Source organism: Dermochelys coriacea, chromosome 23 (genome assembly GCF_009764565.3).
Source record: "Dermochelys coriacea isolate rDerCor1 chromosome 23, rDerCor1.pri.v4, whole genome shotgun sequence".
Taxonomy (NCBI): Eukaryota; Metazoa; Chordata; order Testudines; family Dermochelyidae; genus Dermochelys; species Dermochelys coriacea.
In genome coordinates this window covers 10,867,173-11,011,351 of record NC_050090.1, presented here as the reverse complement: position 1 = coordinate 11,011,351, position 144,179 = coordinate 10,867,173, and the positions used below count along the sequence as shown (strand labels likewise).

The 144,179-nt window shown below is 48.7% G+C and overlaps 1 pseudogene; it reads right to left on the bottom strand.

Moving 5' to 3' along the window:
• Positions 1-56,847: 56,847 nt before the first annotated feature.
• On the bottom strand, positions 56,848-137,617 carry LOC119846902 (annotated as a pseudogene).
• Positions 137,618-144,179: the final 6,562 nt, after the last annotated feature.

Here is a 144,179-nt window from a genome sequence, read left to right as displayed (position 1 = left end):
ATGTCAATGCTGGAGCTCTGATAGCCAGACACACGCTGTCTCTGATTGAATTACCACACTAACAATAGCAGTGTGGCTGGGGGGTAGCATAGCCAGTGGCTTAGGGTAGCTGTGCCACTGCATGTGCTATCCCTGACTACCCTACTACTTTTAGCGCTTTAACTGGGGCAGAGCTAGCATGTCTCTGCCTGCTCAACCTGGGACATAGAGTGTAGATGTACCCAAAATTTGAAGCAGCCCCATGTCACTCTGCTCAAAACAACCCGCATTGAACCCACGATGGTCTCCTTTTCTTCTCTTCCCAGAATGCCAGGAGCTGCGTCAGAGGCTCAGTAAGTTCATCCACCTCCCCAGCAGAGCCCTTGGGCAGAGGGTCCCAGCCACACACGTCAATGAGCAGATCCAGAAGCACCGACACCGCAGGACAGGGCTGAGTGAACAGTTGGGGCTGAAATCAGAGTCACATTAGAGTCACCCCAGTCCCACGGCAGCACTGTGAACTCTCTGCAGCAGACACAGGGTTACCTGCTCTCCTGCCTGGATAGACAGACAGGTAGCACCTGGCCTTTGACAATCCAAAGCCATTTGCATTGTTCTGATACAGGAGAAGGGGGCTCACTGCTTTCTCCAGATGACTGCTGGAGTGCAGGCTCTTCTGGGCCATTTCTGAGAACATGGAGATGAACAAGAGACCAGACACAGGCTCCCGTTTCCATGCTTTGTTGCCAAAGCAACAAAGATCCCAGATGTGAGCCCCAATCATTGGCACATCCATCTCATAGTTACACCTGGAGTGTGCAGTTTAGATGCTCTAAAGGGCTGTTAGTAACACAGAAAAGAAATTCTCCTTAGACAGAAGGATTGAGAACATCAGAGCTGTATAGATCCAGACAAGTGTGTCCCATCAAGGTTAGTTGCTTTGTAAATCCCATCCTGATTTTTATCCTGTCAGTCTCCCTTTAAAATCCCACAGTCTGCTGGAAAACTACTCAGACAAACAGCAGCTTTTTACAGCCTAGATTCTACTTGGGGTGACCCTGGTCTAAATCCAGATTTGCTCCAGTGATGCATATGGAGTTATTGTGGATTTACAGCAGTGTCACTGAGAGCAACATTTACTCCAATCCAAGATACTAAGAGACAATATAAAGGCATCCCTGAAAGCCAGTTGTTGCTATTAGCAGAGATCTCTGGTCTCTGGGGTGAAAGGGCCTGTCTCTCACTTCACACAGCTGGGACATTTCTCCTTCAGGAGGGAGCGCCCATGAACTATGTGTAAAGCGATCACATGATCACAGAGCAGCTCCCACAACTGAGCCTTCTGCCTAAATGACAGGGAATAACTCCATCTCTTTCCATTTCAAACAAGGTGCACGCAGTGCTAGGTAAGAGGACGTGTTTTCATGTCACATTTCACATCACTCGGTTCCTTTCCATTTGCCAATGACCCCTCTCCCAGAACAGTGTCTCCTGTCGGAGCGAGTTCCCTGCATTGGCCGGGCCCTTGCCCATGTTTGTTCCTCTTCCCTTGCAGATTTCAGGAGGGCTCAGAGCTACATGGGTGAGTGGGGCTGTGAGGGGCTGAGCAGATGCTGCACTGGGGTTAGTGGTATTGACGTTATGTAGCCGAGCTGTCAGAGGTGTGGGGTCCCCATGGGGCAGGTAGGGCAGGGAGTGCGCTGGCTGCAGAGCTGTGGGGCTAGATGCTGCAAATGGTTCTGAACACTCTGCCCTGAGCTGTAAGTCTCACCCCTGCGTAGCTTTCTGGAAATCCACTCCTCAGTCCTGATGCCCCACCCCCATTCTCATTGGCCCTTCAGTGATGATCCATCCCCACCCCATCAGCTCCCCCAACAGCCCCACTCAGCCCTCCCCCCCTCAGCCTGCAGAGTCTTCACCCCTGGGCACCCTCCATGGACCCTCAGTGCCCTAGCGCCTCTCAGGGAAAAGATCCTGTGCAGGGGGGAGTGAGAAGATGCAAGGAGCCCAATACCCCACTCCAGCTCCCCCCACTTCCCCACCAGCTCATGGGCCAGGCCCAGCCATAGCCCTGGAGCTCCCTGGATCCAGGCTAGTGGTGCAAGTCCCACTTGTCTCCCAAAGCCTAACACAGGATCTGACCCTTAACTCTTTCTCCAACCTGCCCTTGCCCCCTCCACCCGACTCAGTCTCTTCTCAGTGCCCCTTCACCCCTCGCTCTCAATGCTGGGCATCTCCCACCAAGCCTTGAGCTATCTAGACCCATCCTGCCAAGGTGAGGGCCTGAGCAGCCACCTTGCCGCCTCTGTCCTGAGCTGACACTTCTGCCTTCTCCTGCTCCCAGGGAATCAGCCCCCAGGGTCACTGCCCTGTAGAGCAAGTGATTCAGGAACAGGTGGACACAGGGCTGTGTTTGGAGTGAGCCACACAAACTGAATTTGGCCGGCATCTGCCCGTCTCACTGCAGTGGGATTTGGACACTCCAAGGACACAGGACAGGGAAGCCCCTTCCACCCTCTCCATGTCACACAGCAGGGCAGAGACACCGGGTCTGTGCTAAGTGTGTCATGGAATCTTTATGGCAGGGAGCAGCTGGATGAGCTGAGCTCTCCCCTTCCCCTGGATCTCCCAGGTGGAATCCCGGGATTGTGGGGTCTCTGATTGAGATGTGGCTAATGGGGTTATTTTGGTTTTTCTCTCCGGTTCCTGTCACCCTGGATCCAAGTTACAAACACCCCAAACTCACTGTGTCTGCAGATGGCAGAACAGTCCAGCACAGCCTTCACATCCCCAGGGCTGGCTGCCCCCTCTGGGGCTCTGATTGCTGTGGGGAAGGAAGGGTTTGTGTCCAGGAGAGATCATGGTGGGGAGGATGGGGTTTGCAGGTGGTACTGGGAGGTGGAGGTGCGGGACAGCCTGGACTGGGAGTTGGAGCTGCTGAGTGAGACTGTGAGGGAGGGAGGGAGACAGGAGAGGCTGGAGAGACCCTGTGAGGGAGGATGCTGGGCTCTGGGGCGATCTGAAGGGTGGTATCACCCCAAGGAGGCCCACACTGTGACCCAGAACTGGGATGTGAGGCCAACAGTGGTTGGAGTGTATCTAGATCTAGAAGGGGGGAGTCTCTCATTTTATAATGTCAATAATATGAGCCTTATCCTGGAGATTCCTGTGGAAGGTTCTAAGAGATTGTTCCTGTTCCTCAGCCCTGGTCATGTTGTAGGAAGGGACCAGGGGAAACCCCTCAGCATCTGCCCGCCCAACAACTGGGATTTCCCCCAGAAATCAGGGATTAGTGCAGCTGCTAGATGGGGAGATCTGTGATGGAGTGTACTCCCCACACCAGCCCGGCAAGAGCTGAACTGGGCCAAGCAGCCCAATCAGCCAATTAAGTTGTGAAGGGGGGAAATTTAGGTTCTGTGGAGGGAGCTAATTAGGAGGAAATTTACCCGTGGGGGGGAGGTGGGGCTTCTATAAAGCCAGGAGGCTGGCAACAGTGAGAGAACAGGAGGGCGGAAGCCTGCAGTCCCTGTCCCTGAGGTTAGGGAGAAGGCAGGGAAGAAGAAGCGTGGTAGAAAGGAGTCCAGGGGCAATAGATGTAAGGTTAGTGTAGACACAGACCTTAACTGCTTACTGTAGGGCTCTGGACTAGAACCCACAGTAGAGGGCAGGCCTGGGTTCCCCTACGTACCACTGCAGAGTGGCAGCATGGGGCAGTGAACGGAATGACTGAGTCACTGCGGGAGTCCCCTACTCAGGGCAGCAGGTGTGAGGACTGCCCGATGCTGCTGGTGGAGAGAGACTTTGAGAGACTCCCCTGAAAGGGGAAATCACAGAGTGACCTGGCTGAAGGGCCAAGTCACAAAATGGCTGTACTGTGACTCCGTGAGCAGGAGGAGAGCAGCAATGGTAGAGACCGGGTGCTGAATGATATGGAGCTAATCCCCAGAATTACCAGAAGGGGGCACCACCCTGCCGTGAGTAAAACACCCTTGACAAGATCTCACACCCCCAGCACAGCCCCCTTCCCCCAGTTATGGCGAAGGGGCAGGAGACAACACAGGGCCATCTGCTACATGAGAAACATGGACATCGTCCTACTCCCACAGACGGGGATGTGAAAGGAAACAACACTGGGCCATCTGAGATCAGAAATATCCAAACCACTTCCCCATCCTGAAGAGAAGAGAGATAAAACAGAGCAGGAGCCCTGGCAAACAGAAAAGGGGAAAAGAAGTGCTAAACCCCCAAGGTCTGGAGAAAAAAACGCTCAGAACTTGACTCCAGAGGGGTCTTTGGAGCTGATTCTCTCATTCCACGGATACCAGGGCCAGGAAATACGACAGGGGAATCAGACACAAATGCCGACACCTGGGAAAGAACCTCGCCCCACAGGGAACGTGGGGAAATGGCAATACATCAGATGTTTCCTCTCTCTGAACTCAAAGGAAAACTGCAGCAATTCGTGATAACGCTTTGACCCAACCCCCAATTAAATCAGAATGTGCTAATTGGATGGAACTGCATTAACTTGACTGATAAATGTAGGAAATTCAATACACACCGGTCAGGGGATGCAGAGGGGAAGGGTCTTGCAATAGCACTGACTCACTTCCATTTCAGATACACACACACACTGCTCCTACCAGCCTCAGGCCATGCAAGTGGGTAACACGATCGGGCCCTTTGTGTATCAGACTGGGCTGTGATAGCCTCACATTGAGCAGCACTCCAACACCCTAACCTCCCCTGGGCTCTGGCTGGTCTCACGGGGCAGCAGGATCAATGGACGATGCTGCAGAAGCTTCTCGTGAAACAAGGACGTGAGAAAGTTCAGACGCTGTTGGAAATTGTAGCGAGGGGGCTGGGGTGCAGGAGGGGAACAGACTGCCAGCTCAGTGTTGCCAAATCTCATGGTATTTGCTGCTTCTCTTAAAGTCCCAGCTCCTGGAGTCCTGGGATTGTGGGAGAATCTCATCTTTGGTTTAAATTTTAAGTCAGTTTCTAGCCTGTGGCTGTGGTGTGGAGCTATAAAGTGTAACCCCAATATCCCTGTGTGCTGTGTCTGGCTTCACTGCTGGGTGTGCTGCATTTAAACCCTAGGGCCTGGCTGTTGGTTTATTGCAGGTTCTGATGGGACAAAGCAATGAATGTGGGGGCAGGGGGGCGGGGAGCCCTGGGCATTGCCTCCCGCAAAAGCTGGGTCCACACTAGGTAAAAGGTGTGAGTGCAATGAGCCGGCTGGGCCAGGCAGTGCTCTCCTCATCAGATCGTAGCGGGGACAAGGCTGCCTCGGTGCCATGGGTGTTTCATGTCCCTGTAGCTGGTGAAGGTGAACCCCAGGGTGGTGTTACGGTGTGAAAACATCTTTCTCCTGGTGTAGAACGCGCCCAAGTCAGCCATTTCTATCCCGGCAGCAGCCAGCAATCGAATTCCCAGCGTAGGCGGGACACTGGTTGCCATGGGTGGGGAGGCAGGTGAGTCTTAGGGGAACAAATTGAGACTCACTGGGTGTGACGGGATTGGAGCTGCCCTGTTATAACCTCAGCACTTTGCTCCGTTTGTCTGACTGTTGCGCAGAGGTCACTGCATGGACACAAGGGGTTAATTTGAGCTGGGGTTGGCTGCCCCTCCCACACATGTCCTGGCAAACACTGCAAGGGATAGGAGACACGGCAGAGCCATCGGTGGCCCCTGCTGAGCCACCTCGCCCATTAACCTGTCTCAGGGATACAGGAGGGAACAGAGACCTGCACTGACAGACACACTGAAGGACGGGGAGTAGGAGGCAGAGACAGCGGGGACCAGATGTCCCCACCCCCAGAGGTGAGGGCCTGGGGTAGGGCAGGCTGCCTAGGTCTAGGGATGAGGTAGACTTGCAAGGAGCCCCTTTACTGTGTGAAACCCTGTTCTCTGGCTGTGCCTGGCTCCTGCTGTTGAGATCAAACAAGACTTTGTGTAAGCAGGTGTTTGGGTCACTGCAGTCACAGCTGGTCACAGTGCCTGGAGGTAGAACTGCAGGTCCGAGGTCCAGTCAGACCTGATGGGGGTCAGCGTGGCCAGTTCACAGGGGGCTGAAGCCCAGGGCTGCTGTGAGAGAGGGGAAGGCCTGAGGGGTCCTCCAGAGAGGGCACAGAGGAGCCGCCAGCCCTGTAACCGTGACATGAGGTTTGAGCACTAGCCCGGTTAGGGCTGCCAGGAAACGGGGATTTTCCTGGGAGAATTTTCTCAGGAATAATCTTCACATGAGATGTTCCCCTTGACTCTCCATATTTCCATGGGGGCGGGAGCGGGGGTGAAGGGATAATGATTTTCCAACACTTTGGTTACTGGTTTCTAACTGTCCAAGGAAGAAGGGGTGGCAGCATTTTGTGTCCCCCACTTTCTCACATTCGGGAATTCTCCCGCAGGATCAATCCCAGCTGCCATCGATGAATCCTGATTTCAGACAAACCAGATTTTCCATTGGGAAAAATGTCCACCAGGTTCTAACCGCAGCCACTAACTTCGGGGTCTGAGTGTTTTTTCACAGCGAAAGAGAGAGCACACCTATGGCCCCCTCCCAAATGGCACTGACCATCTCCCCTCCCGTCCTTCCCTCTATGGCACCCCTGGAGCAGCTGCTCCTGCCCCCAACTGCTGCTTGGCCCAGCCCACATTTCTGATAAGTTGGGATTGATTCCCTGCTGCCTCTTTCACTAGACGAGGGTAGGAGGTGAAACGGGGATAGCAGCGATGGGGAAATGTCCCCAGCTGCTGCCTGTGTGCGGGGAGCTGGCGAGGCAGGAAATATCACTTCCTTGCTCACTTTCCTGCACTCTTTGAGGATGGCTCTGTCACTGCTCAGACCCCTGGCTCTCGGGCTTCAGAGCCAGGCTCCCCTGGAGAACATCAGAGACGGAGAGAACGAACCACAGAGACATCGGCTGGACCAGAAATATCACAGTGTGAGAGGTTCTTCAATCCCACATTACAGCGTGTGGTACGCCCCCACCCCGCTGGGCTGCTAGCTTAGGGTCAGGCTGGGGACAGCTCACTGCTGGGTGGGGAAGAGGTGTCTGCACAAGGGACTCTGCAGATGCTCAGGGAGCTGTCGGCTTGTCCTGTGGTTCCCTCTCTGCACGGAGCAGCCGGACTGTGCATGCAGAGAGTCACTGAGCAGCAGCCAGTTGCTCTCTAGTCCCGCAGCATCTGGCTCCATCAATATCCCCTGCAGGGCGGAGAGACCAGTCTAATTCTGCCCTGGCTGCCCGGGGGGTTGGGCTGGGGGAGGGAGCCAGAATTCAGCCCAGGATCCAGGCCCAGCAGGTGGGTGACACTCTGTGAGATCAATGAACCACCCTCAGCCTATTTCCCAGCCTGTCTCTGGCACTTGCTCTGTGTTTTCAGGCCCATCTCAGCCAGGCTCTCCCCACGTTGGGGCACAAACAGCCAGAAGGGACATTAGCTCAGCCAGTCTGACCTCGACATCCCAGAGACTCCCCCCAGCCCCCTGAACTGAGCCAATAGCTCATGTGGAACTAAAGCCTCTCCCAGGAAGGCCTCCTGCCTGGCTCTGACGCTGTCAGGGGATGGAGAATCCCCCCTGCCCTGGATGGTTTGTCCCAGGGGTTAATAACCCCCCTGGACAGAAACTGGGGCCTGTTTCTCACTGGGAGTTGTCTGGCATCAGCTGGCCCCAGGCTCCCCAAGGCTCAGCCTGTTCCCAGCATTAGAAGGGGCAGGGACGTGATGGGGAAGGTTTGTGGGAGATGGGAGGTTTGGGTGAATCGCCCCAAGTCACTGGAGCCCTGGGCTGTGGGCTCAGCTCTGACGTAACATTGTCAGCCCTAGAGCTCACAGCCTGTCGCCAAGGGGGACTGGACAGGTGGGGACGGGCTGCCCCAAGCGCCCCCCGCAAGGGAGCAGCAGAGGGAGACAGAGCCAAGCTCCCCTAACGCCTGGGGAGTGGATGCGCCACCTCTCTGCAGTCAGTAGTAGGTGATGGATGAAAGTTCCTCAGGCGACACATGGCCACAGCCACCATCTCAGCAGTGACCCCCCAGCGCCCATGCAAGGCACGGCTCACACACGAGGGCAGCCGGCTTGGGGGCTGCCTGGCCCCGCTCTCCATGGAGAAGGAGCTGCCCTTTCTCAACTGCTCCCCATCCTTCAGCACCTGGGGCCAGATTCATTAGCCCAACGATGCAGACGGGCACCTCGTGCAACTGACAGATTGCCCAAGGGAGTGAAGTGCCTAACTCTCATTGGCTGCCAACAGGGGTCAGGTGCCCGGCTTGCCCAGGAGCTCTAGTGAATGCCACTAGATGTCTGGCTGCAGAGCTAGGTGCCTAAATACCTTTGTCATACTGGCCCCTGGGGTAAAGAGAGGCCGTGTGGCCTAGTGGACAGAGCCCAGGCCTGGAAATCAGATCTGACTCCTGTTCCTGACTCTGCTCTGCTGGGTGACCTTGGGCTGGTGATGTCCCCACCTTCCTGTGCCTCAGTTTCCACATCTGTTTCCCGCCTGTGTAAAACGCTTTGTGATCTATGGATGAGCTAGGTGTGATTAATGTTAAAACCTCCATACAGGCCAGGCCTGTGTTTAACAGGGTGGGTTTGGCTGAGTCCCCTATTACTAAATCAGGAGAAAGAAAAGGAGTACTTGTGGCACCTTAGAGACTAACTAATTTATTTGAGCATATTTGTGAATACAGACTAACACGGCTGCTACTCTAAAATAAATCAGGAGAGGGTTTTTATGGACATATATGACCTGTGTTTGATTCTCAGGCTTCCAGTGCTAAATAAAGATGCTGTGGCCAGGTGGGGTGGTTCATGGGACAGGAAACGGGGAGCGGTGACAATCAGACATGAGGACAAGACGGGGCAGAGCAGAGAGGGGCTGCGGGATTCCTGCTGCCTCAGCCATATGGCCCTGAGAGGTACTCAGAGCAGCGACAGCGTCTGGGTTCACAACACCCTGAGCAAGGAAAGGGTCCTTCCACCCTGAACCCTGAGGGGCAAAAGGGGCAGTGGGAGCAGGGAGCAACTGCAGATTGTCCCCACCCAACCCCATCTGGAGCTGAAACCACTGGACCATTTCGGTCCCTCGCAGTTCCCCCCAACTGCCCCGATGATCCTGTCTTTGTACCTCTTGCTGTCTGGTGAGTATCTGGGACACCTGTGCTATCTCATAGGGGGTTGGGAGGAAACAGAAACTAGAGCAGCCCCTGGCCCAGGCAGTTGGCAAATCCCCTTTAGCAGCAGAGAGGGTTGCGCTGTTGTGATGTTCGAGTGAGTGGGACTGTCCCAAACTAGCACAGGGCCAGCGCTTGGTGCTGGGGATGGGCCAGGGCTGGGGTTACAGTCACAGCTTCATAGAGTTTAAGGCTAGGAGGGACCATTAGCCCATCCAATCTGACCCCCTGATAGCCCAGAGCAGAGAACTTCCCCCAGCTCCCTGCACTGAGCCCAGTCACTTGTGTTTGATGAAAGCATCCCCCAGAAAGGCCTCTGACCTGGCTGTGACTCCCCCACTTCCCTGGGGAGCTGGCGCCGGAGGGTTAATCCCCCACACGGGGAGAAACTGCTGCCTCCTTTTTCACTGGAATTTGCCCAGACCCAGCGTCCAGCCCTCGGGTCTGGTTCTGTCTCTGCCGCACTGAGGAGCCCGTCAGCACCTGGGGTTTCTCCCCTGGAAGGAGCTTAGACATCGTGACCAGCCCAGCTGTCTGACCAGCTCCACACACGCAGCTCCCCCGGCCTCTCCTCTGAGGCCTTATCTCCAGCCCTCGCAGTATTTTTCTGGCTCTGCTCTGCACCCGCTGCACTTTTCCAAAAGCCTTTTAAACTGGGGGCCCAGAACTGGATGCAGGATCTAGTATCAGCCACACCAAGGCCGCACACCAGGGGAAATCCCCTCCCTGCTCCTGTTCCCTGCTCCCTTCATTACACTGCTCAGGAGTGTATCAGCCCTATTCCCCCGCACGCCCTGGGACCTCATGTCGAGTTACTTTTCCCCTGGGGCCCCTAAGTCCTTTCCTGGGTCCCTGCTTTCCTGGCCCAGCCCCAGGCTGCAGGTCTGGCCGGCGTTCCTTGTTGGGAGCTGTGACCTGGCATTTGGCTGTATTCAAACCCCTGGTGTGTCACTGGGCCCAGCTCCCCATGCCAGGCACATGGTGTCAGGACAGGCTGGGCTCAGGGGAGGGTGCTCATGGGGTGTCAGCTCAGCCTGGAGGCAGAGAGAGCAGGGAGGGCTGTTCTCATTGGAGGGTGGGGGATTATCAGGGTCCAGCCCCAGGGTTCCGTGTTACTGACGGGCCAGAGACACTGAGCTGAGGTCCAGGCTGAGCTCTGGATTCCCCCAGAATTCAGGGGTTCTGGGTCTGGGGCTTGGGGTCAGACTCCTTATAGGGCTGGGCCCAGGTCACACAGGGTGGGGTGGGGGTGGGGGGGTTGGGATCAGGGGCTCTGCTTTGGGCCTGTGTCTCAAATGTCCATATGAGGTCTCAGCCCTGCCCTGTGTGTGTCTGTAGCACATTCTCTGTTGCAGGCTCTGCTGGGGAAGTGAGGGGCTGAGCTGAGTTAATGGGGCTGGGGATGAACGTAGGTGCTGACAGGCTGTTAGCAGAGCTGCATACAGAGAGGATCACTGCTGATAACATGTGAATCCCCAGGCTGCTGCCAGGGGTGTCACCAGCCCACAGGGAACCTGGGGGGATCAGGGCTCTGCACAGTGCCTGGCAGGGCTGCCATTGAAGGGATGAAGGGATGAAGCAGGCAGGGATGCCATTGGTGGGATGGATGGGGCTGGAACCAGGGCCTGTGCTCATGTGGGGAGCAGAGACCCCATCAGCTATTCAGGGCATCTCACCGCAGGGGAGATTCTAGCCCGGCACTGAACACACAGCACCTTTCTGTTCCCAGCGCTGAGCCCCAGCAGCCAGGAGATCTGCTCAGCTCCTGGTGAGTTCCTCTGTCTGTCTGTACTCAATCTACTCATGGCATTTACCCCTCCCCCATCCACAGCATCCAGCCACCACCCCTGGGGCCGCTCCCTGCTCAGCATGGTGGCAGTGGCATGGGGTGGATGGGGCTGTGTTGAATCCAAGAGGGGTGTGTGGGTCTCCCTGCTGACCCCTCCCTGCCCGCTGCCTCTCTCCTGTGACCTGGGGCCGGTGTGACATGCGGGTGAGAAAGACACATCAATGGCCCATCCCACCCCCAGGGCACGGGCCTTGGGAAACAGAGAACACGACGACTCTGATCACAAGGGATTCACCTTCCCACAGCACCAGCTCCCGGCTCCTCGTGGCTGCAGGGTTGTCTCTGGATGCACCCTACGTCTTATCCTGAAAAGTCAGCCCCAACGGGTCAGGGGGCTTTCACGAGAATACGACCAGAAGGGACAATCAGCTCACGCGGGCTGAGCTCCCATATGACCCGGGTCAGGGAGCCATGCCCAGCGACCCTGTGCCCAGCCCAGCAGGTGCTGGCCTAGCTGGGATGCGACTTTTCAGTCATGGCCACATTTCTTTGCTGGCTGCCTGGGCAGCAGGGGCAGGGGATGCTGCCAGACAAGACACCAGCAGGAGTTACCACAGGGGTGGGGAAGGTGGTGGGCAGATATTGACCTGTCCAGTGGCAGCAACAATTCCCCTTCAAGTTCAGAGCGGAGTCCCATTGCCCTGAGTCCCATTGCAATTCCTTGGAAAGAGGGATCTGCTCCCTGCTGCTACTCCAGGACCTTCCCTTAGCCTGGGCCTGGAATGGCCCTTGTGCCAGCTGTGGACGGGGGTGGGGGGCGGGAGAGACACAAGGACAGGGAGGATGTTAGAGCAGATGCCGGAAGGGTTAGGGACTGGACACAGCTCCTTGGCTCTTAGTGAGCTCACTGGGGCAGCGACTGGCCTCAAGTCTCAGATCTGACATTATCCTGAACCCCCCAAGTCCAAATGAGCTGACATGGTTAGCTGCAGGTTTTTAATTGCAGAGTAGACAGACCCTTAGAAGCTGCAAGCTGCTTCCACAGCAACCAACTTCCTTTGGCAAAATGCTCCCTGGGCTCCCCCTGAAACAGGAGCCACCAACAGCCTTACTGACAGCTCTGACCCATTCCTCTTCCCAGGTGTTCTCCCTGCCCCCACCCTCTACCTTAGCCAGACATCCGCCAACAGGGGGGTTCCGTGCAGCTCCAGTGCTCTGTGATCTCCCAGGCCCCAGCCACTCGCATCATCTTCTGTAAGGATGGGGAGGAGATTTCATCCCAGACGGGTTTGGAGGACAAGGTCACCTACGGCTATAACTATACAGTGTCCAGTGGCAGCTCTGGGAATTATGCCTGAGTCTATGAGATCAAGGACAGCGACAAACGGGTGACCAAATCACAGCTCAGTCCTGCTAAGCACCTCAGTGTGACCCGTGAGTGAGGAGTGTGTTTGTGTGTGTGAAAGTGAGAAAGAGAGAGAGAGAGAGACCGTGTGATGGGTTCAGTCACAGAGACCCCCTTGGGACAGTCACCTGACGTGCTGAGATAACCTCTGAGCCCCTTTACCCTGATGGTTTGGGACTCCAGAACTCTGCCTTGCTGAGCCAGACACGCTAGCCGGCTGCAGCACAGACCCAGGTCTGAACCATGCCCCCAAAGCTGCAGACTTAACTGAAAACCACTCAGCAGGTCACCTGTCTCCAGCGCCCAGACACCCAGTTCCCAATGGGATCCAAACCCCAAATAAATCCATTTTACTTTATCTAAAGCATATACAGGGTAAACTCATAAATTGTCCACCTTCTATAACACTGATAGAGAGCTATGCACAGCTGGTTACTTCCCCAGGTATTAATCACTTACTCTGGATTTAATAATAAACAAAAGTGATTTTATTAAGAATAAAAAGTAGGATTTAAGTGGTTTCAAGTAATAACAGACAGAACAAAGTAAGTCACCAACAAAATAAAACAAAACACACAAGTCTAAGCCTAATACATTAAGAAACTGAATACAGGTAAATCTCACCCTCAGAGATGTTCCAAAAATCTTCTTTCATAGACTAGACTCCTTCCTAGTCTGGGCCCAATCCTTTCCCCAGTACAGTTCTTGTTAGTTCCAGCTCATGTGGTAACAAGGGGATTTCTCATGACTGGCAGCCCCTTTTGTTCTATTCCACACCCTTTTATATCTTTGGCACAAGGTGGGAATCTCTGGGTCCACACCCCTCCTTCTAAATGGAAAAGCACCAGGTTTAAAATGGATTCCAGTATCATGTGACCTGGTCACATGTCCTGTGAGACCCCAGCCTTCATTCTTCCCAGCCTGACTCACAGTAACTCAGGAAGGGTTGCAAGTAAACAGAGCCATCCATTTACAACCAATTGTCCTAATCAATGGGCGCCATCAAGATTCTACACCACCATTAATGGCCCACACTTTACATAATTACAATAGGACTTCAGAGTTATACTTCATATTTCTAGGTTTCAGAGTAGCAGCCCTGTTAGTCTGTATTCGCAAAAAGAAAAGGAGTACTTGTGGCACCTTAGAAACTAACAAATTTATTAGAGCATAAGCTTTCGTGAGCTACAGCTTTTATGCATTTATGCATCCGATGAAGTGAGCTGTAGCTCACGAAAGCTTATGCTCTAATAAATTTGTTAGTTTCTAAGGTGTCACAAGTACTCCTTTTCTTTTTTCATATTTCTAGTTTTAGATACAAGGATGATACATTCATACAAATAGGATGAACACACTCAGTAGATTATAAGATTAGTAATGATACCTTAGAAGAGACCTTTTGCATGACGCATATTTCAGTTACATTATATTCATGCTCATTATCATATTTCCATAAAATATATGGAGTGCAACATCACAGACTGTATCACAGCTCAGCCCTGGTCAGTAAATGGTGAGGGGTGGGGAGGGGAGGAAAAAGGCATTTATCTCCTGCAGAAAATTCTGACATTTCAGATTTTATTTTCATATGGAATCAGGATGACAAGTTAAATTTGATATATTTCATGGAACAGAAATTCGGCAACATTTTGATTCAGAAACATGGAAGCGCCTTGTCCAGATGTTTTTATTTTGCAGAAACAGCATTTTCTGGTGTAAAAATGTTCCACTGGAGATTTGTGACCGGCTCCACACATGTCTCTACATGTCCTACAGATCTATGGCCCCAACCCAGGAAACCAGTGAACATGTGCTCAAATCCAACCCTATCCAGGACAACACCTTCTATGTAGGTGCTTTTCTTTAAGCACCTACTAAAGTCCCATTGATGGAACTAAAGTGGTTGTTTGAAGTTAAGTTTGAACCTAATGCTGTCCTGAATCGTGATGCTTCCCTGAAGCAGGGCAGTTCCCACAGGGATGTCTCCTACCTTGAGAAGCTCGCCTTAGAGCTGGGGGAAAATCCAGGTTTATTTCCACAAAAAATTGTGAACAAAACTATTTCATTCAAAACTTGTGATGGGAAATGTCAATGTTTTGATTAAAAATATATGCATGAAACTCAACAAAAAATGTCCTTTGATCTCATTTTGACTAGACATTTTCCTTTGTTTTGGGTTTTCAGAACAAAAATGAGACACAATATTAGTTGGAAACACAGAGAGTTTTGCTTTGTTTCCTTTCAAAGGATTGTTCTCCTTCCATTTCTGGATTTGGAAAATTAAAATGAAACAAAACTGTCAGTTCAAAACAAAATGAAATGTTTTCTTTCATTTCAAAATTATTTCTCTGGCAGACTAAGAAGATCATTGCACGTGCACATTCAGAGGGAGGGGGGGACATTTGATTCAATTAAACTGTGTTTGGGTTAAAAAATGTTGGGTCAAAATAATTTGTCGAAAAACTTTCCTCACAGAGAACAGCCAGTAACTCGCCCGGTAGATATCCGCAGGGTGAGCTCCCCAGTAGAGTCATGGGGACATGAGGGGTCACTTACCACAGGGCTCAGCCAGCTCCAGCCAGTGGGGATTTGCCGGTGGCTGCTTGGAGAGGCCATTCACAGCGAAGTTCTTTCCTAGGGCTGGATCTGAAGCTCCTGTTGGGAATTACAATCCCTGCCATCCTGGTCTGGCTGTGGTGCTTTATCTGCTTGGAAAGAAAGGTGGGTATGAGAGTGAGGCCAAGTCCTGTTATCAGATGTACAGACAGACGTGGCAGAGACACCCCCTTGGATCCCCTGTACCCAGTGTGTCTGGGATGGGGGGAGAGAGATGATCAAAGACACAGTAAAATTTATCATTTGGTCTGGGGAGGCTGGCTGGGGAGAAAGATCAAAGAGATGATGAAAGGGATTATCATTGTGATTAATTATTTGTATTGCAGTAGCACCCTGGAGCCCCAGTTAGGGATCAGAGCCCCACTGTGCTAGGTGCTGTACATTATTTAGGTGTCTTACTGTAGTGCTTTGGAGCCCCAGTCAGGGATTAGGTCCCCATTCTTCCAGGCGCTGCACAGATCAGTAATGAAGGGGATAGACCCTGCCCCAGAGACGGTCACAATCTAGATCTCAGCCCGGGACATGTGTATGGATGGAATATCTAAGGCTGCAGTTCAGGAAGGCATCTCCTAGTCAGGAAGGGCCCTTATGCCTGTGCCCATGTGTAAGTGCTTTCCTGCATCAGGGCCTAACAACTCTGAAAATAGAGCTCTGGATACAACTCTGCCCTGCCAACCTTTCCTCACCCAGCGTCCCCAGCCCCAAGCTTTCACAGCACTTGAGTCACCCCAACAATCTGGAGATTGGCTTAAAACACATGGGATTTCCAACAAGTTACTAGTGTGGGTTCTTTGTATTTGCCTGGAGGATTTGATCTTAGAGGGGGTGTCTCAAGTTACATTTTCAGGCTTTTCTCCCCAAACGCGAGGGTTATACATTTACCTTTTTTTGTAATGAAAGGCAAGTTTCTCACTAACTCCCCTGACTCTCAGACCTGGGGCTTTACACAGAACATCAAATTCTGTGAGACTTGAACTAAAATGTGATGATGAATTGGGGCCGTGTCACTCAGTTTCTATCTCTCTCTTGCTTTCTGCCCAGGAGGAAATGTGTCTACATCTCTGATCACATTGTCTTACTGCCTTCTAGTTGCATCTCTACTGCAGGATCAAAGGTAGGAGATTATTCCCTCTCCCATCTAGTTTTCTTTCTGAGTCTCTTCTCTCTGCCTCATGGAAGGGCTGGCGGTCACTCCAGCTTTCCTGTGATGGGGGAGGGGGTGGGTATGGGGGTGTTTCAGTCTGTTTGTTCTGGAGGAATTTTTGAAAAGAGAAGGGCAGGATGAACTCCCTGCTCAGGATGGGATCTGGGGGTTATGAGGAGACAGTTTAAGGAAAGGCTTTGCCAGCAATGTGTTCCCATTGAATTCACTGGCAGCAGAGTGAGCACATGTGAAAGTTGCCCCGGGTGCATGAAAGAATGAAAGGGACCCTGTTTTACACTTGGGGTGTCAAAGCTGGTCGCCCACAAAGCAGCACCGACCAACCCAGCCAGTTCCCTAGAACTGGGTCTGTTCTTCTGGGGCAGGACTGGGAGTGGGCGGGTCTGGCTGGGAACCAAGGGTCTCTAGTCCATAAAGCTGCAGTGGGTAACACCCAACATTAGCTCCGTTGGCTGCAGTTTGTTTAATGCCAGGCTCAGCTCATCCACACACGGACTCGCCCCAAAACACCCACAGTGGGTTCACTCACAGCATCCGTGATTTCGGTGCAGGTCTGTGCATGGGGTGGCTGTAGCGCTCCCCTGCCTGTTGGGGAGAGCCGGGCAGCAGGGACACCCGTGGGGATTCACAGTGCACCGTACATGTGAAGAACATGCTGTGCAGAGGGGGCTCTGAGCCGGTCGCCTCTGCAGCATTGACCAGGGAACCAGCTCATTGGGGCCCCCAGGGAGTTGCTAAGCGCTGCTGACTCGCTGTCTGCCCACCACCCCATCAGGGGGCTCTGTAGCAACCCTCCCCTCCCTCCACACACAGAGACCCTACAGGGATGCATCAGATCATGTATAAGGGTCACTCCCCATTGCTCTGCAGCCAGAACCTGCCACTCAGAGCTCCCCCAACTCCTGCTCCCTTCCCCCTCGGCCCCTTTGCAGCCTGCAAGGCCAGCTGCAGCCCTTCTGAGGGCCACGGGGCCCATATGTTTGTTCTAAACCCTGCCTGGCCCATGATGACCTCATGGCCCCGGAGCTCGGAGCCTATTCATCAGCTGCACATTGCCCCAAGAGGGACTCCAGGAAATCTACAGGACCCGGCCTGGATGGGCATGATGGGGAGGAGCAGCCAGGGAGTCCATGGGGTGATCATAGAATCATAGAATCATAGAATCATAGAATATCAGGGTTGGAAGGGACCCCAGAAGGTCATCTAGTCCAACCCCCTGCTCAAAGCAGGACCAAGTCCCAGTTAAATCATCCCAGCCAGGGCTTTGTCAAGCCTGACCTTAAAAACCTCTAAGGAAGGAGATTCTACCACCTCCCTAGGTAACGCATTCCAGTGTTTCACCACCCTCTTAGTGAAAAAGTTTTTCCTAATATCCAATCTAAACCTCCCCCATTGCAACTTGAGACCATTACTCCTCGTTCTGTCATCTGCTACCATTGAGAACAGTCTAGAGCCATCCTCTTTGAAACCCCCTTTCAGGTAGTTGAAAGCAGCTATCAAATCCCCCCTCATTCTTCTCTTCTGCAGACTAAACAATCCCAGCTCCCTCAGCCTCTCCTCATAAGTCATGTGCTCTAGACCCCTAATCATTTTTGTTGCCCTTCGCTGTACTCTTTCCAATTTATCCACATCCTTCCTGTAGTGTGGGGCCCAAAACTGGACACAGTACTCCAGATGAGGCCTCACCAGTGTCGAATAGAGGGGAACGATCACGTCCCTCGATCTGCTCGCTATGCCCCTACTTATACATCCCAAAATGCCATTGGCCTTCTTGGCAACAAGGGCACACTGCTGACTCATATCCAGCTTCTCGTCCACTGTCACCCCTAGGTCCTTTTCCGCAGAAGGATCACCTGGACACAGAGAGAGAAAGGCATGTGGGGAGGCTAGAGGCAGTTTCTAGGCTCTGCCAGTGTCCAGCCCAGCCTGGGTTTGCAGTGCAGCGACTCTGCCAATAAAGGTACTGGGGGCAGGGGACCAAGAGGACACGACACACAGACCCTCAGTACAGGGAGCCCCTCCCCGACACTCAGCTGCGTATGTTCCCTGCCTGCCTCCTGCACCACTCCCACCTGTACGGCTCTAAGCAGCTGCCTCTCTCCAAACTTTCCCTCCCTCCCTCCTCCTGCCCATATGACCAAGCTCTGCCCCCAAACACCCCCACCCTGCCATCCCACATGGGAGCTGGTTAGCAGAGATGGAGAGAAGTAAAGAGGCTGGGGACGTGAAGTTGAATTTCTACGCTGTGCAAAGACCAGGATGTGACAACATAGCAATAAGTCCCAACAGACTGTGCCTTGGCGGGGAATTGGTGCCCACCCGTTGACTGCATTGTGAGGCCCAAGGCTGAAGGCCGAGATACGTACTTGGGGGATATTCTTATCTCAGGGTGTGTGAGGTTGGAAGTATAAATAGAGAAAACTCTTGTTTAAAAACCCCCTAAATTGGCAAGGTGTTTGGAATTCCTGAGGAGTGTCACATAGAATCATAGAATATTAGTGTTGAAAGGGACCTCAGGAGGTCATCTAGTCCAACCCCCTGCTCAAAGCAGGACCAATCCCCAATTTTTGCCCTAGATCCTTAAATGGCCCCTCAAGGATTGAACTCACAACCCTGGGTTTAGCAAGCCAATGCTCAAACCACTGAGCTATCCCTCCACCCCAGAGGGAGATTTAGCCCCTTGAGAAGCACAGTCACACACAACCTGCCGGGCTCTGTCCCACTTGGAATCATAGAATCATAGAAGATTAGAGTTTCTTTCTCCCGCTGCGCCTCCTCCCTGGCACGTTTGGCTGGTCTCCCTGGCAGCCGGGCCCAGGCGGAGAGCTGGAGGGAGCCACGTTTTGCCTGGCTCAAGCTGGCCACTCCAGGTCACTGACTCTTTGCAATGCAGCAGCTGCCTGACAGAGCCTGGCTGGGAGGCGGTGGGCCACCCCCTGCCCGGGCCCAGCTGCCGGGGACAGGGGCCAAGTGATCCATAAACATGCTGGGAGGGAGAGGGGCTCACTCACCCCAATCCCTGGCAGCTGGGCCCAGGCATGGGGGCATAAGGGGGGCACTGCCGCCACCTCCCCAGGCAGGATCTTGCAGGCAGCCATCACGCTGCCCAGAGCAGTGACCTGGAGTGACCAGCATGAGAAGAGGTTGGTCCCGCCCCTTCCACTCCCCACCCGGGACCACGTGCCAGGGTCAGGGGCAAGAGTGCCAGGGGGCAGGTGCAGCGGGAGAAGGACAGAGCCCTCTCCCTCCCCCCAGGCAAGCCAGTCTGGTGGGCACTTGACCCTGTATGCCCCCCAACCCCCATGCAGCACCATGGTGGTATTTTTAATCACAATATTTCTGGGGTTTCTGGGGATGGTCATAATATTTCAGTTTTGGGGCATTCATTTTTTTGAGAATATATTGAAGTTTTCTGCAAAAAGCTGATTCAGTTTGTGACAAAATAGCTCTGTGGAAAACCCAGACAGACAGCTTCCACTGAACATCTTCAACAGCCACATTAAATCCTTCTGCTTCGGTATCCCCTAGCGACCCTGATCAGGATCAGGCTCCGCTGGGCTCAGTGCTGCCCACGGGGGAGCCCTGCCCTGGCTGGGGGAGAAGTGGTAGCCGGGGGGTTATAATTCGTGCTCAGTGAGGTGCCTTCCCTTAAGAGCATTTACCACCATTTGACAACACATAACTGTCATTCTCTCCCCAGATGCCTCCGAGAATTGGCTGGGAAGCTCCAGGGTGAGTTGCAGCTTTTATTAACGACAAAGTGAAGTGATAGAAAAGAGTGATTTGTTTGCCTGTTCCAGCTCGGCAGTGACCCGTGAGCTTGGAAAATGAATTTACTCAGGATTCCCATGCTTCAGGCTGTGTCTGTTACCCTGGTCTCACTGCTGCTGCCCCAGATCTCCATCCGATGAAGTGAGCTGTAGCTCACAAAAGCTTATGCTCAAATAAATTTGTTAGTCTCTAAGGTGCCACAAGTACTCCTTTTCTTTTTTGCGAATACAGACTAATATGGCTGCTACTCTGACACCTGTAAGCTGGTAGCTGGCTCCCATAAGTGCAGTTTGCCTGGCCAGTCAGGCCTTACCCCCCACAAACACACAGACAGGCATCCAGGCAAGAAGAAAACATTCTTCCCAAATGCCATACCACAGTGTTAGGGGAGAATCCCCCATGGCCTGAAAATCGATCCAGCTACAGAGGGACTTTTCCCCACCAGCCTCTGCAATCAAACAAAAAACCAAGGCAAAGATGTTCAAGGTTTCAAAGTTCCTGTTAAAACTCCTGGGAACTGAATATTCAAATCCCCCAGGTGGGTTTGAAAATCTCCTTCGAAATGTTACCCAAGTGGGAATCGGCTCTAGTGAGACTGATCCTATTAGGGGAGCCCCAGCACCACTCGCTGGTAACCCTTCCCACTTGCCAAAGGGGAAGGAAGACAGGCAAGGTGTGAAATCCTGGGAGTTTCCCATTGACTCCGGTGGGGGCAGGATTTCCCCCTATGGGTTTGTATGGGATGTAGGTGTCAGAGGGGTGTGCACAGGCTCACACTGCTAGCAGCAGTTGTGCAGTGGTGCACACATCCTGGGTATCATGTTAGTGGCAGGGAAAGCTGCTAATACAGCACTTCCTTTCTCCATTTGCTTCCTTACAATAATTATTTATCAATACTCCAGCTGGTATTGGTGTAACCCTTCTGCCAGGTGGAGTCAGCAACAACAAGGGCCGGTTTCAATATCAAGAGGTTCCTTTTCAACAATTCAACACAGAACCAGCTCAAGCCCCACCCAGGAACCTGGGAAAATTACACACCACCCCTTGGCGCCTCTAGGAGGCAAAGCTTCGCCTGTCGCAAGCACAGAGTCTGAGTGTAGAAAAGAAACTTTAAATGAAAAGGGGGAAAATAACCCAGCATTAACTTGGGAAAATGCTGTAAGCAGGATTCATAAACATAAAACCATGAGCAAAACACCTGTCCCAGGGTACATTGGGCAGTGTCTTTTGCCTCAGGTTCTTGAGTCCAACAACCAAATATTCCTTTAACATGCCCCTTCCTTCACCACACCCCACTCACAGTGGTTATCCTTGGTCAGTGAAGACCCAGAGTTCAGAGATGCATCTGCATGAGTTCACCTCCCACCGTAGGGGGTGGGGGGAAAGCACCTTGCTCGCCCCATCACCTGGGCATTTGCTCTGGTGCCGCTCCGCCAGCCACAGTGTCGGCCACTCACTGCTCTGCCAGCTGCCTGACTCCACTGCCTGCCCGCTCCCTGCTCCACCAGACATCACCAATGCACATCATCACCTTCTGCTGCTACCTGCTTCTCTACTGGGATCTCTGCATGCCACTCTCTTGACCCTCTACCCAGCTGGTAGTGATTTCAGCTTTTAGTAAAGGAACCTGCTGAAGCAGGCTGGGCAGAAAAGCTGTCCCACAACAGATGATTTCAGCTCTAGGGATCACTGACCAAAACAAACAGACTCTTAATGGAGCCTTGATTAGCTCTGTCTTTGAACACTGGGGAGGGTTATGTCAAACCAAGTCATCTCAGCTCTGTTTAACAATTCCATTACCAACTCAAAGTGTACACAAATCATGAAAGAGGCCTCCCAAAATTCAATATTGCCTTAAAAATTCATGACTTTTTTTTGAAAAATATGATTTTTGGATCCGTTGATTTGCCTTCTGGTGTTTGAGCCTTTAGGGGTCAGGTTTTCCAGCTTTTTGTGTCAACCAGGAAGGCTAGAAACTTAATTTTTTAAACAAAAGCCAAATTTTCAAATTCACCCTGGGAGTGGGTAACTCCTCGGCCTGCAGCGCAGTCACCCTGATATGAACTGAGCTCTGACGGTGCAATTCCCCCCAGGGCAGGGGGGCAGCACAGCCTCTGGCATCGCTTACGTCCCTCGTCCACCCTCTCCTGAGCACACAGCTCGTGCCAAGGCCTCGTGCTGCCCCTGTGCCCAGGGCGGGGTCACCCCCGTGGTGAACTGCCAGCCACACTGGAGCGGGGCGATAGAGTCTGGGCTGCTGTGTCTGTTGCTGGATCTTGTGAGGCCTTTGCACCAAGTCCTGGTGTAGCCTGAGCAAACCTGGGCTGTTGCCTGCTTCTGTGACCCCTCAGGGCTGTTCTCAGGAAAGGGAGGAGCAGCCCCAATAGCCTCCATTGTTTCGGCCTCCCGTCAGGGGAACATGCCCCTCTGCAGCATGATCCCCCCTTAGGCCTCTGGGAGCTCGCAAGGGGTCCCCATGACACCGCAGCTGCTCTGTGTCCAGTGCTGGCACTGCATTTCTACACGGCTGTCAACATGTCCCGTTCCATGTTGCAGGGTTAGACATGTCCCTCATCATCTGGGCTGCCCGTTGTGCCCTGGTTCTGCTGCTCCTGGTGTCTGCACCCATCATCACCTTTGTACTGGAGAAATGGGGCCTATCTGAGCCTGCCAGGCTGGAGGAGACTCGTGTGGGAAGCATCAGGATTGGGGAGGGTGGGGGGAGGGCAGGAGGTAATGGGGAATCCCCATTCACCAGCTGTGAGCAGGGCATATACCAGTCACCAGCTCTGAGCAGGTGTCAGGGAGACATCATAGGTCAGTGCTTTACAATAAGCCCCTGCAGTAACAGAATTTGCCCAGTATTTGAAATGTAATAAAGAAAAAGTCATCTATATATTGCCATTCTCAGTTTTTTTCTTTGTTTAATGAATTAATTAGTATTAACTAAAAGAAAAGGACTACTTGTGGCACCTTAGAGACTAACAAATTTATTTGAGCATAAGCTTTTGTGAGCTACAGCTCACTTCATTGGACCAATGAAGTGAGCTGTAGCTCACGAAAGCTTATGCTCAAATAAATTTGTTATTCTCTAAGGTGCCACAAGTACTCCTTTTCTTTTTGTGAATACAGACTAACACGGCTGCTACTCTGAAACCAGTATTAACTAAGTAATTCCACAGTCCAACAGATGAGAAAAAGTCTCCATCTCTGGTCACAGAACAGAGACTGGGGCTAATCTGCGCGTGGTGCTGGGGTGTTTCCCAACATGCAAAGGACACATGTCTCCTTGGATGTCCCACTTCTATACAGGGCCTTCAGAGATACGCACTTAGCTGTATTTCACATCCGGGAATGTTGATGGTGGCACCAGAGTTACATTATGAGGTTTATAGACAATGTGCAATTCTTAAAATAGGGCAGCAGAGATCACAAGAAACCCCTAGAAATATTTCATCTCTGCCCCAGCAACCTTGTCCAGGTGAAGGCACCTTCCTACCTACTAGATGGGGCTTTGTATCAATCCCATTGGAAAACTCCATTTTACATATTGTTTCCAGTCACTTATTCATGCCACTATCTATGAGCAAAAATTATGAGTGCCAGTGGGACCCAGACTTTCAGTAGAAATCTCATATGATGCACTTTGGTGAACCGTATCTAAACTTAGGGAAATAAACCCTCCCGCACCAAAAAAAGACAAAACTCAGCAGAAGTAAAAAAGAATGCTGGCAGAAGTCCAGCAGCAGAGTGGGGGCTATCTAGTTTATTGCACTGAATGCAGCATGTAGGATTATCTGCCTTGTGAGCAGGTGGCATGTGTGCATCTGGTGCAAGGAGCTCCTGGCTATCAGAGACCATGTACAGGCTTTGGAGACCAGAGGGGCTGAAATGGAGGAGCTAAGGGAGACAGAGCGGTACATAGAGGAGACTTTCTGGGACACAGTGGAGCAGTCCCATCCTGTCTGACAGCCTCTGTGCTGTTGAGAAGGATGAAAGTCTCAGGAAAGGAGAACAACCAAGTGGAGCATAGGGAAATGATTGCATAGTTGGGACCCTCCCTCCAGATGGTGTCAGGGTGTCCTCTCACTCTGAGTATGAGGTGAATTGCCTGATGGCTGTGAAGTCTGCTGCTCTCACAAGACTTCTAGACAGGCTTATGTGTAGTGTTGGGGGGAGCCTGAGGTAACAATGACATAGCGAAAGTTAAAAGAGAGATCCTGGAGGCCAAATTTAGGCTGCTAGGTAAGAGATTGAAGTCTAGGACCTCCATGGGAGCATTCTCTGAAGTACTTCCAGTTCCACGCGCAGGGCCAGTTAGACAGGTGGAACTGCAGGGTGTCAATGTGTGGATGAGACAATGGTGTAGAGAGGAGGGTTTTAGATTTATTAGTAACTGGGGGACCTTTTGGGAAAGGAGGATGGTATACAGGAAGGATGGGCTCCACCTAAACCAAAACAGAACTGGATTGCTGCAATGTAAAATGTAAAAAAGGTTATAGAGGAGTTTTTAAACTAAGGGCTGGGAGAAAGCCGATAGGTGCAGAGGAACATAATGTTGGGACAGAGACATTCCTTGGGGAAGGACCTATTAATGGAGTTTCTCTATATGCGAGTAAGGAGGAGAGGATAAGTTGATAGAGTACAGGAAGGAATTCAAGTGAAACAGTCAAATGAAAGCAAGTCCCATTCAATTAGATCACATAATGGCAGACAGGTAAAAGGTGACAAATTTGATAAGTGCTTCTATATAAATGCTAGAAGTCAAAATATTAAGATGGGTAAATTTGAGTGCGCGGTATTAAATGAGGATATTGATATACTGTGCATCACAGAAACTTGGTGAAATGATGATAATCAATAGGACACGGTAAAACCAGGGTAAAATATATATAGGAATGACAGAATAGGTCATGCTGGTGACACTATATGTGAAAGAAAGCATAGAGTCAAATGTACTAAAAACCTTAAATGAACCAAACCATACAATAGAATCTTTATGGATAGAAATTGCATGCTTGAATAATAAGAATATAGCACTAGGGATATACTTACCACCCGACCAGGATGGTGATGGTTACTGTGAAATGCTTAGAGAGATTAGAGAGGCTATAAAAACAAGAATCTCAGTAATAACAGGGGATTTCAAGTATCCCCATATTGACTGGGTACATGTCACCTCAGGACAGGATGCAGAGATAAAGTTTCTTGACATCATCAGTGACTGCTTCTTGGAGCAGCTAGTCCTGGAACCCACAAGAGGAGAGGCATTTCTTGATTTAATCCTAAATGGAGCGTAGGATCTGGTCCAAGAGGTGAATATAGCTGGACCACTTGGTAATAGCACCATAGTATAATTAAATTTAACATCCCTGTGGGGGGATAACACCAAAGAATCCCACCAAAGTAGCATTTAACTTCAGAAAGGGGAACTACAGAAAAATGAGGAAGCTAGTTAAACTGAAATTCAAAGGTATGGTCTCAAAAGTGAAATGCCTGCAAACTGCATGGAAATGTTTTTAAAACACCATAAAAGAGGCTCACATTTAATGTATACCCCAAATTTAAAAATCATAGTAAGAGGAGCAAACAAGTATCACCATAGCTAACAAACAAAGTAAAAGAAGCAATTTGATGCAAAAAGGCATTTTTTAAAACTTGGAAGTTAAATCCTACTGAAGAAAATAGAAAGGAACATAAATTCTGGGAAGTCAAGTGTAAAAGTTTAAGTAGGCAGTCCAGAAAAGAATTTGAAGAGCAAATAGACAAAGACAAAAACTAACAGCAAAAAAACCCTTTAAGTACATCAGAAGCAGGAAGGCTGCCAAACAATCAGTGAGGCCACTGGATGATTGAGATGCTAAACGGGCGCTCGAGGAAGACAAGTCTATTCTTTGCATCAGTCTTCACTGAAGAGGATGTGTGGGAGAGTCCCATTCCTGAGCCATTCTTTTTCGGTGGCAAACCTGATGAACTGTCCCAGACTGAGGTGTCAATAGAGGAGGTTCTGGAATAAATTGATAAATTAAAGAGTCATAAGTCAACCAGGACCAGAAGGAACTGAAATATGAAATTGCAGACTAAATAACAGAACGCCACTAGCCATCACCTTCAGCCCCCAACTAAAACCTCTCCAACGCATCATCAAGGATCTACAACCTATCCTGAAGGACGACCCATCACTCTCACAGATCTTGGGAGACAGGCCAGTCCTTGCTTACAGACAGCCCCCCAATCTGAAGCAAATACTCACCAACAACCACACACCACACAACAGAACCACTAACCCAGGAACCTATCCTTGCAACAAAGCCCGTTGCCAACACTGTCCACATATCTATTCAGGGGACACCATCATAGGGCCTAATCACATCAGCCACACTATCAGAGGCTCGTTCACCTGCGCAACTACCAATATGATATATGCCATCATGTGCCAGCAATGCCCCTCTCCATGTACATTGGTCAAACTGGACAGTCTCTACGTAAAAGAATAAATGGACACAAATCAGACATCAAGAATTATAACATTCAAAAACCAGTCGGAGAACACTTCAATCTCTCCGGTCACTCGATTACAGACCTGAGGGTGGCTATCCTTCAACAAAAAAACTTCAAAAACAGACTCCAAGGAGAGACTGCTGAATTAGAATTAATTTGCAAACTGGATACAATTAACTTAGGCTTGAATAGAGACTGGGAATGGATGAGTCATTACACAAAGTAAAACTATTTCCCCATGTTATTTCTCCCCCCCATCCCACCCCCCACCGTTCCTCAGATGTTCTTGTTAACTGCTGGAAATAGCCTACCTTGCTTGTTACCATGAAAGGTTTTCCTCCTTCCCCCCCCCCCTGCTGCTGGTGATGGCTCATCTTAAGTGATCACTCTCCTTACAGTGTGTATGATAAAACCCATTGTTTCATGTTCTCTGTGTGTGTGTATAAATCTCCCCTCTGTATTTTCCACCAAATGCATCCGATGAAGTGAGCTGTAGCTCACGAAAGCTTATGCTCAAATAAATTTGTTAGTCTCTAAGGTGCCACTAGTACTCCTTTTCTTTTAACTGTGGTATGTAACCTAACATTTTTAAAACCAGCTTCTGTACCAGATGATTGGAGGACAGCTAATGTGACACCAATTTTTTAAAAAGGACCCAGAGGTGATCCTGGCAATTGCAGACTGGTAAAGCTGACTTCAATACTGGGCAAATTGGTTGAAACTATAGTAAAGAACCAAATTATCAGACACATGGATGAACATGATTTGTTGGGGAACAGTCATCCTGGCTTTTGCAAAGGGAAATCATGCCTTACCAATCTATTAGAATTCTTTCAGGGAGGATGTGGATGAGGGTGATCGAGTGGATATAGTGCACTTGGACTTTCTGAAGGTATTTGACAAGGTCCCTCACCAAAGGCTCTTAAGCAAAGTAAGCCGTCATAGGATAAGACTGAAGATCTTCTCATGGATTAGTAACTGGTTAAAAGACAGAAGACAAAGGGTAGATATAAATGGTCAGTTTTCAGAATGGAAAGAGGTAAATAGTGGAGTCTCCCACAAAGGTTTGTACTTGGACCAGTGCTGCTCAACATATTCATAAATGAGATGGAAAAAGGGGTGTCAAGGCCGATTCCCAACTCTGGCACTTTGAGTTCAGAAGGTGGGGGCCTGCAAGGATTCTAAAAACTAATATTGGCCACTCCAGGCTTGTATTAAACTCCCAAGGATACTGCTTCTCTCTGACCTTGGATGGGTTGATGCTGCCATCACCCAAGTGCAAAAAAACCCTTTGAAAACCAGAAAGGCTCACTTGGGAATTCCTTCCTGTGGAGTACCCTCAAGCCCTTTCACACACACCCCTGGGGAGGAGCTGAGAAAGAAAAACAAAGGAAATCAGCTGTTGTCACCAGCTAATTAAACAATATGCTCAAACTTCTTAGGACAACAAAAAAATCCAATCCCGTTCTTAAAAAAAAGGTAATTTTATTAAAAACAAAAAGAAAGAAAATATATCTGGAACTGAGGCTTTTGTTACATTTAAAAACCCACTTACAAAAATTAAACATCATGAATAATATTCCTGAGATCCTGCTTAAAGGTTACAAGCAAAACAAAAATATTTGGGGTTAGCACAGAAGAGTCCACAAGCCAATAAGAAGTAAAAGAAATAACCCTAATCGCGTCCTCCTAGACATTCCCTGATTTACTTACATCTCTTGGGTTTCAGATAAGCAATCTCTAGATATGAGCTGACGGTTTTTCATACCTGGCTTAAAGCTCACAGCATAACTGTTGCCCTGTTCCTCCCTTCTCTGGAGGACCACAACACACAGACAAAGGGAAGTTTTTCCCCAATTTTAAAAGGTTCTAGCCCTCCCATTGGCTCTTTTGGTCAGGTGCCCACTCCTTTCCTTTTACCTGTGGTTACCTTGTTAACTCTTTACAGGTAAAGCAAGTAGAGAACAGTCACCAAGATAGATGGATGTCCACAAAAGGGAGCTATCCCTACCTCTCATTTATCATAAGGGGTAAAGAGTCAGGTGGCAAAATTTGCAGATGATACAAAATTACTCAAAATAGTTAAGTCCAAAGCAGACTGCAAAGAGTTACAAAGGGACCTCACTATACTAGGTCACCAGGCAACAACATGGCAGATGAAATTCAGTGTTGATAAATGCAAAGTAATGCACATTAGAAAAAATAATCCCAACTATACATATAAAATGAAGGGGTTTAAATTAGCTGCTACCACTCAGGAAAGAGATCTTAGAGTCATAGTGGATAATTCTCTGAAAACATCTGCTTAGTGTGCAGTAGCATTCAAAAAAGCTAACAGAATGGGGTTTAAAAAAGAACTAGATAAATTCCTGGAGGATAGGTCCAGCAAGGCTATTGGTCAGGATGGCCAGGGATGCAACCCCATGCTCTGATTGCCAGAAACTGGGAGTGAACAACAGTGGTTAGATTACTTGATGATTACCTGTTCTGGTCATTCCCCCTGAGGCACCTGGAATTGACCACTGTCATGAGACAAGATACTGGTCTAGATGGACCATTGGTCTGATCCAGTATGGCTGTTCTTATGGTTCTTAACTTAAATGTAAATCCCAGACCTACGAGATCCTTGTAGCTCTTGTGTACCCCTAGGACCTCTGCTAGTTGACCCTCAGATGTCCTTGGATCACATGTACCAAAGTAATGTAATTGTTTCATGCAGTGTCTGCTTTCCGGGGAGATAAATGTTCTCATGATGTTCTCTTGCAACCACATGGCTACAGTATGTGGCTGAGGGGAACAAACACAGTTTCACAAAGCCATGGTTTGTGACAAATCCTTTTTGTTGATATTTAAATTTCATAACGTTCCTTCAAACCAACATGACATTTAACAGATGGGGTCACTGAACCTGCAAATTCAAAGGTGGCCCTAACACTGTTGTCAGTTTTCATGATTTAACAGCAAGTCACAAGATATTTGCTGTGTTTCTTAGAGACCCAGTTCCTGGAATGTCCAGATTAGGTGAGAATTTTGGCTTTTGTTTAAAAAATTAAGTTTCTTGCCCTCCTGGTTATGACAAAAAGCTGGAAAACCTGACCCCTAAAGGACCAAACACCTGAAGACAAATCAAAGGATCCAAAAATAATATTTTTTTTTAAAAAAGTCATGAATTCTTAAGGCAATATTGAAATTTTGGGCGGGCTGCCTCATGATTTTTGTACACTTTGGGCTAGTAATGGAATCTCTGAAGAGAGCTGAGAGGACTTGGGAGCTGAGTTGTCAAGATAAAGAGTCAGGGGTTAGGATTAGAGACTTTGGGTATTTTCCCAATTTTATTCATAAGAACATCAGAATGGCCATACTGGATCAGACCAAAGATCCATCCAGCCCAGTATCCTGTCTACTGACAGTGGCCAATGCCAGGTGCCCCAGAGGGAATGAACCTAACCTAATGATCAGTGATCTCTCTCCTGCCATCCTTCTCCACCTTCTGACAAATAGAGGCTAGAGATGCTATTCCTTACCCATCCTGGCTAATAGCCATTAATGGACTTAGCCTCCAGGAATTTACCCAGTTCTCTTTTATATTCCTAGCCTTTTATAGTCTAGCCTTCAAAACCTCCTCAGGCAAGGAGTTCCACCGGTTGACTGTGCGCTGTGTGAAGAAAAACTTCCTTTTATTTGTTTTAAACCTGCTGCCCATTAATTTCATTTGGTGGCCCCTAGTTCTTATATTATGGGGAAAAATAAATAACTTTTCCTTATTCACTTTCTCCACACCACTCATGATTTTATATACCTCTATCATATCCCCCCTTAGTCTCCTCTTTTCCAAGCTGAAAAGTCCTAGCCTCTTTAATCTCTCCTCATATGGGACCTGTTCCAAACCCTTAATCGTTTTAATTGCCCTTTTCTGAACCTTTTCTAATGCCAGTATATCTTTTTTGAGATAAGGGGACCACATCTGTACGCAGTATTCAAGATGTGGGCATACCATGGATTTATATGAGGGCAATAAGATATTCTCTGTCTTATTCTCTATCCCTTTTTTAATGATTCCTAACATCCTGTTTGCTTTTTTAACTGCTGTCGCACACTGCGTTGACATCTTCAGAGAACTATCCATGATGACTCCAAGATCTTTCTCCTGATTATTTGTAGCTAAATTAGCCCCCATCATATTGTATGTATAGTTGGGGGTATTTTTTCCAATATGCATTACTTTACATTTGTCCACATTAAATTTCATTTGCCATTTTGTTGCCCAATCACTTAGTTTTGTGAGATATTTTTGAAGTTCTTCACAATCTGCTTTGGTCTTAACTATCTTGAGCAGTTTAGTATCATCTGCAAACTTTGCCACCTCACTATTTACCCCTTTCTCCAGATCATTTATGAATAAGTTGAATAGGATTGATCCTAGGACTGACCCTTGGGGAGCACCACTGGTTACCCCTCTCCATTCTGAAAATGTACCATTTATTCCTACCGTTTGTTCCCTGTCTTTTAACCAGCTCTCAATCCATGAAAGGCTCTTCTCTCTTATCCCATGACAACTTAATTTACATAAGAGCCTTTGGTGAGGGACCTTGTCAAAGGCTTTCTGGAAATCTAAGTACACTATGTCCACTGGATCCCCCTTGCCCACATATTTGTTGAGCCCTTCAAAGAACTCTAATAGATTAGTAAGACATGATTTGCCTTTACAGAAACCATGTTGATTTTTGCCCAACAAGTTATGTTCTTCTATGTGTCTGACAATTTTATTCTTTACTATTGTTTCAACTAATTTACCCGGTACCAACGTTAGACTTACCAATCTGTAATTGCCGGGATCACCTCTAGCGCCCCTTTTAAATATTGGCGTTACATTAGCTATCTTCCAGTCATTGGGTACAGAAGCTGATTTAAAGGTAGGTTACAAACCATAGTTAATAGTTCCACAATTTCACATTTGAGTTCTTTCAGAACTCTTGGGTGAATGCTGTCTGGTCCCGGTGACTTGTACTGTTAAATTTCTCAGTTAATTCCTCCTCTAGTGACACATCAATCTGTGACAATTCCTCAGATTTGTCACCTACAAAAGATGGCTCAGGTTTGGGAATCTCCCTAACATCCTCAGCTGTGAAGACTGAAGCAAAGAATTCATTTGCAATGACTTTATCATCTTTAAGTGCTCCTTTTGTACTTTGATCGTCCCGGGGCCTCACTGGTTTTTTAGCAGGCTTCCTGCTTCTGATATACTTAAAAAACATTTTATTATTACCTTTTGAGTTTTTGGCTAGCTGTTCTTCAAACTCCTTTTTGGCTTTTCTTATTACATTTTTACATTTAATTTGGCAATGTTTATGCTCCTTTCTATTTACCTCACTAGGATTTGATTTTCACTTTTTAAAAGATGCCTTTTTATCTCTCACAGCTTCTTTTACATGGTTGTTAAGCCATGGTGGCTCTTTTTTAGTTCTTTTACTGTTTTTTTTAATTTGGGGTATACATTTAAGTTGAGCCTCTATTATGGTGTCTTTGAAAAGTGTCCATGCAGCTTTCAGGGTGTAGGGGACTGTGGAAGACTTTGTTACGGCCTAGCTAGGGAATTTCCGCTTTCTCGTGCTGACAGGTTATTGTAGGACATAGAAACCCAGCTAGAACCAGCCGTTGACCAGTTACAACTGCTTCGCATGACCCTTTGCCAAGTAGTGGAAAACCCCTTTTGGAAAGCACCTAATTCTATATTCATGAGCTGTTTTTGTCTAGTGCTTATTAATGCTGGCCGTCTGCCCCTCCGTCGGACTCCGTTCCAGGCAGAGCTCCGGTGTGCTGGGTTCCCCGCCTCCGTGACTGCAACGCTTGGAGTCCCCGTTGCGGGTGGGTCACTAACCTTCAGTAAAGCCAATAACTCACAGCTGTGTGTAAGCCTCATTCTTTCAGAGTACTCCTGCCAGGCCTGTGGTGCTTCAAGCACCTTGGCCCAGAACATTTGGCGCAGCGAGCAGGGTACTCTGAGAAGTGATGCTGCTTTGGCCAAAGGTAGGGGAAGTGGGGAAGCTGTCACTGTCCCTACAGCGCATACCAGGATGGCCCTCGACGGAGCGCTGGGGGCCGGTAGCGCGGGTTATGGCTGGGTGGGCTGCCCCAGCAGACTGGCTGGAGTTTCAACAGGTTGCGGGGGTTACGCCCGTGCAGCTGGTAGAGGGGTTACAACGGTTCCGAGTGAACTGGTGCTCTGGGACGGAGCGGCGGGTGATGGGGGAGCTAGGGTGGCTCCTTCTGACTGCCGTCCGGGCCCAAGACGAGGAGGTACTCCGCTTACAGCGGGCACTGGAAGGGAAGACTCAAGAATGCACGGTGCAGATGGAGACCCATGCCAGGGCTCAAGAAGTTGTCACTTCCCAGGCGGAGCACGCCCAGGAGCTGACACAACGCTGCGAAGTGTTGGTTGCCCAGGTAGCAAATAAAAGGTGCCTCAGGCATGGGCGGCAGCCGGTCACCACCGCCCAGGTGCGCGCGGTGACCGCTGCCCCCTCCTGGGACCCCGAGACTTGGGATGGGAACATTTGGGACTCCTCAACCTTGGACGAGGGGGAGGGGGAGTCTCCTGCTGTGGCTCTGGAGTGCCCGGTCCAGGAGTTGCGGGTACAAGGAGGCACCCTACAACCAGAACTCCTACGCACATTTAAAACAAGTGAGTTGCAGGAAATTGTGAAGATGTTCTGACAGGAGCCCGGGGAGAGCGTCCTGCAGTGGCTCGTGAAGGTCTGGGACAATGCAGGTAACACGGTTCTGCTGCTTCCTTATGAATTTCAACAGTTGGGGGTCCTATCCCAAGACTCTCAGGTACGTGCACAATTGGCGAACCTGCCGTGGCCGCAGGCCGGGGGGGCAAGATGTCAAAGCCCCTCGTTGTACCACTGGCTGGCAGCTGCAGTGGAGGCGGCCTACCCCTTGGTGGGGGAGTTGGAGGCACAGGCTTACAATTTTATCCCCCATATTGATTAAGTTTGGACCGCTCGTTGGGTGCCCTCTCTTGCACTAATGTTGCAACAGAGCCATTGCAATGGGAGCGAGGGGAGGCCCTGTGTAACCTGTTTCCTTTACCGCCCATAGGTCTAGAAACCAGCGCCCCGAGTGAGACTGAGTGGCACTTATTGGCAAATATGTGGTGGACGGTACCGTAGCGGGAATCACAAGCTGCCATAGTCCTCACCACTGGGGAAGGATGGGCATGCATACTCCTGGAAGGGGAAGACTATCCCCGCATGGTCTCACTCTCCCGTTTGTCGCGGCACTTCTTATGAGAATCACCGCAGAAGGAGCTGCCACCTCCTCCGTGAATGCCTGGTTGGTGTTAGCCCACAGTGCTGTTAATGCGACGTCATTTTGTTTACTGCGTATGTATGCCGTGGGTGCCGTGATGGAAACCTGTTTCATCGGCGTCTGCACAGCACTGACCCTTGTCCAGCAGTATTCCTTACTAAAGACAATTGACAAAACTATTACATATACGGATCTGTATGCCTTGGGTCCCGCCCAATATAATCTAGATGCGTCTATGTATTTGTTTTGTTTGGCCAATGTAACTGTTGCCTTTTCTTGTATGTTCTTTGTAAATGCCAGGCACGTTGGGGCAAATCACACCAATGTGGAGTTAATTTGTAATGAAAGTACTGATTTGCATAGGGGCATATGAAATTGCCCACAGGATGGTTTCTTTTATGTGGCAGGACCGCTTACACCTACATACCAGCCAATAATTCAGGGGGCCCCTGTGCCCTTGACCGTGTGGCCTCCCTCATCTTTCCACATCCTTCACAAGTCCCTGCCCACCACCGGAGAGACACCATCCCTCTTGACTCCACCTGTAAAACTGATGTAACCTTATTTTCCGAGGCCGAGGCTGCGGCCCTTGCTTTTTCATTGATTGGCATTCCTAGGTTAATGGTGCATAATTATCATGCGGTGGAACACCTTGCATGTACTGTCGCAAAAGCTATCAACCTGACCTCTACAGTCCTCACACTCCTTTCACACAAGTTGGGCGAGGTACGCCAGGGAATGCTGCAAAATAGGCTAGTTATTGATTATTTGCTACTCCAACACGGCCACCCGTGCCAGGAGTTTGCTGGCTTGTGTTGCTTTAATGTAACGGATGCTGGTCCTCCTTTGAAGCCGATTTACAATGACTCTGTCAGTTGGCAGAAGGGATCCGCCAACAGCAAGGGAACGCCTGGCTTTGGCCCTGGCTCTCCATGTTATGAGGTTGGGCCTTCCATCTTGTCCAAGGCCTACTTATTGGCCTTATTTGCCTTCTTGGCTTGTATTTTTGCTGCCTTTGCAGCCGTGGCCTAGTCTCCCAGTGCTGTGTGCAGTCTCCCCTCCACAATGTATCCTCATGGTCTTTGACATCTCTCAAGAAAGCGAGGTGAGGAGTGTAGGAAGACTTTGTTATGGCCTAGCTAGGGAATTTCCGCTTTCTCGTGCTGACAGGTTATTGTAGGACATAGAAACCCAGCTAGAACCAGCCGTTGACCAGTTACAACTCCTTCGCATGGCCCTTTACCAGGTAGCGGAAAACCCCTTTTGGAAAGTACCTAATTCTATATTCATGAGCTGTTTTTGTGTAGTGATTATTAATGCTGGCCATCTTCCCCTCCGTCAGACTCCATCCCAGGCAGAGCTACAGTGTGCTGGGTTCCCTGCCTCCGTGACTGCAACGCTTGGAGTCCCCTTTGCGGGTGTGTCACTAACCTTCAGTAAAGCCAATAACTCACAGCTGTGTGTAAGCCTCATTTTTTCAGAGTACTCCTGCCAGGCCTGTGGTGCTTTGAACACCTTGGCTCAGAACACAGGGGTTTCACTCTAGTCACTGTACCTTTTAATTTCTGTTTAACTAACCTCCTCATTTTTGCATAGTTCCCTTTTCTGAAATTATATGCCACAATGTTGGGCTGTTGAGGTGTTCTTCCCACCACAGGAATGCTAAATATTATATTATGGTAACTATTTCCAAGCGGTCCTGTTATAGTTACCTCTTGGACCAGATCCTGCACTCCACTTGACTAAATCAAGAGTTGCCTCTCCCCTTGTGGGTTCCTGTACCAGCTGCTCCAAGAAGCAGTCATTTAAAATATTGAGAAATTTTGTCTCTGCATTATATCCTGAGGTGACATGTACTCAGTCAATATGGGCATAATTGAAATCCCCACTATTATTGAGTTCTTTATTTTGATACCCTCTCTAATCTCCCTTAGCATTTCATCGTCACTATCACTGTCCTGGTCAGGTGGTCGATAATAGATCCGTACTGTTATATTCTTATTAGAGCATGGAATTACTCTCCATAGAGATTCTGTGGAACATGTAGATTCATTTAAGATTTTTATTTCATTTGATTCTACATTTTCTTTCACATATAGTGCCACTTCTCCCACCCCCCAGCCCCCGCATGACCTGTTCTGTCTTTCTGATAGATTTTGTACCCCGGAATGTTTGTGTCCCATTGATTGTCCTCACTCCACCAGGTTTCTGCGATGCCTATTCTATCAATATCCTCCTTTAACATGAGGCACTCTCGTTCACCCATCTTATTATTTAGACTTCTAGCATTTGTGTACAAGCACTTTAAAAACCTGTCACTGTTTATTTGTCTGCCCTTTTCTGATGTGTCAGATTTTTTTTTATGTGAATGTTTCTCATCTGGACTGGCCCCTACTTTCATCCTCTCCTCCTGACTAAAACCTAGAGAATCTCTATCAATAGACTCTCCTCTAAGAGAAGTCTCTGTCTGATCCACATGCGCCTCTGCAGCAACAGGCTTTCCCTCCCCCCCCACATCCCATCGCTTCGTTTAAAAAATGCTCTGCAACCTTTTTAATGTGAAGGGCCAGCAGCAGCCTGGATCCACTCTAGTTTAGGTGGAGCCCATCCTTCCTGTATAGGCTCCCCCATTCCCAAAGTTTCCCCAGTTCCTAATAAATCTAAACCCCTCCTCTCTACACCATTGTCTCTCAGGGACTATACACCATGCATTGAGACTCTGAAGCTCTGCCTGCCTACCTGGCCCTGCGCGTGGAACTGAAAGCATTTCTGAGAATGCTACCACAGAGGTCCTGGATTTCAGTCTCTTTCCTAGCAGCCTAAATTTGGCCTCTAGGACGTCTCTCCTACCCTTTCCTATGTCATTGGTACCTATACGTACCAAGACCATCGGCTCCTCCCCAGGACTACACATAAGTCTATCTAGATGCCTTGAGAGATCCGCAACTTTTGCACCAGGCAGGCAAGTCACCATATGGTTCTCCCGGTCATCACAAACCCAGCTATCTATGTTTCTAATGATCGAATCTCACATTACTAACACCTGCCTTTTCCTAATGACTGGAGTTCCCTCTCTCAGAGAGGTAACCTCAGTGTGAGAGGATACCCCAACATCATGTGGAAGGAGGGTCCCAACTATGGAAAGGTTTCCCTCTGTTCCCATTGACTGCTCTCCTTCCCTGGGCCTTTCATCCTCCTTAACAGCACAGGGGCTGTTTGACTAGAGGTGGGACAAATCTACAGTGTCCCGGAAAGCCTCATCAACATACCTCTCTGCCTCCCTTACTCCTGTAGTTCCGCCATCCTGGCCTCCAAAGCCCGTACACGGTCTCTGAGGGCCAGGAGCTCCTTGCACTGAATGCACACATATGCCACCTGCTCATACCTGCTGCATTGAGTGCATAAACAGGATAGCCTCCACTCTGCTGCTGGGTTCTGCCTGCATTCTCTCCTACAGCTACCTAGGTTAATGATAGGGTTTTTGTTTAAAACAAGAAGTTTTTATTAAAGTTTAGTTTAAAGGTTTTAAAGAGTGGCAAATGTACCTTGAACCCTTTCGACTCCCCTTCCAAACTCCCTCTTGAAACTCCCTGTTAGCGGCCCCTGGTCGCTTGCTCACTGCTCTATAAAGTCCTGGCCTTCTTCTTAGCCCCGTTCCCTGACTAAGGCTCAGCCAATGAACAGAGTCATCTAGATTTCAAACCTTGTTTAGAAGCTCACAGCTTCCAACTGCTGGCCACAGCACACGGTCCTTCAAACAAACAAACAGACAGACAGACAAACACAAGCTCAGCACACACCAAGTAACCCCCAAACACACACTACAGACAGCCACTTACCCCAAGGGTCCCTCTCAAAACTCCCTGTTAGTGGCACCTGGTGGTGGGAACAATGGAGCCTGATCCTGAGCAGGGTCATTGGGGATACTGAAGCAGAAGGATTTAAGACGGCTGATGAAGATGTTCAGTGGAAACTGTGTGTCTGGGTTTTCCACAGAGCTATTTTGTGACAAACAGAATAAGCTTTTGGCAGAAAATGTCATTATTTTTGTTGTTTTCTTTAAAAAAAAGAATAGCCCAAAACTGAAATATTTTGACCAACCCCAGAAATATTGTGATTAAAAATACAATGATGGTGATGCATTGGACTTGTAGTTCAATGGCCTTGTGCAGCAGAGGAGACAAGTGGCGGAGGCATATAGGATCAAGTGCCCCCCAGACTGGCCTGATGTGGGGGGAAGGAGAGGGGCTCTGTCCTTCTCCCACTGTGCCTGCCCACCCCCCGGCACGCTCATCCCTGTCCCTGGCAGCTGGGCCTGGGCGGGGAGTGGAAGGGGCGGGACAAAGCACTTCTCATGCTGGCCACTTCAGGTCACTGCTTTGTGCAGCGTGATGGCTGCCTGCAAGAGCCTGACTGGGGAGGTGATGGCAGTGCCCCCCTTCCTACCCGCCATGCCTGGGCCCAGCTGCCAGGGATCAGGGCCGAGTGAGCCCCTCTCCCTCCCAGCATGTTTCTGGATTGCTTGGCCCCTGTCCCCGGCAGCTGGGCCCGGGCAGGGGGTGGCCCACCGCCTCCCAGCCAGGCTCTGTCAGGCAGCTGCTGCATTGCAAAGAGTCAGTGACCTGGAGTGGCCAGCGTGAGCCATGCAAAACGTGGCTCCCTCCTGCTCCCCACCCGGACCCAGCTGCCAGGGAGACCAGCCAAACATGCCAGGGAGGAGGCGCAGTGGGAGAAAGAAACTCTAATCTTCTATGATTCTAAGTGGAACAGAGCCCAGCAGGTTGTGTGTGACTGTGCTTCTCAGGGGGCTAAATCTCCCTCTGGGATGTGACACTCCTCAGGGCTTCCAAACACCTTGCACATTTAGAGTTTTTTTAAACAAGAGTCTTCTCTATTTATACTTCCAACCTCACACACCCTGAGAGAAGAATATCCCCCATGTACATATCTCGGCCTTGGGCCTAACAATACAGCCACCAATTCCCTGTCAAGGCACAGTCTGTTGGGACTTATTGCTTTGTTGTCACATCCTGGTTCACATTTGCACAGGGCGGGAAGGACTGGTCAGCACCGGGCAGACCCAGCTCCCAGTGAAGGGGGTGGGACACTTTCCAATGAGAGCTTTCTCCCAGATGTGCCCTTTCCATGAAGGAAGGGAGGTGGTAACACTCTGCTTCTGTCCCCTAAGCCATGACAATGCAGGACTGGGGATTACAGGCAATGGGTGGGACAAAGGAACCTCAGGGACTCAAATCATGAGCGCTGGGACACTGAGAACACTTTCTCCTCATTCACTTTGATCATGGGCAGTTTGTTGGTCTAACTCTTGTCCAGACAATCTGATCTGGGATCTGTCCATCCCCTACCAATTAACACATTTACTCCCAGCCCCCGCATTTCTCATTGCAGGTGACCCCGGTAACCCCAATACTCTCCAAAAGCTCTTACATTCAATATGATCTTTGGGAGCGTTGCTGGTGTCATGCTGGACTCATTCCCTGTGGGAAGTAATAAGGACAGGGTATCAGTGATGCCATGTGTTTTCTCTCTGTTTTCAGAGATCCAGCTGCGAGTAGATTTCTTCCCATGGCTAGTTTTCCTGCTAAGTGAGCTGACTGCAGTACATCCATTTGATCACCCTCGTCCACAACCTCCCTGAAAGAATTCTAATAGATTGGTGAGGCATGATTTACCTTTGCAAAAGCCAGGATGACTGTTCCCCAACAAATCATGTTCATCCATGTGTCTGATAATTTGGTTCTTTACTATAGTTTCAACAAATTTGCCCAGTACTGAAGTCAGCTTTACCAGCCTGCAATTGCCAGGATCACCTCTGGGTCCTTTTTAAAAAATTGGTGTCACATTAGCTGTCCTCCAATCATCTGGTACAGAAGCTGATTTTAAAAATGTTAGGTTACAATTCACAGTTAGTAGTTCTGCAATTTCATATTTCAATTCCTTCTGGTCCTGGTTGACTTATGACTCTTTAATTTATCAATTTATTCCAGAACCTCCTCTATTGACACCTCAGTCTGGGACAGTTCATCAGGTTTGCCACCTAAAAAGAATGGCTCAGGGATGGGATTCTCCCACACATCCTCTTCAGTGAAGACTGATGCAAAGAATAGACTTGTCTTCCTTGAGCGCCAGATTAGCATCTCGATCATTCAGTGGCCTCACTGATTGTTTGGCAGCCTTCCTGCTTCTGATGTACTTAAACATGTACTGATGTTTTTTTGCTGTTAGTTTTAGAGTCTTTGTCTATTTGCTCTTCAAATTCTTTTCTGGACTGTCTAACTATATTTTACATTTGACTGGGTGCTGCACCAACACTAAGGACTGGTCTGAAGGGGAAAATTGACCAGTTATCCCGGAATGACTGCAGTTTAATTACACCAGTGTAGTTCTGCTGGTCCATTTCCCTGTGCAGATGAACCCTTAGAGAGAGACCGCCCCTGCCCAGAAGAGCTCACAATCTAAGGGGGGATTTTCAGAAGCACTGGAGGGATTTAGGAATACCAGGCAGTGAGCAAGGTCACACATATGTGCTCCTAAAACCCTTAGAGGCTTTGAAAATTCTCCCCTTAGAGAAGGGAGAATTATTATCCCCTTTTCACAGATGGGGAGCTGAGGCCCAAAGAGATGAAGTGACAGGCCCAAGAAATCGGTAGCAGAGCTGCGACTCGAACCTCAGTCTCCCAGAAGTTCCACTCTGATGACTTAACCATGAGCCCAGCCTTAACCCCTAATCATGCAGCCTCTCTGCAAGGAGAGATTATTTGTACAGAAGGAAGGAGCTGGGCTGGGCTGTCTGGCTGGGACAGTTCATGGCAGGGCTAAGATATGACAGAGCACGGCCCGGCCCTGGCCTGGCTGGGAGTGAGCAGAGGTCTGCAGGCTGCAGGGCAGAGTGACTGACAGTATTCCTGATGGGGGAAGGAAGGGGGGACTGAAGGAGGCTGCAGGAGTTACCAGGGCAAAGACAGTTACCGCAGGGGCCTATTCTGCAGCAATGAGCAATGGTATCTCCCCAACAACCTACTCAGAGCTGGTCGTTGGTATCTCCCCAGCTCACAGCTGATCAATGGGGCTCCCCCATTACCTCCCCCACACAGTCCTGATGCTCCCCTGTCATAAATATAAAGGGAAGGGTAACCACCTTTCTGTATACAGTGCTATAAAATCCCTCCTGGCCACAGGCAACATCCTGTTACCTGTAAAGGATTAAGAAGCTCATCTAACCTGGCTGGCACCTGACCCAAAGGACCAATAAGGGGACAAGATACTTTCAAATCTTGGGGGAAGGAAGGCTTTTGTTTTGTGCTCTTTGTTTACGTGGTTGTTCTCTCTTGGGACTGAGAGAAGCCAGACAGAAATCCATCTTCTCCAACCCATCCTAATCAAAGTCTTCAATATTGCAACCAGTATAAGTAAGCCAGGCAAGGTGGATTAATTTACCTTTTGTTTTATGTGACTTTTCCCTGTGTTAAGAGGGAGGTTTATTCCTGTTTTCTGTAACTTTAAGGTTTTGCCCAGAGGGGGATCTTCTGTGTTTTGAATCTGAATACACTGTAAAGTATTTTCCATCCTGATTTTATAGAGATGATTTTTACCTTTTTTTTTTAAATAAAATCCTTCTTTTAAGAACCTGCCTGATTTTTCCATTGTTCCAAGAACCAGGGGTTTGGGTCTTTGATGATTTTGTAAGCAATTGGTTAGGATATTATCCTCAAGCCTCCCCAGGAAAGGGGGTGTGTAGGGCTTTGGGGAATATTTTGGGGGAAGATGTCTCCAAGTGGTCTCTTTCCCTGTTCTTTGTTTAAAACATTTGGTGGTGGCAGCATACTGTTCGAGGACAAGGCAAAGTTTGTACCTTGGGGAAGTTTTTAACCTAAGCTGGTAAGAATAAATTTAGGGGGTCTTTCATGCGGGTCCCCACATCTGTACCCTAGAGTTCAGAGTGGGGAAGGAACCCTGACATTCCCCCATGAGTCTCCTCAAGCTCTACAGTCCCAGACAGGCCCCGTTTCTCCAGCACAAAGGTGATGATGGTGCAGACACCAGGAGCAGTAGGACCAGGGTGCAGCAAGCGGCCCAGATGATGAGGGACATGTCCGGCCCTGCAACATGGAAGGGAACATGGTGACAGCCATGTGGGACTGCAGCACTAGACACAGAGCAGTTGTGATGTAACGGGGACCCCGTGCAAGCTCCCGGAAGCCTAGATCTAAGGGGGGATCATGCTGCAGAGGGGAGGTCTGTGATGGAGGCTGTTGGGGAGTCTCCTCCCTTTGCCCCAGCATAGCCCATGAACATACCTGGTGGCAGCCCACACCATGGTTACCTGCAGGGCAACACAGAATCATAGAATCATAGAATATCAGGGTTGGGAGGCACCTCAGGAGGTTGTCTAATCCAGCCCCCTGCTCAAAGCAGGACCAACATCAACTAAATCATCCCAAACCTGACCTTAAAAACCTCAAAGGAAGGAGATTCCACCACCTCCCTAGGTAACCCATTCCAGTGGTTCATCACCCTCCTAGTGAAAGAGTTTTTCCTAATATCCAACCTAAATCTCCCCCACTGCAACTTGAGACCATTGCTCCTTGTTCTGTCATTATTGGCTGTTCTTTGTAAGTAAAGTTTGTTGAAGTTTTTCCACCAATTTTTTTGCCAAACTTATTTTTTAATCCAATCACAGATTAACTGAAACAAAAGCTTTGCCCCAAACAGTTCATGTGCAAGGAACTTCTTAGTCTTTCCACAAAAATAATTTTGAAGTGAAAGACAACATTTGGTTTTGTCTTGAACTGACAGTTTCATTTTTGTTTTCAAAATCCAGAAATGGAAGGAAAACGTCCCTTTAAAAGGAAACAAAGGAAAACTCTGTGTGTTTTTAACTGACATTTTGTCTCATTTTTGTTCTGAAAAAGGAAACTCAAGTCAAAATAAAACCAAAGGAAAATGTTTGTTGCATTCCATGAATATTTTTTAGTCAAAACATTGAAATTTCCCATAACAAGTTTTGAATGAAATAGTTTTGTTCACTGTTTTTTGTGGCAATAAATCTGGATTTCCCCCAGTTCTAAGGGTGAGCTCCTCAAAGCAGGAGACATTCCTGTGGGAACTGCCCTGCTTAAGCGATGGTCACATAAACACCACTTTATACCGGAAACCTACTGACTGCTATACTTTCCTACATGCCTCCAGCTTTCATCCAGACCACATCACAGGATTCATTTTCTACAACCGCATTTGCTCCAAGCTCTCAGACAGAGACAAACACCTACAGGATCTCTATCAAGCGTTCTGAAAACTACAGTACCCACCTGCTGAAGTAAAGAAACAGATTGACAGAGCCAGAAGAGTACCCAGAAGTCACCTACTACAGGACAGGCCCAACAAAGAAAATAACAGAACAACACTAGCCATCACCTTCAGCCTCCAACTAAAACCTCTCCAACGCATCATCAAGGATCTACAACCTATCCTGAAGGACGACCCATCACTCTCACAGATCTTGGGAGACAGGCCAGTCCTTGCTTACAGACAGCCCCCCAACCTGAAGCAAATACTCACCAGCAACCACACACCACACAACAGAACCACTAACCCGGAACCTATCCTTGCAACAAAGCCCGTTGCCAACTCTGTCCACATATCTATTCAGGGGATACCATCATAGGGCCTAATCACATCAGCCACACTATCAGAGGCTCGTTCACCTGCGCATCTACCAATGTGATATATGCCATCATGTGCCAGCAATGCCCCTCTGCCATGTACATTGGTCAAACTGGACAGTCTCTACATAAAAGAATAAATGGACACAATCAGACATCACATTATAACATTCAAAAACCAGTCGAGACACTTCAATCTCTCTGGTCACTCGATTACAGACCTGAGGGTGGCTATCCTTCAACAAAAAAAACTTCAAAAACAGACTCCAAGGAGAGACTGCTGAATTGGAATTAATTTGCAAACTGGATACAATTAACTTAGGCTTGAATAGAGACTGGGAATGGATGAGTCATTACACAAAGTAAAACTATTTCCCCATTTCAGAGTAGCAGCCGTGTTAGTCTGTATTCGCAAAAAGAAAAGGAGTACTTGTGGCACCTTAGAGACTAACAAATTTATTTCAGCATAAGCTTTCATGAGCTACAGCTCACTTCATCGGATGCATTTGGTGGAAAATGTTCCCCATGTTATTTCTCCCCCCCACCCCATCCCCCACTGTTCCTCAGATGTTCTTGTTAACTGCTGGAATTAGCCTACCTTGCTTGTCACCATGAAAGGTTTTCCTCCTTTCTCCCCCCTGCTGCTGGTGATGGCTCATCTTAAGTGATCACTCTCCTTACAGTGTGTATGATAAACCCATTGTTTCATGTTCTCTGTGTGTGGATATAAATCTCCCCACTGTATTTTCCACCAAATGCATCGGATGAAGTGAGCTGTAGCTCACGAAAGCTTATGCTCAAATAAATTTGTTAGTCTCTAAGGTGCCACAAGTACCCCTTTTCTTTTTGCGAATACAGACTAACACGGCTGCTACCCTGAAATTTTTCAAATGTTGTTTGCTTCATTTGGGTTCAGGGATTTGGCTGGAAGGGGGTGAGCCGAGGGGGGAGGGAAGAGTGGCAGTGGGGAGAGGGTGGGGCCTGGGCAGAGTGGGGCGGGGCCTGGGGCGGAGCAGGCATGGAGTGTGGGCGGGGCCACAAGCAGAAGAGGAGGGCTGGGGAGCTAGCCTCCCCAAGCGGCAGCTTCACCCACCACCCATGACAGCACGTAAGAGCGCGTCGGCTCCCACCCAGCGTACACTGCGGTCTCCTTAGGCAGGGGCCATATTCACAGAGCTGAATGCACCAGCGCTGCGCATTCTGCATGAGGGAGAGGGAATGGGGGTCTCTGCGGGGAACTGTGACTTTCCGCCACCATGAGGTGGGCTGCGCACCTCGGTATCCTTGCTGCCTCGTCCCTCTCCTGCCCAGGCTGCGAGCCTGGGCTGCCGTCAGGCATAGGGGCACCAGTTTAATAATACTGCGTAGGGCTCCATAAATCCTAAGGACAGCCCTGATGCTTAGCACCCACTGGCAGCCAACTTCTCCCTTCCTCCCCAGCACCTCCCGTGCTCGGCGGAGGGGGCGGAAAGAGAAGGAGAAGAGACAGAGTGGGGGTGGGGACTTGGGGAAAGGGGTGGGAGGGGGGGTGGGGCTGGGGGTGGAGCAGGGGTGGGAAGAGGGGGGACAGGGGTGGGGACTTGGGGGGAGGTATTGGGTCAGGGCAGGGCCTGGGGCAGAGTGGAGCGGGGGGGTTGAGCACCCCCCAGGCCCAGAGGAAGCCATCACCTATGGAACCTACTGGATTATTGGGGGGTGCAAAATTCCTAAGCCCTCTGGACTTGACTTGTGCATGTTGGCAAATTCCCTGGGATGCTGATGCCCAAGAAAAATCAACTTTTATAGTGGAATCTGCCAGCTGTACAGGGCCTGGGTCTGTAAAGCACCGGGTCCCTTTGGGCCATGAGGCACTAATCCCTAATAACCCAGCTCACTGATTATCTCTGCACCTGCACCCTGGGGGAATTGCCTTTTGTCCTACATGAAGCCCCTGTGACCTCCTAGGGGTTAATGGGCATTGGCCTAAAGGGCTGTGAGAGCTTTTCCCCTTTGGCCAGAAGGATGCTGGATCCCCAGTGACACTTGGGAAGAGGCTTGAATTGCTATCCTGGGGGCAGACACGGATTGAGGCAGGTGAACATGGGCCCGGTGGGATGCTCACTCTCCGGGCTGTGTGCTGGCCAGACCCCAGATCAATTTGTAGAAAGATCCCAGCCCCTGCATTCCCTGTAAGCTGCGCGCTTGGGCGGCCGCCCAGGAGAGAGTCAAGTGCCGCGCAGTTGATTAGCGGCACGTCCAGCCGGCAGCATGTGTTCAGGTGCCCCTCTCCCCTCCCCCACGTCCCCCTCCACTGCTTTGCAATCACCCTGCCCCTGCAGCTGCTCCTGGAACCCTCCTGCTGCCTGTGCAGAGCGGGGGGGAGGGGAGTGCTGATGTCAGGGTGTCCCCATGCCCCTCCCCCAACCACTGTACCTAGGGTGACCAGATGTCCCCATTTTATAGGCACAGTCCCAATATTTGAGGCTGTGTCTTATATAGGGGTCTATTACCCCCCACCCCGTCCCGATTTTTCACACTTCCTGTCTGGTTACCCTGCCTGTACCCCATCACCACAGAGCAGGGGAGAGGGGACAGGGTTCGGGACTGGCAGCAGCTCTGAGGACTGAACAAGCCTTTGGGTGAGTGAGTATCTTAAAGAGACAGTGCACGGTCAGTCAGAGACTTCCCAAATCACACCTGGAGTTGCAGCTAGCAAGAGATGTTAAGAGTAACAAGAAGGGTTTCTTCAGGTATGTTAGCAACAAGAAGAAAGTCAAGGAAAGTGTGGGCCCCTTACTGAATGAGGGAGGCAACCTAGTGACCGAGGATGTGGAAAAAGCTAATGTACTCAATGCTTTTTTTGCCTCTGTCTTCACGAACAAGGTCAGCTCCCAGACTATTGCACTGGGCAGCACAGCATGGGAAGGAAGTGACCAGCCCTCTGTGAAGAAAGAAGTGGTTCAGGACTATTTAGAAAACCTAGACGAGCACAAGTCCGTGGGGCCGGATGCGCTGTATCCGAGAGTGCTAAAGGAGTTGGCGGATATGATTGCAGAGCCATTGGCCATTATCTTTGAAACCTCGTGGCAATCGGAGGAAGTCCCAGATGACTGGAAAAAGGCTAATGTAGTGCCCATCTTTAAAAAAGGGAAGAAGGAAGATCTTGGGAACTACAGGCCAGTCAACCTCACTTCAGTCCCTGGAAAAATCATGGAGCAGGTCCTCAAGGAATCAATTCTGAAGCACTTAGAGGAGAGGAAAGTGATCAGGAACAGTCAGCATGGATTCACCAAGGGCAAGTCATGCCTGACTAATCTAATTGCCTTCTAGGACAAGATAACTGGTTCTGTGGATGAGGGGAAAGCAGTGGATGTGTTGTTCCTTGACTTTAGCAAAGCTTTTGACACGGTCTCCCACAGTATTCTTGCCAGCAAGTTAAAGAAGTATGGGCTGGATGAATGGACTATACGGTGGATAGAAAGTTGGCTAGATTGTCGGGCTTAACGGGTAATGATCAATGGCTCCATGTCTAGTTGGCAGCCAGTATCAAGTGGAGTGCCCCAAGGGTCGATCCTGGGGCCGGTTTTGTTCAATATCTTCATAAATGATCTGGAGGATGGTGTGGATTGCACCCTCAGCAAGTTTGCAAATGACACTAAACTGGGAGGAGAGGTAGATATGCTGGAGAGTAGGGATTGGATACAGAAGGCCCTAGACAAATTAGAGGATTGGGCCAAAAGAAATCTGATGAGGTTCAACAAGGACAAGTGCAGAGTCCTGCACTTAGGACAGAAGAATCCCATGCACTGCTACAGACTAGGGACCGAATGGCTAGGCACCAGTTCTGCAGAAAAGGACTAGGGTTACAGTGGACAAGAAGCTGGATATGAGTTAACAGTGTGCCCTTGTTGCCAAGAAGACCAATGGCATTTTGGGATGTATAAGTAGGGGCATTGCCAGCAGATCGAGCAACGTGATCGTTCCCCTCTAGTCAACAATGGTGAGGCCTCATCTGGAGTACTGTGTCCAGTTTTGGGCCCCACACTACAAGAAGGATGTGGAAAAATTGGAAAATGTCCAGCGGAGAGCAAAAAAAAATGGATAGGGGACTGGAACACGACTTGTGAGGAGAGGCTGAGGGAAGTGGGATTGTTTAGTCTGCAGAAGAGAAGAATGAGGGGGGATTTGATAGCTGCTTTCAACTACTTGAAAGGGGGTTCCAAAGAGGATGGATCTAGACTGTTCTTAGTGATAGCAGATGACAGAACGAGGAGTAATGGTCTTAAGTTGCAATAGGGGATGTTAAGGTTGGAGATTAGGAAAAACTTTTCCACTAGGAGGGTGGTGAAACACTGGAATGCGTTACCTAGGGAGGTGGTGGAATCTCCTTCCTTAGAAGTTTTTAAGATCAGCCTTGACAAAGCCCTGGCTGGGATGATTTAGTTGGGGATTGGTCCTGCTTTGAGCAGGGGGTTGGAGTAGATGACCTCCTGAGGTCCCTTCCAACCCTGATATTTTATGATTCTCCAGCAGCCAGCACACTCTGTCTGTCTATCTGTCTGTCTGTCTGTCTCTCTCATACTCACACACACACACACTCACACAGAGTGTCTTCCTCTCACCCCTGCCCATATACCCCATCTCCGCAGAGCAGGGAAGAGGGCCAGGGGACATGATTTAGGAGGAGGGCTTTCAGTGAGTGCCTTAAAGAGACAGTGGACGGGCATCTCTCAGAAACTTCCCCAGAAGCCAGCACACACAGAGTCTCTATGTCACACACACACACATGCGCGCACACACACACAGTGTCTGTATCACACACTTCCCAACACTTTTGTTGTTGTTGTTGTTACTTCTTGGTACTTCATAGAATATCAGGGTTGGAAGGGACCCCAGAAGGTCATCTAGTCCAACCCCCTGCTCAAAGCAAGTCCCAGTTAAATCATCCTAGCCAGGGCTTTGTCAAGCCTGACCTTAAAAACCTCTAAGGAAGGAGATTCTACCACCTCCCTAGGTAACGCATTCCAGTGTTTCACCACCCTCTTAGTGAAAAAGTTTTTCCTAATATCCAATCTAAACCTCCCCCATTGCAACTTGAGACCATTACTCCTCGTTCTGTCATCTGCTACCATTGAGAACAGTCTAGAGCCATCCTCTTTGAAACCCCCTTTCAGGTAGTTGAAAGCAGCTATCAAATCCCCCCCTCATTCTTCTCTTCTGCAGACTAAACAATCCCAGCTCCCTCAGCCTCCCTCATAAGTCATGTGCTCTAGACCCCTAATCATTTTTGTTGCCCTTCGCTGTACTCTTTCCAATTTATCCACATCCTTCTTGTAGTGTGGGGCCAAAAACTGGACACAGTACTCCAGATGAGGCCTCACCAGTGTCGAATAGAGGGGAACGATCACGTCCCTCGATCTGCTCGCTATGCCCCTACTTATACATCCCAAAATGCCATTGGCCTTCTTGGCAACAAGGGCACACTGCTGACTCATATCCAGCTTCTCGTCCACTGTCACCCCTAGGTCCTTTTCCGCAGAACTGCTGCCGAGCCATTCGGTCCCTAGTCTGTAGCGGTGCATTGGATTCTTCCATCCTAAGTGCAGGACCCTGCACTTATCCTTATTGAACCTCATTAGATTTCTTTTGGCCCAATCTTCCAATTTGTCTAGGTCCTTCTGTATCCTATCCCTCCCCTCCAGCGTATCTACCACTCCTCCCAGTTTAGTATCATCCGCAAATTTGCTGAGAGTGCAATCCACACCATCCTCCAGATCATTTATGAAGATATTGAACAAAACGGGCCCCAGGACCGACCCCTGGGGCACTCCACTTGACACCGGCTGCCAACTAGACATGGAGCCATTGATCACTACTACTTCCTGCGATGCACATATGTTCTCTGTAATTTTATTCTTTCAAAGTGTGTTATTTTAGTTTTTTGACTGGTTTGTGCATTTCATAATTTTTATTTCTCTCTTACACTTAAATTTATTTCTTTGAGTGGTGAGTTCTAAAATGGCTAACTTGGCCTGGATCTGGTAATTATCCTTATGGTAACTTTTTAAGAATATATAGTATATCTAGATTTTTTTGTTTCTACTGGTGGCGCACATCTGCACATTACCTTGGTGCACATAACAAAATTTGTTCCGCACATGGGTGGAAAAAAATAGAGGGAACATTGCCCAACACTCCCGCTGGCTGAGTCCCAGAAACAGACGAGGTCCTGCAGAGCCTCATTGGATGGTTCAGACGCTTTATCCCTCAGCCCCACAACAGTCACCCAGAGACATGGAGCCACCCCAGAGACGCATGACCAGCAGGGTCAGGGAGCCATGGGGGGCCTGTCACACACAGGGAACCCAGCTCCATTGGCATCACTCCTACTGCTGCCTTCAGCGCCGACCATGGGAACAAGGGGGTGAAACAAATTTCCAGATTTTTTTGTTTTCAAAGCCCAAATCGACACCAACCATTATTCTGGGCTGGAATTTCCTATCAGAATGTTGAAAGTGTTTCCCAAAAGAAAAAAAAAACCAAATACACCCCCCCCCATTTCTGATAATCCCCCACTTTTCAGCAGGGATATTCCTGGGGCAAAGCCATTGGAGCAGCTCTACCCATGAGCCTCTGGGGCGAGTGCCTGGGCCAGGCACAGGTGACCTTGGATACAGGTCATATGGTGCTGATGGCCATGGATGGAGTTTTGGAGGATGTGATGGGTTTTCCCAGGGTGCAGCCTGGACTGTGCGGCTGCTGAGCCCTCTGTCCCACCAACCTGGGTTATTCCTCTCACACTGTGATTCTGTGACAAGCTACAAACCTCTGGCAGATACTGGACTTACACAGGTTTCAGAGTAGCAGCCGTGTTAGTCTGTATTCGCAAAAAGAAAAGGAGTACTTGTGGCACCTTAGAGACTAACAAATTTATTAGCGCATAAGCTTTCGTGAGCTACAGCTCATTTCATCGGATGCATTTGGTGGAAAAAACAGAGGGGAGATTGATATATCAATCTCCCCTCTGTTTTTTCCACCAAATGCATCCGATGAAGTGAGCTGTAGCTCACGAAAGCTTATGCGCTAATAAATTTGTTAGTCTCTAAGGTGCCACAAGTACTCCTTTTCTTTTTGGACTTACACAGCCATCCACAGGTAGGGACACACCCAGCTGAGTTACATGAATGCTTCTCCCACCCAGTCATGAACCAACAATAGACAGGCTCCAGACAACTCCATAGGCACAGACTCCGTTGGTGTTCTGGGGCTGGAGTACCCATTGGGAAAAAAGTGCGTGCTCAGCATCCACCAGCAGCCCCACTGATCAGCTCCCACCCAGCTCCTCCCACCCACCGTGATCAGCTGTTCAGCGGCATGCAGGAGGCACTGGGGGGATGGGGAAAGAGCGGTAGCAGGACGAGGTAGGGGAGGGGGCAGAATGTGACAGGAAGGGGCAGAGCAGGGGCAGTAAGAAGCAGGGTGGGGGCAAGGGCTTGGGGGAAGGGGTGGAGTGGGGGTGGGGCCTGGGGCAGAGCTGGGGGTCAAGCACCCACCTGGAATTGGGGAAGTCAACACCTCTGCCCAGCTCCCCAGTCTTGCACCCCCAGAATATACCATTTTGCCCTCGTCAGAAGCCTGAACAGTGTAAGCTTATTACCCAGTCTGCCCCTCCCTCGATGTGGAGAGGACACACACCAGCCTTTTTTAACTGAGCTGAGATTTCCCAGGCACTTTGAGCAAAACACACTGTTTTAGGTAAAATATAAAACAGATTTATTAACTCCAGAGAAATAGATCTTGAGTGATTATAAGTAGTGAGCATAAAGATCAAAGTTGGTTACCTAAGAAATAAAAGTAAAATAAAAGTCAGTATATTTATGCCTGTATCTGTAATTTTCACTCCATGAATCTGAAAAAGTGGGCTTTTTACCCACGAAAGCTCAAATAAATCTGTTAGTCTTTAAGGTGCCACCGGACTCCTTGTTGTTTTTGTGGATACAGACTAACACGGCTACCTCCTGATACTTAACATATTTCAGTAATACACACATAGCAAAACTTCATAACCTCACATACAGTCATAGCACACACAATCTAACAGGATATTAATGTTCAACAGACCAAGCCTTTTAAAATGATACCTCACAAGGCATACTTTGTACAAAACATGCCATAATTATATAACAGTGGTGAATATCGGGGTTACAGGGTGCTGCTTTGAGGTACAGAGTGCCACAGAGGGGAAAGAGGGGGTGTTGCTCCCCCAAACTCTATACATTGGTGGAGTGGCGGCTGGCAATGGCTCCCACCTTGGGTCGGAGAAGCCCAGCACCCTGGCAGGTGGCAGAGGGCACAGGGTGAGGAGAAGAAGTTGGCCCCCGGAAGCAGCAGCTCCCAGGGCAGCTGGAGGATTTGCAGCCATTCCCGCTCTGGGCTGCTGCATCCCGCGCTGCATGGCTGTTGGGCCCTCTGGAGGATTGGCCCTGTGGTCCCCTAGGGACCTGGGCTCAGCAGTGCCACTCTGTTTCCGCTGGACAGCGCCGTGATCAGTGTAATGGCAAGACCCAGCCTGAGCACCTGCCCCTGCCCATCAATGGCGGCCCTTGAGCCCTTCCCTCGTTCCTGGGCAGGGGGTGCCTGTGAGGCGTGCCAGGGTGCTGGGTGTGTGACTGGGGCAGGGCTGCCAGGTGACGAGTTCCAGGCACTCAGCGGGCTGCTGAGCGCCCTCTCACTGGCCATGGTCCCTGCTGAGGCGAGGGGCCATGCACGCCCCATGGGGCCCTTCTCCCTGATAGACACGTGGTGGCCTGGGGAGGCCTGGTTGTGTGCTTGGAAACCCCTTGCCACCTGGTTTCCCACTTGATCATTCTGAGGTGACAGTGGCTCGCCTACCTGGTGGGCGAGGTGGGAGGGGCACCATCAAACTGTGTACATTGATAGGGGGCACAATTTAAAGGTTCGAATGCCCTCAAACAGCTCTAGTCTCGGCCCCCACTGGGAAGCCCCCCCCCAGCTTACGCTCCGTCCCCCTCCTGGAAAGCAGAGGCCCCTCCCTGCAGTGCCCATCCATTGTTCCTGCCTTTTCCCAGGGGACGCAGCTCCCAGCTTGCCCATCTCCAAGGCCACTTGACTAGCTTGGCTCTGCCAGTGCCACGCGGGGGGAGAGGGGGCTAGGGGCACCATATTATAACCAAGTGTAGAGCTGGCTCTGAGTCAACAGGAAACCCATGTGCGGGAACGGCCTCACCCTAAGCCCCTGGATACTGGGTGGTTTCCAGCTGTGGCTTCCAAGACCTCCCTGGCTGGGGGCTTCTGTGCATGAGAAACCCTGTGGCCCTGGTTAAATTCCCCTGGATTCCTGTGTGAGACATGAATAAACACCAGGGCAAGTGCACAACCACATGGGCCATCAGGTGTGTTCCCTCTAAGGTGTGTGCCTGCGTAGCCGCACATGAGGACATCAAGGGCCACACAGGTGTGCACACAGGTGAGCGTGGAGGAAGTGGAGGGCGGGGGCAGTGGGTGAGGTGATGGTGGTTTGGGGGATCTTGGGGCGTGCAGGGCTGGGGGAGAGAGGCACCTCTCTCTCCCAGCCCTGGCTCCAGCCAGGGCTGCATCAGGGACAGGAGAGACATGCCTCTCCCCCAGCCCCAGGCCGGGTCTATGGCGGAGAGGGGAGAGACAACTTTATCCCCCAGCCCCGCGGCTGCGGTGGCTGGGGAGAGATACCTCTCCCCCAGCCTCAGGACTGTGGAGGGGAGAAATGTGTGTGTGTCTCTCTCTCTCTCACACACACACACTGTCTCATACACACTGTCTTTTTATCTCTCTCTCACACACGCTGTGTGTGTCTCTCACTCACACACTGTCTCACACACACACATACACACTGTCTCTGTTTCTCACACACACACACACAAACACACACTCTGTATCTCTCTCACACACACACATACATACACAGTCTTTCACATTCACCTTCCAACACATAGTTGTATTATTGTTGTTACTTCTTGGTACCTCCTGCAATGCACATATATTATCTGTAATCTTATTCTTTCAAAGTGCTATTTTATTTTTTGACTGGTCTGTGCATTTCATAATTTTTATTTCTCTCTTACACTTAAATTTAATTCTTTGAGTAGTGAGTTCTAAAATTGCTAACTTGTCCTGGCTGCAGTAATAATCCCTATAGGAACTTTTAAAAAATATATATATTCTGTCTAGGTTTTTTGTTTCTACCTTTGGCACACATCTGCACATTACCTTGGTGCACATTGGTGCACATAACAAAATTCATTCCACACATGGGTGGAAAAAATTAGAGGCAACATTGCCAGCGGTGACCCCATGGTGGACCCAGCCCTGGAAGCCTTGGGCAGGTGTGGAATTTGCCCCCCACATACGGCCCTCTTGGTCTGGCTGGAGCTGCCTCCCCAAATATAGAAGTCAAACTTTGCCTATGCTGATGGAGCCTGGAAGGAGCCCTCCTTGGAGGGTGGATCCAGGGTGGAAGGGGCTGGAGGGAGATGGGGGCAAAGTGGAAATGGCCCCACAACTCCTCTTACCTCCCCGCAAATACGTCTAGCTCCTACTGGTTTCATTGTATCCCACTAGTTGCACTGGGAGAGGCTGGGGTTTGGCCTGCTGTTCCTGGGAGCACAGAACAGCCCAGCTTGGGTGATCTCTCTCCAGTGCCCCATGAAATGCTTGCTGGGCTGGGAGTAGCCTGAGCAGAGCATGTCAGACTGGACAGACAGACAGACAGGGCATATTTCCTGCCCCGCCAGCTTCCTGCACACAGCCAGCAGCTGGGGGCATTTCCCCATCGCTGCTTTCCCATTTCAGCTCCTGCCTTGGTCTAGTGAAAGAGGCAGCAGGGCACCAATCCCAGCTTATCAGAAATGGGAGCTGGGCTGAGCAGCAGTTGGGGGGAGGGGCAGCTGCCCCAGGAGTGCTGTAGTGGGAAAGATGGGAGGGGAGATGGTCAGTCCCGTTGGGGAGGGGGCCATAGACGTTCTCTCTCTTTAGCTATGGAATGATGCTCAGACTCCAGAGTTAGTGGCTGGGGTTAGAACCTGGTGGACAATTGTCCCAGTGGAAAATCAGGTTTCTCTGAAATCAGGATTTGCCAAAGACGGCTGGGATTGATCTTGCGGGAGAATTACCAAGTGTGAGAAAGTGGGGGACACAAAATGCTGCCACCTCTTCTTGCTGACACAGCTAGAAACCAGTAACCAAAGTGTGGGAAAGTCGTTATGTCCCCACCCCCACCCTGGGGTAATATGGAGGGTCCAGTGGGAACATCTCCTGAACATAGAAACATATTCCTGAGAAAATTCTCCCAGGAAAATCCCTCTTTCCTGGCAGCCCAAGCCGAGTTCTTGCACAAGCCTTGTGTTAGGGTTATGGGGCTGGCTGCTCCTCTCTGGGTGACCCCTCAGGTCTTCCCCTCTCTCAGACAAGCCCTAGGCAACAGTCCCCTGTGGACTGTCCATGCTGACCCCCAGCAGGTCTGACTGGACTCAATACCTGCAGTTCTACCACCAGGAGCTGTGACCAGTCATGACTGCAGTGACCCAAACACCTTATTACACAAAGTCTTGTTTGATCTCCACAGCAGGAGCCAGGCACAGCCAGAGAACAGGGTTTTACACAGTAAAGGGGCTCCTTGCAGGTCTACCTCATCCCTAGACCTAGGCAGCCTGCCCTACCCCAGGCCCTCACCTCTGGGGGTTGGGACATCTGGTCCCCACAGTCTCACCCTGTCCCCTACCCATCCTTCAGGGTGTCTGTCAGTGCAGCCCGAGGTCTCTGTTCCCTCCTGTGTCCCTGAGCCTGGTTAATGGTGGGGTGGCTCAGCAGGGGAGGGGAGGGGCGGGGCCTGGCTCAGAGCAGGGGTGGAGTGCGGGTGGTGCCACGGGCGGGAGAGGTGGGACAGGAAGCTAGCATCCCCCAGGGGAAGCTTCACTCGCCACCCATGCCCTGTGGTCATGCAGTGACCCCCACAGAACAGTCAGACAAACAGAGCAGACAAAGTTCGGAGGTGATTACAGGGCCGCTCCAAACTCGTAACACCCAGTGGTTGTCATTTGTTCCCGAACACCCACCTGCTCCCCTCTGCCCCCACCCATGGCAGCCAGTGTCCCGCCTGCGCTGGGAAGCTGATTGCCGGCTGCTGCTGGGATAGAAATGGCTGGTTTGGGAGCTGCCTGCATCAGGAGAAAGGTGTTTTCATACGTAATACCTCCCTGGAGTTCATCTCCACCAGCTACAGGGAGGTAAAATGCCCACGGCACCGAGGCGGCCCAGTCTCTGCTAGGATCTGATGGCGAGAGTGCTGTCTGGGCCCAGCCAGCTCATCACACACACACCTTTCCTCTACTGTAGATTCAGCTTCTGTGGGCAGCCTTGCCCAGGGCTTCCTGCCTCCCATTCACTGCTGGGTCCCATCACGACCTGCACTAAACCAACAGCCAGGCCATAGGGTTTAAATGCAGCACACCCAGCAGTAAAGCCAGGCACGGCACACAGGGGCTTTGGGGTCACACTTTACAGCTCCACAGCACAGCCAGAGGCTAGAAACTTACTTTTTATTTGTTTTAAACCAAAGCTGTGATTCTCCCACAATCCCAGGACTCCAGGTGCTGGGGCTTTAAGGGAAACAACAAATACCATGAGACTTGGCAATGCTGAAGCTGGCAGCCTGTTCCCCTCCTGCAACCCAGTTCCCTCAATGCAATTTCCAACAGCGTCTGAACTTCCCCATGTCCTTGTTCCATGAGAAGCTTTGGCAGCATCGTCCATCATCCCTGCTGCCCTGTGAAACCAGACAGCCCTGCTAGAGCCCAGGGGAGGGCTCCAGCAGTTGCAAGGTTTCAGCCCTCAGGATGCTGCTCAGGGTGAGGCTATCACAATCCAGCCTGAATCCATAGATTCTGTCACTGTCTCACACTGCCTGAAGCTGGCAGGAGCATCGTGTGTGTGTCTGCAATAGGAGTGAGTCAGTGTCACTGCAAGACCCTTCCCCTCTGCATCCCTGACCGGTGTGTTTTGAATTTCCTACATTTAACAGTCACATTAACACAGTTTCCTCCAATGAGCCCATTCCGATGTAACTGGGAGTTGGGCCAAAGTGTTATCATGAATAGCTACGGTTTTCCTTTGAGTTCAGGTGGGAGGAAACATCTGACATGTCGCCATTTCCCCACTTTCCCATTAGAGCGAGGTTCTTCCCCAGGTGTCAGCAATTGGGTCTGATTCCCCCAACGTATTTCCTGGCTCTGGTATGCCTGGGAGAAGATTCAGCTCCAGAGACTCCTCTGGAATCAAGTTCTCAGTGTTTTTCTTGCATGATTCCCTTTGCCCCATGGGAGGGGTTCGGCAGGTGGGTTTCAGACCTGGGATTTTTGGCTTTTCTTTTTCCGCTTCCGTCTGGGGGTGTTCCATGTTGTGGATGCTCCTGCTCTGTTTCATCCCCTGTCTTCCTCTTTACATGCAGGATCTTTTGCAAATATTCTCCCATAAATGGCCTTGCCCTGTTTTTTTCCACTTCCTTGTCTCCAGGGGCTGGGTGCGGTCCAAGTGATGGGGCTGTTTTTCCTGTGGCAGGTGGCTTTGTGTTGTTTTCTGCTCCTTCCCTGTCATTGGGGGCAGGGGTTTGTGCAGAGGCTCTGGGATCTCCCTGACTAACAGACCCACTAACTCCTAATTTCTGGGGGAAATCCCAGTCACTGGGGGGGCAGATGCTGAGGGATTTCCTCTGGTCCTGCCCTGCATCGTGACCAGGGCTGAGGAACGGGAACAATCTCTCAGGACCTTCCATAGGAATCTCCAAGATAAGGGTCATTGAATTGACACTATAAAACGAGAGACTCCCCCTTTCTAGATCCAGATATACCCCAATCACTGTTGGCATCACACCCAAGTTCTGGATCACAGTGTCGGCCTTGCTGGGGTGATACCGCCCCCCAGATCTCCCCAGAGCCCAGCACCACTCCTCAGGGAGTCTCTCCAGCTGCTCCTTTCTCACTCTCTCCCTCACAGTCTCACTCAGCACCCCCAGTTCCCAGTCTGGGCTGTTCCCCACCTCCACCTCCCAGTACTCCCGGCAAGCCCCCCTCTCCCCATCTTGATCCTTCCTAGCCACAAAACCCTCCCTCCCCACAGCAATCAGGGTCCCGGAGGGAGCAGCTGGCCTTAGGGAAGCAGAGTCATGTTCAATTCTTCGGCCATCCTTAGAGATGGTGAGCTCGGGGTGTTTGCAATCTGGATCCAGGGTGACAGAGACTGGGGAGAGGAACCAGAATATCCCCATTAGCCATGGGTCAGTCAGGGATCCTACGATCCGACAGGAGAGAGATTTCAGCCAGCACAGCCGGAGCGAAGGACAGCCTAAGGGTTGAGGTGGCTAGAGGGACTGGTACCGCTAGCCTGGATCCAGCCTTGGGCTCCAGGGAGTTCCAGGGCTGTGAATGGGCCTGACCCATGTGCTGGGGGAGAAGTGGGGAGAGCCAGAGTGGGCGATTGGACTTCTTGTATACTCTCACTTCCTCCTGCACAGGATCTATCCCTGAGAGGGGTTAGGGCTGCTAGGCAAAGTTCCCTCTAAGCTGCGCGGCTGTGCAAGAGGCTATCAAGGACCCACACAGGTGGGGAAAGGCACCTCTCTCCTGGCCCACCCCAGCCCAGAGCTGCCGCAGCTTGGGAGAGGTGCCTCTCCCCCTTCCCCGGTCTGCTGTGGTGAGAGAGGACTGGGGAGAGTCCTCTCTCCCTGCTGCAGCCCTAGGGCAGCCTGCACCCCAAATCCCTCATCCCTGGCCCCACCCCAGAGCCCGCACCCCCAGCCAGAGCCCTCACTCCCTGCACCACAACCCTCTGCCCCAGTCCTGAGCCCCCTCCCACACCCTAAACCCCTCATCCCTGGCCCCACTCAGAGCCTGCATCCCCAGCCAGAGCCTTCACCCCCCCCCACAACCCAACCCTCTGCACCCTCCCACACTCCGAACCCCTCAGCCCTACCCCCTCCAAACATCACCTCAATATTGGTGCACATAATAAAATTCATTCCACACATGGATGTAAAACATTAGTGGGAACATTGCTCCTGGGGGCCCATGGATTGTGACCAGGGGGCTGAAGACTCTGCAAAGTGCAGAGGGAAGGCTGAGTGGGGCTGTAGGGGGAGCTGACAGGGTAGGGATGGATCATTGCTGACGGGCCAATGAGAGATGAGGGGGACATCAGGACTAAGGGGTGGATTGTGAGGGAGCTGCCCGGGGATGAGACTTATAGCTCTGGACAGCATGTTCAGGACCATGCATGGCATCCACCCCGCTGGCTCTGCAGCCAGCTCACGTCCTGCCCCACCTGCTCCATGGGGGCCCCGCACCTCTGACAGCTCAGCTACGTAACAGTGATACCACTAACCCCAGTGCAGTGTCTGCTCAGCCCCTCGCAGTCCCACTCACCCATGTAGCTCCGAGCCCTCCTGAAATCTGCAAGGGAAGAGGAACAAACACGGTCAGGGGCCCGGCCAATGTAGAGAACTCACTCCCATGGGAGATGCCATTCTGGGAGAGGGGTAAGGCAGATAGAAAGAAATTGAGCAATGTGAAATGTGACATGACAACACATTCTCTTACCTAGCTCTCTGACCGCTTTGTCTGCAATGGAAAGAGACAGAGTCATTTCCTGTCATTTAGGCAGAGGACTCAGTTCTGGGTGCTGCTATGTGACAATGTGATCGCTTTATACATTGTTCATGGTCCCTCACTGCTGAAGGAGAAATGTCCCCATTCACCCCAGGGACCAGAGATTTCTGGTAATTGCAATGTCCATCTCTCAGGGATGTCTTTATATTGTATCTTAGTATCGGGGACTGGAGCAAATGTTGTCAGGCTTCCTTCCCCACTCTGAACTCTAGGGTACAGATGTGGGGACCCTCATGAAAGACCCCCTAAGCTTATTCTTACCAGCTTAGGTTAAAAACTTTGCCTTCTCCTTGAACCGTATGCTGCCACCACCAAGCGTTTTAAACAAAGAACAGGGAAAGAGACCACTTGGAGACGTCTTTCCCCCAGAATATCCCCCAAACCCTACACACGCCTTTTCCTGGAGAGGCTTGAGAATAATATCCTAACCAATTGGTTACAAAATCATTAAAGACCCACACCCCTGGATCTTGGAACAATGGAAAAATCAGGCAGGTTCTTAAAAGTCGGATTTTATTAAAAAAAAGAAAGGTAAAAATCATCCCTGTAAAATCAGGATGGAAAATACTTTACAGGGTATTCAGATTCAAAACACAGAGGATCCCCCTCTGGGCAAAATCTTAAAGTTATAGAAAACAGGAATAAACCTCCCTCTTAACACAGGGAAAATTCACATAAAACAAAAGATAAACTAATCCGCCTTCCCAGGCTTACCTATAATCGTTGCAATATTGGAGACTTGGATTAGGATGGGTTGGAGAGGGTGGATTTCTGTCTGGCTTCTCTCAGTCCCAAGAGAGAACAACCACGTAAACAAAGAGCACAAACAAAAGCCTTCCCCCACCCCCACAAGATTTGAAAGTATCTTGTCCCCTTATTGGTCCTTTGGGTCAGGTGCCAGCCAAGTTAGCTGAGCTTCTTAACCTTTACAGGTAACAGGATGTTGCCTGTGGCCAGGAGGGATTTGATAGCACTGTATACAGAAAGGTGGTTACCCTTCCCTTTATATTTATGACAGTTGTTCTCAGTGATGCTGCTGTAAATCCAAAATAACTGTGTTTGTTTCACTGGAACGAATCTGAATGTACACCAGTGTCACTCAGAGCAGAACTCAAGCCTGTAAGAAGCTGTTTGGCTGAGGTGGCCCCCAGCAAATTGGGGATTTTAAAGGCAGACTGCCAGGATAAACTTCCTGCGTGGGATTTGCAAAGCATCCAACCTTGATGGAAGGCGCGTCTGGAGCCCTCTATGGCTCAGACATTGTCCACCCCTCCATCTCAGGTGAATTTCTTTCCTGTGTTACTAACAGCCCTTTGGAGCATCAAAACTACACACTCCAGGTGTAACTAGGGGATGGACATGCAGATGATTGGAGCTTAGAGCTGGGATCTGACCTTGGCAACAAAGTATTAAAATGTGAGCTACATTCTGCAAAATGGCCCAGAAGAGCCTGCACTGCAGCAGTCATCTATAGAAAGCGGCTGGTCCCCTCTTGCTACATCAGAATAAGGTGATTGGCATTGGATGGTATAGGCCAGGTGACACCTGTCTGTCTAACCTAGGGTGACCATATTTCCCAAAAGGAAAACAGGACATCATGTGGGGCTAGCCCAAGGCCCACTCCCCCTGCCCTCCATGCACTAGAACCCTTCCTCTCCCCCACCTCCAGCCCAGCCTCCCTCCTGCTCAAGGCTGGCATCTCTGCTTGCTCCCAACTGATCCAGTTGGCAAGAGCAAATGGGACAAATGTCCTTTTTTGCCAAAAAAAAGTCAGGATGGCTGGAACAGGGCTTAAAAAAGGGATTATCTTGGCCAAATTGGGATGTACGGTCACCCTAGTATAACCAGGCACAGGGGCTGGTAACCCTGAGTCTGCAGCAGAGCTCACAGTGCTGCCGTGGGACTGGAGTGACTAATGTGACTCAGATTCAGCTTGGGTCGTTAGCATTACCTCAAGCAGAACTAGCGTGTGTCTGGCTACCCACGCTGGGAAGGTCACTCCGAGCTGCAGTCAGGCGACCACCTGAGGTGCCGGGCTTGCGGGGGGGGGGTCATTTTTGTTGTTAGCGACAAAAGGGAAAATAGAATGTTTGAAGTAACATCTTTCAGGTATTCCGGATGAGGATTCATTTTCCACTAACCTACTAGAATACTCTAGACCTTTGTAGAGACTTGTGGAACCTTCCAGACTTTCTGAGAACTACATTTTCCTTGAACATTTTAGAATATTGTCAGCCATGCCCTCACAGGCATATAAGGAGCGGGGGGTGTAACCAGTCAGTCAGTGAGATATAAGAACGAACTGAAGTGAAGTGAGAGCCCCGCTGTTTTATTGTGTAATTGTGAAAGTGTACTTGTGTTTTAAGACTTGAGGAGTGTAAGTAGTGACTAATGAAGGACATATTTAAGGAGACACCAGAGATATCTATTGAACCGCTATGTACGCAACAATATAAAAGAAATACTGTTACTTCTTTTGCCATGCTTAACATGTAATGTTTGATGACTTTCTAAGACTGTGGAACATAGACTTTTGCTCTCCCAATGCTGTCTGTCTTCCCCTATAGAAAATAGAAGATGCCCCCGAAGAAGCCTTCAGGAGCTTAGTATAGGAAGCAAAAAGCTCAGTTGCAATCTAGTTTGCAGTAAGGGACAAATTTGATTGGAAAATATCGGAAACAGAACAACATAAACTGGACTTTAGTCAGTAATGATTGTCCCACTGCAGAAGAAATTGAGGTGCGAAGTGTAAATGATGGAAATCCTATTTCTAAGGAATTATCAGATTTACCTGAAGACAAGAAATGAAAATGTGAGGAAAGTGATGGAGAATTGTCCTGTTTTCCTGGCAGCATAAAGGAAAGTGATGATAAAGAAGAATATGGCTCACATGAAAAGGAGAGTAATGCCAAGAAAAATCTGGTTTACATGAAAAGGAGAGAAATGATAAATGTAACCCTTCTGCTAGGTGGAGCCAGCAGCAACCAGTGCCAGGTTCAATATCTAGGGGTTCCTTTTCAACACTACAACACAGAACCAGCTTGAGTCCCCACCCAGTAACTGGGAAAAGTACACATCACCCCTTGATGCTTCTGAGAGGCAATACTTCCCCACTCGGAAGCAGAGTCTAAGTGTAGAAAATTAACTTTTAATGAAAGGAGGGAAGTCACCTGACATTAAGTAGGGAAAATGCCACAAGCAGGATTCATAACCATAAAACTGTGAGGAGGACACCCACCCCAGAGTGTGTGGGGCAGAGCCTTCTGCTTTATGTTCTTGAGTTCTACAATCACAAGTTCTTTTACTGTACCACCCTCTGCTCCCTCGCTGTACCCCACTCACAGTGGTTGTCCTTGGTCAGTGAGGACCTAACGTTCAGAGGTGCATCTGAGTGAGTTCACCTTCCTCCCGGAGAAGAAGGCACCTTGCTTGCTTTATCCTCTGAGTACTTGCTCTGGCCGGCCGCCTTCTCACCACTCCCACCATCCGTCACATTCTACGGCCACCTGCCTCTCTGCTGTGACCTTTGCAGGTCAGTCTCTTAGTGATTTTTAGCTCTTAGCAAGTGGGGTAGAAACATGATCCCACCACAACTGATTTCTGCTCTGATTGAGCATTTAAAATAACCGAGAGGCTCCTAATGAAGCATATTTAGCTCTTTCTTTAAACAGTGGGGAGAAACAGGTTAAACCAGCCTGGGGACCCATAGGGAGAGTTCACACCTCCTGGCTGAGACACCTGTCCCCACCCCTCTTACTTTGATAGGGCTCTGGCATTAAAGCCCCTGGTGTAACGAGGTCCTGTCAGATGAGAGCGACCCCCGCATTTGGGACAGGTTAAGCACAGTTGTGCGCCCCTTTATTCATACTATAATGTCAAAACATTGGTAACAGCATTTCACTACCCCTGAATTCAGTACTAAAGTGATTTCCAATCCGTCACCAGCCAACGTTGATCACTTTCAGTACCAGAGCTCTGTCTGGTGGATATCTAGGCAGAGTAGGTGTGTTCATGTAAATACAATTTGCTCCTGAAGTCTCTCCCCCTCCCAGCTAGCTGTCAGGGGAGAGCTCATTCAGACTCTGCTTACATGAAGAAGAATCAGCCTTGCATGGTGACAGAAACAGCAGTTAGAAAAATTGCACACCACAAATCGATATATCAGATCGTATTTTATGGCCAGTGATCCTAAACTCTGCCAATATTGATCATACAATTTTGAACGGACCAGGCAAAATCAAGGATATGCCATTTCTGGTAAATGAGCAAAAGTGACATATTTCAAAGTCATACTGCAAAAGAGTGCTCAAGAATGGTGAGAAACTGAATCGGTGTTGGCTAGTTTACTCAAAATCAAATGACAAAGTGTTCTGGTTTTGGTGCAAAATATTTGATAAGAATGCCAAATTGTTGCTTGCACTTTCTGGGTACAATTACTGGCATAATATAGCTCTGAAGCAACATGAAAAGTCACCCAGCCATTTTACAGCCTACTCCAAATGAATGCAAGTCGAGTCCAGGCTCAAGCTGAATAAACAAACTGAACTTAACACTAATTTCCTTGGTTTGGTAGAGCTCCTTGAGAAATACGGTGATGTCATGCATTAGCACCTATGTCCAGTAGTTCATAAAGAAGCTATGGACCATTACTACAGCAAAACCATCCAAATTCATTGATCTTATGGCAAGGAAAGTGTTTGATAACACGTTGATATGGCCCGGCAAAGCAAAGTACTATACCGTAATAATGGACTGCACTTCCGACATTAGTCACAGTGAAAAGATGTCATTTACAGTAAGCTTTCTTGACAATGAGAATAGCTGTATATAAGTAAAGGAACACTATTTGTCTGTGGACGACTCTACTGGAAAAGGCCTAACAGAACTGTTTATGAATGTTTTGAATGAAAATAAAATAAAGCTTCGGGACTGCCATAGCCAAGGCTATGACAACGGTGCAAACATGAAGGGAAGAAACAGCAGCGTCCAGGCAAGGATCCTTGTGCTAAATCCAAAAGCTTTCTTCGTGCTTTATGGCTACTATTCCCTCAATCTGATTGCGTAAGATGCAGTGTCATCTTCTTTAGATTCTCTCTCTCTCTCTCTTTCTCTTTGGAGTACTGCAAAGGATCCTGTTTTCAGCATCAAGTATCAGGTGGAAGATCCTCATGGACAATGTTACAAATCTGACCGTGAAGCTGCTAAGTGACACTCGCTGGGAGAGCAGCATTGACAGTGTAAGGCCAGTGAGCTACCAAGGGACTGAGGTTTACGACACTCTGATGGAACTGGCACAGTCAAGTAAAACCGAGGCCAGAATTCGACACAAGATGCAAACCAGATCACTGACTTCAAATTTCTGGTTTCAGTTGTGGTTTGACAAGATATCCTGTTCCAAGTAAACATTGAAAGCAAGGCATTACAAACTCAGTTGATGGATACCGCGGCTGCTACTACTTTGATGAGAATCTGCCTTGATTTCATTGTGACCTAGAGAGACAACGGATTTGAAGATGCTGCCATCACTGCTGCCAATGAAATGGTGGAAAACTTAGGAGTTGAGCCTATCTTCAGGGAAACTCATATTCATCAGAAGAAGAGACAGTCTGGTTATGAGGGCAGAGATGAGGTGATAGGAAGGTTGGAAGAAAAATTCAAGAGGGAGGTTTTTTGGTCACTCACTGACACTGCTTGAGTGTCCATGGAAGAAAGATTCAGACAAATAAAGCACCACGAAAAGACCTGGGAGTTTTTGTATGTGACCTTAGTAAGGTGCTGGCAGACAGGAAAATACTCTTGAACAATTGTACAGACTTTGACCAGACACTGACACATGGGGAACGTTCAGACATCAGTGATAAAGACCTCTATGTTGAATTGGACAACATCCATTATGTTTGGCCACTTGGAAAGCACTCGCCACTCCAAGTTCTCCAATTCATTCATGATGAAGAGCTGAAGTACACTTTTCCTAATTTGTGTATAGCTTTGTGGATTCTGCTCACACTGCCAAGTTGAGAGTCGTAAACGCAGCTTTTCAAAGCTCAGGCTCATTAAAACATATCTTCAATTGACGGTGGCCAACGAGAGACTGACATCACTTGCTATTTTATTGCTTGAAAATGCCATTGGCAAGACTTTGGATCTCTCTGACACTATGCTTCAGTTTGCGAGGGTAAAGGTAAGAAAAGCAACTTTTTGAACTAAAGGACTAGGGTTAACATTCTAAGGCTGTCTCCTACAGTAATGCTATTTAGTACTGGTCCACCTGATGTTGCTGCACAGTTCAATTTCTTGATGTTAGTACATTTAATTTTTTCTTAACATGAAAAAGTTTCTATAGGTTTAGAAGAAACAATTTTTTGTTTGCTTATATATTGCATGATTTATAATTCCTAGCGTACAAATTTATCATCTTATATGACAGAGATAAATCATGCATACAAATCATGCATCAAAGTTGTGAAATGGGCTACAAGTGCAATAAAAAATAAGGTATTCAAAAGTTTAACAAAGTTTAACTGAAGATGCTCATTCCCTGGGACACTATTTGGTCTCGGGCAGGCCCTGCCTGCAGTATAGATGTACCCAATGAGCCAAGGATCTCAGAACTGACAGGACATGGCAGACAAATCTGTTGTTAATGAACAGCAGATGAGGTCCCAGATCAGCCCTAAACAAAGCCCACAAATTGCCCCTGGGGCAGCACCCAAAGCTGCTGGCACTGCCAGGACTGAGGGAAGCAAGCTTCACACCCAAACATGTATCATATAGAGAAAGGCCTGCACTGCTGCAGCGTGGCACCCAGCCTCAGACCTCCTATTTCTGGGCCAGGCAATCCCTTTGTGGGGAAGATTCTCAAAAGTGTGTAGCTCTACTGTTAGTGGTTGGCAGCAGGAGCCTAGCTGGGGAAGGGTCCATGGGGCCATGTGGCACTGGATTTAGAGTCCACCCCTAGAGACATGGGGTCAGGTGCTGTCTCGGCTCCTAGTGGAACAATGTGATTGGTGGGGCCCATCAGAGTGCACCTCACAAAGCCCATATAGAGCACAGCAGGGTTTGAAGTTTCTGTTCATTGGAGGCCCAGGCCTAGACTACGAGGGAGGAAACAGGACGGGACTGAGGAGCCGAGGGCTGGGATAGCAGGGAAGCTGTGGGTGGGGACTGAGGGATGCCATCAGAGCTGGGGCTGAGGGAGGAAGCCCAGGGCAGGAATAGCAGGGAGCTGCAGTCAGTGGCAGTGTTTGTGCCGTGGGGACCCCCTGCACAGCTTAGTTCCAGGGCCCCTTCCAGTATCCTGGCATCCAGTATCCTGGTGTGTGCGAGATCATGCTGGCCGGAGGGCACCATTCAGAGCCCTGGAAGCACTGAGCAAGATGGAACAGCTGACACCTGGCTGGCCAAATCTGGCTTTCAGAGGGCCCCTCACAGCCTTGGGGTTCCCTGCCATTGTACAGCTTGTAGGTGCCTAATGCCACCATTAGCTGCAGGTCACAACTGAGGGCACTGGCAAAGCTATGTGGGAGGCAGACCATGGCTGAGATTGCAGGGGACTGCTGGTGGTGTGACTGAGGGACACTGGCAGAACTGTAGGTGTGGGAGGCCTGGATTGTATAGCAGTGGGCTGCAGGTAGTGATTGAGGGAACTGACAGAGCTGTGTGCATGCAGGGATTTTGCAGGTCAGAATTGAGATGTATCAATAGAATTGCATGAAAGAAGTTTGCCCAGAACCTTACTAAGTCCCACCATTCCATATGTACTAAATTCACTGTATGTTGTTAAGGACAATACTGAAATTTGAGCAGCAACCTCTGCAGTGTTTGTTTATTTCCAGGGCAGGGGGAGATGATCATGAAGGTGACTGAAGTCCATACATTGTGTGTACAGGTCATGGGTGGCAGGTGGAGCCCCCCTTTGGGGAGGCTAGCCCCCGGCTCCGCCCCTTCCACCTGCGCCCCCACCCCCTACACCCGGTGGCCAGAGCCCCCAGACGCCCTGCCCCCCCATGGCCAGAGCCACAAGCCTCTCCCCACCCCCAAGAGAAGCCCCGAGCACACACCCCCAGCCGGAGGAGCCCCGGGATGGCCGAAGCCCGGAGCACCCCCAACTACTACGTGACCCGAGAAGCCCCAGGCAAGCCGCAGCCAAGTCAAGGGAGATCACTGAGGAACCCAGGAAGCTGAATAGCACATACTACTTCCTCAGCCACCCTGGAAACTGCATAGGGCATAATAAAGGAAAATCTTCACCCCAAACTCCACAATGTAGGGTTCCACAGCCGCAGCAGCGCCAGGGGAGGCAGAACCTCCCCTGGCCTATTATACCCGCCGCCCATGATACAGGTAGTGATTTTTTCTATCTTGTCATGGTGTGAAAGCACAAACACACTTTTACTAGGGATTATCCAAGTACCTGATTCCAAGGCTGTCCTCACAGCATCTGAAATGGGGTAGAAAAAAGGGTTAGGCACAAAGACAGGAGGTGTGTGATGCTGTGTGACCTGTAATGACTGGGGTTAGTTACAGACACCCCACAGCCACACTCCCAGCCGCAGTGCTGGAGCCAGAAGCTTTGACGGAAGCGGGCTGGTGGTTCGTGATACGCACCAACATCCAGGAGCCCTGGGATTTGCAAAGCATCTAACCTTGATGGAAGACATGGGTGTGGATTCCGATACAGCTCTGACATTCTCAACCCTTCCATCTAAGGGGAATTCCTTTTCTGTGTTACTAACAGCCCTTTGGAGCATCAAAGCTACGCACTCCAGGTATAAGTAGAGCAGCGGTTCTCAAACTGTGGGTCAGGACACCAAAGTGGGTCACAACCCTGTTTTCACAGGTCACCAGAGCTGGCATTAGACTTGCTGGGGCCTGGGGCTGAAGCCGAACCCTGAGTCCCACCGCCCAGGGCCGAAGCTGAAGCGCAAGGACTTCAGTCCTTGGTGGTGGCTTATGGTTACAGGTCCCTTGCCTAGGGCTAAAGCCCTTGGGCTTCAGCTTTGACCCTCCCACCCCTGCCCCAGACAGTGGGGCCTAGGCTTTGGCTTTGATCCCCTCAGCCGGGGTGGCAGTACTTGGGAGGACTCAGGCTTTAATTCCTGCCCCTTCCCTGCCCCCGGGGTCGTGTAGTAATTTTGATTGTCAGAAGGGGGTCGTGGTACAATGAAGTTTGAGAACCCCTCAACTAGGTGATAGCTGGACCAGGCGATGATTGGAGCTCAGAGCTGAGATCTGGCATTGGAGACAAAGCATAAGAACGTGAGCCTTAGTCTGGTCTCTTGCTCATCTCCACGTTCTGAGTAATGGCCCAGAACAACCTGCACTACTGCAGTCATCTATACAAAGTGGCTGGGCCCCTCCTACTGTATCAGAACATGTGCTTGGCATTAGCTTGTCAAAGGCCAGGTGACACCTGTCTGTCTATCCAGACATGAGAGCAGGTAACCCTGTGTCTGCTGCAGAGAGCTCACTGTGCCGCGGTGGGACTGGGGTGACTCTAATGTGACTCGGATTTCAGCCCAAACTGTTCTCTCAGCCCTGCCCTGGGGTGTTGATGCATCTGGATCTGCTCAGCACCATGTGTGGCTGGGAGCCTCTGCCTGGGGCTCTAATGGGAAGGTGGATGAATTTACCAATTGTCTTATGCAGCTCCTCGCGCTCTGGGAAGAGAAGAAAAGGAGACCATCATGGGTTCAGAGTGGGTCGTTCCAAGAACAGTGACTTGGGGTTGTCTCTGGGTACACCTACAGTGCAGCTGGGACTGAGTTCCCAGTCTGGGCAGGCAGACAAGCGCTAGCTCTGCTCGAGCCAGAGTGCTAAAAGCAGCAGGGTAGGCAGGAGGAGCACATGCAGCCACTTGGACTAGCTACTCAAACGCACACCCGCTCAGATCCCCTGGGTACATACTTGGTTGGCTACCCTGAGTCGCTCCTCCTAGTACCACAGCCACATTGCTATTGTTAGTGCACTAGCTAAAGCAAAGCTAGCGAGTGTCTGGCTACCCCAGCTGCGAAGATCGTTCCCATCTACAGTGCAGATGTACCCAGTGAGCCAAGAGTCTCAGAACTGACAGGACACATCAGACAAAACTGTTGTTAATGAACAACAGACAAAGGTCCCAGATCAGCCCCTAAACAGAGCCCACAAATTGCCACTGGGGGGAGCATATGGTACTGCAAGGAATGAGGGGAGGGAGCGTCACACCAGAACATGTATCACATAGAGAGAGGCCTGCATTGCTGCAGCCTGTCCCCCAGGCCAGGCAATCCCTTTGTGGTGCTGATTTGCAAGTGTGTAACTCTAGGGTTAGTGGCTGGCAGGAGCTTAGCTAGGGAAGGGCTCCATGGGGCTCCTTGGCACTGAATTTACTGTCCACCCCTAGAGATGTGGACTTAGGTCCTGTTTTGGTTCCTAATGGAATAATGTGGTTGGTGGGGCCCATCAGAGTGCACCTCACACAGCTCATACATGGTGTAGTAGGGGTTAGAGTCTCTATTTATTTGTGGCCCAGGCCTAGACTAGCAGGGAAGGGAGCAGAGGACAGGACTGAGGAACCCAGGGCTGGGATAGCATGGAGATTGTGGGTGGGGATTCAGTTTAGCCTGCTTTCAGAGTAGCAGCCGTGTTAGTCTGTATTCGCAAAAAGAAAAGGAGTACTTGTGGCACCTTAGAGACTAACAAATTTATTAGAGCATAAGCTTTCGTGAGCTACAGCTCACTTCATCGTGACTGTAATTTGCAGCACACACCAAAGTGCTGTGCTGGAATAGCCCTATGTGGATGCTGGTGGTGCACATTAAATGGTAATTAGTTTGCACTAACATAATCTTCAAATATGATTATATTAATGTGAACTAGGAACCTTTTAGTTCACACCCAGAGCATCCACATGGGGTTGTTACAGTGCAGCTCTTTGGTGTTTGTTGCTGTTCACACCCCTGTAATCTGAACCTTTGAGCAATGTAGACATAGCCTGAGTCCCGCCATTCCAGACTCATTAAATTCACTCTCTGAAAACGTTTTGTTCAATATCTTCATAAATGATCTGGAGGATGGTGTGGATTGCACTCTCAGCAAATTTGCGGATGATACTAAACTGGGAGGAGTGGTAGATACGCTGGAGGGGAGGGATAGGATACAGAAGGACCTAGACAAATTGGAGGATTGGGCCAAAAGAAATCTAATGAGGTTCAATAAGGATAAGTGCAGGGTCCTGCACTTAGGATGGAAGAATCCAATGCACCGCTACAGACTAGGGACCGATTGGCTCGGCAGCAGTTCTGCGGAAAAGGACCTAGGGGTGACAGTGGACGAGAAGCTGGATATGAGTCAGCAGTGTGCCCTTGTTGCCAAGAAGGCCAATGGCATTTTGGGATGTATAAGTAGGGGCATAGCGAGCAGATCGAGGGACGTGATCGTTCCCCTCTATTCGACACTGGTGAGGCCTCATCTGGAGTACTGTGTCCAGTTTTGGGCCCCACACTACAAGAAGGATGTGGATAAATTGGAAAGAGTACAGCGAAGGGCAACAAAAATGATTAGGGGTCTAGAGCACATGACTTATGAGGAGAGGCTGAGGGAGCTGGGATTGTTTAGTCTGCAGAAGAGAAGAATGAGGGGGGATTTGATAGCTGCTTTCAACTACCTGAAAGGGGGTTTCAAAGAGGATGGCTCTAGACTGTTCTCAATGGTAGCAGATGACAGAACGAGGAGTAATGGTCTCAAGTTGCAATGGGGGAGGTTTAGATTGGATATTAGGAAAAACTTTTTCACTAAGAGGGTGGTGAAACACTGGAATGCGTTACCTAGGGAGGTGGTAGAATCTCCTTCCTTAGAGGTTTTTAAGGTCAGGCTTGACAAAGCCCTGGCTAGGATGATTTAACTGGGACTTGGTCCTGCTTTGAGCAGGGGGTTGGACTAGATGACCTTCTGGGGTCCCTTCCAACCCTGATATTCTATGATTCTATGATTCTAAGAAGAAGGGGGGATATGATAGCTGCTTTCAACTACTCGAAAGGGGGTTCCAAAGAGGATGGATCCAGACTGTTCTCAGTGGTAGCAGATGACAGAACAAGGAGTAATGGTCTCAAGGGGGAGATTTAGGTTGGATATTAGGACAAACTTTTTCACTAGGAGGGTGGTGAAGCACTGGAATAGGTTACCTAGGGAGGTGGTGGAATCTTCTTCCTTAGAGGTTTTTAAGGTCGGGCTTGATAAAGCACTGGCTGGGATGATTTAGTTGGGGATTAGTCCTGCTTTGAGCAGGGGGTTGGACTAGATGACCTCCAGAGGTCTCTTCCAACCCTGATATTCTATGATTCTATGATTTTCTGACCAATTTCCAATTTGTCAGCTTCCCATATGAAAGTGTGGACACCAGAACTAGACACAGTATCCAGTACTGGTCTGGCTAACACCATGCACAGAGGTAATGTCACCTACTTTCTCCTGCTGGTATTCTCATTTATACATATAAGGATTGTGTTCACCATTTTAGCTCCAGCATCGGTCTGGGAGCTCACACTGAAGTCCTTTTCAGAGTCACTGCTTTCCAGGATACAGTCTCCCATCCTGTAAGTGTGACCTATATTCTTTGTTCATAGATATGTGACCTTGCATTTGGCCATGTTGAAATACGTTTGACAAAATGGGAATTTTTGCTTGGGCTATTGCACTGGTCCTGTGGATCCATGACAGCAATCCAGGTCAGTTTGTAGTATTGACCTGTCCCCATCATTATGTATCACTACACTAATTTTTGGGTCATCTGCAAATTTTACCAGCAATGATTTTATATTTCCTTCCAACTTTTTGATAAAGCTATTGAATAGCATTGTCCCAAAACAGATCCCTGTGGAACCTCACTAGAAACATCTGCATTGGAGGATGATTCACCATTACAATTACTTTGAGATCTATCAGTTAGCCACTTTTTAATCCATTTAATGTGGGCTACCTTGATTTTGTACAGGCTAATTTTTGTTATCAGAGTTTCATGAAGAACTAAGCCATACTCCTTACAGAATCTGAGACCTGGTCTACACTACAAAGTTAATTACATTATTAAGGGCTGTGAAAAATTTATCTCCCTGTCCGAAGTATTTAAGCAAAACTAAGCTCCTGTGTAGACACAACTAGGTAATGGAAGAGTTCTTCTATCAACCAAGCTACCAGCTCTCAGAGAGGTGGATTTATTACAGCCACAGAAGGACCCTTCTACCACTGTAGTAAGTGTTTACAATACCGCATTACTGCTGTAGTGTTTCTAGTGTAGACACACCCTGCATCTATGTCTGCCCAGTTACCTTTATCAGCCAGATGCACCATCTCCTCCAAGAACGATATCAAGTTCATTTCACAAGACTCAGCCCAGATCTTGACAGGCAGTTTGTCCAGATCACAGAAACCTCCATCACTAATGGCCCCACAAATCAAGTTAGAATGACATTTCCTGTCTCAGTACCAGAAATAGCCCCTAGCTGAGTGCAATTCTCAAGTGACTCAAGCCCCACACTCCTGTGGTGACCCCTGTAAGCCTTGCTGGAGCTCTAGGTATAACTAAAAGTGTCAACGAAAGGCTGTGAACCAGAGTAGACTGGGCCTTGGAAAAATAACAACACATTAGGAATTGGCTAATGCCAGGTAAGCACATTCCTGACTGGAGAGGATGGTGCAAAAACACAACAGATCTCTCACGTAACTATTGTGACAGGGTCGGGCAAGATGGCTACAGGAGAGTGATCCTACTGGGATCCAGGAAGTGGGCGGACAAAGCTTCTGGAGCGTGATAGAAGGCAGATATATTAGCCCCAGGTTAAGTAGGTCCTTTTTCCCTGGGTAAGGTAACAGGGAAGGTTCCAGAACAATCAGGAACTTTCTGGAAAAAATTAAGGCAGATTGGCTGATTAGAATAACTGCAGCCAATCAAGAAGCTGCTAGAATCAATTAAGGCAGGCTAATCAGGGCACCTGGGTTTAAAAAGGAGCTCACTTCAGTTTGTGGTGCATGTGTGAGGAGCTGGGAGCAAGAGGCACTACGAGTTGAGAGTGAGAACGCGGACTGTTGGAGGACTGAGGAGTACAAGCATTATCAGACATCAGGAGGAAGGTCCTATGGTGAGGATAAAGAAGGTGTTGGGAGGAGGCCATGGGGAAGTAGCCCAGGGAGTTGTAGCTGTCACACAGCTGTTCCAGGAGGCTCTCTAGACAGCTGCATTCCACAAGGCCCTGGGCTGGAACCCAGAATAGAGAGCAGGTCCGGGTTCCCCCCAAACCTCCCAACTCCTGATCTGACACAGGAGGAGTTGACCTGGACTGTGGGTTCACGAAAACGGCCAAACTGAGGGCTGCTGTGAATCTCCGAGGTGAGCAAATCCACCAATAAGCGCAAGACCCACCAAGGTAGAGGAGGAACTTTGTCACACGATGTAAATACTTTCATAAGAGATGGTACAGGAAAACATTGACCCCTTGTAGGATAATGATGGGATGACAGGATAATGGATAAGGGTTGGTCACCAACCACGTCTGGAGTAGGGTGACCAGATGTCCCAGTTTTATAGGGTCAGTCCTGATTTTTGGGTCTTTTTCTTATATAGGCTCCTATTACCCCCCCCCACCCCGTCCCGATTTTTCACATTTGCTGTCTGGTCACCCCAGTCTGGAGTGAAATATGTAACTTATTTGTATCAATGTGTAAAAGGAGAAGTCATAGAAGGGGCATCTTTGTACTAGTTTAGGGGACAGCATCCTGGTGCACTGACTGAGTAGGTACCATGTCTCAAGCACACATGTGCTAGTGTAATTGTAGCTCCTGTGAGCCACTAGTACCATGCTTTGTTGACCATAAACCTGACTGAGCACCTTCAACACCAAACGGAGCCTGTGCTCTTTCAGATGAATAACACTGAAGTCTGCTGAATTGACATGCTGCTCCAATTTAAGAGCATCCATGGAACTTCAAGAACAACAACACTGGCAGCAATAACAACTTAGCAGCCTTAATAACTCTGGGCAGTGCTAACACAACCCATTCTGCATGGGGGGGTTGGGAGGGAACTCACCTGAGAGGTGAATGGCTGATTGTCGCTCTGTCTCCAGCAGGCCATTCCGCACTATGCAGCTGATGTCTCCATTGTCTGCTTCTTCTGTGACAGTGATGTGACTCACAACACTATACAGGTTCTCCCTGTCCTGAGTCATGTTGGTCACAATCTCCATCACCAGGTTCTGCCAGTTCTTTCCAACCCACTGGAGTTTGGGTTTGGGGAACCAGCCTGCAGATCTACAGGCCAGCCCAATCCCCTGACCTCGGTGGCCCAGCACGTCAATGAACACTGGAGCCACAGCTGCAGGCAGAGACAGAGAGTGTGTCTGTCAGGAAATTGTGTCTTTGGTAGCACCATGTGAGTCTCCAGCTACCTCTAGATCAAGGGGGCTGTGACTGCAAAGATCCATTCCCTTGTGTGCAAAGTCTCCCTGGAACCCCTCATCCTGAGGACTGGGGAAATTAAACAATATCTTGCATTTCCAGAGAGCACTGTACCCTGAAGTCTCACTGAGGAATGTGCAGGGTGAAACTGCTACACAGAGATCATTGCACCAGCTGCTGAAATGCAGCCACTTCTGGAGTGGAGCCCAGCATCTGTCAGAATCACTGCTCTTCAGTACAGAGCAGGAAGTGGGGGATGATGACACTGCCTACATCATTGCTTCGACTCCTCCTGTGCCACCCTCCAAATACTGTCCCCTCTGGTGTCCTTCTCCCGCACTGGTAACAGTACCCCAGGCCAAGCCACCCCTCCTGCTTGGATTTCTCTTTCTCTATGCTGCACACAAACCACCCTCCCCTCATTTAAATCTCTCCCTAAAAGCAGATGTGTCCTGTGGAGCCTTTGAACTAGGAGCCACCAAATATGGGAGATGATTTAAAACAACCTCAGTGCTCTGCATTATCACAGGAGGGCCCCTCATCTGGGGCTTGATGTTTCTGAACTGTATTGTCTAGGGCTATATTACTCACTGAGCTAAATGAGCAGAGACCGTCCCTTCCACTGCCCTTGTGCAGCACTGAACGCCAGGTCAGTGCCCAGGGAATAAAAAACAGTATCCCAGCCTTGGACACTGCAGGGGGAGTTTTAGGGAAGCTGGATATAATTGTCACCTGAGCTGGGATTTGGGTAGAACATGGGGGTAAAGGTCCCCATGACTCAAACAGCATTGCAATGAGCATGAGAGCTGAGGACTGTAGATTTACATCTCATTGAAAGGTCGTTTAATGCAGTGGGGTCAGCACTGAGTGCAAGGGGAGAGCGCCCCCTACTGAGTCTTGCACACAGCTCCCTGCAGCACAGGATGCTAATGCCAAGCTGGGCTCAGTGTTGGGGTGCCCCCAGGGGTACAAGATGCGCTGGCTACCTAGGCACAGCGCTCCCTAGTGCTGCATCTGACCTGCCACCCGTAGCTCAGTGATGGCTTCCTGGGTCCATTCTGGGTTCCTCACAAGACACTGGTATTTCCCGTCATCTGACACTTGGAGCCGTTTCAGCTTCAGGGAGACATTCCCACTGCTGAACTCCTGTGGGAACAGCTCTGTCCGGATCTGGTAACCCTCCCCCGGCAGATCTTGGGTACCCTCATCCAAGTACTTGTGAACCGGGATAAATCCTGATCCAGTTTTGCTCCACAGCACGTCCATGCTGGACAGCCGGGCTCGGGGTAAGAGCTGGCAGGGTAACACCACATCCCGGCCAACTACACCCACCACGGGGTGTGGGGAGCCCGCCAGGGAGAACTTCTCTGGAACAGAAAACCCCAGGAGCAGATTGAGTGAGAGCATCACTGAGTCAGGGTCCAACCATACAAACACACAGTGAGTGAGAGGAAATGGTGTCACTGAGCTAAACAGAATTCTCTCAGTCATGCACAGCTCATAGCAGAATATTCCCAAGATTGAACCATGTGTAGCTTAACTGAGCTACTCTCAGTGTGGATGCAGGGCAGTGCAGCAATCCCCCCTGTCCTACAATCCCCCCAGAAACTCCTCCAAAGGTGCCTGTCTTGAAACCTACCTGCACTCTATTGGCAAGGAATGGCCCCGGCTGTAAGCCACCTGCCAGTTCATAGCACCCTGCACAGCCCCATGGCACCCAGTTATGAGCTCTTTCCAGTGTGAGCAACTTCTTTGATGGACCAGTTTCAGATTCAAGTAGCCCCACACTGGCTGCTGAGAGGCTCCCTCATAGGGCTTCTGCCTGGCCTGAGGGTATCGGGTCTTTGATGGTCCTTTGGGCCGATGCACGTCCCTTTCCTGGATTCAATACCCCAACAGAAACTGGCTTAGATGGGGAGTCACTGTTCTGGGGATCGGTGTCTGGGGAGAATTAAACATCTGAAGGTGATTTATTATGTCTGCAGAATAGCTGTGTTTGAAGCAGTGGTGCCCAAACTTCTCCTGTTGTGCCCCCCACCAGTAATGGAATCTCTTCACACCGCCCTCCATTACTGCACTGCCAAGACTTTCTCAGCTTTGGCTGAAGGGGCACCTGGGGGCAGAACTGAGGATGGGGATGGAGCTGGGGCTAGAAGTGAAGCTGGCCTGAGCGTGGAGAGGGAATGATGGGAGAGTCAAGCTGGGGGCAGAACAGGGGGCAGAGTGGAGCTGCGGCTGGGCCTGGAGCTGGCCTAGGGCTGGGGCCTGGAGCTGCGGCTGGGGCTGGAGCTGGGCTAGAACTGGGGCCCAGAGCTGCAGTTGGGGTCAGAGCTGGGCTGGGAATGGAGCGGAGCTGTGGCTGGTATCGGAGCTGGTCTGGGAGCAGAGCAGGGAGCATAGTGGAACTGTAGCTGGGGCTCAGGCAGAGGGCAAGTGGAGCTGCAGCTGGGGTTGGAACTCTTCTGGGGGCAGAGCAGGACTGGGTGGCTCTCCCTCCCCATCCCCCATGTGGGTCGGCCTGAGCCCCGCTGCACCCCCAACATTCCTCCATGCTCCCCTAGGGTACTGTGCCCCACAGTTTGGGAATCACTGGTCTGAAGGGTCTTCACGCTCATCTGTCCCACCATGGGTCAATTGAAGAGCAATTGCTGTCAAGCTGCAGCACCTGACACTTACTGTGTGGCTATGGGGGAGGGATAAGGGTGAGATTTTGAAAGCCACCAAGGAGATTTTCATACTAAGTGTTGCCAGCTCTTGGGCTACTATGTGTGTTTTATAAACCCCAGCTCCTGGAGGCATGTAATTCTATGAGAATCTCAGCTTTCATGTAAAACAAAAGTCAGTTTCTAGCTCTAGTGGTTGCAGAGAAAAACTTGAAAATGTGACTGGTGTGTGACCAAAGGCTCAAAAAAGCAAGGGAAATAAGAACCTGAAAGGTGGTGGTTTTTTTTTTTTTAAATCTGATGGTTTTTATGCCAATCTTCTGAGCTTTGAAGCCTGACTCATGGTGTTTGAAGGCTTGGGGTAGGCGACTCTGCAAATGGGCACACTGATCCCTCAGGCAGCTGCGAACATCTCAGCCTTGCAGGCCATGAGAATCCAGGTCCCCAGTGGGGCAGGTTTAGCAGCACGGTGACTTCAGGTCCCATGGCAGGACATGAAGGGATCAGTGTCAGGGGCTCTGGGAGCCTCTCTCAGGGCCACCAGGAGCTGGGCGACTTGCTGCAAGATCCAACAATCCTTCCACCCAGAGCTAGGACACACCCCAGTCACCCTAATGTCATCTCCACAGCCTCCTGGGCCTGGCCTCTTTTACTCTGCAGAACTAAGTAGGTCCCAAGGGAGGAGTCACTGGGATTCTGATGCCCCTTCCCAGCCCTGCAGGGGGCAGCGTACATGGGTACATTGGGGACAGGGAGGGAAATAATTGGGATTCAAACGTTTTTACCAGAGAGAGAACACGGCGCCAGGAGGAGGATCCCGAAGCTGCACACACAGAGTCTCCACCGCGTCGCCATGGGGACACCGCGGGCAGGGACCTGTAAGGAGAAAGCAGGGATGGTTAACACTCCCCAGACTGCGTGAGGGGCCGGCAGTGCAGGGAACATGCCCCATCCATCATCTGACCTGACCCACTCTGCTCCCAGGCAGAGCAGCTCCCCAGGGACAGGAGAGGATTTCACCCCTCCCAGGTTGCCCTGCCGCCTGCCCAGGCCTGACACTAGGAATTTCCACCCCTAGGTAGTGCCGTGCATCCACCCCCATTTCCTCCCCTTGTCAGTTCTCTGACCATCCATTGGTGCAGGTGCCCCCAATTCCAGTGCAGGGGAAGCCTACAGCAGGGCAGAGCCACTTCTGAGCTAACCCCAATGGTACCCACACCGCTGACCCGCTGCAGAAGGGGCCTGGCTCTGTGCCTGCCTCCATCTGCGATAACACAGACAATGTGTGACCTGGGGCTCTCCACAGCTAACTACATGGGGCTCTACAGAGCAGTGCAGCTGGAGCTGTGACAGACTCACATGCTGTGTGGATCAGGCCCAAAGGGGACCCGTTTCACACCCTGGTCAGTGGGCACCTTTCTACAGATCAGCTTGGCCGGAAGTCACCCACCTCTGTAAGTTACGCTGCCAAGTGACAAGGACGGGGCTGGCAGTGGCTGTCGCAGACAGCAGGGTGTGCAGTCAGATGCCTGTTCCCCCACCCCTGACATCAATGGGAAACAATCACATCTGTATACATTACAGTAACATACACGGTGGGGAGGGGAGAGGCAGAAGGGGCTGTCTCAGATCTGCTCACAGCCTCTGGGCTGCATTTACAGGCACAGCTCAAAATTCCTATATTCATAATACTGACACTTACGAGGGACTGTCTCTAAATTATAATCTTCCACAAACATATCTCTACATCTTCCATCCTAAAAAACCCATTAGCTCTTATATACCCATATATAAACAGCTAACAGCTATCTAATAACACATACCTTAAATTCTCCACCCATCTAGTACATTTCCATAAACCCAACATGTCAATTACCTAGAGAGGAGAGGTTTCAGAGTAGCAGCCGTGTTAGTCTGTATTCGCAAAAAGAAAAGGAGTACTTGTGGCACATTAGAGACTAACAAATTTATTAGAGCATAAGCTTTCGTGAGCTACAGCTCACTTCATCGCTAGAGAGGAGAGGTTACCAGCACATCACTCTGGAGTGAGTCTTTACCACTCATGTTCCTCAATTACCCCTTCTCCAGGCAGGTTAGCAAGTCTCTGAGTCTTTCAGGTTGTTTAATCTTCCTCTCTGATCTTCTCAGTATCAGCCTTTCATTACATAACTGTCTGGCTATAAATATATTGATTGAATCTCTCACAGGTAAACAATATTCCTAAAAAGAAAAGGAGTACTTGTGCCACCTTAGAGACTAACAAATTTATTTGAGCATAAGCTTTTGTGAGCTACAGCTCACTTCATCGGATGCATTTGGTGGAAAATACAGTGGGGAGATTTATATCCACACACAGAGAACATGAAACAATGGGTTTTATCATGCACACTGTAAGGAGAGTGATCACTTAAGATGAGCCATCACCAGCAGCGGGGGGGGGGGGGGGGGGAGAAGGAGGAAAACCTTTCATGGTGACAAGCAAGGTAGGCTATTTCCAGCAGTTAACAAGAACATCTGAGGAACAGTGGGGGATGGGGTGGGGGGGAGAAATAACAGGGGGAACATTTTCCACCAAATGCATCCGATGAAGTGAGCTGTAGCTCATGAAAGCTTATGCTGAAATAAATTTGTTAGTCTCTAAGGTGCCACAAGTACTCCTTTTCTTTTTGCGAATACAGACTAACACGGCTGCTACTCTGAAATGGGGAAATAGTTTTACTTTGTGTAATGACTCATCCATTCCCAGTCTCTATTCAAGCCTAAGTTAATTGTATCTAGTTTGCAAATTAATTCCAATTCAGCAGTCTCTCGTTGGAGTCTGTTTTTGAAATTTTTTTGTTGAAGGATAGCCACCCTCAGGTCTGTAATCGAGTGACCGGAGAGATTGAAGTATTCTCTGACTGGTTTTTGAATGTTATAATTCTTGACGTCTGATTTGTGTCCATTTATTCTTTTACGTAGAGACTGTCCAGTTTGACCAATGTACATGGCAGAGGGGCATTGCTGGCACATGATGGCATATATCACATTGGTAGATGCGCAGGTGAACGAGCCTCTGATAGTGTGGCTGATGTGATTAGGCCCTATGATGGTGTCCCCTGAATAGATATGTGCACAGAGTTGGCAACGGGCTTTGTTGCAAGGATAGGTTCCTGGGTTAGTGGTTCTGTTGTGTGGTGTGTGTTTGCTGGTGAGTATTTGCTTCAGGTTGGGGGGCTGTCTGTAAGCAAGGACTGGCCTGTCTCCCAAGATCTGTGAGAGTGATGGGTCGTCCTTCAGGATAGGTTGTAGATCCTTGATGATGCGTTGGAGAGGTTTTAGTTGGGGGCTGAAGGTGATGGCTAGTGGCGTTCTGTTATTTTCTTTGTTGGGCCTGTCCTGTAGTAGGTGACTTCTGGGTACTCTTCTGGCTCTGTCAATCTGTTTCTTCACTTCAGCAGGTGGGTATTGTAGTTGTAAGAATGCATGATAGAGATCTTGTAGGTGTTTGTCTCTGTCTGAGAGGTTGGAGCAAATGCAGTTATATCATAGAGCTTGGCTGTAGACAATGGATCGTGTGGTATGATCTGGATGAAAGCTAGAGGCATGTAGGTAGGAATAGCGGTCAGTAGGTTTCCGATATAGGGTGGTGTTTATGTGACCATCGCGTATTAGCACCGTAGTGTCCAGGAAGTGGATCTCTTGTGTGGACTGGTCCAGGCTGAGGTTGATGGTGGGATGGAAATTGTTGAAATCATGGTGGAATTCCTCAAGGGCTTCTTTTCCATGGGTTCAGATGATGAAGATGTCATCAATGTAGCGCAAGTAGAGTAGGGGCATTAGGGGACGAAAGCTGAGGAAGCGTTGTTCTAAGTCAGCCATAAAAATGTTGGCATACTGTGGGGCCATGCGGGTACCCTCTGAAACCTGTCAATGTTCCTAAAAGTGCCTTCTCAATCTGTGCATATCTGGTTTCTGCATCAGCCAGTGATTGGGATGCGTACCCCACTGGTTGCCAACAATCCTCATATAATGACAGGTTTCAGAGTAGCAGCCGTGTTAGTCTGTATTCGCAAAAAGAAAAGGAGTATTTGTGGCACCTTAGAGACTAACAAATTTATTTCAGCATAAGCTTTCATGAGCTACAGATGAAGTGAGCTGTAGCTCATGAAAGCTTATGCTCAAATAAATTTGTTAGTCTCTAATGTGCCACAAGTACTCCTTTTCTTTTTGCGAACAATCCTCATGTTTCTGTAAAATCACTACACCTAACCCAGATTGTGAAACACCTGCTGACATTTTAATAGGCTTGCCTGGTGCATAGAACTTCAACACTGGCTCTTGTATCAGTTGTTGTTTCAAACTGTCCCATGATTCCTCCTGTTCCGCACCCCAGTACCATTTATTTTTATTCTCTAGCAGTTACCTCAAAACCGCTGCGTCTGTAGATAGATGAGGTATGAAATTTCCAAGATAATTAACCATTCCCAGGAACCCTTAGACATCTTTCTTTGACTGGTGATGGGGCATCATTTCAATGGATGAAACCTTCCTCTCATCAAGTTTTACACCTTCCTTCAAAATAATATCTCCAACAAAAGTCAATTCTGTAACCCCTAAAACACGTTTCCCTATTTAGTTTCACATTTGCAGCTCTAATTGCATCCAAGTCTTCCCAAAGTCTACAGGCATGCTCCTCTTTAGTTGGGCCCCAGATGGTGTTGTCATCCATTGAGGTGTCAACACTATTAATATGTTCATAGATCATATTATGGCTTTGTGGTACACTTCTGGTGCTGAAGTTATGTCGAAGGGTGAGCGTAAAAATCTATATCTTTCAAATGGGGTCTTAAATGTGAGAGTTTTGAGGTTTCTTCAATATTTTTAGCTGCCAATATCCTGAGGATGCATCCAATTTACTGAAATATTGTGCATTCACAAATTGAGTCATAATCTCTTCTCTGGTTGGCAGTTTGAAATGTTTTCCTGTTACAACCTTGTTGAGGACACTGGATCGAAGCATAAGCATAACTGGCCATTATTTTTCTCTACAACGACTAGGGAACTCACCAATTCCACTGGCTCTTCAATTTTTTGTATTACATGCATTGCTTCCATTCTTATGAGCTCAGCCTTCAGTTTATCATGGAGTGCAAATGGCACCTTTTGATATGGATGGATAACTGGAGGGACCTGCTTGTTTATCTGGATTGTATGTTCACCTTGCAAGCAACCCAACCCTTGAAACAGATCATGATATTCTGAATGATTGCCTCATAGCCAGGTTCAGTATGGTCTTGGAGTGAAAATACCTGTTTTACCAGGTGGAGTTTTTCACAGGTGGGTAGGCCTAAAATTGGTGTCACCTCCTTTGGCACCATAATGAATGGGAGCCTGCACAGGTGTTTTGATAGTTGATGCTACCAATGCACCTCTCCTTCACTAGTATATTTCTCGCAGAAAAAAAACAGTTACCTTTATTTTTGTTGGTTCCAGTTTGGATCTTATTTTCCGTGTCTCATAATCTTGTTCAGCCAGAACATTAACCTCAGCTCCTGTGTCCAGTTGGAGTGGAATAATTATTTGTGATGGGGCAAGGTCAGATGGCTATAGAAAAGTAGTGGGAGATAGATATATTAGCTCCAGGCTCAACAAATCCCTGGTACCAAGATAAGTGAAATGGCAGCTGCTCCAGGTCAATTAAGACACCTGGGGCTAATTAAGAACTTTCCAGAAGGCAGGGAGAAGGCCAGGTTGATTGGGACACCTGAAGCCAATCAGGGGCTGGCTGAAACTAGTTCAAAGCTTCCCAGTTAGTCAGGTGGGGGTGCATGTCAGGAGCTGTGGGAAGAAGTTGAGCGGTTGGAGAGGCTGAGTAGTACACACCATGTCAGGCACAAGGAAGGAGGCCCTGAGGTAAGGGTGAAGTGGAGCTTGAGGAAGTGAGGGCTGCTGTGGGGGAAGTAGCCCAGGGAATTGTACATGTCATGTTTCTAAAAGGTCAGCTACCATAGCTGATACTATTAGGGTCCCTGGGCTGGAGACTGGAATAGAGGGTGAGCCCGGACTCCCCCCCCCACCTTTTCCCCCTGATTAACCACTGAGACTGGGAGACAACAGAAACTGTGCAAGGAAGGATAACTTCTCTTCACCTCCCTCGCTGGCTTATGATGAAAATAGCTCAGTAGACTGTGACCCTTGTCTCTAGAGAAAGAAGGGTTATGTGGAGGGTCACAGTGAGCCTCTGAGGCTAGTGAAATCTGCCAGGAAACGCGGGACCCACGGAGGCAAGGACAGAGCTTTGTCACATATTTCATTCACTTTCAGAGGCAGTATCCAATCACTCTCATCAGGTTTGCTTGATCCCAGAATGTCTATTTAAAATTCCTCAACCAGGTTGTCTTCAACTGAGGACACTTGACTTTTCTGCATTTGAGATCTGCAGCATTTTGCAAAATGATTATTTTCCCACATTTTTGTCAGAGTTTTCCAAGTCAAAACACTTTTTGGACCATGCCGTGAGCCACATCTTCCACATAAATGTCTGTATTCCATGTCCCCACAAGCAGAAATTTTCATAGCGAGTGGTTCCACTTTTTGATTTGACCCTTTCTGGCTAAATTCTTTTGTACTTAGTACATGAAAACCCCTTCTGGTGAATTCAGCTCTTTGGCTTGTGCTTTCATAGTTTCTGCTGCCCTGCAGATCTGGACAGCTTTTTCTGAAGTAAAATCTTCACAGAGCAGTCTCTCTCTCTTAACATAGGTTTCAGAGTAGCAGCCGTGTTAGTCTGTATTCGCAAAAAGAAAAGGAGTACTTGTGGCACCTTACCACAAGTACTCCTTTTCTTTTTTCTCTTAACATATTGTCTTTAATGCCACAAATTATTTCTATCTCTGACCGGAGACTCTGTCAGCTCCCAAAGACACAAGTTTAATTGACAGGTTTCAGAGTAGCAGCTGTGGTAGTCTGTATTCACAAAAAGAAAAGGAATACTTGTGGCACCTTAGCGACTAACAAATTTATTTGATCATAAGCTTTCGTGAGCTACAGCTCACTTCATCAGATGCATTCTTCTTACTATATGTTCCATTCTATGCATCCGATGAAGTGAGCTGTAGCTCACGAAAGCTTATGCTCAAATAAATTTGTTAGTCTCTAAAGTGCCACAAGTACTCCTTTTCTTTTTAAGTTTAACTGAGACTTCTTAATCGATTGTTCTATGGTGTCATAAGTTTTTTGCATCCGTGTAAAAAAATTGTGTTTCTTGAAGGTCTTACTTTGTTTTGACATACAATGTTCCTCAGATTTATTCAGAATACTTAGCTTCATGTTTCACCTTCTTCAAACTTAAAGTTATTATAAATATCCAGGTTTCAGAGTAGCAGCCATGTTAGTCTGTATCCGCAAAAAGAACAGGAGTACTTGTGGCACCTTAGAGACTAACAAATTTATTTGAGCATAAGCTTTCATGGTCTACAGTCCACTTCATCAGATGCATAGAATGGAACATATAGTAAGAAAATATATGTATACATACAGAGAACATGAAAAGGTGGAAGTAGCCATACCAAATGTAAGAGGCTAATTAATTGCACATATTGAATCTATTTCCCCATGTTAAGTACCCTCACACCTTCTTGTCAACTGTCTAAATGGGCCATCTTGATTATCAAGTTTTTTTCTCCTGCTGATAATAGCTCATCTTAATTAATTAGCCTCTTACAGTTGATATGGCTACTTCCACCTTTTCATGTTCTCTGAATGTATATATATATATCTTCTTATTATATGTTCCATTCTATGCATCCGATGAAATGCGCTGTAGCCCACGAAAGCTTATGCTCAAATAAATTTGTTAGTCTCTAAGGTGCCACAAGTACTCCTGTTCTTTTTATAAATATACAATCCTTCCTCCCCGAAAACGTGCAAAAACATTAATGATTTCACTTTATCATATTTTCTCCTTTGTCCTTATAGCTTCTAAATACAATTCAAATCGCTGTCAGAATTTCTTCCAGTTCTGTGCAACATTGAGTGACAATTGCAGACTGGATGGAGCTTGCAACACATCCATATTTGGCTTTCTTCCCTTCTTCAGCTAGTTAAGCGATAGTATGCTCATAAAATACATACTAAAGTTTTTGTTTGTTCTCTGGTTGTTGCTCTGACTGCTCCACTTTCCTCCGCTTTCAGTTTCAAACACAGGAGTTAACCTCAAAATGTCTGCTGCAGACTCTATATCACTCCGCACTTCTGGCACCATAGAGTTCAACAACTCAGTGAGTGAACGAGAAAGGAATAAAACTTTTAATAAAATGAACTAGAGAGCATGAGTAGTGAATTGCTGTGCACAGATACACTGTGTTCTCCCTTTCTGCTTCCAGGCATGGCTCAAAATTCCTATATTCATAATACTATCACTTATGAGGGAGCCTCTCAAAGGGCTTGTCTACACTGGCACTTTACAGTGCTGCAACTTTCTTGCTCAGGGGTGTGAAATAACAGAGCAAGTTTCAGCTCTGTAATGTGCCAGTATAGACAGTGCACCAGTGCTCCAGGTGCTGTTATCACTCAGCCCAACAGCATGTGGAGCCCCACACACCCAGCTAGGTTGCATGAATACTCCTAGAGCCACTCATGAATCACAGAGAGAAAGGCATCAGCCAATTCCCAACAGCTCCCCAGCCTTGCACCCCAGAGACAGAAGAGGGAGTGTAGCAAGGAAGCAGAGTCCCAGCTGGCCTCTAGCCTAACCAGCGCCAAAGGGCAGCGCTCAATAGGCCTCATGGCAGAGGTAGGCTCTGAGGGGGGATTTTGAGGAGAGGAAGATGGTGGTTTTATAAACATTGGTGGGGAGCTGTTCCCGTGCGTGGCAGTAGCATGAAAGGAAGCGCGGAGGTGCTCGAGAGGACAGGCCGACATTCAAGGCTCTTATTGTAGGCAGAGCGTGAGCTGATGGCTTGATGAACTAGTAGGTCTGACAGTTGATACTTTATCTAACACCACACATCCCTTCAGCACAGACCAGGCCCCTGCATTCAGTGTCCTGTGCTGGGTTAACACATGTTCTAACACAATGTAATGTCCCATGGAGACAAGACTTGAAAGGGTCTGAGCCCAGCTAGCCTCAGTTACACCTGATGCCAGAGTGAGAGCTCTTCAGGGCAGGGACGGTCTCTCATGGTCTGTATGTGCAGCACCCAGCACAATGGGGCCCTGATCTCAGTCAGTGTCTGTGCAACACCTTGTGCAGTGGGGCTTTAACCTCATTTTGTGATCTGTGCAGTACCCGGTGCAATGGGAGCGCTGATCTCAGCTGGGGCCTCTAGGTGGTACTATAATATACATAATAACAATAACCAGGGAGGCACCTTCCATTTAGATCTCTGATCCAAATGACTGCCCCCCTCCACCACCTCCCCACACTTCTGGCCTGGCAGCCCCTCCTCCAAGGGGCATCAGCAGGGCAGGACTGTGAGGCCCTTTTGAAGAGGCACCGAATCGCCTGTGCGCCCCATCACATCCTCCAGGGAAAGGCCACAAGGAACCCCAGATGGGCACACAATGCAGTGAGGGGATAACAGCATGAGCAGTGACTCCACACCCACCATCGGGGTTTGTCCAGCACTGGGAGGTGGGAACAGGCCATGGCAGGGGGATGTGCTCCTAGGGGAAGAAGTGTGAGCACCCCTAAGAGTGAAGGAAAAGGGATAATAACAGGGAGGAACCTACCTTAAGGATTCAGTGTGTCCCAGGAGAAGCCTTGCAGTGAGCCAGAGGTCCCAGCCCCACACAGAGCACCCAAGGAACTGAACTGGGGTTGGGGCAGAGGTGGAAATGGATCCCGGAGCTGTGTGTGAACTCTGAGATGGGGAAAGTGAAAGTAGCAGGGCACCTGTCACACATTAACCAGGGTGAGGCAATATCTTTTATTGGACCAAAGTCTGTTGATGAAAGAGACAAGCTTCTGAGCATTCAAACACTGCAACCAACAAAGTAACCTGGCAGAGGTATGATCTGGCCAGGACCCAGGGCAGGTGTTTGGTTACCTGCGGAGATACGGGGAGCAGGGATGGGTTCCTGTTCTTCCTCCCATCCTATCAGCTGCCTATTGCAGGTCTGCACTGAGTGTTGTTACACCCCTGCCTTCAATCCATTCCCCATCCCTGGGCCCTCCATAGCTCTGAAACTGGGCTTTGGGCAACTGTAATCCCTGCCTTTCTCCGTTACTCCTTGCAGTAAATCCAGGCCAGCCAGATCCCTGCAAGAAGCTTGTTCTAACTGTACCACTTTGGGGCACACTGCTCTCAAGGAGGGTGTGCAGTGACCCCGGGCTCTGAAGCTCACTCCCCCTTGCTGGGTTTCAGAGCCCAGGCTCCATCCCAAGCGGGAATGTCTGTGTGACAGGATGGACCCCTTGAGAAGTCACCTGATGTGCTGAGATACCACTGAGTCTACCCGTTCTACCAGCGTGGGCCCCCTTTAACCTGTCTTGCTGACCCAGGCTCTTAAAAACTCCTCTAACACACACACAGGCAGGGCCACACCCAGCCGCAGATCAGCTCTGGGAAGACTCAGCTTAAGGGACTTGCTCCAGCTGTCCACCTGCCTTGGAGTACAGACCCAAAGATATATTATATTCGCCTCTTCCCTCCTTCACTTTGACCCTGCACTGCAGTGTTTCCCGGGCATGGCCCCTTTCTGTCATGCATCGTGAAATCTGTCTGTAGGTATCATAATTCCCTACGGCTGAAGTGCAACTGTGACTGCACAGCCTCCTCTCCCCAAATGCTGAGGAGGTTCAGCAGCTCAGCATTGCTCCAAGAGGGGGATCGCCTGGTGCATGGAGCAGGCATGGCTACCTGGAAAGATGCACTGAGGCCAATGCACACATTACCGAGCAAACAGGAAGGGGACTTTCAAAATTCCAAAGGAATTTACAGGGTGGGGATGATGGTTGGTCACCTGAGGGCAGGGGAGTAGAGTTCAAAGTGATAACCAGAGAGACAAGAACAGGCATTGTGGGACACCTCCCCGAGGTCAATCACAGCTCTATAATCGACCAGGGTGCCTACACTGGCACCACAGCATTGTAGCTCTGGCACAGAAAGCTGTACGCCTCTCGTCGGGGTGGTTTTTTTACAGCGCATCAACTGTGCACTAAGTGGCTTGGCAGTGTGTACACCTCAGGAGTTACAACGCAGAAAGCTGCTTTACTGCATAGAAACTTGCCAATGTTGACAAGGCCTAAGAAAATAAAACAGAGCACGCAAATTAAGCTTAATACACTAAAGAAACTGGTTACATGTGAGTTCTCACGTTAAATGTGGTTCTAATAATCTTCTTCACAGGCCAGACGCCCTTCCAGCCTGTGCCCAGTTCTTTCCCCCTATTCAGTCTTAATTGTTTCCAGCAGTCATCTTGGGTGGTGTAGCAAGGGAGAACTGTGGACCAGGATTACCTCACTACCCACCCTTAAATAGGATTTGCATAAAGCGGGAGTCCTTTGTTTCCTAGTTTGACCCCCCTTCCCTTACAGTGGAAAGTTATAAGAAGTCCCAGGTAATGTTTTAGTATCAGGTGACAAGACAACCTGACTCTGTAGGGCCCTTGTAGCCATGCTTCACAGGCTGACCCACAGGTTCACAGGAAGACTAAGCTCTGTTACAGTCCATTGTCCTTGTTGATGGGCCACTCACCCTGTCTGGCTTTTCCATTGTTGTACCTGAAGTGTTGGCAGTGGGCGTCACCCAAAGTAGCATAGTGGAAATACAGATACACAGTCACTATTCCTAATTTCAGATACAGAAATGATACATGCATACAAATAGGATAATCACATTTAGTAAATCATCACCTTTCCCATGATACCTCACATGAGCCATCTTGCATAAAGCATATCTAAGTTATGTCATATTCATGTCATAAGCATATTTTCATAAAGAATATGGAATGACATGTCACAATCTGCATGGCTATTTTTAGTCCTGTAGTTTAAGCCCCATGAGCCCGAGTCAGTTGACCCAGGCTCTGAAACTCGCTGCAGAAGTTAGCAACTCAGTGCAGGGATCCCTGCGGGAGGTTCTCTGGCCTGGGCTGTGCAGATGCTCTGACTAGATGGTCCCATTGGTCCCTTCTGGCCTTTAAATGTACATCTATGAAAAAAATGCCCTAGAAACCTCATGAGAACAGACTAAATGGAGAGAGAGAGAGAGAGAGAGAATGAGACAGGTTACCACGCGAGGACAAAAATAACATTGTGTGAGCGGGTTCTTCAATCCCACATCGCAGCATGTGACACGCCCCCACCTCTCTGGGTTGCTAGCTCAGGGTCAGGCCTGCGGAGAGCTCACCGCTGGGCGGAGGAAGAGGTGTCTGTATAGGGGACTCTGCAGATGCTTAGGGTGCTGTTGGCTCAACCTGTGGTTCCCTCCCTGCGCGGCTGCATGGAGCAGCTGGACTGTGTGTGCAGAGAGTCGCTGAGCAGAAGCCACTGCTCACGGCACCAGTTCACCTCTTCCTTCCCTCTTCTCTGAGCAGCAGCTGGTCACTCTCTAGTCCTGCAGTGTCTGACTCCATCAATACCCCCTTTAGGGCTGGGGAGACACGTCTAATTCAGCCATGCCTGCCATGGGATTTGCGCCAGGGGAAGGGAGGCAGGATCTAGTCCAGAAGGAATAGAGGGTAAGACTGACTGTGAGATCAATTAAATCCCCTGCAGCAGATAATTCAGCATGAATCTCTGATGTTTTCCCTGTTTCGCAGTCCTGTCCCATCCAGGCTTCGGCTGACATAACCCAGGGTCATTGGCCTTCCAGGCAGGTACAAGGCTGGTCATTGTCACCCAGGCTTTGGGAGGGCTGGGGGATGAAGGGAGGAAGAATGATACAGTCGCTAGGGCAGTGGATTGGGGATCACAAGCCATTGGTTCAATCTCTCACTCAGCTGTGGACTCCTGTGAGCGCTGGGCTCAGTCACTTAGTCTCGCTCTCTGTGCCTCAGTTTCCCCATATGTGAAATGAAGATGAACTTCCCTACCTCTCGGGAGTGTGTGAGGATAAACCCCATTAATGATTGTGATGGGCTCAGATACTACAATGACACAGGATGTACAAGGACAGGCAGAGCATTGATGGGAGGAGCTGTTTATCCCAGGGCTTTGCTATACACAGGAAAATGTACCAGTATAATTAAACCGTTATAGCTTTGCTGGTATAACGCCCATGGAGATACTCTTATTGTGGAATCAGAGCCTTTGTCAGGTTTATTCATAGATTTTAAGGCCAGAAAGAACCACTGCGATCACATAGTCTGACCTCCTATATAACACAGGCCAGAGAACTGCCCCAAAATAACTCCTGTTTGAACTAGAGCTTCTCTTTTAGAAAAACATCCATGCTTAATTTAAAAACTGCTAGTGATGGAGAATCCACCACAGCCCTTGGTAAGTTTTTTCCATGGTTAATTATCCTCACTGTTGAAAATTTATGACTTACAGATTGTATTGCTTCCAAAATAAGCTAAGATAAACCAGAAAAAAAAGGCTTTTATACCAGACCCAGATTTGCACAGGGATTTATAGAGGTAAAACTGGAGTGGTATAAATTCACCCCTTAGCTGATGCCAGTTAACTTCCCAGGAAGCACTATAGCCATAGGAGTTGTGTGTTTTATGAAGGTAAATGCTGTGTCAAGTCCATCTGCTTTGGGAACATATCAGGGTGCCCACAGCTTTCACACAGCTGCCTCTGTTGCCTTGGCACAAAATGATAAATGTTCACCCTGCAGGGAAGGTTTGGGAAGCTGAGAACTGGACTGGCCACTCAGCGTCTGCACAATGTGGTTGTTCCAGAGGAGCTTTATCACAAAATCCCCATCATAACTGGCACTGATCGCCCTTGATTGCAGTCTCCTCCAAGGGCCAAGGATAGAATGGGCCATGGGGATGCAGCCCCTCATACCCCTACAGCTGGTCTCACACACAGATTCAGTAAATGCACAATTGGCACAAGCACTTCTGGCCAAACCTTCCAAAATGGCCAGTGGTTTTGGGACCCCAACTTGGGGGACTTTAAGGAGTGACAGACCGACTGCACTGAGCGCCCCACCTGATGGAAATCAACCTCTTTAAGGTGGCTTAAATGGTGCTGCCAAAATCTCTAATTGTTTTTGAAAGTCTTGGTCTCTGTGGTGACAGGTTTCAGAGGGGTAGCCATATTAGTCTGTATCAGCAAAAACAACGAGGAGTCCTTGTGGCACCTTAAAGACTAACAAATTTATTTGGGCATAAGCTTTCGTGGGCTAAAACCCATTTTATCAGATGCATAGAGTGAAAAAAAGTAGGCAGGTATAAATATATAGCACATGAAAAGATGGGAGTTGCCTTACCAAGTGGGGGGGGGGGTCAGTGCTAATGAAGCCAATTCAATTAGGGTGGATGTGGCCCATTCCCAACAGTTCACAAGAAGGGGTGAATATCAACACAGGGAAAATTACTTTTTGTAGTGCAAATGAGGCCAATTCAATCAAGAATTGTAACATTCAAAAACCAGTAGGAGAGGACTTCAGTCTCCCTGGACACTCAGTAACAGACTTAAAAGTGGCCATTCTTCAACAGCAAAAACTTCGAAAACAGACTTCAGCGAGAAACTGCAGAACTAGAATTAATTTGCAAACTTGACACCATCAATTTAGGCCTGAATAAAGACTGGGAGTGGCTGGGTCACTACAAAAAACAATTTCCCTCTGTTGATACTCACACCTTCTTGTCAACTGCTGGGAATGGGCCACATCCACCATGATTGAATTGGCCTCGTTAGCACTACAAAAAATAATTTTCCCTGTGTTGATATTCACCCCTTCTTGTCAACTGTGAATTTCCCCCTGGGGGAGCTGGGTCCTTCTCACCAGGGACTGGAGAACAGGGTAGAGGCAAAAGGCTCAGGCTCCTCCACCATCCCAGGCCTCCCAATCACCCAGTGACCTTTCACCCTGGCCTAGCTGTGCTTTTAGCCAGGGGGCTGTCTCGGTCCCCAGGCAGTGAGATGGGATGGGAAGCGTTTCCTCAGTGATATGTTTAGACTCAAACAAGCAAACCAGACCCCTTGGGTTCTCGATCTTCCAACCCTAGAGATGCTGCAGTCAGGGCTGGAAAGGGGGGTGATGCAGTCCTTCAAGTATTAGCTGCGTTTGCAGCTCTGGCTGGGGGGCGGGGTGAGTTCCTCTTCTTCACATCCCGCTATGCACTGTTCATGATCCTGCCATCAACCTCCTCTTCACCCACACCCATGGTAGAGACTTTCCCTGTTCCTGTTCCTGCTCATTGGCTGAGCTGCAAGCCACGCACGGCTGCAATCCAAGGGTGCTAGCAGCTCAGAATGAACCACAGTCCCCAGGGATCACTCAGGAGTAGAGCTGCCAAAATTTTGTGATCTAAAAATGACCATTTTTAAAGTGAGAGGTTTTGTCAAACATTTTCATTTTTTCAAAAGTTTCCATTTATTAAAGTTTAAAATATTTTGGTTTTTTTTTAAAGTAACAATTGGAATTTTTTTTTTAAAAATTGAACATTTTCATTTTTTCACATGATTTTTTTTTAAAAAGATTTCACATTTTGGATTCCCTCTCCCTCCCTTTTTTCCCTTTTTTCACCAAGAAAAGGGAAAAAAATATGAAAACAAATATTTTTCACAAAAGAATTTGAAAAAATGATGTAAAAACAATTTCAGAACATATTTACCCTTTTCCACACTGCTGTCTTCTGGGCACTGCTTGTAGCAGGTAATCTATAAGTGTGCTCCACTGACCATCCACTGTACATCTTAGTTCCCACAGCCATCTCCAAATATCTGAGCTCCCCCAAACAAAACAAAAAAGTGCTTTGGAGGATAGCATTAAAATTCAAAATGATCTGGACAAATTGGAGAAATGGTCTGAAGTAAATAGGATGAAATTCAATAAGGACAAATGCAAATTACTCCACTTAGGAAGGAACAACATACATACAAAATGGGAAATGATTGCCTAGGTAGGCATATTGCAGAAAGGGATCTGGGGGTCATAGTTGATCACAAGTTGAATACGAGTCAACAGTGTAACACAGCTGCAAAAAAAAAAAACAACCCATCATTCTGGGATGTATTAGTAGGAGTGTTGTAAGCAAGACACGAGAAGTAATTCTTTCACTCTACTCTGCACTGATTAGGCCTCAACTGGAATATTGTGTCTAGTTCTAGGTGCCACAATTCAGGAAAGATGTGGAGTAATTGGAGAAAGTCCAGAGAAGAGCAACAAAAATGATTAAAGGTCTAGAGAAAATGACCTATAAGGGAAAATTGAAATAATTGGGTTAGTCTGGAAAAGAGAAGACTGAGGGGACATGATAACAGTTTTCAAGTACGTAAAAGGTTGTTACAAAAATTATTCTCCTTAACCTCTGATGATAGGACAAGAAACAATGGGCTTAAATTGCAGCAAGGGAGGTTTAGGTTGGATATTAGGAAAAACTTTTTAACTGACAGAGTGGTTAGGCACTGGAATAAATTGCCTAGGAAGTTTGTGGAATCTCCATCATTGGAAATTTTTAAAAGCAAGTTAGACAAACACTGGTCAAGGATGTTCTAGATGGTGCTGGTCCTGCCTTGAGTGCAGGAGACTGGACTTGATGATCTCTTGAGGTCCCTTCCAGTCCTATCATTCAAGCCCCTTCATGCTTTGGCCACCATTCCAGAGGACATGCTTCCATGCTGATGATGGTTGTTTAAAAAAATGTGTTAATTAAATTTGTGACTGAACTCCTTGGTGGAGAATGATATGTCTCCTGTTCTGTTTTTCTCACATTCTGCCATATATTTCATGATATAGCAGTTTCAGATGATGACCCAGCTCATGTTCATTTTAAGAATGCTTTCATGGCAGATTTGACAAACCGTAATGTGAGATTTCCAAAAATAGCTATAACACTTGACCCAAGGTTGAAGAATTTGAAGTGCCATCTAAAATCTGAGAGGGACAAGGTGTGGAACATGTTTTTAGAAGTCTTAAAAGAGCAATACTTTGATGCCGAACCCAAACTAGCAAAAAATAAAATCAACCTTCTGCTGGTGGCATCTGACTCAGATGATGAAAATGAACATGCCTCAGTTCGCACTGCTTTGGATCATTATCAAGCAGAACCTATCATCAGCATGGAAGCATGTCCTCTGGAATGGTGGTTGAAGCATGAAGGGACATTGACTCTGGCGCATAAATATCTTGCAACACCAGCTACAAGAGTGCCATCTGAATCCTGTTCTTATTTTCAGGTGACATTGTAAACAAGAAGCAGGCAGCATTATCTCCTGCAAATTATAACCAAACTTGTTTTTCTGAGTGATTGTCTGAACAAGAAGTAGGACTAAGTGGATGTGTAAGCTCTAAGTTTTACATTGTTTTATTTTTCAATGCAGTTCTTTTTTGTACATAATTCTAAATTTGTAAGTTCAACTTTCATGAAAAAGAGATTACACTACAATATTTGTATGAAGTGAATTGAAAAATATTTTGTTTGTTTTTTACAGATCAAATATTTATAATAAAAATAAATATAAGGCGAGCACTGTGCACTTTGTATTCAGTGTTGTAATTGAAATCAATATATTTGAAAATGTAGAAAACATCAAAAATATTTAAAATAAATGGTATTCTATTATTAACAGCATGATTAATCGTGTAATTAATCATAATTAATTTTTTAACTGCTTGACATGTTAATATGAAGTTAATAAACAAAGACTATAATTGAAATGCATGTGAACTCAATCTAAACTTTTAGAATGCTAAATTACTTCTCACTTTTTGTTAAAACTAGCCTGTTTAAATTTATTTTTTCTTTATATTTGTATATAATGAAAAGAATATATGTAAATTATAAAATGGCCTTGCTATTTAGTAAAATTAAGCTATTATTTTTATCATTATAACATTTTATAAAATGAATTCCTAAAAAAATAAAATTCATTACTTTTAAACTTAATTGCACAAAGGTTAACCCTATGCATTCCTTCCTGAAAATCTTCAAAAAACTAAATTGTGGCTCTCCATCTGCTTTCCTTAAAAACGTGTGTTAAAGTGGTAAAGTAAACTCGAGCCCAACACGTGCTACATGTTACACATGGTCTTTGGGGCATGTGCTGCCATTTGTTCTCTGTTTGTACAGTGCCCAGCTCAATGGGGCCCCACCCAGTCAGTGTCTATGTGCTACCACAATCGAAATGATACATCATAACAATGCAGAGAGTCCAGATAATACATAATTACTCAAGACAGTTTAGCCAAAAGCAGACTGGAAAGAGTTACAAAGGGATTTTGCTATACTGAGTCATAGAGCAACAAAATGGCAGATGAAATTCAATGTTGATAAATGCAAAGTAATGCACATCAGAAAACATTATCCCAACTACACAAATAAAATGATGGGGTCTAAATTAGCTGCTAGGAAGAGATCTTGGGGTCATTGTGGATAATGCTCTGAAAACATCTGCTTGAGTTGCGGCTGGAGTCAAAAATGCTAATAAAATGTTAGGGACAATTAGGAAAGAGATAGATAATAAGACAGAAAATATCATAATGGCACTATATGAATCCATGTTGTAGGCAGTTCTGGTAACCCCATCTCAAAAAAAAAAAGATATATTAGACTTTGAAAACTACAGAGAATGGCAACAAAAATGATTAGGGGTTTGGAGCAACTTCCATATGAGGAGAAATTAAAATGACTAGGACTTTCAGCTTGGAAAAGACACGACTAAGAAGGGATATAATAGAAGTCTGTAAAATTGTGATTGATGTGGAGAAAGTGAATAGGGAAGTGTTATTTACGCCTTCACATAACACAGGAACCAGGGGGTCACCCGATGCCATTAATAGGCAGCAGGTTTAAAACAAACAAAAGGAAGTATTTCTTCACACAATGCACAGTCAACCGTGGAACTCCTTGCCAGGGGATGCTGTGAAGGCAAAAACTATAACAGTGTTCAAAAAAAAAGAACTAGATAAGTTCCTGGAAGATAGGTCCAGCAATGGCTATTAGCCAGGATGGCCAGGGATGGAACCCCATGCTCTGACGGCCAGAAGTGGGGATTGAATCACAGGGGATGGATCAACTGATGATTGCCTACGCTGTTCATTCCCCCGAGGCCCCTGGCACTTTCCACTGTCAGAAGACAGGACATTGGGCTAGATAGACCATTGGTCTGATCCACTATGGCCGCTCTTATGTTCTTAACCTAAATGTAAATCCCAGACCGAGGGGACCCTTGTAACCCTTGTGTACCCCGGGCCCTCTGCTAGTCATCCTCCAGAGGTGCATGGATCACACACTCTTCAGTAACGTAATAACTTCACGCAGTAACTGCTTTCCAGGGAGCTAAATGCTCTCATGATGTTCTCTTGCAACCGCACGGCTGCAATATCTGGCTGAGGGGAACAAACACAGGTTCATGAAGCCACAGTTTGTGACAAATATTTTTTGGTTGATATTTAAATTTTATAATGTCCCTACAAACCAACAAGGCATTTAACAGACAGGGTCACAGAAACTGCAAATTTTCCCAATTTTATTCAGAAAAAAACATTTTTTCCAAAAGGCAAACAGGCTGCATGTGCCCTGAAAATATTCCAGTGTCCTACAGCACTTTGGGCGCTGTGCATTATCCAGCTGTGGCCCCAGAGAAGGATCCCCACTGCCTAGTTGCACGTCCCCTACAGTTGCCTCTGATATTGGGAGGTTCTGCGATGCGGCTGTAAACTGACGAGTCCTGCATTTCAGCAAGTGGAGTATTAATGACATCTGTCCTGCTGCAGAGCAATGTTCGCATATATCAGTGTCTCTTCTCTCAGGGAGTGGTGATGCTTTGAGATAAAATACAGTAATATTACTTTTCTGCAAAAACAGCCTGAAGCCAGAGAAATGAAGCCAGAAAATGTCTGTGTGACAGAACCTGCTGTACGTACATCAGGGGCACAGTACAATGAGCATCTAGACTGGAAAACATCAATGGCCCCACTTCCTACATAAACCCCACCCCACACCCGCAGCCTTGTTCTGGCCCTTTTCTGATCCCCAGTTAGAACAGCTGGGCTTTGCCAAGATACCTGCCAGCTGGGCAGAGGAGCCTTTTCCCTTTCTCCATGGCATTGCCCCATGAAGGTAGGGCCAGGTTCTCCCTGCAATGGGGATTATTATCTGAAATAAGGATTCTTCTGTGATACAGGCAGTGTAGTTTTGCCTATCCAGTTTCATATTTGAATCACTGATGTTATTAATGGTGACATTTATAACAGTTCTATGCAATTTTTTGCTGGAAAGTGGCTTGGAAACAGCACTCTGTTGAGTCGTTATAAATAAGTGAGGTTGCCTCATCCAGCATACCTCACTCTGTCATCACTTTCTCATCTCAACAGAACAATCCACAAGACTCCAAATATTGGCCAATTGCATAGGTCAAAAGGGGGACCAATACATACAATTTTGAGAGGGTTCAATCAATTTCTGAATTCATTTAAAATGGGTCATAAATAGCTCTGTAAGTAGTACCCTGTTCTAGAGTCATTTACTAAAAGCTCTAAGAAGAGATAAATCAGTGTTGGTTAAAAGAAAAGGAGTACTTGTGGCACCTTAGAGACTAACACATTTATTAGAGCATAAGCTTTCGTGAGCTAAAGCTCACTTTATCGGATGCATTTGGTGGAAAAAAACAGAGGAGAGATTTATATACACACACAGAGAACATGAAACAATGGGTTTATCATACACACTGTAAGGAGAGTGATCACTTAAGATAAGCCATCACCAGCAGCAGGGGGGGGAAAGGAGGAAAACCTTTCATGGTGACAAGCAAGGTAGGCTAATTCCAGCAGTTAACAAGAATATCAGAGGAACAGTGGGGGGTGGGGTGGGGGGGGAGAGAAATACCATGGGGAAATAGTTTTACTTTGTGTAATGACTCATCCATTCCCAGTCTCTATTCAAGCCTAAGTTAATTGTATCCAGTTTGCAAATTAATTCCAATTCAGCAGTCTCTCGTTGGAGTCTGTTTTTGAAGATTTTTTGTTGAAGGATAGCCACTCTTAGGTCTGTAATCGAGTGACCAGAGAGATTGAAGTGTTCTCCAACTGGTTTTTGAATGTTATAATTCTTGACGTCTGATTTGTGTCCATTCATTCTTTTACGTAGAGACTGTCCAGTTTGGCCAATGTACATGGCAGAGGGGCATTGCTGGCACATGATGGCATATATCACATTGGTAGATGCGCAGGTGAACGAGCCTCTGATAGTGTGGCTGATGTGATTAGGCCCTATGATGGTATCCCCTGAACAGATATGTGCACAGAGTTGGCAACGGGCTTTGTTGCAAGGATAGGTTCCTGGGTTAGTGGTTCTGTTGTGTGGTGTGTGTTTGCTGGTGAGTATTTGCTTCAGATTGGGGGGCTGTCTGTAAGCAAGGACTGGTCTGTCTCCCAAGATCTGTGAGAGTGATGGCTCGTCCTTCAGGATAGGTTGTAGATCCTTGATGATGCGTTGGAGAGGTTTTAGTTGGGGGCTGAAGGTGATGGCTAGTGGCGTTCTGTTATTTTCTTTGTTGGGCCTGTCCTGTAGTAGGTGACTTCTGGGTACTCTTCTGGCTCTGTCAATCTGTTTCTTCACTTCAGCAGGTGGGTATTGTAGTTGTAGGAATGCATGATAGAGATCTTGTAGGTGTTTGTCTCTGTCTGACGGGTTGGAGCAAATGCGGTTATATCGTAGAGCTTGGCTGTAGACAATGAATCGAGTGGTATGATCTGGATGAAAGCTAGAGGCATGTAGGTAGGAATAGCGGTCAGTAGGTTTCCGATATAGGGTGGTGGTTATGTGACCGTCGCTTATTAGCACCGTAGTGTCCAGGAAGTGGATCTCTTGTGTGGACTGCTCCAGGCTGAGGTTGATGGTAGGATGGAAATTGTTGAAATCATGGTGGAATTCCTCAAGAGCTTCTTTTCCATGGGTCCAGATGATGAAGATGTCATCAATGTAGCGCAAGTAGAGTAGGGGCATTAGGGGACGAGAGCTGAGGAAGCGTTGTTCTAAGTCAGCCATAAAAATGTTGGCATACTGTGGGGCCATGCGGGTACCCATCGCAGTGCCGCTGATTTGAAGGTATACATTGTCCCCAAATGTGAAATAGTTATGGGTCAGGACAAAGTCACAAAGTTCAGCCACCAGGTTAGCCGTGACAGTATCGGGGATACTGTTCCTGACGGCTTGTAGTCCATCTTTGTGTGGAATGTTGGTGTAGAGGCTTCTACATCCATAGTGGCTAGGATGGTGTTTTTAGGAAGATCACCAATGGACTGTAGTTTCCTCAGGAAGTCAGTGGTGTCTTGAAGATAGCTGGGAGTGCTGGTAACGAAGGGCCTGAGGAGGGAGTCTACATAGCCAAACAATCCTGCTGTCAGGGTGCCAATGCCTGAGATGATGGGGCGTCCAGGATTTCCAGGTTTATGAATCTTGGGTAGCAGATAGAATACCCCAGGTCGGGGTTCTAGGGGTGTGTCTGTGCGGATTTGTTCTTGTGCTTTTTCAGGGAGTTTCTTGAGCAAATGCTGTAGTTTCTTTTGGTAACTCTCAGTGGGATCAGAGGGTAATGGCTTGTAGAAAGTGGTGTTGGAGAGCTGCCTAGTAGCCTCTTGTTCATACTCCGACCTATTCATGATGACGACAGCACCTCCTTTGTCAGCCTTTTTGATTATGATGTCAGAGTTGTTTCTGAGGCTGTGGATGGCACTGTGTTCTGCATGGCTGAGGTTATGGGGTAAGCGATGCTGCTTTTCCACAATTTCAGCTCGTGCACGTCGGCGGAAGCACTCTATGTAGAAATCTAGGCTGCTGTTTCGACCTTCAGGAGGAGTCCACCTAGAATCCTTCTTTTTGTAGTGTTGGCAGGAAGGTCTCTGTGGGTTAATATGTTGGTCAGAGGTGTGTTGGAAATATTCCTTGAGTCTGAGACGTCGAAAATAGGATTCTAGGTCACCACAGAACTGTATCATGTTCGTGGGGGTGGAGGGGCAAAAGGAGAGGCCCCGAGATAGGACAGATTCTTCTGCTGGGCTAAGAGTATAGTTGGATAGATTAACAATATTGCTGGGTGGGTTACGGGAACCATTGTTGTGGCCCCTTGAGGCATATAGTAGTTTAGATAGCTTAGTGTCCTTTTTCTTTTGTAGAGAAGCAAAGTGTGTGTTGTAAATGGCTTGTCTAGTTTTTGTAAAGTCCAGCCACGAGGAAGTTTGTGTGGAAGGTTGGTTCTTTATGAGAGTATCCAGTTTTGAGAGCTCATTCTTAATCTTTCCCTGTTTGCTGTAGAGGATGTTGATCAGGTAGTTCCGCAGTTTCTTTGAGAGTGTGTGGCACAAGCTGTCAGCATAGTCTGTGTGGTATGTAGATTGTAATGGATTTTTTACCTTCAGTCCTTTCGGTATGATGTCCATCTGTTTGCATTTGGAGAGGAAGATGATGTCTGTCTGTGTTGGTTAGTATAAGAGCAGCCAGCGTAATACTAGGAAAATCTCTGGAAAGTGAAGGAGATTCCATCTTTCTGAGATCCTTTATGGTGTTTGACCCAAGCTTTCAGGACAAAATTTCCTCGGTGATGAGACTTGAGAATGAAACTTTGATATCCACAGGACTGGTTTCGTAGAAGGTGAGGGTGTGTATGAAAATCAGGCTGATAATGGGATGCTAACTTCAACCTTAACTCTGAGGAGACCAGGAGTACCGGTGGCACCTTAGAGACTAACAAATTTATTAGAGCATAAGCTTTCGTGAGCTACAGCTCACTTCATCGGATGCATTTGGTGGAAAAAACAGAGGAGAGATTTATATATACACACACACAGAGAACATGAAACAATGGGTTTATCATACACACTGTAAGGAGAGTGATCACTTAAGATAAGCCATCACCAGCAGCAGGGGGGGGAAAGGAGGAAAACCTTTCATGGTGACAAGCAAGGTAGGCTAATTCCAGCAGTTAACAAGAATATCAGAGGAACAGTGGGGGGTGGGGTGGGAGGGAGAAATACCAGGGGGAAATAGTTTTACTTTGTGTAATGACTCATCCATTCCCAGTCTCTATTCAAGCCTAAATTAATTGTATCCAGTTTGCAAATTAATTCCAATTCAGCAGTCTCTCGTTGGAGTCTGTTTTTGAAGCTTTTTTGTTGAAGTATAGCCACTCTAAGATCTGTGATCGAGTGACCAGAGAGATTGAAGTGTTCTCCAACTGGTTTTTGAATGTTATAATTCTTGACGTCTGATTTATGTCCATTCATTCTTTTACGTAGAGACTGTCCAGTTTGGCCAATGTACATGGCAGAGGGGCATTGCTGGCACATGATGGCATATATCACATTGGTAGATGCACAGGTGAACGAGCCTCTGATAGTGTGGCTGATGTGATTAGGCCCTATGATGGTATCCCCTGAATAGATATGTGCACAGAGTTGGCAACGGGCTTTGTTGCAAGGATAGGTTCCTGGGTTAGTGGTTCTGTTGTGTGGTGTGTGGTTGCTGGTGAGTATTTGCTTCAGATTGGGGGGCTGTCTGTAAGCAAGGACTGGTCTGTCTCCCAAGATCTGTGAGAGTGATGGCTCGTCCTTCAGGATAGGTTGTAGATCCTTGATGATGCGTTGGAGAGGTTTTAGTTGGGGGCTGAAGGTGATGGCTAGTGGCGTTCTGTTGTTTTCTTTGTTGGGCCTGTCCTGTAGTAGGTGACTTCTGGGTACTCTTCTGGCTCTGTCAATCTGTTTCTTCACTTCAGCAGGTGGGTATTGTAGTTGTAGGAATGCATGATAGAGATCTTGTAGGTGTTTGTCTCTGTCTGAGGGGTTGGAGCAAATGCTGTTATATCGTAGCGCTTGGCTGTAGACAATGGATCGAGTGGTATGATCTGGATTAAAGCTAGAGGCATGTAGGTAGGAATAGCGGTCAGTAGGTTTCCGATATAGGGTGGTGGTTATGTGACCATCGCTTATTAGCACCGTAGTGTCCAGGAAGTGGATCTCTTGTGTGGACTGGTCCAGGCTGAGGTTGATGGTGGGATGGAAATTGTTGAAATCATGGAGCCCTTGGCCATTATCTTTGAAAACTCGTGGCGAACGGGGGAAGTCCCGGATGACTGGAAAAAGGCTAATGTAGTGCCCATCTTTAAAAAAGGGAAGAAGGAGGATCCTGGGAACTACAGGCCGGTCAGCCTCACCTCAGTCCCTGGAAAAATCATGGAGCAGGTCCTCAAAGAATCAATCCTGAAGCACTTAGAGGAGAGGAAAGTGATGAGGAACAGTCAGCATGGATTCACCAAGGGAAGGTCATGCCTGACTAATCTAATCGCCTTTTATGATGAGATTACTGGTTCTGTGGATGAAGGGAAAGCAGTGGATGTATTGTTTCTTGACTTTAGCAAAGCTTTTGACACGGTCTCCCACAGCATTCTTGTCAGCAAGTTAAGGAAGTATGGGCTGGATGAATGCACTATAAGGTGGGTAGAAAGCTGGCTAGATTGTCGGGCTCAACGGGTAGTGATCAATGGCTCCATGTCTAGTTGGCAGCCGGTGTCAAGTGGAGTGCCCCAGGGGTCGGTCCTGGGGCCCGTTTTGTTCAATATCTTCATAAATGATCTGGAGGATGGTGTGGATTGCACTCTCAGCAAATTTGCGGATGATACTAAACTGGGAGGAGTGGTAGATACGCTGGAGGGGAGGGATAGGATACAGAAGGACCTAGACAAATTGGAGGATTGGGCCAAAAGAAATCTAATGAGGTTCAATAAGGATAAGTGCAGGGTCCTGCACTTAGGATGGAAGAATCCAATGCACCGCTACAGACTAGGGACCGAATGGCTCGGCAGCAGTTCTGCGGAAAAGGACCTAGGGGTGACAGTGGACGAGAAGCTGGATATGAGTCAGCAGTGTGCCCTTGTTGCCAAGAAGGCCAATGGCATTTTGGGATGTATAAGTAGGGGCATAGCGAGCAGATCGAGGGACGTGATCGTTCCCCTCTATTCGACACTGGTGAGGCCTCATCTGGAGTACTGTGTCCAGTTTTGGGCCCCACACTACAGGAAGGATGTGGATAAATTGGAAAGAGTACAACGAAGGGCAACAAAAATGATTAGGGGTCTAGAGCACATGACTTATGAGGAGAGGCTGAGGGAGCTGGGATTGTTTAGTCTGCAGAAGAGAAGAATGAGGGGGGATTTGATAGCTGCTTTCAACTACCTGAAAGGGGGTTTCAAAGAGGATGGCTCTAGACTGTTCTCAATGGTAGCAGATGACAGAACGAGGAGTAATGGTCTCAAGTTGCAATGGGGGAGGTTTAGATTGGATATTAGGAAAAACTTTTTCACTAAGAGGGTGGTGAAACACTGGAATGCGTTACCTAGGGAGGTGGTAGAATCTCCTTCCTTAGAGGTTTTTAAGGTCAGGCTCGACAAAGCCCTGGCTGGGATGATTTAACTGGGACTTGGTCCTGCTTTGAGCAGGGGGTTGGACTAGATGACTTTCTGGGGTCCCTTCCAACCCTGATATTCTATGATTCTATGATTCTATGGTGGAATTCCTCAAGAGCTTCTTTTCCATGGGTCCAGATGATGAAGATGTCATCAATGTAGCGCAAGTAGAGTAGGGGCATTAGGGGACGAGAGCTGAGGAAGCGTTGTTCTAAGTCAGCCATAAAAATGTTGGCATACTGTGGGGCCATGCGGGTACCCATCGCAGTGCCGCTGATTTGAAGGTATACATTGTCACCAAATGTGAAATAGTTATGGGTCAGGACAAAGTCACAAAGTTCAGCCACCAGGTTAGCCATGACAGTATCGGGGATACTGTTCCTGACGGCTCGTAGTCCATCTTTGTGTGGAATGTTGGTGTAGAGGGCTTCTACATCCATAGTGGCTAGGATGGTGTTTTTAGGAAGATCACCAATGGACTGCAGTTTCCTCAGGAAATCGGTGGTGTCTCGAAGATAGCTGGGAGTGCTGGTAATGAAGGGCCTGAGGAGGGAGTCTACATAGCCAGACAATCCTGCTGTCAGGGATTCCAATGCCTGAGATGATGGGGCGTCCAGGATTTCCAGGTTTATGGATCTTGGGTAGCAGATAGAATACCCCAGGTCGGGGCTCCATGGGTGTGTCTGTGCGGATTTGTTCTTGTGCTTTTTCAGGGAGTTTCTTGAGCAAATGCTGTAGTTTCTTTTGGTAACTCTCAGTGGGATCAGAGGGTAATGGCTTGTAGAAAGTGGTGTTGGAGAGCTGCCTAGTAGCCTCTTGTTCATACTCCGACCTATTCATGATGACGACAGCACCTCCTTTGTCAGCCTTTTTGATTATGATGTCATTTGCTCCAACCCCTCAGACAGAGGCAAACACCTACAAGATCTCTATCATGCATTCCTACAACTACAATACCCACCTGCTGAAGTGAAGAAACAGATTGACAGAGCCAGAAGAGTACCCAGAAGTCACCTACTACAGGACAGGCCCAACAAAGAAAACAACAGAACGCCACTAGCCATCACCTTCAGCCCCCAACTAAAACCTCTCCAACGCATCATCAAGGATCTACAACCTATCCTGAAGGACGAGCCATCACTCTCACAGATCTTGGGAGACAGACCAGTCCTTGCTTACAGACAGCCCCCCAATCTGAAGCAAATACTCACCAGCAACCACACACCACACAACAGAACCACTAACCCAGGAACCTATCCTTGCAACAAAGCCCGTTGCCAACTCTGTGCACATATCTATTCAGGGGATACCATCATAGGGCCTAATCACATCAGCCACACTATCAGAGGCTCGTTCACCTGTGCATCTACCAATGTGATATATGCCATCATGTGCCAGCAATGCCCCTCTGCCATGTACATTGGCCAAACTGGACAGTCTCTACGTAAAAGAATGAATGGACATAAATCAGACGTCAAGAATTATAACATTCAAAAACCAGTTGGAGAACACTTCAATCTCTCTGGTCACTCGATCACAGATCTTAGAGTGGCTATACTTCAACAAAAAAGCTTCAAAAACAGACTCCAACGAGAGACTGCTGAATTGGAATTAATTTGCAAACTGGATACAATTAATTTAGGCTTGAATAGAGACTGGGAATGGATGAGTCATTACACAAAGTAAAACTATTTCCCCCTGGTATTTCTCCCTCCCACCCCAGCCCCCACTGTTCCTCTGATATTCTTGTTAACTGCTGGAATTAGCCTACCTTGCTTGTCACCATGAAAGGTTTTCCTCCTTTCCCCCCCTGCTGCTGGTGATGGCTTATCTTAAGTGATCACTCTCCTTACAGTGTGTATGATAAACCCATTGTTTCATGTTCTCTGTGTGTGTGTATATAAATCTCTCCTCTGTTTTTTCCACCAAATGCATCCGATGAAGTGAGCTGTAGCTCACGAAAGCTTATGCTCTAATAAATTTGTTAGTCTCTAAGGTGCCACCGGTACTCCTTTTCTTTTTGCGAATACAGACTAACACGGCTGCTACTCTGAAACCTCTGAGGAGACCAACTCCCCCTCCATGATAGCAGCACACAGTTCCTCCCTTTGTGACACTGATTTAGACAGCTAATAAAATGTTACATTTTAAAAATAATAATAAAAGGACAGAAATTCAATGACACAAATTTCTCCCATCCAGCATAAGAGGATGGGGAATATACCCAGGTTATTGTTCATTGCCAATATAAGCAGGTCTGAATGAGCTCTCCCCTGACAGCTAGTGATGAACTTGGGAAGGGATAAGGCTTCAGAACCAGACTGTATTTACATGAACACACCCACTCTGCTGAGGTCTGAGCAGACAGAACTGTGTTATTAAAGAGACCAACTTTGACTTGTGTTTGGTTACAGATCACTGCAGTACTAAATGCAGGGGTGATGAAATGTTGTTATCCTTATTGTATGAGTAAAGGGCAGCAGAACTGTGCTTATCCTGCCTTGACTGAGGGAGTCACCCTCAACTAACTGAACTCACTAAGCAGGAGGTTCAGTTTCAAGGCCCCAGTGAAGAGTAAGAGTGGGTGGAGACATGTGTTCCTGCCTGGGGGCGGGGTACTCTGCCCAAGAGTGCTAGACATAGTTTGGCATATCCTTTCCCAATGTTCAAAGACAGAGCTAATCAAGGCTATATTAGGAGTTTGTCTGTTTTGTTCAGAGATTCCTAGAGCTGAAATCATTTGTTGTGGGACAGCTTTTTCTGGCCAGTCTGCTTCAGCAGTGAGGTTCCTTTACTAAGTGCTGAAAATCACTGACAGCTGGGTAGAGGGTCAAGAGAGCAATCTGCAGAGATCACAGTAGAAGAAGGAACACAGGCTGTCCCCAAATAATCCCTGTTTGAACTAGAGCATCTCTTTTAGAAAAACATCCACAATTGATTTAAAAAATGACTAATGGAGAATCCACCATACCTCATGGTAAGTTTTTCCCATGGTTAATTTTCCTCCCTACTGTTAATGTACACCTTATAGTTTATATTGCTTCCAAAATAAGATAAGATAAACCAGAAAAAAGGGTCTCTTATATCAGAACCCAGGTGTGCACAGGGACTTATACTGTTATAAGTACAGTGCTATAAATTCACCCTGTTGCTGATATCAGATAACTTCCCCGAAAGTACTATAGAGGCAGGGATTGTATGTTTCATGGGCAAATGCTTTGTCGAGTTCATCTGTTTTGGGAACATGTCAGCAGTGCCCACAGCTCTCACACAGCTGCATCTACTGCCTCAGCAGGAAATGATCAATGTTCACCCTGCAGGGAAGGTTGAGGCAGCTGAGAACTGAACTGGCCGCTCAGCCTCCATACAGTGTGGTTGTGCCAGAGGAGTATTATCACAAAATCCCCATCACAGCTGGCACTGATCGCCCTGATTGCAGTCGCACCCGAGGACAAAGGCTAGAATGGGCAATGGGTATGCAGCCCCTCGCGCTCCTACAGCTGGTCTCACACAGATTTGGCACATGCATAATTGGCACAAGCACTTCTGGCCAAACCTTCCAAAATGGCAGGTAATTTTGGGAGTCCAAAGTAAATGACAGACAGACTGTACTGAGGCCTCTCTTGCTGGAAATCAGGCCCTTTAAGGTGGCTTAACTTGGGCTCCCAAATTCACTAATTCTTTTGAAAGTCTTGGTCTCTGTGCTTAACAATGTGATAAACCAAGCACGGTATTTAACAATAATATTCTATCTATCTATCCATCTGTCTATCACAGGCTTTGTGCAACTGATTCCTTTGAAGTCTCAGTTAACCCACTTGTGTAGAGAGGAGCCCTGGTCATTTCTTAGCTGTTTGCAGCCGTCTCTCTGCTCCTTTCAGGGTCTGTGCAGTGAAGCACCTGCAGGGTCTGTGCAGCAGGAGGAATTCACTCTGCAGATGCTCTTGCTTCAAGTCCCCATATACAGGGGCTCAGACTATGTGATCATAGTGGTCCTTTCTGACCTTAGAATCTATGACTAAACCTGAAGAAGGCTCTGAATTCACAATAAGAGTGTCCCCATGGGAGTTACACCAGCAAAAGCTAGAGCGGTTTAATTATACTGGTCAAATTTCCTGTCTATAGAGAAGCCCTGAGATAAACAGCTCTTTCCATCAGTGCTCTGCCTCTCCTTCTACAACCTACCTTCCCCCAGCCCTCCCAAAAGCCTGGGTGACCATGACCAACCGGGTACCTGCCTGGAAGGCCAATGACCCTGGGCTATTTCAGCCAAAGAGGGGAAGAGCCTGAATAGGAAGGGACTCGGAATGATGGAAATCATCAGAGACACAAGTTGGGAAATCTGCTGCAGGAGATTTAATTGATCTCACAGAGAGTCCCACCCCCTATTCCTACTGGGCTAGATCCTGCCTCCCTTCCCCTGGCTCAAACCCCAGGGCAGAATTAGACATGTCTCTCCAGTCCTGCAGGGGTTATTGATGGAGCCAGACACTGCTGGTCTAGAGAGGGACCAACTGCTGCTCAGAAGAGGGAAAGGAGAGGAGAGTCTGTGCCGTGATCATGGCCTCATCTCAGCGAGTCTCTGTACACAGAGTCTGGCTGCTCTGTGCAGCTGTGCAGGGAGAGAACCTCAGGATGAACCGACAGGGCCCTGAGCATCTGCAGAGTCTGCAGAATCATCTGTGCAGATGCCTCTTTCCTGGCCCAGCAGTGAGCTCTCCCCAAGCCTGACCCCGAGCTAGCAGCCCAGCGGGGTGGGGGTATATCACACTCTGTGATGTGGCTTGAATAACCCGCTCACATGCTCTCTCTCTCTCGTCTATTCTCATGAGGTTTCTATGGCAGTTTATTTTCATAGTTGTGCATTTAAAGGCCAGAAGAGACTAATGTGACCATCTAGTCAGAGCATCTGAACAGCCCAGGCCAGAGACCCTCCTCCAGGGATCCCTGCATTGAGCTGCTAATTTCTGGCTAAGCTAGAGAAAGTCTGGTAGAAAAAGACGTCCCCTTTTGTTTTAACGACTCCAAGCCAGCTCACATTTCTAAACACTGAGATGGCTGTGGCTGATCAGTGAAAGAGGGGACCAAGGGGAAGGGAGATGCTGGACTGGGGCAGAACAACTGGAGATCAGCCATGAGGTTTAGTTCCAGTTGTGGGTCCTAATCTGACCTTCCCCAAAGTTTGGGGGTGTGGACTTGGGGTTCCAGTTTGGGCCTATGATAGAGACAGCCCCAGGCCACACAAGAGGCTCTCAACTCCCCAAAAGTCTGGGTGTGGGGACTCTCCCTCTGAGAAGCACAATAGGTACCAGAAACAATGATTCAGAGTGTGAGTGAGGAGGGGAAGAAGATGCTTGATCTGGGGTGGCTAGCCACCTAATACTGAATGGGCAAGAGGGAAAAGATGAAGCTGTTGGTCTTGGCAGAGATTTCAGGAAGGTGAATGGAGGATCCAGATCTGGACCATACCCAAGGCCTGATGCTGACAGAGTGACTGAGCAGCTAGACCAGGCCACAGACATATACAGGATAGACATTAGCAAAGGATGCTGGGAGGTTTAACCCTCTAGTCAAGAGTATTACCCATGGCAGGTTGTCAGGGCAAGGACTGTGCTGTATGATACCCGATTGTACAGCGCCAGACCACCAATGGCATTGAGGAAACAACCCATTCACAGTGATGACTGCACCAGAGCCAGCTGCAAATTTTACATTAAGACCATTTTCAGTAGAAAACTAAATTTTTGACTAAATGTTTTGTTTATTTTATTTATTTATTTGTTTATTTTATTTGCTTTGAGTACTGTCTTTCAGCCAGTTGTGCAGTTATCATTCAGGTGTTTACCAAATGATAGTTTAGTAATTTATTCCAGCATCTTTCCACATATCAAAGTTAGGTTGGCATGTCTGTAACTCCCTGGGTCCTGTTTTTTCACCATTCTAAAGATAGGTGCTATGTTTGCCCTCCTCCAGAGGTGCAGGCAAAAATGAAGTACATCTGCCAGTTGCTCTTTGTACCCCTTGAACCCAGTCACACAGCGCAGTACAGATTAGCAATCCAGTGCCTTAGCCACTTGGTCACTTTATCAGCCAAAATGGCCCCTTTGCCACCAGCTGTCCCTTGGTCAGCCAAAGCCAGGCACCCAAGCTAGGTAGGAGAAGACATAGCAAGGGAGGCCTGCAAGTAGACCAGTGGTCAGGCTTCATGTTTCAGTCACATTATTGTAAACTGGATTTGAGTCCTAGCTGGTGTAGGAAGTGCTCTGGCACCCAATTTGTGGGGAGCTTTTCTTCTCTTGGGGACTGGGTGGAAGAGGCACAGAAGAACAAGCCAGTAGCTGCCTCCACCAAAAGAAGAAGGGATGGCCAACAACGAAAGGATTCAAACACCTGTGTGCAGCATAGAATAGATTAATAGGCCACAGCCCTAACCACTCAGCCAACTTGAATGATGTAGCTGTGGGCTTGGTATGCCTTCAGGCCAGCCCTGTGTTTTCTTCTCTCCATTCATTTGGGTGTCTGGTCTTGGCTAATTAATTAACAGGCTCATGTGAAAGACAACTCAGCAGGTAAAGAGGTGGCTGAGGAATAGATTCATAGATTCATAGATACTAAGGTCAGAAGGGACCATTCTGATCATCTAGTCCGACCTCCTGCACAACGCAGGCCACAGAATCTCACCCACCCACTCCTATGAAAAACCTCACCCATGTCTGAGCTATTGAAGTCCTTAAATCATGGTTCAAAGACTTCAAGGAGCAGAGAAGCCTCCCTCAAGTCAACCATGCCCCAAGCTACAGAGGAAGGCGAAAAACCTCCAGGGCCTCTCCAATCTGCCCTGCAGGAAAATTCCTTCCCAACCCCAAATATGACAATCAGCTAAACCCTGAGCATATGGGCAAGATTCACCAGCCAGATACCCAGGAAAGAATTTTCTATAGTAACTCAGATCCCATCCATCTAATATCCCATCTCAGGGGATTTGGCCTATTTACCCTGAATATTTAAAGATCAATTACTTACCAAAATCCCATTATCCCATCATACCATCTCCTCCATAAACTTATCAAGTAGAATCTTAAAGCCAGATAGATCTTTTGCCCCCACTACTTCCCTTGGAAGGCTATTCCAAAACTTCACTCCTCTGATGGTTAAAAACCTTCGTCTGATTTCAAGTCTAAACTTCCTGGTGGCCAGTTTACACCCATTTGTTCTTGTGTCCACATTGGTGCTGAAGTTAAATAATTCCTCTCCCTCTCCTGTATTTATCCCTCTGATATATTTATAGAGAGCAATCATATCTCCCCTCAACCTTCTTTTAGTTAGGCTAAACAAGCCAAGCTCCTTAAGTCTCCTTTCATAAGATAAGTTTTCCATTCCTCGGATCATCCTAGTAGCCCTTCTCTGTACCTGCTCTGGTTTGAATTCATCCTTTTTAAACATGGGAGACCAGAACTGCACACAGTATTCTAGGTGAGGTCTCACCAGTGCCTTGTATAACGGTACTAAAACCTCCTTATCCCTACTGGAAATGCCTCTCCTGATGCGTCCCAAAACCGCATTAGCTTTTTTCACAGCCATATCACATTGGCAGCTCATAGTCATCCTATGATCAACCAATACTCCAAGGTCCTTCTCCTCTTCCGTTACTTCTAATTGATGCGTCCCCAACTTATAACTAAAATTCTTGTTATTAATCCCTAAATGCATAACCTTACACTTCTCACTATTAAATTTTATCCTATTACTATTACTCCAGTTTACAAGGTCATCCAGATCCTCCTGTATAATATCCTGATCCTTCTCCGAATTGGCAATACCTCCCAGCTTTGTATCATCTGCAAACTTTATTAGCACACTCCCACTTTTTGTGCCAAGGTCAGTAATAAAAAGATTAAATAAGATTGGTCCCAAAACCGATCCATGAGGAACTCCACTGGTAACCTCCCTCCAACCTGACAGTTCGCCTTTCAGTAGGACCCGTTGCAGTCTCCCCTTTAACCAATTCCTTATCCACCTTTTGATGTTCATATTGATCCCCATCTTCTCCAATTTAACTAATAATTCCCCATGTGGCACGGTATCAAATGCCTTACTGAAATCTAGGTAAATTAGATCCACTGCATTTCCTTTATCTAAAAAATCTGTTACTTTTTCAAAAAAGGAGATTAGGTTGGTTTGGCACGATCTACCTTTTGTAAAACCATGTTGTATTTTGTCCCATTTACCATTGACTTCAATGTCCTTAACTAATTTCTCCTTCAAAATTTTTTCCAGGACCTTGCATACTACAGATGTCAAACTAACTGGCCTGTAGTTACCCGGATCACTTTTTTTCCCTTTCTTAAAAATAGGAACTATATTAGCAATTCTCCAATCATTCGGTACTATTCCTGAGTTTACAGATTCATTAAAAATTCTTGCTAATGGGCTTGCAATTTCAGGTGCCAATTCCTTTAATATTCTTGGATGAAGATTATCTGGGCCCCCCGATTAAAATTAAGGTTGATCCAGTGTATTCTGCTTGGATACATTTGAATCCCACCTTTGTTGCTACCCAGCCTTTCCTTTGACAATGGTGCCACTGGCTCTTTCCTCTTCAGGCCTTCGCTACCCCTGCATCCCTTACCATAAAAATAAAAATTGTTGTAGCTGTGTAGGTCCCAGGATAGCAGAGCCATGTAGCTGGAAAGCATCCCTCTAACCAGCAGAAGCTGGTGCAATAGAAGGTTTGACTTCACCCGCCTTGTCTGGCTAATGAAAACCAGACACACCCAACAAACTGGGGGTCCCAGCAGTCCCTGGGCCAGCTGGACTCCAGGCCGGCTCACAAAGGTGGGAATTTTGCATGGTGCCTCCCCAGCGCTGGTGCCTCAGCAGGCAGAGCCCGTCTCTTCCCCACGCTCGCTCGGGCATCTGGTCACAGCTGAGAGATGCCAGCGTAACCCCCGTGTTTGCATTTCAGGGGGTGGTGACGTCACTAGGGGAGCAAACAGTCAGGGGTTACGTGGCCCCTTTGCTCTGTGGGCTGGAGACTTGCTGGAGCCTGGCGTGGCCCTGCTGGGATGGGCCGAACCCTCCAGCCCTGGGTGCGGCAAGCTCGGGGGATGGGCCGGAGCCGCCTGCAGCAACTTGGGAAACTCCTGTGGGGGGAGGGGCCTGGCGAGCAGAGTCAGCGAAGGGACAGTCAAGGGGGGGAACGGCCAAATGTCACCTGGGGGGGATGGGGGGAGCCCAACTGTCACCTGTGGAAGGCAATGGGGGGAGTCCAACTGTCACCTGAGCGGGGCTTTCACACTGCAAGGGGTGATATGGAGGCAAAGGACACTGCAGCAAGAGTGTTGCTCATGGCCAGATGTGTTCCAATCATGGTTGTGGTGTTTTCCTAAATTATTCCAGATTCCTTTCCTCTTTTTATTAAAAGTTTTCTCTGCTAGACACAGATATGAAAGGGGAAGTTTTGCCTCTTAGAGGTGCCCAGAGTTGCGTTTAATTTTCCCAGGTTACTTGAGCCAGTTCTCTGTTTTATTGTTAAGACAGACCACTAGATATTGAATCCAGCCCTTGTTGCTGCCGACTCCACCTGGCAGGAGGGCTATATTAGAATGATAGAATCATAGACCTGGAAGGGACCACAAGAGGTCATCTAGTCCAGTCCCCTGCACTCATGGCAGGACTAAATATTAACTAGACCATCCCTGACAGGTGTTTGTCCAACCTGCTCTTAAAAATCTCCAGTGATGGAGGTTCCATAACCCCCCTAGGCAAGTTATTCCAGTGCTTAACCACCCTGACACTTAGGAAATTTTTCCTAATGTCCAACCTAAACCTCCCTTGCTGCAATTTAAGGCCATTGCTTCTTGTCGTATCCTCCTTGTAATAACCTATTCTATACTTGAAAATTGTTACCATGTCCCCTCTCAGTCTCCTCTTCTCCAGACAAAACAAAACCAGTTTTTTAAATCTTCCCTCACAGGTCATGTTTTCTGGACCTTTAATCATTTTTGTTGCTCCTCTCTGGACTTTCTCCAATTTCTCCACATCTTTCCTGAAATGTGGCTCCCAGAACTGGACACAATACTCCAATTGAGGCCTAATCAGTGTGAAGCAGAATGGAAGAATTACTTCTTGTGTCTTGCTTACAACACTCCTTGTAATACATCCCAGAATGATGTTTGATTTTTTTGTAATAGTGTTACACTGTTGACTCATATTTAGCTTGTGATCCACTTTGACCCTCCGATCCCTTTCCACAGTACTCCTTCCTGGGCAGTCATTTCCCATTTTATATGTGTGCAACTGATTCTTCCTTCCTTAGTGGAGTATTTTAAGAACATATGAACGGCCATATTGGGTCAGACCAAAGGTCCATCAAGCCCAGTATCCTCTCCTCTGACATTGGCCAATGGCCGGTGCCCCAAAGGGAATGAACAGACAGGTTATCATCAAGTGATCCATGCCCTGTCACCCAAACCCAGCTTCTGGCAAAGAGGCTAGGGTCACCATTCCAAATTTTGTATTTGTCCTTATTGAATTTCATCCTATTTACTTCAGACAATTTCTCCAGTTTGTCCAGATAATTTTGAATTTTAATCCTAACCACCAAAGCACTTTCAACCCCTCCCAGCTTGGTATTGTCCACAAACTTTATAAGTGTATTCTCTATGCCATTATATAAATCACTGATGAAGATATTGAACAGAACTGGACCCCGTACTAATTCCTGCAGTACCCCACTTGATAGGCCTTTCCAGCTTGACTATGAACCACTGATAATTACTCTCTGGGAATGTTTTTTCAACCAGTTATGCACCCACCTCATAGTAGCTCCCTTTGGGTTGTATTTCCTTAGTTTGTTTATGAGGCGGTATGCAAGACAGTATCAAAAGCCTTACTAAAGTCAAGATATACCTCATCTACTGTTTTACCCTGTCCACAAGGGTTGTTACTCTGTCAAAGAGAGCTACTAAGTTGATTTGACACAATTAGTTCTTGACAAATCCATGCTGACTGTTAGTTATCACCTTATTGTCTTCTAGATGTTTGCAAATTGATTACTTAGTTACTTGCTCCATTATCTTTCTGGGTACTGAATTTAAGCTAACTGGTCTATAATTCCCTTGGTTGTCCTTATTTCCCTTTTTATAGGTGGGCACTATATTTTCTCTTTTCCAGTCATCTGGAATCTCTCCTGTCTTCCATGACTTTTCAAAGATAATTGCTATCTCCTCAGATAATAAATATCTCCTCAGTCATCTCCTTGATTATTGTAGGATGTATTTCATCAGGCCCTGGTGACCTGAAGACATCTAACTTATCTAAGTAATTTTTTAACTTGTTCTTTCCTTATTTAAACCTCTGATCCTATCTCATTTTCATGGGCATTCACTATGTTAGATGTCCAATTGCTACTAACGTTTTTGGTGAATACTGAAACAAAAAAGTCAGTTAGCACTTCTGCCATTTGCACATTTTCTGTTATTGTCTTTCCCCAGGACTGAGCAACAGGCCTACCTCATCCTTGGTCTTCCTCTTGTTTCTAATGTATTCATAGAATGTTTTGTTCTTACCCTTTATGTTTCTAGCTAGTTGAATCTTGTTTTGTGCCTTGGCCTTTCTAATTTTTCCCTACAAAGAACCCAACACTAATTGACTTAAAAATCAAGAGTTTTTTTAAATGTGATCTCAAACACCAAAAGACAAAGAAAAGGATGCAAAAAACATATTTTTTAAAAAACCTCATTAATTTTAAGTCAGACTTGGGATTTGGGAGGGGACGGGGGCTGCCGCATGATTGTTGGATACTTTGGGTTGGCAGTGTAAGCACTACACAGAGCCAAGAGGACTTGGGAGCTGAGCTGTCTACACGAAGAGTCAGGGGGTAGAAATACAGAGTTTGACCAATTTTCCCCCAATTTTATTCAGAAGAAACATTTTTACCAAAAGGCAAACAGGCAGCATGTGCCCTAAGAATATTAAAGTGCCCTACAGCACCTGGGGCACTGTGCATTGTCCTGCTGTCGCCCCAGAGAAGGTCCCCCTCTTCAATGCTGCACAACCCATATGGTGGCCTCTCATTTTGGGAGGTTCTGTGATGTGGCTGGGCACTGACGAGTCCTGCATTTCAGCAAGTGGAGCATTAATGACATCTGTCCCCCTGCAGAGCGATGTCCGCATATGTCAGCATCTCTTCTGTCTGGGGCAATGGGTTCTTTCAGATAAAACACAGTAATGTTACTTTTCTGCTAAGCCAGCCTGAAGCCAGAGAAATGAAGCCAGAAAATGCTCCTCTGACAGCACTGCTGTACGTACATCAGGAGCTGTTCTAATGGGCATCTAGGCTGGGAAACACCAATGGCCCCACTTATTACATAAATCCCTCTGAGGCAAGCAGCTCAGATTTTCCCCTCCCCCGCCTTGGTCTGGCCCTTTTCTGCCCCCCAGATAGGACAGCTGGGTTTTGTCCTGACATCTGCCAGCTGGGCAGAGGAGCACTTCTCCCTCTCTCCATGCCAGCCACCCCATCGAGGTAGTGCCGGGTTCTCCCTCAATGGGGTGTTATTGTCTGATATAAGGATTCTTCTGTGCTGCAGGTGGTTTTGTTTTTTCCTGTCCAGTTTTATATTTTAATCAATTTAATTTGATGTTACTAATGGCGATATTTATAATGGTTATTTGCACTTGTTATTATAATATTTTTATGCTGGAGATTGGGTGGCTCCCAACAAGTGTTTCTTTGATCTATGGGCAATCACAGCACATTGCTGAAGCTGGTGGCTGTGATAACCACCTGCCATTCAGGCTAAATAAAGAAACCATTAAATGCCCCTTTGCTTAGTTTCAGCTGAAGCAATGGGCAACCACCACCCAAGGACTAGACCGCAAGCAAGCCCTGTGGTCCAACAGGGTTCCTCTGGGTCTGATAAGAAATGCAGTGGTGAGTGTGACAGAAGCAGCAGAAACACCTCAGAAGCAAACAGAGAAAGCAACAAGAAAGACAGACACAGCCAGAGAAGCACTTGGAGCAGGAACCTGAGAAAAAGCTGAGAGAGAGAGAGATTTTGGGCAGAGTGCTGGCTTGAAGCCGGGAGCAAAGAAAAGTGTCTCCTGGTGTTTGGTTCCTGCTGTGTTCAGGGAAACAGGATTCTGTAAATAAATGGGGTTGCATCAATGAACATTCCTGACTTTCTCATCCCTTTCTCCTCTCAACAAAACAACCTCGAAGACCCCAAACATTGGCTATCTGCTTCAGTCAAAGGGGGACCAATATGTATAAATCTGATAGGATTAAACAAGCTTCTGAATTCACACGAGTCATAAATATCTCTTTAAGTAGTACCCTGTCCTACAGTCATGTACTAAAAGCTTTAAGGGGTAAATCATATAATACTAGGAAAGTCTCAGGAAAGTGAATGAGCCTCCATCTCGCTGAGATTGTTTACATTCCTGACCCCAGGCTTTCAGGATAAGATGTCCCCAGTGATGAGATGTGGCAATGAAAATTTCATGTCCATGAGAGAGGGTGTGTGTGAAAATCAGGCTGATAACAGGATGCTAACTTCAACCTTAATTCCGAGGAGACCAGCTATGCCTCCATGATAGCAGCACACAGCTCCTCCCTTTGTGACACTGATTTAAACACTCAATAAAATAAAACATATTAAAAACAATAATAAAAGGACAGAACTTCAGTGACCCAAACTCCTCCCATGCAGCTTTACAGGAGGAGGAATAAAAATCCAGGGTTATTCATTGTTCATTGCCAATATCAGCTGGAGTATTGACAAATAATTACCATAAGGAAGCAGTTGGTGGAAGGAAACTCTGTGTTAGCAGCTTTCCCTGCCATTAACATGCACCACCACACAGCCACTGCTAGCAGTAGGGGCCCATGCACGTCCCTTTGAGACCCTAGATCACATGGAAACCTGTAGCGTGGCAGTTACCCCGCTCCTGGGATAAAAGAAGTGAGAGCAGCTGAGGGAGGCTAGTTGGGGAGCTGGCCACAGCTGACCCTGATACGAGGGCTGTGAGTAAGAAACCATGAGAGTCTTACTCCAGCCCTGGAGCGAGAAGGACCTAGCTGCCTGGGAGAGACAGGGTATCTTTGGCAGAGCAGTGCTGGGGAAGGGTCAGGCTGAGCTGGGGAGCTCAGGCCTGGCAGGAAGGCCTAAGAAGGTACTGGGGCTTCAGGGAGACAGCTGGGGCTACAAAGGCAGCAGGTCCAACCCCCTTGCCAATGATGAGTGGTCATTACATACTGCAGTTTGCTCCAGAGAAAGGGGGCTAGATGATGACTGGCAGTAGCCACTGAGGCAAGATGGGCATGGGAGGGGGGTTTCCTTAGGAGGGGAGACCCAGAGTGTGAGAGCATTGCTATGGGGCAGCATCCCAGGATAAGGGGCACTGGCATCAGGGACGGATGAGGGGCCTGAAGTGCCTGAAGTACAGTGGTGGGGATTGACGAGGAAGCAGGTATGGGTAGGGAGATGCCAGCCAGCAGGAGGCGCTCTAAGGCTGGACTGAGCTAATTCCCGGACTGACCAGCAGGAGACGCCGTGGCGGTGAGTGCTCACCGTGCTACAAGACCAGTGGGGGGAAATCCTGCCCCCACTGAAGTCAATGGGAAACTCCCAGGATTCCACCCCTTGCCTGTCTTCCTTCCCCTTTGGGAGGCCTGTAGCGGGGAGGGTTACCAGACGTGTAATCTGAAGCCTGGGAATACCAAGTAAATCCATGTTCCCAGCCCACAGGTCTCTGATGAGCTGGAACAGGCAAATGAATTGCTCTTTTCTATCACTTCACTTTGTCGTTAATAAAAGCTGCGACTCACTGTGGTGCTTCCCAGCCAATTCACTGAGGCATCTGGGGAGAGAAGGACAGTTACACACGGTCACTTGGGTATAAATGCCCTCGCTGGGCACGAATTATAATCCCCCAGCTCCCACCTCTCCCCCAGCCAGGGCAGGGCTCCACCACGGACAGCACTGAGCACAATGGAGCTGATCCTGAGCAGGGTCACTAGGGGATACCGAAGCAGAAGAATTTTTAAATACGGCTGTTGAAGATGTTCAGTGGAAACTGTCTGTCTGGGTTTTCGACAGAGCTATTTTGTCACAAACAGAGGCACGTTTCGTTTTCAAAAACTAATGCCCCAAAACGGAAATATTGTTATTAAAAATACCACCATGGTGCTGCAGGGGACTTGTAGTTCAGTTTAATCATATGGATATTCTCCTCTCTGGACTGGCCTGGGTGAGCTTCATCTCCCATGATGCACTGGAACCAAGGAGTTCCATCATGTACTACTTCCCATCACCAAGAGGGGAGAAGATGGTGCATCATGGAAGAGACAGAGAGCCTGGCTCAAAGAGGAGACCAGTAGCATGAGGAACCTGAATTACAGCTCCAAGAAGGAACTCTCGCACTATTTTAAATCAAAATATTTTCTTTTTCAGCTCAAAGATTTTGATTTTTGATTCTCACTGAAAAGTTGAAATGGCCCACAGAAAATTTGGTGAATGCTAAAAAAAAATTCATTGTTGTCTAAAAGTTCCACAGGAAAAATTCCTATTTTCCAACCAGATCTAGGATTTACTTTTTAATTTTTAAAATAAAAATGTAAAATTAGGAAGCCAGACTGTAAGCTGAGCAGAGCCCAGCAGGTTGTACGTGACTGTGCTTCTCAGGGGGCTAAATCTCCCTCTGAGACTTGACATGAACCCCTCAGAGCTTCCAAACACCTTATATATTTAGAGGATTTTTAATGAGTTTTCTCTATTTATATTTTGAACCTCACATATCCTGAGATAAAAATATCCCCCAAGTATGTATCTCAGCCTTCAGCCTTGGACCTCACAATACAGCCAATGGGTGAGCACCTATTGGTCACCAAGCCACAGTCTGTTGGGACTTATTGCTGTGTTGTCACATCCTGGTCTACGTTTGCATAGGGCAGAAATGACTGGTCAGCACCGGGCAGACCCAGCTGCCAGTGAAACTTTCCAATGGGAACTTTCCCCGGGATGTGTCCTTTCCAAGAAGGAAGGGAGGTGGTAACACTTTGGCTCAGTCCCCTAAGCCATGGCAATGCAGGACTAGGGATTACAGGCAAAGGGTGGGACAAAGGAACCTCAGGGACTCAGATGCACGAGCCCTGGAGCCCAAGAACTCTTTCTCCTCATTCACTTTTATCAAAGGCAGTATGTTGTTGTAACTCTTGGCCAGACAGTCTGATCTAGGATCTGTCCTTCCCACACCAGTTAACACATTTACTCCTAGCCCCCGCATTTCTCCCTCATGTGCAGGTGACCCCAGTAACCCCAATACTCTCCAAATGCTCTTACAGTGAATGTAGTCTTCGCGAGCATTGCTGGTGTCACGCTCGACTCGTTCCCTGTGGGGAGGAATAAGGACAGTGCATATCAGTGACTCTGTGTTCAATCTCTGTTTTCAGCAATTCAGCTGTGAGCAGATTTCTTTCTATGATGGCTGGATCTCCATCTTGGAGCTAGGACTTACATCTTGATTCAGTTCACACTCAGTGAAAAGGCAGCAAGCCCTACTTCTGGATAATCAGGAAATGTGGTGGTTTTACCATTTATGCAAGGAATGTCTAATAAAGGTGACAATTGAACATCCTGTCCTACTTCAGCAAAGCAGCCAATAAAACACCCAGCTGAAACTCCATTCAGTCAGGTTGTAGTTAAAATGAGGGGCCGGGACCAAAAATCCCAGACATCTCGGTACAGAAGTTACAGAGAACATTGTCATCTGTGCTCAGTTAGAACAAGATGAACTGGAGACCCTTGGATCCCAGCCAGGCCTGGCCACTTCCAGCCCTGTCCCAGAAGAACGGACCCAGTTCTAGGGAACTGGCTGGGTCGGTTGGTGTTGCTTTGTGGCCAACCAGCCCTGACACCCCAGAGTGTGAAACAGGGTCACTTTCATTTTTTCACACACCCAAGGGCAATTTTCAAACGCGCTCACTCTGCTGCCAGTGAATTCGATAGGAACACGCTGCTTTGGCAAACCTCTTCCTTAAAGAGTCTCCTCCGAACCCCCAGATCCTACTGCAACCAGGGAGTTCATCCTTACCTGGTCTTTTCAAAAACTCTTCCACAGCAAACAGACAAACTCCTCCCCCCTACTCCCAGCAGATGAGATGAGCTCTGTGAGGCAGAGAGAAGGGACCCAGAAAGGAAATGAGACAGAAGAGGGAATAATCTCCTCCTACCTTTGATCCCTTGGTAGAGATGCAACTGGAAGCAGGGAAAAAATGTGATCAGAGACATGGACACGTTTCCGCATGGGCAGAGAAAGAGAGAGACAGAAACTGAGTGACACAGCCTCAATTCCTCATTATATTGACGCAGAGACCCATCCCCACGGCCCAGCCCAGCACTCTCTTCCACCAGACCGACTGACTGCTCTGGGGAGCGGTGTGGCCAGGTCTGATGATTTAACTGCCAGTCTTGCAGCATTTGATGATCTGCGTAAAGCCCCAGGTCTGAGAGTCAGGGGATTCAGTGAGTCTTGGCTTTCATTAAAACAAACAAACAAAAAAAGATTTAAAACTTTGTTTGTGGAGAAAAGCCTGAAAATGTGACCCAAACACCCACAAAGATCAAATTACCCAGGCAAATACAAAGAACCCACACTGATGACTTTTTGGAAATTCCATGAGTTTTAAGCCAGTCTCGACATTGTTGGGATGACTCGAGGGCTGTGAAAGCTTGGGGCTGGGGACACAGTGTGAGGAAAGGTTGGCAGGGCAGAGCTGTGTCCAGAACTCTATTTTCAGAGTTGTTAGGCCCTGATTCAGGAAAGTATTTACACACAGGCACATATGTAAGGGCCCTTCCTGACTAGGAGATGCCTTCCTGAACTGCAGCCTTAGTTACCTGCATGTTGATATTCCATCCATACACATGTCCCGGGCTGAGTCCTAGATTGTGACCATCTGTGGGGCAGGGACTGTCCCCTTCATTGCTGATCTGTGCAGCGCCTGGCACAGTGGGGTCCTGATCCCAGACTGGGGCTCCGGGACAAGACAGTAACACACCTAATAAATAATGTACAGCACCTAGCACAGTGGGGCTCTGATCCCTGACTGGGACTCCAGGGTGCTATTGCAATACAAATAATTAATCACAATGATAATCCCTTTCATCATCTCTTTGATCTTTCTCCCCAGCCAGCCTCCCAGTAATGAATGATCGATTTCACTGTGTCTTTGATCATCTCTCTCCCCCCATCCCAGATACACTGGGTACAGGGGATCGAAGGGGGTGTCTCTGATACGTCTGCCTGTACATTTGCTAACAGGGTTTGGCCTCACTGTCATACCCACCTTTCTTTCCCAGCAGATAAAGCACCACAGCCAGAACCAGGACAGCAGGGATTGTAATTCCCAACAGGAGATTTTGATCTAGCCCTAGGAAAGAACCTTGGTGTGAATGGCCTCTCCAAGCACCACCGGCAAGTCCCCACAGGCTGGAGCAGGCTGAGTCCCATGGTAAGTGACCCCTCATGTCCTCATGAACCTACCCAGGGAGCTCACCCCGCGGATATCTGCAGGGCAACATTATTGGCTGTTCTTTGTGAGTAAAGTTTTCCACAAATTATTTTGACCCAACAGATTTTATTCCAAACATAGGTTAATTGAATCAAATGTTTCCCTTCGATGTGCACATGCAATGATCTTCTTAGTCTTGCCAGAAAAATAACTTTGAAATGAAAGAAAACATTTTGTTTTGTTTTGAACTGACAGTTTTGTTTCATTTTGGTTTTCCAAATCCAGAAATGGAAGAAAAACATCCCTTTAAAAGGAAACAAAGCAAAACTCGCTGTGTTTCCAACTGACATTTTGTCTCATTTTTGTTCTGAAAATTCAAAACAAAGGAAAATGTCTAGTCAAAATTAGACCAAAGGAAAACGTTTGAGTTTTATGTGTATTTTTTCATCAAAACATTGACATTTCCCATCCCAAGTTTTGAATGAAATAGTTTTGTTCCCAATTTTTTGTAGCAATAAATCTGGATTTCCCCCCAGCTCTAAGTGCGAGTTCTCAAGACAGGAAACATCCCTGTGGGAACTGCCCTGCTTCAGGGAAACATCACTATTCAGGACAGCACCCAAACTTAACTTCAAATGACCACTTTAGTTCCATCAATGGGACTTTAGCAGGTGCTTAAAGATAAGCATCTACATAGAAGGTGTTGTCCTGGATAGGGTTGGACTTGAGCACATGTTCACTAGTTTCCTGGGTTGGGGCCATAGATCTGTAGGGCATGTACAGACATGTGTAGAGCTGGTCAACAAATCTCCAGTGGAACAGTTTTCCACCAGAAAATGCTGTTTCTGCAAAATAAAAACATCTCGACAAGGTGCTTCGATGTTACTGAATTAAAATATTGCTGAATTTCTGTTCCATGAAATATATCAAATTTTGACTTTTCGTCCTGATTCCATATGAAAATAAAATTTAAAATGTCAGAATTTCCTACAGGAGAGAAATGCCTTTTCCCTCCCCATTCCCGTTATTGGCCAGGATTGAGCTGGGATACGGTCTCTCTCTCTCTCTGTCTCACACACACACACATCTGACTCACAGGTCACGCTGAGGTGCTTAGCAGGACTGAGCTGGGATTTGGTCACCCGTTTGTCGCTGTCCTTGATCTCGTAGCCACAGGCATAATTCCCGGAGCTGCCACTGGACACAGTATGGTTATAACCATAGATGACCTTGTTCTCCAAACCCATCTGGGATGAAATCTCCTCCCCGTCCTTACAGAAGACAATGCGAGTGGCTGGGGCCTGGGAGATCACAGAGCACTGGAGCTGCATGGAGTCCCCTGCTTGGGCGGACATCTGGCTCAGGTAGAGGGTGGGGGCACGGAGAGCACCTGGGAAGGGGAATGGGTCAGAGCTGTCAGTGGGGCTGTTAGAATCATAGAATCATAGAATCATAGAATATCAGGGTTGGAAGGGACCCCAGAAGGTCATCTAGTCCAACCCCCTGCTCAAAGCAGGACCAAGTCCCAGTTAAATCATCCTAGCCAGGGCTTTGTCAAGCCTGACCTTAAAAACCTCTAAGGAAGGAGATTCTACCACCTCCCTAGGTAACGCATTCCAGTGTTTCACCACCCTCTTAGTGAAAAAGTTTTTCCTAATATCCAATCTAAACCTCCCCCATTGCAACTTGAGACCATTACTCCTCGTTCTGTCATCTGCTACCATTGAGAACAGTCTAGAGCCATCCTCTTTGAAACCCCCTTTCAGGTAGTTGAAAGCAGCTATCAAATCCCCCCTCATTCTTCTCTTCTGCAGACTAAACAATCCCAGCTCCCTCAGCCTCTCCTCATAAGTCTGTTGGTGGCTCCCGTTTTAGGGGGAGCTCAGGGAACATTTTACTAAAGGAAGTTGGTTGCCATGGAAGCAGCTCGCAGATGACTACCCTGCAATCAAAAACCTGGAGGCGCAGCTGACCCATATCAGCTCATTTGGGCTTCCAGGGTTCGGGCTCAGGGCTGTGTACACGGCACGGGCCAGTGTCAAATTGCAGAGCAGGAGAAGCTCTACCTGCGTAAGGGCTGCGGGGTCTGTGCACTGTCTCTGGAGCAGGCTCTTATTTCAGCACAGCTGGGTAACGGGGATAATGTCAGATCAGAAGCTTGAGGCCAGTCGCTGTCCCAGGGAGCTCATTAACAGCCAAGGAGCTGTGTCCAGTCCCTTGCCCCTCCGGCGTCTGCTCTAACATCCTCCCTGTCCTTCTGCCCCTCCTGCCCCCCAGTCACTAGCTGGCAAAGGGGGCACTGGGAGCAATTCCAGGCCCAGGCTAAGGGAAGGTCCTGGAGCAGTGGTAGGGAGCAGATTCCCCTTTCCCGGGAATCACCAGGGCGACGGGACCCAGCTGTGAACTCGCAGGGGAATTGCTGCTGCCGCTGGGCAGGTCAATATCTGCCCACCACCTTCCCCACCCCCGCGGTGCCCCCTCCCGGTGCCTTGTCTGGCAGCATCCCCTGCCCCTGCTGCCCAGGGAGCCAGCAAAGAAACGCGGCCATGACCAAAAAACCACATCCCCGCTCAGCCAGCCCCTACTGTGCTGGAAAGAGGGTCGCAGGGCACAGCTCCCTGGCCCAGGTCATACGGGAGCTCAGCCTGGGTGAGCTAATTGTCCCTTCCAGCCATACCTTCTTGAAAACCCCCTGCCCAGCTGGGGCTCACTATTGATGCTGATTTTTAAGGAGGCGGCGAAGGCTGCATCCATGGGAAGAGGTCAGGAGCTTCCGGGTCAGCCCTGCAGCCATTAGGGGCTGGGAGCCAGTGCCATGGTAAGGTAAATCCCTTGGGGTCAGCGACATGGCGTTCTCCACTTCCCAGGGCCAGTGCCCTGGGGGTGGGATGGGCTGTGGATGTGACTCTCTCACCCGAGTGTCACACCGGCCCCGGGTCAGCACAGAGCAGAGAGGGAACAGGACAGGGAGGAGTCGACCAGGAGACCCGTGCGCCCCACTCAGATCCCACACAGCCCCATCTGCCTTCCTGTGCCATTGCTACGGCCACTGCTCTGAGCAGCGCGCGGTCCAAAGGGTGGTGGCTGGATGCTGTGGAGGGGGAGGGGTAAATGCCATGGGTAGGTTGGGGACAGACAGACAGATACACTCACCAGGAGCTGAGCAGATCTGGCTGCTGGGCCGCAGCGCTGGGAACAGAAAAGTGATGTGTGTTCAGTGCTTGGCTAGAATCTCCCCTGCTGTGAGATGCCCTAAATGTCTGAGGGGGTCTCTGCTCCCCCCATGAGCCCAAATCCTGGTTCCTGCCCCATCTGTCCCACCAGGGCACCCCCACGAGGCTCTGCCAGGCACTGTGCAGAACCCTGACCCCTGGGTCCTCTCTGGGCCAGTGATGCCCATGGGGGTCGCCTGGAGTGTTCCAGTGTCCCCAGGGGACTAAGCATCTCTGTACATGGTCTGCTAACAGCCTGGCAGCGCCTACATTCATCTCCAGTTCCATTAACTCAGCTTTGCCCCTCACTTCCCCAGCAGAGCCTGCAGCAGGGAACATGCTACAGACAGAGAATCAGGCCCAAAGCAGAGCCCCCTGATCCCAACCCTGCCTCCCAAAACACAGATCTGGGGTGAGATCCAAGCTGTATGACTCAGTGCAGCAGAGACAGAACCAGACCCGAGGGCTGGACGCTGAGTCTGGGCAAACTCCAGAGAGAAAGGAGGCAGCAGTTTCTCCCCCTGCTGGGGATTAACCCCCTGGCGCCAGCTCCCCAGGGAAGTGGGGGAGTCACAGCCAGGCTGGAGACCCTTCTGGAAGATGCTTTAATCAAACACAAGTGACTGGGCTCAATGCAGGGGAGCTAGGGGAAGTTCTCTGCTCTGGGCTATCAGGGGGTCAGACTGGATGGTCGAATGGTCCCTCCTGGCCTTAAACTCTGTGAAGCTGTGACTGGAACCCCAGCCTGGACTGACTGCTAGCCCTGGCCCATCCTCAGCACCGAGCGCTGGCCCTATGCTGGTTTGGGACAGTCCCACTCCCTCGAACATCGCAACAGCGCAGCCCTCTCTGCCGCTAAAGGGGATTTGCCGAGTCCCTGGGCTGCTCTTGGTTCTGTGTCCTCCCAACCCCCTACAAATTAGCACAGGGGTCCCGGATACTCACCGGGCAGTAAGAGGCACAGAGATAGGATCATCGGGGTAGGGGGAACCGAGATGGATGGAAATGGCCCAGCGATGTCTGCTCCTGATGGGGACAGTATGGGATGATCTGCAGTTGCTCCCTGCTCTGATCTGCCTCTCTGTGCTCAGGGCAGAAGGATCCTCTCCCTGCTCAGAGTCTCTGCCAGTCCCTCAAGGCTGGGTTGTGAACCCAGATGCTGTTGCTGCTCTGAGACCCCCATCAGGGCCGTATGTTTGAGGCAGCAGGGATGCCACGGCCCCTCTCTGCTCTGTCCCATCCTGTCCTCATGTCTGATTATCATTGCTCCCCATTTCCTGTCCCGTACACCCCCTGGCCACAGCGTCTTTATTTAGCGCCAGAAGCTTGAGAATCAAACACGCATCAACTATGTCAATAAAAATCCTCTCCTAATTTAGTAACAGAGGACTCAGCCAAACCCACCCTGTTAAACACAGGTCTGTCCTGGCTCGATGGTTTAACAATAAGTCCTCCTAGCTCATCCAAAGATCTCAAAGTGCTATATGCAGGAGGGAAACAAACAGGGAAACTGAGGTACAGGAAGGTGGGGACATGAATGGCCCAAGGTCACCCTGCAGGGCAGAGCCAGGAACAGGAGTCAGATCTGATTTCTAGGCCAGTGCTCTGTCCACTAGGCCACACTGCCTCTCTTTGCACCAAGAGCCTGCGTGACAAAGGTGTTTAGGCACCTAGTGCTGCAGCCAGGTGCCTAGTGGGATTCACTAGAGCTCCTACACAAGCCAGGTGCCTGATTCCTGTTGGCAGCCAATGAGAGTTAGGTGCGTCACTCCCCTGAGCACTCCGTCAGTTGCACAAAGAGCCCATCTGTATTGCTGGGCTCCTGGTTCTGGCCTCAGGTGATGAAGGACCTGGAGCAGGTGAGAAAGGGCAGCTCCTTCTCTGTGCAGAGAGAGCCCCCAAGCTGCCTGTCCTCGTGTGTGAGCCGTGCCCTGCATGGGTGCTGGGAGGTCATTGACAGGATGGCGGCTGTGGCCGTGTGTCGCCTGAGGAGCCCTTACCTGTCACCTCGGGGCCACACGCTGCTGACTCCACGGAGGCGGCGCCATCCAGTCCCCAGGTGTTAGGGGAGCTGGACTCCACCCACCACCCACCGCTCCCTCGTGGCGGCGCTTGCGGCAGTCAGTCCTCCCCAGTACAGACCCCCTTGGCCACGGGCTCTGAGCTCTAGGGCTGACAATGTACGTCAGAGCTGATCCCACAGCCCAGGGCTCCAGTGACTTGAGGCTATTCACCCAAAGCTCCCACCTCCCACAAACCCTCCCCATCACATCCCTCCCCCCTCTAACGCTGGGAACAGGCTAAGCCTTGGGGAGCCTGGGCCCAGCTGATGCCAGACAAGTCCCAGTGAGAAACCAGCCCCAATTTCTAGCCATACAGGTGATTAACCCGGGGACAACGAACGCAGGTCGGGGGGATTCTCCATCCCTGATGGCATCAGAGTCAGGCTGGAGGCCTTCCTGGGAAAGGCTTTAGTTACACACAAGCTACTGGCTCAGTGCAGGGGGCTGGGGGAGTCTCTGGGCTGTCCAGGTTAGACTGGCTGAGCTAACGTCCCTTCTGGTCCTGGAAGCCAACACACAGGGGCTGTTTGTGTCCCAACGTGGGATGGGCCCAAAAACACAGAGCAAGTGTCAGAGACACAGGCTGGGAAATAAGCTGAGGGGGTTTCATTGATCTCATAGAGTGTCCCTCACCTGCTGGGCCTGGATCCTGGCTCCCTCCCCCGGCCCAACCCCCTGGGCAGCCAGGGCAGAATTAGACCCGTCTCCCCAGCCCTGCAGGGGATATTGATGGAACCAGATGCTGCAGGACTAGAGAGCAACTGGCTGCTGCTCAGTGACTCTCTGCACACACAGTCTGGCTGTTCAGTGCAGAGAGGGAACCACAGGAGGAGCGGACAGAGCCCTGAGCATCTGCAGAGTCCCTTGTGCAGATGCCTCGTACCCCGGCCAGCACTGAGCTCTCCTCAGTCTGACCACAAGCTTGCAGGCCAGCGGGGCAGGGGTGTATCACAGGCTGTGATGTGGGATTGAAGAACCTCTCACACTGTGATATTTCTGGTCCAGCCAGTGTCTCTGTGGCTCTTTCTCTCCATCTCTGAGGTTCTCCAGGGGAGCCTGGCTCTGAAGCCCAAGAGCCGGGGGTCTGAGCAGTGACAGAGTGCAGAAAAGTGAGTGAGTCCAACCAGACTCAGAACAAAAGCCCTTGAGCATCTCCTGTTGTGATGGCACCTGAAAAAGATAAAACCATGAGATGCTTTGTGGACTTTAGGAAAGTAAACCCATCCCCCAGCCAGACCCATACCCCACCCCCCGGACAGGGGACCTACTGGATCTGTTGTGGGTAGGGTTGGCAACATTGTATTTGAAAAATACAAGCCAGATCTCAGATGTCCCCAGTCTTGACTTGAAACTCTGGGGGCAAGTCCCTTTCTGCTCCCCCCACCCCACTTTCTAGGGTTTCTCTCTCTCCAGCTCCAGACGCTGCAGAGAGCCGAGGGACTCAGGTACTGGGGCCAGCAGCAGCTGTGACGCCAGTTCAAGTTCTGCATGGGCACCAGGAGCCAAGTTGGAGGCTGCAGATGCTGGTCTTTGCCTGCTGCTGGGCGGTGCACCCTGCTGGGGACATTGGTAGAGACTGTGCAAGTGGGGAGGCTACATCCCAGGAGTACTGACCCCCTGCCAGACAGGGCCCCTTCCTGACCCTGGCCCTTCAGCACAGCTCCAGGGCACACAGCCCCGTCCACTCGCCCTGCCAGACAGAGCATGTGTAGGGAAAGTGGACGGAGCCATGCTCAAGGGATGGAGTCAGCAGGGGGCCAGTAATCACAGGTGCGTCTTTCCACTCCCCTCCTGACCCTGGCCCTTGAGTGTGGCCCTGTCTGCTTTCTCTGCACAGAACTGAAAGGCCAGGGTCGGGAGGGGAGTGGAAAGATACACCCGTGAGTACTCGGAAAAAGAAAAGGAGTACTTGTGGCACCTTAGAGACTAACAAATTTATTTGAGCATAAGCTTTCATGAGCTACAGCTCACTCCATCGGAGGTTTCAAAACACACCTTGAGTTAAACTGGGGCAGGACTGTGTAGCGTAGGCCTTAGGCTGGTGCAGCAGGGCTAGCAAAACAATGGGGTGGGGTCAGTAACTCCACAGTGACCCCTCTGACTAGTTACAGAACAGCATTGATTGCTAGGGAGTCCCATCCAGCCCTCCCCAGCTGGAGGAATGGGGGTAACAAGGGGGCATGGCAGAGGGCAAAAGAGATGAAAGAGGGGGAGTCTCAGGGCTCTTCCGGGCTGTGATTTCCGGGAGAATCCCAGTCACTGTGCTGGCATGTTGTGTCCATTCTCTGCACCTGTCATCTGTGTTTCCCTGCGTGTGTGCACAGTGCCCAGCAGAATGTGTCAGCACCACTTAGCACCATCACAATGCAAATCAATATTGTTACTAAGTATTCAAAAGTTCACAGTGGAATAAATTAGACATGTGGACTTAAAAATGGTGCTGCTGCATTTATTAGCACAGCTCAAGAGAGCGAATGTCACAGATTCATAGAGTTTCAGGCCAGAAGGGACCATTAGATCACTAGTCTGACCTGCTGAGTATCACAGGCCAGACAATCTCACCCAGTTCTCCCTGCCCTGAGCCCAATAACTTGTGTTTAGCTACAGCAGCTTCCAGAAAGGTGCACAGTCTGGATCTGATGACATCAAGAGATGGAGAATTCACCACTGCCCTGGGGGAGTTTGTGCCTGTGGTTAAACACCCTCCCTATGTCCTGTGCATTTGACAGTCACAGGGATGGAATCATTTCACAGAGCGTCATTGACCTTGCAGTGTCATTTCCTTTAAGGAGAATAGAGTCACTGTGCAATTGCCCAAGGCTCGGGGGACAGAATCTGACCCAGAATTGTCACTGCAAACCCATCTCCCTGCTGGGAATCTCATAAGCACTGACCATTGGGTTTCCACTGCAAAATACCCATTTGCCAACCTGTTCTCATTAAGGCTGCGAGTCTGTCACAGAGGTCACAGAAGTCACAGATTCTGGGACTTTCTGGGACCTCCATGACTTCTGCAGCAGTGGTGCAGTTGATCCCAGGGCTGCCCAGCAGCTGGGGCAGCCCCAGGCCAGCCACACCAGCCGCTGCTTGGGCAGCCCCAGCCCCAGGCAGCTTACCTCAGGGGACGCCGGAGCAGCAGCAGTCCCTGGCCCTGCCCCAAAACAGCCGCGGGGCCCCGGGCTGGCCCCCTACCCCTGGAGCAGATGCCACAGTGTGACCCAGGCCACCCTCTGCCCCAGGAGCAGCCACCCCCCTCTCCCTAGAGCAGCCAATGCAGTGAAGCCTGGGCACCCCTGTCCCTGGGGCAGCTGCTTCCCTCCCGCCCGGAGCAGATGCCCCGGGCCGCCCCTGCCTCCAGAATAGCTGCTCTCTAGAGCAGATGCCGGGGCACGGCCCCGGGCCGCCCCCTCCCCGCCCCGAGCAGCAAACACGGTGTGCCCCCTGCCAGCAGCAGCAGCGGGGCCCAGGCCACCCCCCCCAAAGCAGCAGCAGCACCCCTGAGACCCCCGGAGCACCTAAGGTTCAGGGGTGTTTATAGTACAAGCCATGGATAGTTCACAGGCTGTGAATTTTTGTTTATTGCCCGTGATCTGTCCATGACTTTTACTAAGAATACCTATGACTAAAACGTAGCCTGAGGGCTTGTCTACACTGGCAATTTACAGCACTGCAACTTTCTCGCTCAGGGGTGTGAAAAAACACACCCCTGAGCACAGCCAGTTTCAGCGCTGTAAAGCACCAGTGTAAACAGTGCTCCAGCGCTGAGAGCCACGCCTCTCATGGAAGTGGATTTTTTAGAGTGCTGGAAGAGCTCTCTCCCAGCACTCTGCCGTGACTACACAAGCCATGTTAAAAGGCTGCCACAGCTGCGCTTTTGCATTGCCAGCGTAGACTAGCCCTTAGTTATCATCAGTGGGTGTGAGAACATGGGGGAGGTGAGGAACCACTAAGCAGAGACCTCCTGTCTCCATCCCTTTCATTGCACTGAGCCCACAGATAACACCAAGCAGTCAGAGAGCTCATCCATCTCAGCAGACAGAGCAAGAATTAGAGCTGGAGACTTACCATGAATCATTAGAGCCTTCTCGTCAGAGCGTTTCTTCTGAGAGGCCTTTCGCTTCACTGTAAGACAGAATCAGACATTGCAGTGAGACAGGGAAGGAAGGGGAAACACTGAGCAATTCACTACTAAAGGTGGGGCCAGGAACCCAGGTGTGATTGTTTGGTTCCTAAAACCAAGACTAGGTAAATATCTGAACAATAACACTCCTATGCCCCAGCCCAGTGCCCTCTAGGGCTGGGCTCTAAACATGCAAATAACACATTCTGATTACCTGCGTATTCACAATATGCACAAGCTCCAGCAACAATGAGAACCAGAGTGAACAATACCCAGAATGCAGCCAGCCAGGGAGAAACCTGGGGGAAGATGTCACCTGGCAAACTGAGAGTGCAGAGTGCGAGGAGCACGGTCCCATCCTGGAGCTGGAGAATGGGGTTTGTTCCAGCGAGAGCGGATCTTATAGAAAGAGACGCCCAGTTTGGGTTGAAAGATTCAAAATGATGGAGAAACCACCACGTCCCTAGGTCAGTTGTTCCAATGGTTAATTCCCCTCACTGTTAAAATCTACACCTTATTTCTAATCTGAATTTGTCTAGCTTCAACTTCCAGCCATCAGATCTTGTTCTACCTTTGTCTGCTAGATCAGCATTTCTCAAACTGGGGTCTGCAGACTCCTGGGGGTCTATGAGGAAACTCCTGGGGGTTCATAAGCCCCATTAATCAACTCTTCCCTTTCCCTCCCTCAACTACTCCCCCTCCCTCCTGGGGCCCATTGGTTGGGGCTAAGGCAGGCTCCCTACCTGCCCTGGTTCTGTGTGGCACCTGGAAGTGGCCGCCAGGTCCCTGTGGCCCCTAAGCGCATGGGCGGCCAGGGAGGCTCCACATGCTGTCCCCGCCCGAGTGCTGGCTCTGCAGCTCCCATTGGCCAGGAACTGCGACCAATGGGAGCTGTGGGGGTGGCACCTGGGAGCGCAAGGGCAGCGCATAGAGCCTTACTGGCCGCCCATGCGCCTAGGAGCCAGAGGGACCTGGCAGCCACTTCCAGGAGCTGCTGTAAGCACTGCCAGTACCCCACACCCGAACCCCCTCCTGCACTCCAACTCCGACCCTGCCCCAGCCCAGAGCCTCCTACTGTACCCAAACTCATTCCCAGAGCCCGCACCTCCTTGCACTCCAACCCCCTGACCCAGCCCAGAGCCCCCTCCTGAACCCCAAACTCCTCAACCTTGGCCCCACCCCAGCCAGAGCCCTCACTTTTCCCAACACCCCAATTCCCAGTCCAGAGTCCCCTCCCCCACCCAAACTCCCTCCCAGAGCCCGTACACCACCCCCTCCAACACCCCAACCCCCTTCCCCAGCCCGAAGCAACCTCCTGCACCCCAAGCCCCTCATCCACAGTCCCATCGCAGAGCCTGCACCCACAGCCGGAGCCCTTACACCCCTCCCGCACCCGAAACTCCTGCCCCAGCCAGGTGAAAAAGAGAAGGTGGTGGAGAGCGAGTGACAGACAGAGGGGAGATGGAGCGAGTGGACAGGGCCTTGGAGAAGGGGCAGGACCGGGGCAGGGCCTTGGTGAAGGGGTGGGGAAGGGGGTCCCTGAAAAATTGTAAATAAAAATATGGGTCCTTGGGTTGCTAAAATTTGAGAACCACTGTGCTAGATTAAAGACCTATCTACTGTCAGAAATCTCCTCCCTGTGTAGGCACTTACAGACCATGATCAAGTCATCTGTTAACCTTCTCTTGGATAAGCTCTATAACTTGACTCCTACATTTCTGACTGTCAGGCAGGTTTTCCAAACCTGTAATCATTCTTGTAGCTATTTCCTGAGCATTTTCCTATATGTCAACACACAGTTTAAAAGTGTGGACACCAGAACTAGACACAGTATCCAGCAGTGGTCTGGCTAACATCAGGCACAGAGATGATGTCGCCTCCTTCCTCCTGCTAGATATTCTCATTTATACATACAAAGGTTGCATTCACCGTCTTAGCTCCAGCATCACTCTGGGAGCTCACATTCAGTTGGTTTCCATCATGACCTTTAAGTCCCTTTCAGAGTCACTGCTTTCCAGGACACACTCTCCCATCCTATAAGTGGGACCTACACTTTTTTGTTCCCAGATGTGTGACCTTGTATTTGGTCATGTTTAAATACATATTGTTAGAGCAAACCCACCTTACCAAGTGATCCAGGTCAGTCTGCTGTACTGACTTGTCCCCATCATTTTTTACTGCTCCACCAAGTTTTGGGTCATCTGCAAATTTTACCAGCAGTGATTTTATATTTCATTCCAGCTCATTGATAAAACTATTGAATTACATTGGCCCAGAACAGATCCCTGTGGGACTCCACTAGAAATGTCCCCATTGGAGGATGATTCCCCATTACAATTACTTTGAGATCTATCAGTTAGATTAGTTTTTAATCCACTTAATGTGAGTTACATTAATTTAGTAAAGCCCCAGTTTTTGTTATCAGAAGTTCATGCAAAACTAAGTCAAACCCCTTACAGAGTCTGAGACCTGGTCTACACTACAAAGTTAGGCTGGCTTAATTATGTTGCTCTGAAAACTGTAAAAAATTTTACTCCCTGTGCAATGTATTTAAGCTGACATAAACTCTGGTATTGACACCACTAGGTCGATGGAAGCTTCCATCAACCAAGCTACCACCTCTCAGAGAGGTGGATTTATTACAGCCACAGAAGGACCCCTTCTCCCACTGTAGTAAGTGTTTACACTACTGCACTGCAGCTGTAGCATTGCTAGTGTAGACACACCCTGAGTCTATGTCAGCACAGTTGCCTTTATCAACCAGACATGTCATCTCCTCCAAGAATGATATCGAGTTCATTTCACAAGACTCAGCCCAGCTCCTGACAGGCAGTTTCTCCAGATCACAGAAACCTCTGTCACTAATGGCCCTACAGGTTAGAAGGACATTTCCTGTCCAGGACCAGAAACAGGCTCTAGCCGAGTGCAATTCTCAAGTGGCCCAGCCACCCCATTCACATGGTGACCCTTGTGCATGGGGGGACTTACCTGACAGGTGAATGGCTGATTATCGCTCGGTCTCCAGCAAGCCATTCTGCACTGTGCAGCTGATGTCTCCATGGTCTTCTCCTTCTGTGACAGTGACGTGACTCACAACACTCTACGGGTTCTCCCTGTCCTGAGTCACATTGGTCACAATCTCCATTGCCACGTTCTGCCAGTTCTTTCCAACCCACCAGAGTTCGGGTTTGGGGAACCAGCCTGTGGCTCTACAGGCCAGCCCGATCCCCTGACCCCAGGGGCCCAGCATGTCAATGAACACAGGAGCCACAGCTGCACAGAGAAACAGAGAGTGTGTGTGTCAGGAAATTGTGTCTTTGATAGCATTATGTGATTCTCCAGCTACCTCTGGATATAGGGGGCTGTGACTGGAAAGCTTCATTCCCTTATGTGCAAAGCCTCCCTGGGACCCCTCATCTTGACAACTGGGAAAATTAAATATCATCTTGCATTTCCAGAGAGTACTGTGCCCTGCAGGCTCACAGAGTAAGGCTTAAATTGCTACACAGAGATTGCTGTACTTGCTCATGACTTGCAGCCACTTCTTGGGTGGAGCCCAGTTGCTTTCAGGATCACTGCACTTTGGTAGAGAGCAGGAGATGAGGGATGATGACCCTACTTACATCTCTGCTCCCACTGCTCCTGTTCCACCCTCCTAAATACTGCCCCCCTCTGGTGTCCTTTTCCTGCAGTGGTAATGGTGCTCCAGGCCAAGCCTCATGCTTGGAAATTTCCCTCTCACTGTGTGCACACAACCACCCTCCCCTCATTTAAATCTCTCAAAAGCACACATCTCCTGCAGAGCCTTTGAATGAGGACCCACCGAAGATGGGAGATGATTTCAAACAACCTCAATGCTCTGCATTATCACAGGCAGGCCCTTCACCTGGCGCTTGATGTTGCTGAACTGTATTGTCTGGGGCTAGGTTACTCAGTGAGCTCAATGGCCAGAGACTGTCCCTTCCACTGCTCTTCTGCAGCACTGAATGCATGATCGGTGTCCAGGGAATAACAAACAATATCCCAGCCCTTGGAAACTGCAGGGGGAGTTTCAAGGAGGCCAAATATAATTGTCACCTGAGCTGGGATCTGGGCAGAACATGAGGGTAAAGGTCCCACTCCCTCAAACATCACCGCAATGAGCATGAGAGCTGAGGACTGTAGCTTTACATCTCATTGAAAAGAGTTTGTTTAATGCAGCACTGACCCATCTAACACCCCTGTGGGGTCAGCACTGAGTGCCAGGGGAGAGTGCCTATTGAGTCCTGCACACCAATCTCTGCAGCGCACAACCCTACTGCCATGCTGGGCTCTGTCTGGGGGCAGCCCCAGTGTCAGAGGAGGCTCTGGCTGCCCAGAAACACAGTGCCCCTTAGTGCCGTGTCTCACCTACAACTCGTAACTCAGTGGTGGCTTTGCGGCTCCACTCTGGGTTCCTCACAAAGCACTGGTATTTCCGGTCATCCACCACTTGGAGCCATTTCAGCTTCAGGGAGATATTCCTGCTGCTGAACTCCTGCGAGAACAGCTCTGTCCGGGTCTGGTAACTCTCCCCGGGCAGGTCCTGGGAACCCTCATCTGAGTACTCATGAACCAGGATAAATCCTGATCCAATTTTCCTCCACCGCACATCCATGCTGGGCAGCTGGGCCAGGGGTGAGAACTGGCAGGGTAACACCAGATCCCAGCCAACTACCCCCAAAACAGAGGGTGGGGAGCCAGCCAGGGAAAACTTCTCTGGAACAGAAAACCCCAGAAGCAGAGTGAGTGAAAGGAAAGAGGAGAGGGCGACACTGAGCCAGGGCCCTCCTGTTACAGACACATAGTGAGCGAGAGGAGAGGGTGTCACAAAGCTAAAGAAAATTCCCTCAGGTGTGCATAGCTCATAGCAGAAGGTTCCTGAGGCTGAGTCGTGTAGCTTAACTGAGTTACTCTCAGTGTGGATGCAGGGCAGTGCAGCCACACTACAGCTGGCACAAGCTAGTCCTCGAATGCTGTCCTACAATCCCCTGGAATCTTCTCCAAAGGTGCCTGTCTTGCCACCTACCTACACTCTATTGCCAAGGAATAGCCCCACCTGGAAGCCACCTGCCAGTTCATAGCGCCCTACACAGCCCCATGGCACCCAGTTACGAGCTCTTTCCACTGCAAGTAACTTCTTTGATGAACCAGTTTCAAATCCATGGAGACTCACAATGGCTGCTGAGAGGCCATCTCAGATGGCTTCTGCCTGGCGTGAGAGTATTGGGTCTTTGATGGACCTTTGGGCTGATGCACATCCCTTCCCTGGATTCAATGCCCAAAACAGAAACTGGCTCAGATGGGGAGTCACAGTTCTGGGATCAGTGTCTGGAGGAAGTTAAGCGTTTGAAGATGAATTATGTCTGCACAATAGCTGTGTCTGAAAGATCTCCAGGATCATCTGTCCCACCATGAGTTTTGGTTTTTAAATCTGATTCTTGAGTCCTGACTCATAGTATCTGAAGGTTCGGGGTTGGCAACGCTGCAGTTCCCATTCATCCTAACAGAAACTGCAACACCCCCCTCCCCCCATCCCTCAGGCAGTTGTAAAGATCTCAGCCTTGCAGGCCATGAGAATCCAGGTCCCCAGTGGGGCAGATCTAGCAGCATGGTGCCTTTGAGTCCCATGGCATTCAGAAAGGGATCAGTGTTGGGGTGCTCTGGGAGCCTTTTTCAGGGGCAGCAGGAGCCAAGCGACTTGCTGTAAGATCCAACAGTCCTGCCACCCAGAGCTAGGACATGCCCTGGTCACCACAATGTCATCCCTTCCCCACAGGCTACTGGGCCTCACATTTTTACTCTGCAGGATTGAGGACATCTGGATGGGGGAGGGAGTCATTGGGCCTGAGAGCTCCCTATCTCAGCCCTGCAGGGGGCAGTGTACATGGAGAACAGGGAGGGAAATAATTGGTATTCAAATGTTTTTACCAGAGAGAGAACATGGTGCCAGGAGGAGGATCCCCAGGCTGCACACACAAAGCCGCCACTGCATCTCCATGGGGACACCTGTAACGAGAGAGCAGGGATGGTTAATACCTCCCCAGACTTTGTGAGGGGGCCAGCAGTGCAGGAAACATGCCCCATCCATCGTCTGACCTGACCCACTCTTCTCCCAGGCAGGGAATCTCCCCAGGGACAGGAGAGGATTTCACCTCACCCAGGCTGCTCTGCTTCCTGTCCAGGCATGGGACTAGCAATTTTCACCACTGGGACGTGCTGTTTATCCAACCCCATTTCAACAAGGACAAGTGCAGAGTCCTGAACTTAGGACGGAAAAATCCCATGCACTGCTACAGACTAGGGACCGAGTGGCTAGGCAACAGTTCTGCAGAAAAGGACCTAGGGGTTACAGTGGTCGAGAAGCTGAATATGAGTCAACAGTGTGCCCTTGTTGCCAAGAAGGCTAACGGCATTTTGGGCTGTATAAGTAGGGGCATTGCCAGCAGATCGAAGGATGTGATCATTCCCCTCTATTCGACATTAGTGAGGTTTCATCTGGAGTACTGTGTCCAGTTTTGGGCTACACACTACAAGAAGTATGTGGAAAAATTGGAAAGAGTCCAGCGGAGGGCAACAAAAATGATTAGGGGACTGGAGCACATGACTTATGAGGAGAGGCTGAGGGAACTGGGATAGTTTAGTCTGCAGAAGAGAAGAACGAGGGGGGATTTAATAGCTGCTTTCAACTGTCTGAAAGGGGGTTCCAAAGAGGATGGATCTAGACTGTTCTCAGTAGTAGCAGATGACAGAACAAGGAGTAATGGTCTCAAGTTGCAGTGGGGGAGGTTTCGGTTGGATGTTAGGAAAAACTTTTTCACTGGGAGGGTGGTGAAGCACTGGAATACGTTACGTAGGGAGGTGGTGGAATCTCCTTCCTTTGAAGTTTTTAAGGTCAGGCTTGACAAAGCCCTGGCTGTGATGATTTAGTTGGGGATTGGTCCTGCTTTGAGCAGGGGGTTGGACTAGATGACCTCCTGAGGTCCCTTCCAACCCTGGTATTCTATGATTCTATGATTTCCTTCCCTTGTGGGTTCTCTGACCATCCATTGGTGCAAGTGCCCCCGATACCAGTGCAGGGTGAGCTGCTGCTGAGCAGGGCCATTTCCATGGTAACCCCAGTGGTACCCACACCGCTGTCTCCCTGGCAGAAGGGGCCTGGCTCTGTGCCTGTCTCCATCTTGAATAACACTGCGGATGAGTGACCCAGGGCTCTCCACAGCTAACTGCATGAGGCTCTACAGCGTGAGTTAAAGAGCCAGGCTTTGCAGCTGGGGCTGTGACAGACAGAAGGGACCCGTCTCACACCCTGTGGGCCAGTGGGTGACATCTGGGCACCTTTCTACAGGGTCAGCTTGGCCAAGTCACCCATCTCCTTGCTGCCAAGTGACAGGAACGGGGTTGACAGGGGCTGTCAAAGACACCAGGGGACGCTGTGAGATCTCTGCTCACCCACACCAACATCAGTGGGAGACCATCACATCAGGAGATGTTATAGCAAGATACACTGTAGGGATCAGGAGGGGCCGTCTGAACTCTGCTCAGAGCCTCAGACATTCTCCCCCAAATCTCTGGCCTGTGTACACAGGGTCAAACTGGATGGACGCGGGGAGCTCTTCTGGCTTTAACATCTGTGAATCTATTTCTGTTTCACTTCCAGCTCCCTCCAAGCCCATCCATCATGTGCGTGGTGCACTGAAAACTGGTATTGGAATTGTAAGCTGTCACTGTAAATGGGGGTTTTCCTGGTCCTGCTGGTAGGCAGGGGGCTCTGTAGGGAAGTGTGTGATCTGGGTCCAGCAGCAGGCAGTTGTACAGAGGTCAGCCTAGAGCAAGGTGGAGTGACCTGGGTCTCCCTGCCTTAGGGAGCAGCCTGCTTTTTCTCTCTCTGTTTTGGGTCCTTATGTGTTATCGTTCTGGATTCTAAGCAATAAAGCCATGTTACACTGAAGCCTTCCAGACAGAGGATTTATGTTTATATCCAACTCCTCTTTGTGTGCTGGGAGCATAACAATGGGGATCCTCCCTGGGAAAAGACCTCTCTCTTTAGCCCTTGCAAGATCACTTGGGAATTAAATAAATTGCCAGAGGGTAGGGTTACAACCTAGACACTATAGGCCCATACTTGGTGCAGGGTTCAGGCCTAGGCCCTGTAGGGCCATGCCCAGGGCAGGGTTAAGGTCTAGATACGACAGGCCTGTGCCCAAGGCCCCAGCAAAATCTTATCTTGCATTTAGAAGAAAATGTAAGTTTCCTGGTCATGTGTGAGGAGAAAAGCTCAGAATCTTGCCCTGGGGTTAAGGGTCCCAACACCTACCTGAGTCTGCAGAGAGCTGGAGGGACAGAGCTCCGAGAGGGGAACTACCCCATGCAGCTCAGTGGGAGGTTCACTGCCAACCCCGTTGCTTTGCGGGCCCTGCCAACCCCACCCAGCAGGGACCATGTGTGCAAGAGGGGGGAAGAGCCCTGGGAACCCAACCCCCGCATCCCTCACAAAGCACTGATGTAATGATCTTGGGCTTCATTAAACAACAAACCACTGAATGAGAAAGGAATATCACTTTTATTAATAAAACAAACTACAGCACGTCTGTGGTGATCTGCTGTGCACTGTTCTGCACCCTGATTCCAGACGGCTCAAAATTCCTGTATTTATAATACTTCCCTATAGTGTGTTAGTGGTCATCCCTCCCCCTCCGACTTGGAGGGAGGCCACTCCACCGCACTGTGTCACTGTGGAGACAGAAAGAAAAGGAGTACTTGTGGCACCTTAGAGACTAACAAATTTATTAGAGCATAAGCTTTCGTGAGCTACAGCTCACTTCATCGGATGCTGTAGCTCACGAAAGCTTATGCTCTAATAAACTTGTTAGTCTCTAAGGTGCCACAAGTCCTCCTGTTCTTTTTGCGAATACAGACTAACGCGGCTGCTACTCTGAAAACTGTGGAGGCAGCGCAGTTGCAAGGGGGAGTTAGTGAATCGAGGGCTGCAGTCTAGGAGGCCCTGGCCCTCCAGCAGCACAGAGTCCAGGGTGCTCAGGCCCTCAGGCAGGGCAGAGCAACAAACAGTCTAGGCAGGGCCTTTGACCCTCAGGTGGGTCAGAGCAACAGTCTTTCACCTGGCCTCCTAGCTCAGGCAGGTGGCAGACAAAGGCAGAACTCTTGGCATAAGGTGGCTAGGTAGCCACTCCGGGGCGGGGGGGGGGTGGCTACAGTGGGTAGGGTGAACCGGACCCACCCTATTCCACCAGGGCCCAGCCCAGGGCCCTGAAAGTGGCAGAGGGATTCACCACTGTGCAAGTGGGAATCCCACCAAAACATGACAACCTGAGCACTGACAGCAAAACTGGACTAAAGTCTAGTTTTCCTGGACTACTTCATATCACAATCTAGGAAGGGGCTTTCTTCCCTTCTTAAGACAGTCAAGCTACTACTGTGCTCATAAAACACGCAGAAAAGCTTTTGTTTCTTCTGTGCTTGCTACTCTACCTGCTCCCCTTTCTTCTGCTTTCAGGCAGTAAAATGGCCCAGAAACCTATGCTCTGGGGCTGGGCCAGAGATGCAGTGATAACAGATTTCAGAGTAGCAGCCGTGTTAGTCTGTATTCGCAAAAAGAAAAGGAGTACTTGTGGCACCTTAGAGACTAACAAATTTATTAGAGCATAAGCTTTCGTGAGCTACAGCTCCGATGAAGTGAGCTGTAGCTCACGAAAGCTTATGCTCTAATAAATTTGTTAGTCTCTAAGGTGCCACAAGTACTCCTTTTCTTTTTAGTGATAACAGAGAGAGCTTGGACAGGAGCCAGGCTTCAATCCCTCCTTCCTGGGCCAGCAGGGGCTGGGAGCTCTGCTGAGGCTGGGGCTGGATTCAGGCAACGCAGGGCCCTAGCTCTCCCTGACATGGGGCCCCCATATACCTGGCCCCTCCCCATTAGAGTGGCAATGGCAGGGTCCCGCCTTCCCCTCCTAGAGAGACAGGCCAGCACATGGGGCCCCTCTGCCCCCAGAAGGGTAGGGACATTAACAAGGATTTCTTCACTCACCCCCACTACCTCCCTCAGCAGCAGCGTGTGAGGTGTAGAGATACATTTTGTGCAAGATTATAATTTAGAGAGGCTCCTTCATAAGGGATATTAGATGGATGGGATCTGGGTTACCCAGGAAAGAATTTTCGGTAGTATCTGGCTGGTGAATCTTGCCCATATGCTCAGGGTTTAGCTGATCGCCATATTTGGGGTCGGGAAGGAATTTTCCTCCAGGGCAGATTGGAGAGGCCCTGGAGGTTTTTCGCCTTCCTCTGTAGCATGGGGCATGGGTCACTTGAGGGAGGATTCTCTGCTCCTTGAAGTCTTTAAACCACGATTTGAGGACCTCAATAGCTCAGACATAGGTGAGGTTTTTCATAGGAGTGGGTGGGTGAGATTCTGTGGCCTGCATTGTGCAGGAGGTCAGACTAGATGATCAGAATGGTCCCTTCTGACCTTAGTATCTATGAATCTATGAATCTATAAGGGACACTATTACGTACATAGGAATTTTGAGTCACCCTGAAAGCAGGGGAGGAGAACACCATGTAGCAGAGCTCAGCAATTCACCACAGATGCTCTCTAGTTTGTATGTGATAAAGTTTGATTCCTTTCTCACTCACTTCTTGTTTAATGAATCCCAAGGTCATTCTATGGTGTCAGAAGTGCTGAATGAGAAAGAGACTGCAGCAGTTATTTTGAGGTTAATGCCTGCATTTGAAAATGACACTGAGAGCCACAGAGCCGGGGCACAGCAAGTGCTGGGGATTCTGGGAGGTTGCGAAAATGGGGATTTTTTTTTGCTGAGAACAATTTTCTTTTCATTTAAAAGTTTTCCTGAAATCTTCCAATATTCTGATAAAATGACCCAAACCAAAGAAAAATGGCATAAAATAGATTGGAAATTCCATTCAAATCAAATGGAATCAAAATGGTTTTATTTTTAATTTCAGTTCTTAGTTATTTTCTCCTTAAAAGCCAAACATTTTTCATAATAGAGTATCAGGGTTAGAAGGGACCTCAGGAGGTCATCTAGTCCAACCCGCTGATCAAAGCAGCACCAATCCCCAATTTTTGGCCCAGACCCCTAAATGGCCCCCTCAAGGATTAAACTCACATCCCTGGGTTTAGCAGGCCAATGCTCAAACCACTGAGCTATCCTTCCCTCCTCTTCCCCATCAGACTGGAATCAAAATGAACATTTTTTGTTGTGAATCATTTTATTGAAAAATTTTGAATTAAAATTTTTAGTGAAAATGTTCATATACTATTAAAAGCCATTTTTCATTAAAAACATTTCTGATTAAACATTTTTAATCAGCTTTATTTTCCAGGTTCTTTAAAGGGCTTTGTTCAACCTAATAACACAGGGTAAAATACTGAAAAAGCACCCAAGTCCCACTGGCTTTCAATAGGAGTTAAGGGCCAGATTAACAAAAGGACCGAGGCTAACTGCTCTGAGAGCGTCTGCTCCACAGACAAATGGGGGCGATGAGAGAGAGTGGGCGTGTGGCCAGAATACCTAAGAGTTGTTGGTTGAAGCACTCACCTGGGCTGTGGGAGAACCAGGTTTAATTCTCTCCCCCTGCCTGATTTGGGGGAAGGCCCCTCCAGCCCATCAGCCAGGCACCTAGGGCCCAGATCAATGGGAGTGAGGTACCTAAATCCCTTTGTGAATCTGGGCCCTGAGCCCCACCCCTTTCCTCTGCATTTCACTGGCTGGCTTAGGCAGCCTCCTGCTCAGTGTCCTGGCTTCTGAGGGGCCCTTTGGTAAGTGGTAAGTGGTTTTGGTAAGTTTAGATTGGATATTAGGAAAAACTTTTTCACTAAGAGGGTGGTGAAACACTGGAATGCGTTACCTAGGGAGGTGGTAGAATCTCCTTCCTTAGAGGTTTTTAAGGTCAGGCTTGACAAAGCCCTGGCTAGGATGATTTAACTGGGACTTGGTCCTGCTTTGAGCAGGGGGTTGGACTAGATGACCTTCTGGGGTCCCTTCCAACCCTGATATTCTATGATTCTATGATTCTATGATTCTAAGTGCCTTGCTCTGCCCAGACATTGTGCGGGGAGCCTGGGGGTCAATTCAGGGCTGTGAAGTCCCCTAGGTGGCAGGGTACCTGGGAGTCAGGCCCTGCAGTGCTGTGACTCTAGCCTTCAGCTCCTAAATCACTTGAGTGGTTTTGAAGATGTTACCCACCAACCAGCACAGTCAGAGCCCCCCGACCTTCCTTCAGATGAAAAGTCTGTGAGCTCCAGACCCACAATAGAAACCAACACACAACACCACACAGGGCAGCTCTTAAACCACCAGAGCTTCCTGGCTTCTCATCAGCAAATCCAGCTCTCCCCAAACAAGCAGAGCCCAGCCTGAGCCCTTATGTCCAGGGCTGGATTTCAAATTAGGCCCAGTAGGCACATGCCGAGGGACACCGGCGCTCTAGGGACACCTAAAAGTTAAAAGTGGGTTAAAAGTTTCATTTTTTATGGAAAACATGAAGGTCAGCTGTAGGCGGGGGCGGGAGAGAAGGCGCTGAAGATGCTG